Source organism: Diceros bicornis, chromosome 16, assembly GCF_020826845.1.
Source record: "Diceros bicornis minor isolate mBicDic1 chromosome 16, mDicBic1.mat.cur, whole genome shotgun sequence".
NCBI classification, from domain to species: domain Eukaryota; kingdom Metazoa; phylum Chordata; class Mammalia; order Perissodactyla; family Rhinocerotidae; genus Diceros; species Diceros bicornis.
The window spans coordinates 24,655,083-24,799,261 of record NC_080755.1 but is presented as its reverse complement, the minus strand read 5'-3'; positions in this window follow the sequence as shown (position 1 = coordinate 24,799,261).

Here is a 144,179-nt window from a genome sequence, read left to right as displayed (position 1 = left end):
GCATAACTGAAAATCTAGGAGGAAGACCTGGTGGCATTCAAGTTCCTGGTCTGGTGTGGTTTTTGTTTGTTTGCTTATTTTTAAGTTTAGAAATACATCTTTTTTTTATTGTTACTTTGATCTTTAAATCAATTTGTCTTTGAAATTTCCTGCTTTCTACATGAGTTCAAGTTCAATTCCCATAAATTCTAATATGAATACACATGACCAGTAGAATGGGCCTGAATAGGATTTTATGTTTACAATATTTTAGCAAGATAGATACAAAGCAAAAATTTCAGCTGTATGGTTCACTTAGATGACAACTATTTAGCTACTTCATTAATATTTTTATGCACAGTTATCCATATTGTCTATATAGTGGCAGAATTGACTGCCGGGACACCATTCTCTCAGTTCACTTTCTCCCTCCCCACAAACACCTTCTCAGCTTCCATTGCTGGTTCCTCCTCTTCTCCTTGTCTTTGAGCTCTAAATTTTTCAGGAATCCAGGGTTCAGTCTTGGAACCTCTATTCTTTACTATCTATACTCACTTCCAAGTGATCTCAGGGCTTTAAATATTATCCCTACGTTAACTATCCCAAATTTAAGTCTCTAGCCAAGGCCAGGCACGTCTTCATGCAAGACGTGTATCACATGGCCTACTAGACACCTTCACTGAAGATGTCTAGAGGTCATCTCAAGATTAACATCCAAATTTACCTTCAGCATCCTCATATCCTAATCTTACTGGCCCTGCAATCTTCATCCCAATAAATGCCACCGTACTCTCCCCGTTGTGCAAAAAACAAGGCAAAAAAAAAAAAAAAAAAAAGATTTGGAGTGCTTTTTGAATATATGTTTATGACATTTTCTGTCCACAAGAAATTTCTATTCATTCTAAATATGATATTTATTCAAAATCTGACCATTACAGTCTAATTGCCATTACTTTGGTCAAAACTCTCATCATCTCTTGCAGCTTTTGCAACAGCCTCCTGACATGTCACCCTGGTTTGACTTTCTGCAAGTGAATTACTGTAACAGCTTCTGAATGACTCCTTTCACTCTATAGGGCAGGAAAAGAGATACTTTAGAAAGATTCTGTCATTGTTCTATTCAGATCCTCCAATGGCATCCCATGTCTTTCTAAATAAAAGCCCAAATCCTTACCATGACCTTGAAAATCTAACTTAATCTAGTCACAGGCGAACTCTCTGATTTCATCTTCTATAATTCTCTCCCTCTCTAACTAAGACACACTTGCCTTCTTGCTGTTCTTTGCTTTTGAGCTCGCTTTTGTGACCTAGAATTTTCTGTCTCTTCTGTTTGAAAGGGACAGAAATATTTGTACGACTTTCTCCATTAATTCTTTTAATTATTAGATTTTTTTTCTCCTGACACAACATACTGTAAATTTTCTCATCCTTGATATTTTTAACACTCTTTTTAAAGACTTTCTTATTTTATTTTAAAAATCCTCAATTTAGTCATCTGCACTTTTCAACATTATATATCATTATGCACTTATGTAATTTTTAATCTCCCATTAAATTCAATGAATGTTTTCCCTTCATTACTATATTTTTTCTATCCTTAAGAAACAGATATACAGGTTTTTAATAGTTGATATATTAAGTTGTAAGTTTTATAAGTCAGCGGAGTAGGTGTTAATTTTTCATTTCACAGGAACCTAAGACTCAGGGAAATTTACTCAATTACTCAGTCATACATCTAAATAATTGAGAAACAACTAAAAAATCAAACACATATCTTGTTCCTTAGGCAAATAGGCTTTCTCATTAGACCATAGCCTTGTTCCATAACTTATGATTGGCGCAACAGATTCTATCACCTCTTGATTTAAATCCTTTTCTATAAACAGAATCATATTCATGTGTGCAAACTGATTATTTAATTTCTCTGATCCCTAATAATTATTTCATTAGTGAATTTGGTACATATGAACTGCAGGATGCCCACTGCATACATGGGATATTTAATTGCATTTGTTAGTCTTTTATATTTCATAACAAGCTTTACAAAGCAATAGTTAAAACTTTATAACTCACCAGATATTTTGAATTCAAGAAAAAGCTGTTTCTTTTTCCTTGACTATAATCTCTTTGAGGGCAAGATCCTTGTCTTTATTTGCCTTTGATGCAAGTTGTTTCTCTTTATTTAATACAAAAATCATGGACAACAATGCTGTGCATAATCTCTAGCCCCATCACCATCCAATACATACTCAAAGCAATATGATTTTAGTACTTTAAAACATTATAAAAGTTAGCAACAATTGATAACAACAGAATGAATTTATTATATAAGATACCTTAATTGGGAGATGAAATGTTTTAATTTGGTGACTGTTAGAGAAAATATTTAAATCAGAAGATTGTTTATTCTCAAATAATTTATACTACTCATTTACTTTAACAAAATGTTAAACTTGCTCATAGCTTAGTATTTTTCATTTCAGTAATAATGTTAAATTGTTATAATTTTAGGGTTTTACAATATTTTATCTTGTTTGATCTACTCTCTTAATTCTCCAACATCGAGTGATAGAATGAATATTAACCTCATTTTATAGATTAATAAACTATATCCCATATAATGTAAAGGGCAAATAACTAGTGCATGAATAATCCAGATTGGAACAAGATTATTTGGACCTTTAGTCTACTACATCTGAATATTATACTATTAATAAGTCACTAAGTACCTAAATGGTTCTCTTCAGAAGCAAAAATCCAGTTTATATTTCTATTTATTTTTGCATAGTAAATAATTGTATAAATGATGCATACCCTACGTATATCTCTAAAAAATACTTTAAACTTTTTTATGTTAAGATAATGTTTTATAGTGGCTTTTGAGTTGATAAAATAATCAACTATCAAGAAGTGGCTAATATGCCCGACATTTTCAATATTTATATGGCTTTTCTGGAGAACTTTAAAAGTATTATTAACTAAAATATTCATTGATGGCTTTATTATAACTATTCTTTTGGACTCAGAAACTACTTCTTCAAATAGAGTGAGAAGAGATAAATGATAAAGAGCAGAAAGTAATCATAATTTCCTCTTTTAAGACATGATTAAAAGGGCAATTTAGAATGTAATAATTAATGTCAGTGATAATTGCATTACTGTATGACATGCTGCGACATTTTGTGTCATTTAATAGGTTTGGATTTTCAAGGCAAACTTCTAAATGCTTGTTAATTCCTCCCAGGCAGTATGCTTACAATTTAGATAGGAGCCACCAGATTCATTATTTTGGATGCAATGGGGTGGACATAAATGAATTGAGACTTACACCAGGCACGACTCTAAGGACATTTTCTACATCATTCAGTAAGTATTGCTTTTTTAAAATAGGAATAAGATTTTGATATGAGGATACTATAAAATGCAATCATAAATTTAAAGTTATAATAAGGTAGATATTATATTAAGTAAGCATTAAAACACTGGTACACATGCACATATATGCATACACACTGGCAAAAGGTAAATAAGTATATTTATTCATTGGCACATATATTATTTTTGAATATCTAATAACTGATCTAAAAATCAAGAAAGTTGCAATTTGGTGAAGGATACTTACAAGTCAAAACTAACCTATACCATTCAGTAGACAGATAAATGAGAAACAACTGAGATTAGCATGGGTGCAATGAGAGCAAGAGCAAGTAGTGGTAGGAAACCTAATTTTAGGGGTTCAGAAAAGACTTCCTAAAAAAAGTGAGATTTATACTGAAAGGTAAAGTATAAACGCATGTTAACTAGGGAGAGGTGGTAGTATAAAGGAGGGAACATTCTTTTATACCCAAAGGCAAGAGAAAATAGGGTGTTTTGCAGAAACTTCATGTATATTTGGACCACAAATCATTGGAGGATAAATGGAGAGAGATCAGGAACTAGATCATGAAAGGTTTGGTGAAACATATGAAGAGATTGGACTTTATCCTGAGGGTAATAGGAATGATTGAAGGGATTTATTAGTAATTTATACTCAGATTTGTCTCTTAGTATGGCAATTCTGACTGCAGTGTGGAAAATGAATTAGAGTGAAGTGACTTTAGAAATAAAAGTGAAGTATTTATGAATTTATTGCTATGATCCAAAAATGTAATGAATCATAAAACAAGGTAGTAAAGGTGTAAATAGGAAAAATAAATAGATTTGAAAGATAGGGAGACAGTTATCACAAGTTATATGAGAAAGCAATATATATTAGTTTCTTATTGCTGCTGTAATAAATTTAGTTGCTTAAAACAACACAGAACTATTATTTTACAGTTCTGTAGATTACAAGTCTGACACAGGTCTCACTGAACTAAAATCAAAATGTCAGCAGGGCTATGTTTTCTGGAAGGTCCCAGAGAGAATCTGTTTTCTTGCCTTTCTAGCTTATAGAGATAGTCTTTATTCCTTGGCTCATGACCCCTTCCTCCATCTTTGAAGCCAGTAATGTTGCATCTTCCTGACCCTGCTTCCATAGTCACATCTCCCTCTCTTACCACAGTTGGGAAAGGTTTTTGGATTTTAAGGACTGGGTTAGACTGGGTCTACCCAAAGAGTCTAGGAAAATCTCCTCCTCTCAAGATCGTTAACTTAATCACATCTTCACAATCCCTTTGCCATGCAAACTAACATATTCACAGGTTCTGGAGATTAGGACATGGACATTTTTGAGAACTATTATTCTGCATATCACAGGATAGGAAAGGTCAAAGGTGACACTCTCTTTTCTGATCTGGGAAATTCAGAGCTGAAAAATTTCATTCACTGAGATAGATAAAAAGAAGAATTCGGAGCAATCGGACATTACGACTAAAGTAACAGGGTGAAAAAGTAAAAAGAAGATGCAGATTATGAGAGAAGAGTGTATTGGTGACTGATGATGATAATATCAGTAATTGGAAAAGGAAATATCTAATTCAGACCAGACTTAGGCAAGAAAATATTGAAATATAACCCTTATAATGGATCATCTGAAACTCACACATAAGTGAATCATTATGTTTTGTTGGGAAACTTGACAGTTTTGGACTGGGAGTTCCATAATACTTTTTTTTTTTCTTTTTATTGAGGTAAAATTCACATAATATAAAATTAACCATTTTAAAGTATATGATTCAGTGGCACTTAGTACATTCACAACATTTTGTAGCCATCACCTTTATCTAGTTCCAAATATTTTTATCACCCCAAAATAAAACTCCGTACCCATTAAGCAGTTACTCCCCATTCCTCCCTACACCTAGCCCCTGACAACTGCTAATCAGCTTTCTGTCTTTATGAACTACAATTCAGTTTTAAACTTTGTAGGTATAGATATATTTTCTCTTTCTTTCAAAAACTGGATGGAGTAGGACAACAGAGCTACATGAATAATGGTGGGCCAGTGTAGATTCTAAACCATATCCCAAGGGTAGTTATACATGACTAAAATGGTGACATTGCTTCTGTATAACCCAAATCCCAAAGACATAACATGTTACAGATTTATTGGGAAACATGCCTGGTCTTTGTAGGATATTTTTATAGGTAACTGCTAAAATGACAAAGAGAGAAAAAAGGAGATAGATTTATCGCTGTGCCATATGTATCAAAGTAAGGTATTTTATTATATTTTAGAAGGACTAAATATGAATAGAAATTCATTATTAGAAAGAAATAATTAGTCAACTGTACCAAGTCATCTAGAAGCTCAATTAGCAAGTTAAAATATATGGCAAACAATCTGACTTACAAGTAAAGAGAATATAGTTTATGTTAAAAGAGAAGTGATTTGCAACTTATTTCAATAATGGATTTACAGTTATACTTCATTATTTAAGGTATGGAAATTATTTCCCCTTTTCAACATTAAAAAAACAACTTTCTTAGAAATTTTTAAAATAAAATTTGCAGATTTCTTTATCAATATTTTTCTTCTCTATTCAGGTTCATGTTAAATATTTAGGATTGAAGATTAGAGGTGGTATAGGGAAAACGGAGCAAACTGTCGTTAAATACTTAGATTGAAAGAGCAATCTTTGAAAGTGAGGCCAAAGTTTAGCTTTAGCACCTTCATTATCCACTTCATATGAAGTTTTTCTACATTCTCTGGATCTTGGTTCCATAATATTTTTTTGTACTTTTCCTATCAAACCTTGCTTTCATAAATGATCTCAAATTTATTATTGGCAAGGTCTTAAGAGCCAGTGAAAGTTCCAGGTGAAATTAATTATAATTTAACATGAATGAAAACCTTAAACTAATTGGATAAAATTCTAATAGTGAAATTATTCACGGAAAATAGCAGACATATTGAGGGTCCCAGGGAAAGTACTGGTGTATCTGCTAGACCACTTATAAGAGGTCTTTCTTGATGATGCAGATAAAATATGATGGTGATCTATCCCAGTATGTAATGCATACAGATGAAACACAGAATATGCTATAATTTGATTGCTGTATAACATTACTCAACAGTGGTAGAAAATAAACCGTGTTTTATAATTCAGTGAACATTTATTGAATAACTAATACATGCAAGAAAATAGGTTAGAGGAAAATATATAGGATATAGACTATACTCAAAAACACTAAAAATTCCTAGTAAGGGAAAATATCTTGATAAAGTATTATATTCACAAGAATGTTACAAGAATTCCAATACAAGAATGTTATTGGAATGCATAAGAGGGAGAAAAAAGTTATTAGTAGGCTATCGAGGAAGGCTGAATAGAGGCAGTGAGTAGAAGCTGGAAGTGGAACAAAATCCGATTTCTAAACAGCAATAACCCTAATCAAATTTTTGCAACATGACCAAAAAGGAAATGATTGTTCTGCATACTCAAAATAAGACTTGCACTTGTGTTTATTATCAACAAAGCACAAACTTTTGAGAGAGTCATTGGAAGCCAGAATATATGGGTGGCTCGGTGGATGATTTAGTATTATAAAAAATGATGTAACTTGAATTAAATAAATAGTATTAGGAAACTGGGGAGGCAAGAAGATCTATATTGTTTCAATATAAAGATATTCCAAGGAATCATGGCATTGTGAGTAATAGCAGCATTGCTACCTTTTCCCCATGTCAAGACAGGGACAGATGAAATTAGCTAGAAACAGCACATTTGAAAATAACGAACATGAAGAGATATTTTCTGGACACTACAAAGAATCTTCATATGCACTGATTAGACAATAAGTAAATTTATAACTATCTCTTCTGTACTAATTATTTCTAAATCTTCATCAATAAGTCACTATCACCCACACATAGACAGAGGACCCTGCAAATACTTCTGGTGAAGTCTCAGCTTTTTCACAAGTCTAACGTCAACAAAAAATAATTATATGACAGAATAAGACCCGACATTTCTGAGTGAACATAATGCGCCAGACACTGTTCTAAGCATTTTACCTAGAACGTCGCATTGTAAATTCTTAGAGCAACACTATAAATAAATTGTTCCTATTATCATTATCCCCTTTTGACAATTAAGGGAATTGAGGGCACTGAGGTTTCTAGAATTCACTACAAAACTGTTCTGTACTTCAGGTGCCAGAACAATTTTGTGCAACATATAGAGATTGGCAGATCTGCCCCTCCTCGTCAGCTCTGCAGCATCCTTTTTCACCTGGTTCCAAAACTTCTCTCCTTGGATTTACGGTCTCACAAAGTGTCCCTTGACCAATACTCCTTCCCACGCTCACCAATGTCTTGTAAAAATAAATAGCAATCTCAGCTTCTGACCCTTGTGCTTCTAAACAGAAGATTTCAAACTCAGGTGAAGAGAACACATTTTTAAAACTCATACTCAGCAAAAAGCCTCCACGCATACCAGTAATGGAAACAGTGAAGTGTCAATTACTGTGATACCCCTGAACTCTGGCCTAGCTAGGCATAAAAGCATGTTATCTTTGTCTAATCTGCAACACTTGCATATCTAGATACCTTCGGAAGGGTAATAAGAAGCATTTTACATAGGAAAGAATGACTTATTAGATCAAGTGTGTCTATAAATATTTAGTTTTGCACTGATTGACTTTTTTAAAAAATTTGCATTTGCCAGTAGATTATTTATCATTTTGTAGCTTCAGAGAGCAAAAAATCTATCACTTAACTAAGAGCAAGTACACCAATATACTTCCAGTTACCATTTTATTAAATAGAAAATGTTCAAAGGAGAATTAAATGAATCATATAGGATAAAGCTCACACCTCAACATAAATTCTTTAAATAGAATTCATCAAGTGATATGTAGAGGGATAAAGCTGATTATGGGGAGAACATTAATTGATACGTCAACAAATAAATGGTTCAAAAGCATTTCGGAAATAAAATCTACTAGATAAATATTCACTATTAATACATATTTTATTTCATATTGTGTACTATAGTTGCAGGTTCCTAGCATTCACCCTTGAGTTGCCATAGAATTACAAAACAATCACTTGGTTATTTTTGAGAAAACAAATTGCAACCACAAATGGGAAAGAATAGTCAAATCTGTTATTTACTGACACATGGCTTTAAAAATCGAAATAGATTAACTCTTACAATTTTCAGCAGGCTTCATTTTGGTCACACACTGAATTTTCTAGATAAAAAGCATTTGAATAGAAATCTTGATGTTCAATATTATACTTAAACTAAAAGGGCATATAACCTTGAATTTTCACAATGGGTATCATATCACAAACTCTATTATAACAACTGATGTCATATTTCCCTTGCTTTCTGATCTTTTTACTAATGCTTCATGAAGAAACTATCAATAAGCACACTGATAAAGCTCAACTCAGGAAAAAATGGTTTTGGGTTGAAAAAATGAAACGTTGTGACAACAGGATGTATTAGTAACCTTTTCTCACCTGTGCCATTATTTATTTTTGTAACAGTACCCTTGAGCTTCAGTATTGCATTATGGTCGAAGTGGCAAACATAGTTCAGATGTACATGAATATGCTACATTTCAGTACATTCAGTTTCTGTTATTTAACCGCTTTTGCTTGGTCCAGTTCAGATCCATGATATAACAACTATCATTTTGTCAAATGTTATTCACATGAAGGACAAACTTCCTCACCTCCCTTCTTTGAATTTCCCTACTCTAGCCTATTTGGATAATGATTACTAATACGATGAGCACTGCTATTCTTCCTACTACCACCACCACTACTGTTTCTATTTTCCTTGGATGATTAATTTCCATTTGTAAAGTGCATCACACGCATTTTAATGTTTAGTTATCACAGCAACTCAGTTAAACAGGCAAATAATTATACTATCTCTTTACTGAAGAAGAAAAAAAAGGTGAGGCAGAAACAGTAAACGTAATTTTCTTACTCAAGATCACACAGTTCAATTCAACTAAAATACATAGATGTTTCAGAAACTGTGCTAAGGGGCTGGCCCGGTGGCATAGTGGTTAAGTTCCCACACTCAGCTTCAGCCTGTGGTTGGCGGTTCGGATCCCAGGCGTGGACCTACACACTGCTTGTCAGGCCATGCTGTGGCGGCGTCCCAAATAAAAAGTAGAGGAAGATGGGCATGGATGTTAGCCCAGGGCCGATCTTCCTCAGCAAAAAGAGGAGGATTGGCAACAGATGTTAGCTCAGGCTAATCTTCCTCACAAAAAAAAAAAAAGAAAGAAAAGAAACTGTGCTAATCATTGACAAGGAAATGATTTCTATACAATTTAGTAAACAGTAGATCAGAAATATGCACAGGGTACTGGAGGAAGAACACTCAGTGTCTGCAAATCCAGAACTGCCCTATATCTTCTCTTATTTAGACTTTCTTGCAATATACCATGTAGCCTCTCCACTCATAAAGACATTCATAAGCTGATGAACTGGGCTTTCTTTAAAGAAAGAGAGCACATCAATGGTAAATGCACTGGACAAGAGAGTTTGGAGACCTAGAGTCTGGTCTAACTCTGCACTGGGTGATATTGGGCAGATTGTTCCCTATGCTTCTTTGGACCTGTTCCCTCATCTGTAATGCCAAGGCTCCGACTGAGGCAGTAACTTGCAGTTTAGAATTCTGATCATCTCTGGACCTCCCCCCTGCATCCCACCGCTGATGTCGCACCTGGAACTTATGCCGTGAGCGTACAGTAAATAAGGAAGCTGAAGTCACCCACTACTTATCTATCAAAGCCCTCCTCAGAGGGCTGGACCCTGTTGCCTGGTCTTGGAAGAGCTTCCATGGCTCTTCCCTCGCTCTTCACCTTCCTCTCCCATATTTATCCAGGAGTGACACTGAACAAGAATAAAGGGTTCCAATACTCCTCCAACAACTCCTGCAATGCTCCTCCAACACAGCTGGAGGAAGTCGTTTTAGCACATAAGCTTAGGAATGGATGTTCCCACAGACTTCCTGCCCTAGGACAGCTTTATGATTGAAGCTTTACGGATTGCAGCGAAGAGAGCACTTGATATGGGAAAAGGTTGGTTTATATACATAAAGGTATATATAGGTGTATAGATAACAAAGGTGAATTTGTTATCTAAATATAAGATTACCTCCACTATCGCTAGGAACCAGATCTTTGCTCCATCCCACTCTCTTGAAGAAAGTAAAGCTCTACCTATAGCAGGAATATATATATTTAATTCTCTGTTCATGCCCTCATATATAAAAGCAGATTAGGCTGGGTTTATGATAGTATTTCTTCTAGCATCAGCATTCCGGGAATTCATTTGGTATAAGAGCATTCCTTATATTATATGAAATGAGAACTTATGCCATGTGTATAGTGATGTTTCTTTTATATCTCCATTTAGGTAGCCATTCATTTTATTTACTTTTCATGTTTTATTGCTTCACATTTTATTTTGGTGCTGGGCTTGAGCCTACTGAGATGATGTTTGCTGATATTCATCTCATTTTTTTCTCTTCATGTTTCTCCTCCCTTGGGCCCAGCTGAAAAAACTCTATCTATAGACTTTCCCCAAATCATCTAACATTTCTGCTTCATCTTCTAAAATATGGCTGTTATTACTCTTCTGCTCTGTGTGTTGTTTCTACTTTAAAATTGGATTGGTGAGAGCATGCCTGAGGCAATGAAAGACAATTATTTCTCTTATGTTCTACTCACGGTGATTTTTTTTCAGAAATTCCTTTTATGAAGACAGGAACCCCTAGCATTTTAAGTGTGACAAAGGCCATGGTGAAATTGTCACCGACATGATTTCAACATAGGGACTACTAAACATCTTTGAGAGAAAAATGCTGACAGAGTCACCATTATGGGCTAGAACTTGAAACTGGAATATATGTTTCCAGTGTTACAACCACATGAAGCAGATATTAGCCAAGACATCTGAAGTGCCTGCAAGGATAAGGTCATAACACTCACTTTTATATGCACAAGCCCACTTACTCTATGACTTGTTGGGATCCTCCAGACCCTATTGATTTGGGGGTACCTTGGCCATCTAGTTTAGCAGCCTGTGTCTGTGTATTGCTAGAGAAAAGATGGTTGCTCACCCTTAAGTTAAAAAAAAATCAGACTCCAGGGCATATCTTTCCCAGATTTAACAACAACAATCACCACCAAATGTATTAGGCATAGAATAAAAATAATCTGAGTTTAAATCCTAGTTTATTGTGAGTTTAGGCAACTTTCTAAACTTCTCCAAAGTACAAATTCCTCCACTTTGAATTAGAGAAAATGAATACTTATGTAAGCAAGGATTTTAAAATAATGAAACAAGATAATACATGAAAATACAAGTCACAGTCCCTAGCATATATTCATTTAACAAACATTTTTAAATAACATTTTAATGACAAATGTTCATTTAACAAACATTTTATGACTCTCATTATACAGATGAGAAAGACTAGGAGAGAGTTGAGGTAACTGAGGTCTCAGAGCTAATGAATGGGATATCGTGATTCAAAGCCAGGCAGCAGAGCTCAGACTCCATACTCTTGACCTCCACTTTCAGTGGGGAGACGTAATCCCTGTCTATATCTTTGGATTCCATTCCTACTCTTGACAGGAACCAAAAGTTTCCAATCATGCCATAGTCCTCATAAAAAATTTAGTATAAACCATGAACACTTTTCTACTACAACCTCAAATTCTTCTATAATGCATAACTCCCAACAGATTTCTAGGATGCTGATTTTCTCTCATTCTTCTCTAGAACAGCCAAAGCAGTTTAACAGTTCTCTAAGTGGCCCCCAAGATTTTTTCCTGTGATAGTGAAAATGGCTTCAATTTGACGTCAGGTACTTGTGAACCACTTATACCATTTCAGAGCAACCACAATGGACCATGGAAGAACTTACTTAGTCAAAACCTGTTAACTTCTCTTTGATATGGGATTTTGGTGTTTCACAGAACTTATGAGGCCAGGAGTTCTAATAGGCTTTACTTGTACTTCTGAGAAGATTCTATAACTCTGTGAGGATCTGTTTACACATTTTTGTTCTGTCTGTTTTTTCTCGCCAAGGAAAGGAAAATAAAGAGCAAGGAGAAAAATAGGAAAGAGGGTGGTTGGTTAATCAGTACTTAGTGATGGGAGAGAGGAAGGTGGGGACATGTAGGTCTTATAGCTTATTTTTAAATTTATACAAATTGGCATTTTGGTAAAAATTAGGAGAACATTAGCCCTATTTTATTCTTTCTGATGAACACTAAAGCCTATGCCTTGGCATTATAAGACATCATGACATAGTTTCAATGATTACCACAAAATTGTAATATCAAAAATATACAGCCACTTAATATCTATCAAAAATCTCAAAAAGAGGCAAAAATCAGCTTATCCATTCTTTTACATAAGCTATGATGACTCTGGATTTATTCAATCTGTAAATTAGAATATTTAGAAGACATTATATTCTTTCAACACTTCCCTCAAAACCCACTCCCATTTTCTTTTATAAAATTGTAATTTGTCTTGTGGCCATCGGCCTATAGCAAGAGGTGATATTGGAATAAGTCCTCTAACACTTGTCACTGAGATTATTTGTGAGAATGCATTAGAGACTGTTAATTGTTTTATTGAACAGAGTTGTGTTTCACCAGGACTATCATTGCATTTAATTTCATGAAAAGAAAAGACATCTTACAACTATTTTTTAAGTGTTTGTCGCAATAAAACCTAAAGCCAAATCCTCTATGAAATGTATAAGGCATTATCATCATGATCATATTTAATATTTGTTGAACATTTATTGTACTCTAGACACAGGTTTAAATGTTTTGGGGAATTTTGTAATTTGTCTTTTACACCATCCCTGTGAAGCAAGCACTGGTGTTATCAATTTATATTTGAGAACTCCAAAGCTTAGAGAGTTAAAGTAATCCCCCTAAATCAGGTAAATTTTTAAGCAGGAGTTCAAACCTAATTTAGTCTAACTCAAAATTTATGCTCTTACCCACGTTATAATACTTTGCCTTGTATACATTTTTTTTCTAGTAAATTCACTCATACCTTCCTTCCTCCATTTTTTATTTGTTCTCTTTATCACCTAATTCAAATATGTTATCTTGCTGAATTATATTTTTTCTCTGTTTACATATGCATAAATCCATATGCTTATATTTCTACATAGCACTAAATCTAAGCAGACACAAAGCAGAATACAAATCAATAATATATAGGAAATGGGAAACTGTGATTAATGGGGGGGTTTATAGAGGAACAACAAATCAATAAGGAAAAAACCAAACATACAATCTCAAAACATCCCTTGCTATACAGAAGAACTAAAACATAATTTAAATTGCAGGATTATATTTCCAAAAAAATGTTACTCAACTTCTTAAACCACTGCCAAAATGATCAGATGTTGACATCCAACAAGGTATTTGTATGGTCACTAGGATATTTCCTGGTCAATTAAATCATGGGTTTTTGCCAGTCACAAGACCTTAATTTACCTAATTTCACAAAGTCTATCTTTAGTTTCCTTCTCAATTTTGTATGAATGAAATATTTCAATTTTCATGATAGGAATTAACATGTAGTTAAATGAGAGTGACTACATTAAATGTTTAACGAATTGTGTTTCTACTGAAACAAAAACTCAAATAAAACCCTTGCTATTGAGACAACATTATATTTCCCTTTTGTTTAAGCTTTTGGCCTTAAAATATGTTTCTTTGATGAAGTTTACTCAATTATTCTTTTTTTTCCCAATAACGCTGAGGAAAAAAGCCTTCACCTTGATTAAAAGTACACTATTATTTTTTTTTAGAATTTCAACAGCTGCTCATAAAATTATGTAAGCAGATTTTTGTAGGGTGATCCATAATTCTATATTGTTTTCCCTGAATACATTTCATTTATGAACACCATAAGACGTGAGCTATTTGAACCAAATTCATAGCTAGAAGTGGCAAATTTCATCTAATTAGGAACAAGAGAGATATTAACCTTTGCGACTTAAGATTTTGCTTACAGATTAAAAGCATAGCTGAAGATAAATGAAGCAGCAGTAGCAGGGGGATGAGATACATGAATTTACAAATGGCTGGTGAATGGTTTGCCTTTCTGGAGTACATTATTTAGTTAACTTTTAAGATAGCATCTGTTGTCCTGGTAACCTTTTAAAAGATCTAATCAGAGCATCTCACAAATGTAGGGAGGATGCTGAGAGAACAGGTTTTTGGCTTCCCAGTTCATATCCTGACGGGAGCTTTGTTCATCTGAGCTATGAAAGGACGACAGAATGTGTACACAGCAAAATGGGGAAAGGAAGCTGATGTGAATATCTGGAGCTCATTTGAATGCAATTTTTGTCCCTTCATTAATATTTAATTTACTTAATAAAATTATGTAGTAAAATTGTCTGTACAAAATTAGAGAAATCTAACATTATTAGTGGAAAATTGAGGGGAAATGGTTCTTAAAACACTCATTTATTGAAGGTTCACAAGGATTGGGCTTTGTTTTTAGTCTTGTCTGTATATTATTTCATTTAATCTTTCAAGAACTCTACATAGTAGGTACTAATATGATGCCCACTTTTCAAATGAGAAAACACTGGCATAATGTTCAGAAATAATATAACTAGTAAGGCATAGAATAGGGATCCCACTCTGGCAGTGTGACTCTTAACTACTAGGCAATGCATCCCCTTAGGCTCTGCATTGTTTTAAATAATGATGCTCTCTTTGCTATCCACATACATTCAACCTCCCCTTGGAATTATCATTACAGCTTCATATTACCAAGACATTCTTAACTTCAATATAAGATTTGGTAATTAGGTGATTTGCTAAAGAGTAAATCACAAGGTTAACTGACACATGAACAGACAATCATACTTACTGTTAATCAGAAAAAAAGTGAATTATAGAAAAAGAGAGGGAAAGAGAGAGAGAGAATCAGAGAGAGTGCACACTTTACACTTGTTTGAAAAAAATTAGAAAAATGGATAATCCTATTTGTGGGAATGTTGATATATACAAACATTCATATACTTATCAGGAATGTCAACAGTCATTTTAACAAGCAATATGGCGACAGTCATGCTAAAAATAAAATAATCTCATATCCTTTGTCAAGCAATTCCATCATATATATATATATGTAATGCGTATATATATATATATACACATATATACACGTATATATATGTATATTTTCCCCACATAGATCTATGAAGGGCTATGCACAAGAATGTTCCCTGCAATGATGTTTGTGGTAAGGATTTAGAGTATGGTAGGAATCCAGGTATCCATCGCTGGGAAGGATACTAGGTAAAATGTAGAGGATGGACATCAAAGCGTACAATGAAGTTTAAATTAATTGACTAGACAAAAATTTAGCCACATAGATTGAACTTAAAAAACATAAGTCTGAATGAAATAAAAAAGAAACAATGAGATATATTACAAATTACCTTAATGTGTGTTAACAACACATATATTAACAAACACATTTCACATGAACAAATCAAATCTAACTAAATGGTTGTCAGTAGGACGAGAGATGATAGGAGAATTATATGGGAATAAAATCAAATTAATAGTCAGGAGAGTGACCAAGTCGGTGCTTATGATGATATTGTGCTAAGAATTGAGGACTATGATTAACTTAATCCTCTGGACTGTGGTCTAACTGGACTGGGCAGCTAGGGTGAAAAGGTGGGAATATTTATCTCTTATTCAACAATCTCCCTTACATTCACATGTTCTAACATGCTGTAGTAGGCTATTGATTCTGGGCAAGTCTATATTCATCATAACTAACTGACTGAAGGAAAACACCCTTTCTCTCTTTGGAGTTGGTAAGAGAAGATTTTTTTTTATACATTCACATGAATTTGGATTGTTGTGGTCTATATTATTTGAAACTCCAGATTGGTTTTACTTCACTAGGCAGATGGTGTCTTTGTATGGGACTACCTGTTGGGCAGAACACAAGTGAGTTTCTGAGTCAAGATACGTAAATACTTTATCTCCTTAGGGGATCCATCTTTTTCCTTCTGTTTATACTGTTTGTTAATGATCTGCCTACTAGCTGGTTTGGCATGAACATATTTCTTCATGCAGGCAACCATATTGTTTCATAACAGATTGTGTGACATTTTCAAGATAAATTCCAACAGGGCACTTTTGGATCTTTGGAATGAGCCTTTATATTCTAAATGGAAGTTACTATAATTATGCTTTTCTTTTAATGAGTTTTGAAAAGGGCTTCCCCCTACCTACTCTGCTCTTTTGGAAAACAGCCCATTAAAAACATAACAATTGTTGGTTAAAGACATTTAACTTCTTACCTTTGGTGTATGACCATGATTTGAGATAATCACACACTTTTGGAGTATAAGGAGATATTAATTAAACTTAAAAAATACATTGCCACATCCTCTAATTCAACTGTCCAGAGTCAATTATTCTATATCAATATAAAAGATGTACCATTTTTCATAAGTCTAAAAATTTCTTCATCTTTATAGACAGACCAGAAGTGTAACAAAAAGCAAATTTTTACTGTTGTTGAACCTGATTCTCATTATTTTTTCTTACCTACCTTAACTTCTGTTGGTTCTAATCACTGTTTTTTTTGCTCATGATAGACAATCTAGAATAGATTTTCTTTCTTCTGCCTTCGTTTTCACTGTTTTTCTCAACTCCACACCAGCTATTGACCAGGATAGCTTCAATCTGATCAATATCATCATAGTCTTCTTCTTGCCTTCCAAAATTTTGAATAGATATTTTCCTCTTGGAATCACAAACTTCTTATCTTTATCTTCTTTTGGTTCCCCCACACTTGTTTAAAGGGTTGCTGAATTATTCTACATTATTCTATCCATTAGTCCACTTTTGACTATACTTCATATCTCATCTAGATTGGGGCCACATCATTATACATGAAAACTATGGGAACTCTTGCCATTTTTTGTCATGTGTTACTGAACTAGTCTCCAATATAGAATCCCTTCTATCATTCACATTACTGTTTACACACACACACACACAAAGAGAGAGAGAATATGTTTTATACACACACATTAAAATATTCATTTTTTCTAAGTATATATGTTCAATGAATAATTTGAAAATGCAGACAGTTAAAGGAGATTTTTCTAAATTCCAAATCCAACCGCACAAACATAACAACTAATAACATTTTTAATGTTTTTATTTTTGATATTAGAGTCTGTTTTTTCCCACAGTGTACAGAAAAGGCATCAAAATGTACTAATAGACAATTATATTTTAAAAGAAAATTTAATTAACCTAAATGAGTCTAATAGATACACCTGTATGTATTAGGAATGTTGTTGAGGCTGATAAAATCTGAGCAAACTAAGTTATCACGATCATTTTTGTTTACACAGGTTGATTGGAATATCCCAAAAGTCCTGTCAACCTTGCTACATTCTATCAGGCCTAATGCTTACTGAAAGCAATCTATGAGTTTATTTTAAAATTAAGTTCTAATAAGCTCACTGAATTGAAGGGGGCATGAAGTAACCAGAACATTTTCATATTTGCTTTGGAATATGTTCTTGTGCTTTTATTTGAATTAAAAATTTTTTGAGTGTGCTTATATGCTATTATGTGCTAGAATTGACAATTCATTTTACATGAATTGTGCTTTTTCTTAAAATAGCAATCCATCTATTGCATTCCTTCCTCATCCAAACCTCTCAAAACTCCCTCATTCCCAACTATTTCCTAAAATTCTGTGAAGAAATAGTTTTCCTATTGATAGAAAGCTTGGTTGCTTTTTTTGGCGAGGAAGATTAGCCCTGAGCTAACATCTGTTGCCAATCCTCTTCCTTTTGCTGAGGAAGATTGGTGCTGGGCCAACATCTGTGCTTATCTTCCTTTACTTTGTATCTGAGACGCCTGCCACAGCATGGCTTGATAAATGGTGCATAGGTCTGTGCCTGGGATCTGAACCCGTGAACCCGGGGCTGTAGAAGCAGAACGCGCGAACTTAACCACTATGCCACCAGACTGGCCCCTTGATTGCTTTTTAAATATAAATTTTATTTGCATTCTTTATCCCTTACACAAACACGGCAAATTTTCATAGGGGAAAATGGCAAGCCATGAAATTGTGACCTGTTACAATGTTACACTTTCTATCTTCATTTCCTGAGTGATGTTCAGTAATCCTCTTACTCAACTCTATTGAGCTTCCCATAGTGCTTATTTCCAAAAGCCATGCTGTCTTAAAACTCAAAATCTTATCTACCTTTGCCATTCTTAGAAATAAAAACTCTGTTCACTGAAGGCTGAAGTCAATTTTACCTTCCTCTTCCTAACATATCTATCTATCATCTATCTATCTATCTATCTATCTATCTATCTATCTATCTATCTATCTATCTATCTTTCCATCCTTTCTTCATTTGCCTAGAAAAAGCAAAGTATGTCTGGTCCTCCCCAATCTGCCTCCAATCTGCCTCTTCCACAAAGATCCTTGTGGTGGAAGAAGATCAAGTATGTCTCTGAGAAATATAGGTGGCCAGGACAAGATGTGAAATAAGGCTGAAAGCCCAGGAGCACTCTGAAGTAAAGCCAAATGGAAGTCTGAAATATATTTTATGGTAAATGGGAGGGAGAGCTTTGGCTTCTTTGCCTTGTTTATAGTGGGAAATTTTAAGAACCATGAGACTTGACTCTTGCTACTAGAGCCACATCCTTCTCCTTTATTGATTTTCTCTTGACTGGTATGATTAGGTCTCTATCTACACTCTTCCTTGTATCATTTCTATCACCTAATTATCCTGTTATAGGAAAACCTTTGTTTCTCTCTTGAATGCAATACTCTATCTCCACAGCATGTAAGCATAATTGTCTACATCTGTAGCTTGCAAAAATTCATTTGACACTGACGTTCCTTCCCTATACTGATTTATTTTTCTCCTTACTTTAGTGATCTATACTGATGGCTCTATTTGCCACCTTGGTTTTTTACACATAAATGCATAAATAAATGCACTCAAGAAAGTCACAGATGAAACTATCATTTGTCAAAAAAACTGGATCATCTCAATTTTTAATTTTCTCCAGCAAGAGAAAATCTGAACTACCCATTTTGAACTTATTTGATACTCTTCCCCATCTAATGTTAAACCTTAAAAATTGGCAAGATCTTATGAAGTTATATTGTTTTTACTCCTTCACAATATTAACATTTTTCTTTAGCTCCAAAGTCAACCTATGGGTGAATACTCTAAGTCATGTTTGTGATAGTGTAACTCATTGTTTTCAAGGCAAAGTGTTTTTTAGGGCAGCATTAATTACTCTAAATCAGGCTTCACATTGACCAAAATCAATGTCATAATCTTTTAAGCTCTCTTAAGTATAATAAAGTATAATAAAAAGTACAACATATATTTCCATTAATGTTCTTTAAGTATCATTTGGAGACAACTATTGATATATCCTTCCTGTTGCCACCACTCTACCTATTCTTTAGGCAAAATGATTATAGTTCTTTCAATGATTATTCACTTGACATTTCCCACCATTTCACTATCATAATAGCTCTCTTCTTAACTTTTAATACCCTTCTTATAATGTGGTACCTAAAATTACATTCAATACTTTCAGTTACGATATGAACAGTACAGGTCTGTACTCTGATCCCCTTTTTCCTCCAGCCCACAGGGTTGTGGCAGCATCCTGCTGTTGCAATTCCTGGATTGTGTCAACATTTTCTGTTGTTGTTTCAGCTCTTCCACATCTGTTATCCCATTTTAAATTTTCACATGGAACTAACTAATATCAACTGTGTTCCCAACTGATCTCGATTAATATAAATGCAAAACAATTATACAAATTCAATAAGTCCTTAAAATAAATGTAAAAAGGAAAAAACCAATAACTGACAGCAAAACTCTAAAAGTAGAAAAAGGAAGAAAAAACAAAGGCACATTATGAAAGAAGAATCAACAAGTCTGGGGGTTTGGAAGTAAGAATAAATGATATAGGAAAAATGGAGTACAAAGTGACGTCAATATTTTAGACTTTGGGATCAAAAGAAAAAGAATATTCACAGAGAAAAATGAAGACAGTCAATAAAAGCCAATAAATCAATTTTTGAGCAATAGTGATGAGTGTGCTTTTGGAACGGATGAGAGTGAGGTGATGGTAGAAAGCTGAAGCAAAAATCCTGAGTTGATAGTTGCCAACCATGTTAGAATTAGAAAGAGATCAAGATTCATCCACATAAAACTAATGTGCAATCTAAGATATTTTGTAGAACAAAATAAAAAGCATTAAGAATGAACCTTGGAAAAAGTCAGTGGTGTGCATGGGGAAAGAAAAAAGAAGAGCGGGTGCAAAATGATACACTAATATGTGAATAATTCTCTACAGTTTACAAAACTGTAGAGATGCAGATGCTTATTTTGCCTTCACAGAAACCTTGTTAAGTTAGCAGGACATATGGCAATAGTTCTTGTTTATAGGCAAGGAAAGAAAGTGGGAGAATAAGAGAAAGAACAGCAAAAAATGGAAACAAATAGGAAGCGGAAACAGGATAGAATAAGATCATGAAGCAGAGGGGTAAAAAATTGGTTTAAATATTAATGACATTATTTTTAATCATTGTATTCAGAATTAATTGAGAAGCTGAAGTATTGACATTAATTCTTAAGTATTAGATTTAATTCTATTAATAATTTATATCTAAAAAGAACATTAACAGATAAGAGGGGGTAATTAGAATGATAAATGGCCTGGAAAAATGCCACGTTAGTGATGATCCTTTTCAGAATGTGGGGTCAGGAGGGAGATACATATTTCCAACTTGTATTATGGATGAAATTAAAAGCTAAAATCCACGTATTGGTGTATAATTAATGTTTCGCATAGCAACGTAGAACTATAATGGCACTTTTCTAAACATGATTTCCTTGATCAGGAGCCACAGAACTTGGTGCTGCCCAGTGGGAACTGGAACCACCGAGGAATCAGAGACATTCTGAAGCTACTGACTGAAGCAGAGGAAAAGAGGGAGAAATATCCTGGTTTATACCTTACGCTCGACTTCCAGTCTCCCACCAGGACAGCCATTGGCCAAGCCTAGCTGGAAGCCAAGGGTCATGGAAGCTTGAGAAACACAGGTTGTAGAGGTTTAGCCCCCCAAATAATTAGCAGAACAGATGAAAGGAAGGAAATGCATCTGTAAACAAATGACAGAAACTCCTATGGTATCTCATTTAATCTTATTGCAATCTCATGAGGAACTTATTATTTCTGTTTTATGGAAATAGAGGCTGAACAAGTTGTCTTATTTTTTCTCACTACATGTTCTGGGATGCTACATACATTAAATTAAAATTCTATAAATATTTATTAATTCAAACTTGTTGTCTTGACTTATAGTACTGTTTCAATATTTATTAGTTTTCTTTTATGTTTCAGAACATGTTGGAGACGTCATTTAGACTCCAAATACCCTACTGTTCTTTTCTAATAAGAACCAGTGATTAAATAAATGAAAGTAAACATAAATTTTGTGCAGTGTGGTATTGGTATCCAAATCGTGATTGTAATTATTTACATTATGTGCATTCAAAATTAATTGGGATTTATTTAATTTAGTAATTAATTCTGCATTTCCAGAAAAAATGTAGATAAGAGAAAATTATATTGAACTCTCATATATTTAGCCAGTGGTATGTTTTCTGCATTGTCCCTGATTTATGGGTTCAAATTTTTTTCATCCCTCATTGAGATGAATTGTGTAAAGTATGTGGAATAATTTATATCTCCGCTAATGATGGCTTTAGAATGTGGGTGGGGAAAATTAAATCATTCTAATTTACATTATAGATGGAGTCAGAAGTTAAAATGCATAAAAATGTGTGTATAACTAACATTTGCATAGCAATTGATAACTAACAAAACACTTTCCTAAATTTATCTTTTTGATCAGCAGTTACATTAACCTTTTTTTAGAAATCTCTATTTTTGTATCTCAAAGTTTGTTTTTCTTAGGCATTATGTAATATTCTATATACATATATATCATATATATGTTATGTATATACACACCTCATATATTGTTATCTATCTCAGGTTACTTTAACGCAATATGTTCCTTTCTCTGGAAGATAATCATACCAGTTTCCTAGGGCTGCCATAACAAATTGCCACAAACTGGGTGGCTTAAAACAACAGAAATTTATTCTCTCACAGGTTTGGAGTCTACATGTTTGAAATCAAAGTATCAGCAGGGCCATGCTCCCTTTAGAGGCTCAAGGGAAGAATCCTTCCTTGCCTCTTCCTAGCTTCCGGTGTCTTCAGACAATCCTTGCATTGACTTGTAGCTGCATCACTCCAACTCCTGCCTCTATTGTCATGTGGCCTTCTACTCTGTGTGTGTATGTCTCCACACATCCTCTCCTCTTCTTATAAAGGCACCCGTCATTGGATTTAAGGTCCACTATAATCAAGTATGATCTCATCTTAACTAATTACATCTGCAAAAACCCTATTTATAAATAAGGTCACATTCTGAAATTCCAGGTGGATACAAATTTTGGGGGTCACTATTCAACTCACTAACGTAGTGACCAAACAAGGGGAGCAAGACAGCAATGATGCGAAAGAGGTCCACAATCAGGACTGAGACTTTATTTCCAGTCATCCACTCTTAAAGCATTCCAGGAATCTATCTAGGAAGAAAGGGCCCATGATTCATTTGAAATCATACCGGTTAAATGCTGTTTTTTAATCAGTTATATTACTACCAAAGTATCAATTAAGTGAAAGGATATAATGTCTCTTGTATCAATTAAGTGAAAGGATATAATGCCTCTTAAAATCAGTATCTAAGTATGCCTAAAGGGCCTGTAAAATTAGGAAGTAGAGCCTCCATAATATTTTCAATTTAGTATTTTTTGTTTCAAAAAAAATTAAATCCCTGCAATTTCCCAGCCCACAAATAACAGCTGTGAATTTTAGTGATTTTAGTTTATTTTTTTTGTATATGTGGAGTGGTGTGTGTATATGTGCATGTTTAGGAAAGCTCACGTTCTAAATGCAAATTCATGTTCTTTTTCCATTTAATTTGATAGGGCCAATTTTCCATAAAACTAAATAATATTTGAAAACATAACTATTTTATATCATCAGTGAGTCATCCTCCACAAGTCTGACAGAAGGTTGTTATTGATTATGTAGGTGAGTTTTATGTTTTCTATGTTTTCATGAGTATTTTTGGTCTTTTCTGGGACTTAGAACACTCTACGGATGGCAGTGAAGGAAGCTGGAACAAGCCAGATCCTCAAGGTTATTGAGCTACAACACTAGTTCTGCACCACTGGCCAGACTACTATGTGATAAATACATTTGCATCTTGTTTAAACAACTGTATTTTGTCACCTTGTATTTTTACAGCCTAGTCAGTTTTGCATGTAATTAAGCTTATCTAGTCAAAACTTCATTAAGTTGTTTTGCTAAACAAAGAAATACCTAATTTGGGTCTACGGTTTTTCTAAGCCTTTCTTTCCCCTAAAATAGTAGACACATTGAAAAATAGATATAAACATAATCTCAGTGAACAGCACTGAGCCTAATCAAGAAACTGGCATGCGCACCTGGCTGGCTTCAGAATTGTTACTGAGCATTAACTGCTGGGTCTCCCACTTTCCCCCTTTGTGTTTGGTCTTATCTATTATGCTTATCCTATGTCTGTCCCACCATTGTTTGTTAGAAGCACCGGGATAAATGGCTTTTCTCTTTCATTCACAGATGTTCATATTGAGAGAAATCATACTTAAGCAAACAAACTCAAGGAACTTTTTCTGCAACTGGACCTCTTTAGATGAGAAGATCCTGGGTCTGACCTTTAGCCCAACGCTGTAACTGAATACAACTTAAAGTGAGTGTTGCGTGTTGGGAGGAGAAACTTGTATTTTACATGTAGGAGGAAAGTAAATAAATTGAAGTCAAAGGGCAGGCTGTAGTGGTTTTAAAACATGGCTGCTAAATCTTTGACACTCCGAGTATCATTTAGAGGGGTCTATATCCCTTCCCCCTGAATGTGGCTGGGCTTGTGACTGCTTCAACCAATAGAGTAAAATAGAAGTGACACTATGTGTCTTCTGAGTTTAAGTTACAGAAAGCCATGTAGCTTCTGTCTTTTTCACTGGAGGACTCACTGTTGGAGCCCTAAGCCTTTACGTAAAAACCTGTATTCTAGTCAATAGCAGGCCATGGAGCTGCAAGCTGACGATGTCACCTAGAATTCTCACAGCTTGCCTAGCCACCTTGGGTCCTGGAGAGTGTCTGCTAATTACTTCCCAGGTAAGATCTGACTCAGGTTGAGGCAACAGTCCATAACGGTTTCCAGATGCTCAGATTTGCTCCAGTACCACCAGTATCTATTTTAGCAGGCCCTAACAGCTAATTACAGCTGTTTCAAATACCAACAGTAAGTGACAGCCTGAGAAAGGAAGACATTATGAGAAGAGCCAATAGGCTAGTCAATCAAAGCTTCTGATAGAATGATTGGTGAGTGCCTTTTGTACAAGATATTACATAGAGTTAACATCTATAAAAAATCATTTACTGATAATATTTTAGAGTCTTAATTTGGCACACTAGGAATCTTACTCAATTTCTGGAAATATCTTAGTATGCAATGGGTTTCTATAGAAAATAGCCACAGCTAGTAACCACGCTGTGCTTGTGAGTGCTTTAACCAATAAAGTGCAGTAGAAGTAACATAGGTGCTGCTTTCAAGGTTTTGTCTTTGGTTTTCAGAATTTCAAATCCTAGCTGTGGATCTCTTTGTGTGTATTATTTTGGGAATATACTGAGTTTCTTGGATATTGTAGATTAATTTCTTCATCAAATATAGGAAGTAGTGGCTCGCTCTTCAAATATAATTTCTGCCCTTTCTCTCATTTTTCCAAGGACTCCACTGTGCATTTGTTGGTTTGCTTGTCGGTGTACCACAGGTCTCTAAGGCTCTGTTTATTTTTCCTTTCTGTTCTTCTGCTTGGATTATCTCTATTGCTCTATCTTCATATTCACTTATTTATTCTTCTGTCAGCTCACATCTCTTTAAATTCCTCTAGTGAAATTTTTATTTCAATTAGTTTGCTTTTTAACTCCAGAGTTTTCACTTTGTTCTCTTATATAATTTATTGTCACTGATATTCTATATTTGATGAGTCAATATTGACATACTTACCTTTATTTTATATATATATATATATATATATATATATATACACACACATATATATATATATATATATATATATATACACACACATATATATATATTTTTCCTTTGGTTCTCTAAACATATTTATAATAGCTTCTTTGTATTCTTTCTCTGCTAAATCCTCATCAGTAACACGTCTAGTCACTTTTTTTTTTCAAGTGCATATGTTCCAATTTCCTGTTTCTTTGCATCTCTCATTTTTTGTTAAAAATTTGACATTATAGGTAATACATTGTTTCAACCCTAGATTCTAATCAACCTTGCTTTCGTTTGTTTGGTTTGTTTGCTTGGGATAATTCAGTAGAGTATGTCTCTCCCCAGAATGAATGGCTGCTGAAGTTTCTGCTCAATTTTTATTTTTTCTATTATTTTTTCCTTTATTTCTGTTTTTAAGCCTGGCTTCCTAGGGGTTCTTCTTGGGTCAACATAGTTTAGTGATCAACCAATGATTGGTAAGCAGTTCTACTTAAAACCATTGAGTCAGTAGGTTCTACTCTTTGCTAGTAGACCTGTGTATGGATTGGAAATACAATTTTTCCATATTTTTACAGTTCTTCTTCAGCTTTTAATTTCTGTATGCTCAAGGCCTCATAGTCAGCCAGAGATAAATAGACAAACTAAGGTTTTCTCTGGTCTTTCCTGAACGTGAACAGAGCCTTGTATAGTGCACAATATTCCAGACCGTCACGGTTGATTGAAAACTTATCAAGACTCATTATGCCTGTCTGATTCTTCAGTACAGCCTGTTAAATTTATGGCTGGTTTGCTGGTCTGTTGCTTACTCCAGACTGTACCATGGCATTAGACTAGGAATGATGTCGGCCATTCCAGATTGTTTGCTATTGTTTGGGGATTGTTTCTCCATTGTTTTCAACGGTGTGTCCTAGTGTGGATTTTTCCCAGCTCCCATACCAAATCAAATCAGACACTTTGTCAGCAAAGATGCAGATCCTCATGGCCTGCCCTGCCCTCCATGCAATGGAATTGTATTGGGGGGAAATGGTGGAACCTCCTCAGGCTAAAATACCACAGATTCCCACTATTCTTACAGAGGTTCAGGACTTCTTGAATAAACATTTCTCAATTTGTTGTATGCCTTTGGTCAATTTCCAGAATCCTAAAGTAGTTGTTTTTGACAATTTTGTCCAATTTTATCATTGCCTTTTAAAGATTGGTCTTACTGAGCTTCTTGCTCAGCCAGTCCAGAATTTTTCCCTGCTTACTCACTTAAAATGTACTTTGCATCCCTGAAGCCCCTAGCACATAGTGCTTTGGACACAGGAATTATTCTACTATTTGAATGAAATGTAAATGTTTGACTGCATTCAAAACAGGGCACTTGTCTATTTGTATTTAATGTCTAAAATGCATTCCTCCTTGTTTATCACGCTCCTTCTTGATCATTTTCTAAAACTACTATAAGAGAATACACTCTTGACTTTTGCCTAGCTACTCTTGTTATTTCCTTCCACCTCCTTAGCGGGCTCGTTCTCTCATGCCTGTCTTGTACATGTTGAGATTTCCTAAAGACTTGATCTCAGGTCCTCTTCTTTCCTCACTTGATCCTCTTTCTCTGGGAGACTTCATTCACAAGACTGACTTCAACTGGCTCTCTCTAACTGCAGATGATGCTAATGTCCAGGTCAGGTCTCTGAGCTCCATGCTTTCAGTTCTTCCAGTCTAATTGACAGCACCTTTCTGACGTCACAAACATACCTCACACTCAACATATCTAAGTCTGAACTCACATTCATCCTACCAGAATTGGTCCTCTTTATGTATTTCCTATTTCATGGAGTGACATCACAATCTATCCATTTGGACCACTACATAGCACATGGGCTATTCTTGCAATTGTGCTTAGTTGTGATTCCACATTCTGATCAACACAACGACTTTCATTGCTGCTTTTAATTCTACCCGCAAAATTTATACTTTATTGTACAAACTTTCTTATAAAAAATTAATGTGCCTCCCCCAAATTGTACAGTTGTGAGCTCCTTCTTCTTGAAAAAATAGCATTTTGGTGTTGTTCCCATAAAGAAAATAAGTATACAACTGCCCATATATCAGAAGAATAAAATGATACAAACCTTAGTACAGCACTGTTTAAAAAGCATGTTTTTTGGCTATGATATTATAACATTAAACAACGCTAATGGCAATACTAAGAATATTGTGCTGAGGTAATCTTCTTCCTATACAGAAAAGTCAAATTTTCCCATCTATTTTAGGATAGCATTACGTCCACTTCTCTACCAAAGTATTCAAGAGACATGTAGACGTCTAGAGAGGTTCCAAATGAGGTCATGATAATGAGTAAGAGGTGAAAAACAATACCTGTTCTGAGAAAATGAACGGCTAGAGAAGTACAAAGGGAATTTTACAACAGTTTTCCAATAAACTTATATTATCCTGTGTCAAAGTTTATTCCAATGGCTCAAAATCCCATCCAACATAATACCCATAACAATTCTAATGAAGGATGGAGAAGATATCATCATTGCAATTACACAGATGAAAAAAATTGGGGTTCAGGGGGCTTGGCTTGCACAAAGTCACAGAGCTATTGTGGGGGAGAATTTTTGGCTTCTAAATGTTGGGCTTTTTTACAATCACAGAGACAGTTGTTACTCTCATTTGATCCATGTGGAAGGCTGGCAAATTTTTCAAATTATAAGCAAAATGTATACAATTCAAAGGAAATTTATTCATTAACTTAAAAATTATAAATTAATTCAGTTCAATAGAGTTTTAATGAGCTTATGTTCTAAATATAAGTCTGTCCCAGGAACTAAGTTTCATACAGCTAAGTGTTTTCGATATAACTCTTGATCTTTTAGGACAGGGGCAAATCCTTAAGGAAACCACACTTAACTATTTTATCAAAGATTTTCTACCCTTCCAGAAACATAGACTTTTTTCATGCCAATGAAATTTCAGAAAAGGAATCAAGCATGCTAAAATCAAGCAAACTTTTAAAGAAACACGTCTCTATGCATTTATTGTCCAGTCACATTCAGAATAGACAAAAATATGGAATGATTTTAAGTTAAAGCAACGGGGATTCTCCAGTTACATGTAAGGGGAAAATATGTTGTATAAATATTTATCATTCTAAAGCATATTATTGAATGTATTTTAAGGAAAAAAATCTGAGAGTATGTGCTTATTCATACCTAGATACATAGAGATGGAATCTGAATTAAATTAGAAAGGTTATTATTAGGCTTAAAATATGATGCTGCTTCTTTTTCCTTCCCTTTTTAATCATTTTTTATCCTCTTTATTCGATATTATATTCTCATCTAAGGAAGTGGGTGGTTGTTTATTCTCCCATTGCAGCCTTTAAAGATCTTTCTGTCACCTGTGGTCCCAAGACAGTGTACGTGTTTGGTGGAACAAGAACAACACACTTTGGGATTGAAAAATGAAAAAGAACTCTTGCTTTTGTGCCATTTCAAGTGATTTATTTTACTCAGCAGGTCTCTCTTATTGGCCTGGGAGTTCACTTTGCCCGGTGAGCCAAGATGGGTTGGCTGTAAAAGGTCCTTTGAAGTGCCAGACTCACACTGATCCAAAAACAACTATCAAATCAATAGCCTCTCAGCCTCTGGCAATGGCTGCATGCTCTGAGCACAGCCTGAAAATTTTATCTTTGGTTGATTAACAAATAGGAGGTGGAAGAACAAGAAATAACATGATATTTGGCATAAGGATGGAAAACAATAAGTTAAATAATGACTACAAATTATACCAAAATTAAATAATTGGAATAAATAAATTACTATTTGTCAGATGATATGATGGTTGTTATCACATGACACGTCATGTAATCATATCAACTGCTGTATGAATATTTTACTTATTAAAGATGAGAAAACAAGCCTAGATGTGTAAACAATGTGCTAGATAATGTATACTGGGCAATCATCAAATTGTAATTAATGTGAATAAACAAATGAATAAATACATGTTTTGAATGGCAAAATTAGGAGCAGAACCCAGTTCTTACAAATGCAAATATAATTTTCTTTCCAATTCACCATTCATTTTAATGTAGACTTAGGGGAATAATTTTATAATTTAAATAAACTTTAGATCTATAGAATTATAATAAAATGATTACCAAAAATGATTTTACTCCATATTTCATAAAGTTTTAAAATAGTTAAAACGTATTTTTCTTTGTTATTTGGTTGCTGGCTCAATGTTTATTTTACTATATTTTTCAACTTGTGTTAATGGAATTCATCCTTCAGGATGGATTATGTATAAATTCAGTCTGCAGTGATTACAAAATACTACTTTTTCAAAAATTATCATGGCTTCAATCTTCATGTAAAGGACTTGGTAATCTATATCTCTAATTGACCTTTCCTGATTCCTAGTTTCTTAGCCCTAAATACTTACTAAGCAGGCCAGTTTGGCTACTTCATCATTACTATTAACCCAGCAAGCACAAAAGAGAACTCAATCCTTCTTCTTAAAGAACCTCCTTTTTTTGTCTTCTTTGTCATAAGAAAAGTCAATAGCTCTGACTGAAAAAGATAAAATATAAGATTGAAAGTTTCCTTGGTTGGTGGAACTGGCTGGTAGGGAATTAGAGGTCCCTACCATTCATACACTGCCTTGGGAAACATAAGCAATCAGAGGTCAGACCTGTAGGAATATCAGAGTAAGAGCAGAGTAGTTTGAGCGGAAAAGGTGACTCCAAGTATAGGGGAGAAGTTGAAGGTGAAGACAGATGGTTTAAGTAAGTCAAATAAAGATAATCTACGGGTAATCAATCCACAGTTGGTTACGGCAGACTTTGATTTAATTCAGTTCAAAAGAATACATTCTTCATTCTTATGGGGTTTGTTTTATGAATAAACCTTAATGTGACAAATTTTCTTAACATTTTGTAAAAGCTAGGAAAGAACATATCCATCACTATTTTTGTTAATGGCTTCTCTATCTTTAAAAAAAAAAGCATTTCTTTCTGAAAAGTTCAAAGAGGACAAGAATGGAAAATAATTCAAAACTTTCAATGATCAAGGATCATCTCTCATCTAATGAGAGAGCAGCACTCCAGTGAATTTCTCAGGAATCATAAAAGGATACTGTGCCTTGAAATCTAGCCTTTCCACAAAAGGAACTTACATGAAAAATTACTTTTCCAGATAAAATTCACCCCTAATCTCTAGATTTGTTGTAAGGCAGAGACACACTTCTTAGAGCTAAATGAAAGGAATCAGCAATTAGTTTGCTTCAGGCCAAGAGGTAAATATCTCTATGATTATCAAAGTGAGTTGGTGTCTTAGGCCGTGGGTCGGCCACTTTTAGGCATGACAATATAGTAAGAAATAGGAAATAAGAATCTGTATGTAACTCCAGTAGTAGCAAGACCCTGAATTCTGATCTGTCTCCTCCACACCCTAATGGTATAAGGGTCAAAAGCCTCTGTTCCTTGACTCTTTTGACCTAGCTTGCTTGTTTTCTCTGGAAAACAAGGGAGAATTCAAGGAGCTGCACAGATCTTAGGTTATAATGTTTACTTTACTTTGCTAGTTTGATAGTGAACCTAAGTATATCCGTGTAGGCAAAAATCTGTGTTTGGACAGGCTCAGTTTGACACATTGTGAGTTTATCAATTAATTATTCTGTATTTTGAATATGGAAGCTGGAAATGTTTGTTTTTAAATGTTTCTTGGTTTAAATTATAAGATATTATTCCAAGGATATGTCCAAATCTCAGTTTCTTGATTTATAATGTGATCTCGTTGAATTACTAGATCATTTCTATGGCCACATTTAACTTTTAAAAAAAGTATATTAGAAAGTTTTAAAATATGGAAACATAAAAATATTTGACAGATAGCCATCTCTGGTCATCCTGTCCATATGCTGTGTTTATTGATTGCCCCAGGTTCATAAGCAGTTAAATTCAACTCATTGATTCAACAAACATTATGGTGTTTCTATGCAGAGGCACTGTCCAAGGTGCTGGAGATATAAATATACAAATAAATAAGGTCTCTTCTAAACTTCAAAGATAGAAGTAATTATTAAAGGTGCTATGATAGAAATAAAGATCATTATGAAGGCACAATATAAGAAGTGGCCAAATAATTTGTTTTTAATAATTTTAATTTTAATATGAAATTTAGAGTTTGGTAATCATTTTTGTTTCAGCAGTAAAACACTTTCATGGGCCAGTCTCCTGCTAATATTTGAGCAGAAGCTTACTTTATAGCCAGAGCAAAGCAAGCCAAGGAGTTTATGCTGCCAAGTAAGAAATCTACAAATTCAAATGATTAGTGTCAGGCCTAGGGCTTTTCATTACTTGAACTGCACAAAACTTAAGTTGCACACTCAGGTTCACTTTTTCTACTTGGAGAGTTCAATCAGATACTGGAATTAAGTCTTCAGGTACTGAAGTAAAGCTTTTCTTTTCTCTTAAAGTTAATAGAATTAGTAATGTGCCCATAAGAGGAAAGATGATGATGATTCCATTGAGGTTCAGGTCAGAAACCACTCTAAAGTTATGATAAAATTGCCTGAATGTTAGTAATAATTCACCATTGAATGAATAACTATTATCTCCATAATAGTCTTTTTTTATTTGCCTGAGAACATGCAATTCATTTTCTTGAAGCCAGTAACAGAGGAACTTAAAAATATAAATTTATACATAGTGCCTATATAGAAATTTTCACTAAATACTAATGCTAATAAAAGTCATAGGTAGATTGCCCCCTATTTGTTTCAAAGGATCAGAATGCCAAAACTTTCAGTAGCAAGTTATGAATATAAAACTTATATAAATATAATAAAAATCAAGAATATATTTTTTTCATAACTGTACTTGAATAAGCAATAATAAATGGCAAAATTTAACATGTTTCCAATTCCTTTGCTCATCACGGTTTTACAGAGAAAATTACTGAAATAGGTTGGCTTTTCTCCAGCTATTAGTAAAGTCCCTCCTGTGTTTCCCATTTCCATAAATGCTTTTGTACATGATCAGATAGAGGAATCAAATGCTACAAAAGGAGTAAATCAGGATTATTTTGAGAATAAAAATGTCATGGACCAAAAGAATAATTGATGTTGTCCTCAGGAACTCCACTGATGAGTGTCATTTAGGAATCTCTATAGAAGCAATTTTTGTGAATAGGCATGATAACACAAACACAAATACAATTAATTTATCTGTTTGCAAAAACCAAGACACATGATTCCTCAAATCACAAATCAATAACATTTTTATCTGTCCATCTCCAAAAGCTATTTTGTAGTTTACTGGTGTTTCTGTAAATGTATTTTCGGAAGCTTTGTTCCAATTGGCCTAAATTCATTTATTTTCCTTGTTTGTTTCTTTATTTTTTACTGCTCATTCATTTATAAACTTCAGTTTTATTTTTTCGTATACATTCTAATGTACAAAAAAGTAAAGAAAAAAGCCATCTATTTTAGCCTTTAGCCTCACTCCTTACGGAAAAGAATTATATCAGTATTTCAGCTTAGATTTTTTTTTTTTTTTGATGAGGAAGATCAGCACTGAGCTAACATCTGATGCCAATCCTCCTCTTTTTGCTGAGGAAGATTGGCCCTGAGCTAACATCCGTGCCCATCTTCCTCTACTTTATATGGGATGCCACCACAGCACGGCTCTACAAGCAGGGTGTCGGTGTGTGCCGGGGATCTGAACCGGTGAACCCTGGGCCACTGCAGGGGAGCACGTGCACTTAACCACTTGCTCCATCGGGCCGGCCCCTCAGCTTAGATTTTTTGTGTGTGTGAGGAGATCAGCCCTGTGCTAACATCTGCCAATCCTCCTCTTTTTTTGCTGAGGAAGACTGGCCCTGGGCTAACATCTGTGCTCAACTTCCTCCAATTTATATGGGACGCCACCACAGCATGGCTTGCCAAGCAATGCGTCCGTGGGCACCTGGGATCCTAACCAGAGAACCCTGAGCCGCTGCAGCAGAGCGCATGCACTTAGCCACTTGTGCCACCGGGCCGGCCCCACAGCTTAGATTTTTAATCATAAAATTTATGCTCTGCAGAACTGACTGGTCAATTACTTTATTGTATTGTTTAGTTCACCACACCTGTACCACACATTTGCTGTTTTTCAACGACTTTATTTCAGGCAATTTAAAAAGGACTTCCTAAACTTCTACTCAACCCAAGTACTTGTTCAAATGCCCATGGAATTCAATACGAATCAGTTCTACTTGAGTGAAAAACTGTTTCACAAGCCAGCAAATCTCAGACAGCACTAGTATCTGTTCTGGTCCTATACTGCCCACTGATACAATTCATCCTTTATGACTGTTGCCACATTTTTATAACAGTGGATCCAGTTGTGGGACTGTTGAGAAAATATTTTATGTACCTATATGGTTAGGGCTTTCTGATTATATATATTCAGAAATATATTCAGAATATCTGAATAGCCATTTCTTTGAATTTCTCATCCATAAAGTAGGATTTGTCAAAATATTTTGTGTAACTACACCTTTCACCTCCACTTATAACCCAAGAAGAAGCCTCTAATAAGTATTTCCAAGATAGAAAAGGCAACTAATAGTACTAGGAAGGATTACATTCTTAATATTAGATGTTCCTATTATTAGAGTCTTTTCGTAAAAGTTAATGGAAACTTCAGTGGATGCTTTACCTATGTATGTGTATAAGATTTTATTGAAGAAACTCAAGAAAAAGCAGTTCTAAAAAGAAAAGAGAAATTTTAGTCAAGCGTTTTTTAAAAAATGGAAAATCAGAAGTAATTATTAATAAATAACTTGGAAGTTCACCTTTAGCTATTTGATAAATCACAAAGCTAGAAATCAAACTGAAAAATGAATAGTAACCTCCTAGCAAAAACGAATACTCATCTGCTTAAATATCTATTTTGCTGATCTTTTATTGGCTCATTGACAAAATGTGTTATAAATTCAGTGGATGATTAGTGAAATCATTAGCAGGAACCTGCCTGTGCCCTGGGTAAACTGCTGATGATCAGGAGACCTGGCTGTGTTGTTTTTATCAGGAAACATTAATCTCTGCTCAAAGAGGCCACCATATGAAAGAAGATAAAATAAATATAAAACAAATTACAACAATAAACATTTAAAAGAGTATTTTCAATATGTCAGGAACTTTTCTAGAAGACATCTTCATTTAATATCCCTCCATTTAACAGGCAAAGAAACTGAGGCACAAATAATTTTGCCCAAGATTACACAGCTAGGAAATGATAGAGCTGGGATTCGACCCCAGGCAAAATTGGATCTGAAATTTGCATTTTTAAACATTATTATGTCATAGGTATCAAAGGAAGAGGAACAAATGGTTAGGGACATTGATATGGGCTAAATGAACTGGGAAAAAAACATACATTCCAGTTATCTTGGTTATAACTTTTAGTAGCAGATTTCTCATTCTGTCTTATATTTCTCTAAAGTTACTACTCCATGATTTTATTATATACCCTGTTTGCCCCTCAAAACCTCAAGATCCACTAACCTCTCGGCTGTATACCTATGTCTTCAGTTCCCTTAGTTCTCAGGAAAAAAAAAATTTAGAAGAAACATATAACCTATAAAATATGTGGGCTATATTAATAGGCCCCTTGCAATTTTTGGTGAAAAATAAAGTTTGGGGACCAGCCCCATGGCCTAGTGGTTAAATTCATGCACTCCAATTTGGTGGCCCGAGGTTCGCAGGTTCAGATCCCGGGTGTGGACCTACACCACACATTAGCAATGCTGTGGTGGCGTCCCACATACAAAATGGAGGAAGATGGGCACAGATGTTAGCTCAGAGACAATCTTCCTCAAGCAAAAGAGGAAGACTGACAACAGGTGTTAGCTCAAGGCCAATCTTCCTCACCAAAAAAGTAAAATAAAATAAAGTTTGCTTATATACCTTAATTGTCATATATATTTAAAAACTGGTTAAAGGACTAAAAATTAAATACGATAAATGACAAAGAATTGAGCTGTGGGAATCAGAATGGCTTCAGATCTTGTCTTATCAAAGACATTCAGTAAATATCTAGCAAAAGCAATAAACAAGCACACAATTAAGTTTGCAAGTGATGCTAAATTTGAGACTTCATCACTACATAGGTAGGAGAGAAGAAGAAACCATGAGACCCCCTAGGATTCAGAAATATGCGCAGAGTTACAGAGGATGAGGGTCTGTGACATTTATTATTAGAGATTTCTATACTGTGGTTATAAACAAATCTAAGATTGAAGCAAATTTTCGTTATCAGATTTTGGAAATTTCCTCATGACTATATATTTTAAATCTTAAATTAATTTCCACTGTGTTTCTTTGCAGTTCTTTCTTTTAATTTTGAAGGAATATAAATGAGTAATCTTGACTCTCAAGTGTATATAAATATATATAGATTCTATATAGATACTATATATAGATTCTTTCCTACATGCCAATCTATTGTTTATTCTGACTTGGAAAGAAACAGTGAGACAAAGGCTCAATTATCAACAGAATGTCTTCATCCAGAGATGGGTTGGGGGTTGACGTGTAGCAATTACAATAGACTGGGAATCAGAGTCTAAAGCAAGAGTGGCTGTGCCACTAAATTCTCTTTTTCACCTTAGAAATAAGGTTAACCTTATTGAACCTCAGTATTTTAGAATTCAAGACAACATAATATTCAGGGTCATTTCCTGCTCCAATATTGGAGCTCCAGCTCTAATATTATCAATTTTGTAAATAAGAATCTACTAAAAATACCTTGAGAAAATATATATTTATATCTCATTGTGAACTATGAGAAGTTACTGTGATGTAAAGGATTCACCTGAGAGAAAAAGTTATATGAATGGTATAGATCTTATTTGTTTTCTGAGCCTAAAGCAACTTATTATTATTATTATTTTTTAAACAAAGGATTTAGGGCTTGAGAAGGTGCTTAACTTGGTATTATTTATTTATTTTTTTGTTTAAAATTTTCTGTATTTGACTCTTTTCTATTTTTAGAACCTATGAAAATGCTATAATTAAAATTCTAACCTAACCTAAATGTTCTTCTATGCATTAATGTGTGAAATATTCACAGTTTAAACCCTCCTGATGCATTTATAGGATATAATCATTCCTGTGACTCTTGGACAATATTACCAATAAGAGAGAATGTATATTTAATATGCTTAAATCATTAGGGAAGACAGAGAAAGCATATAATGTCTCAAATTTCACATAGAAACTCTTGCTGACTCATACATTTTAGTCTTTAATGCCACTGAAATGCTCCACATGTTCTAGAAACTTTTCCTTCACAAAAAAGATAACAGGGGCTGTCCCGGTGACTTAGTGGTTAAGTTCACACACTCCATTTTGGTGGCTTTGGGTTCAAATCCTGGGCGCGGACTATGCAGTGCTTATCAAGCCATGCTGTGGCAGGCGTCCCACATATAAAGTAGAGGAAGATGGACATGGATGTTAGCCCAGGGCCAATCTTCCTCAGAAACACACAAAAAATGATAATGGACACCAATGCTATCTGCAACATTATTCCAATAAATCAACTAAATAAAAACAATTGAAATCCCAGAGATAACAGGAAATCAAAACTTCCAAGTAGAGTGGCATAGTTAGTTTAGAGAACTAGAATGTCAATAGTCAGCAACTTCAGAAAATTTGCAAGTCATATCAAAGATTAGCCCGGATAAAATACTCTTTTCTTTTTCCTAATGAAGGAAACAAAGTAAGAAGTACCATATGTTGAACCAGATATTATCTAACCGATTTTAAAAATAACAACTTTTATTAAGTCACCATAGAGATAACATGGGAATAAAGAAATTGCATTTTATGTGGCCTAATATAGAAAAGAAAGCAAAACATAATATGATTGTGTGTGATCTTGTCTTTTTCAATCATTAAAAGGCATAAGAGAAAACTCGTGTATATTGTGAGTGTGTAGGTTTAAGTTTGACTGTAGGAAGGGAGTGTTTTGGAATTTGCAAACAGAGAGAATGCCAGGTCTCATTTTAGTAGAGTGAGTATCCAAACTGGAGACTATAGAAATTTAGATATATCAAAACTTATCAGGTATTTATTGAGAACCTGATTGTCATCTTTTCCTGATTTTGCCTTCATTGTGAATATACCCCCAAAAACACAGATTGAAGCAACCAAACCAAAGTGGAATATAATGTAATTATTTTCAAGCTCAATGGACACTGACTTGAACTATTAGAAGAAATTAGAAGTACCAGACTGAAAAAACCAATAGGTACCAAACAAAAATTCTTTGGGAGAAATAGGCAGAGTTTAAGAGAGATGATATACAAAATATGGAATTATATAGCATCTTACTGCTGTTAGGAACATATGTCTCAATTTTCTCCATCATTTACTCACCGCCTTTTTTTTTTTTGCATCAAAAGCTGATATAAATTCCTTTTAGCAACTCATTGCTTCCTCATAGTTTAATGGACTCTACAACTATTAATAGATTTCCATGTTACATAAGACACAGTGGTATGTAATGTCATCACTTCTCATCTATATCAGAATTGACTTACTGCCTTCAAAGCATAGGAGAAAACTGATCTCAGAGTTATCCGTCATTGACAAAACTTTATCTAATAATTCTTGGTATGATTCTGAATAGGCCTTTGTTACATTACTTCATAATCCTATTAACCCAATTTAAGTAAAGCCAATTCAGATTTGTCAAATGATCTTTACTTTCTTCACATTATCAAGACTCTAAACCATCCTATTTGAAAGAGTATTCTATAAATGAATTTGCTTTTAAAATATTAAACTCACATCTGTCCAAAAGTCCAACATTTATTTATTTCTGGACTCTCTAGAACTGTGCTGTCCAAAATGGTAGCCACTAGCTGCATCATGCTATTTAAATTATAATTTAATTAATTAAAATTAAATTCAATTAAAATTGAGTTCCTCAACCCACAGCTAATACCATATTCACTGATGCAAGACTGAAAGCTTTTCCTCCATGATCAGGAACAAGGCAAAGATGTCCATTCTCATCACTTCTATTCAACATAGTATTGGAAGTCCTAATCAGAGCAATTAGGCAAGAAAAAGAAATAAAAAGCATCCAAATTGCAAAAGAATAAGTAAACTTATCTCTATTTGCAGACAACAGGATCTTATATGTAGAAAACCCTAAAGATTCCACAAAAAACTATCAGAAATAATAAATTCAGCAAAGTTGCAGAATACAAAATCACATGCAAAAATAGTTGTGTTTCTATACACCAACAATGAACAGAAAAAGAAATTAAGAAAACAATTCCAGGGCTGGCCCCATGGCCTAGTTGCTAAGTTTGGTGTGCTCCACTTCAGTGACTGGGGTTCAGTTCCCGGCCACAGACCTACACCACTTGTCAGCGGCCATGCTGTGGCATCAACTCACATACAAAATAGAGAAAGACTGGTACAGATGTTAGCTCAGAGCAAATCTTCCTCAAGGAAAAAGAGGAAGATTGGCAACAGATGTAAGCTCAGGGCAAATCCTCCTCAGCAGAAAAAAAAAAAGAAGAAAATTCCATTTACAAGAGCATCAAAAGAATAAAATACTTAGAAAGAAACCTAACAAAGGAGGTGAAAGACTTGTACACTGAAAACTACAAAATATTTCTGAAAGAAATTAAAGATAGAAATGAAAGACATCCATGTTCATGGATTGGAAGAATTAACATTGTTAAGATGTCAATACTACCTAAAGTGATCTACAGATTCAATGCAATCTCTATCAAAATTTCATTGGGATTTTTTGCAGAAATGGAAAAAAAAATCATCCTAAAATTCATATGGAAACTCAGGGACCCCAAATAGTGAAAAAAATTTTGAAAAAATAATGAACTTGGAAGACTCACACTTTCTGATTTCAAAGCATATTACAAAGTTACAGTAATCAAAACTCTGGTACTGGTGTAAAGACAGACATATAGACCATTGGAATAAAATACAGGATCTCAAAATATAACCTTGTGAATTTTCAACAAGGGTGTCAAGACCACTCAATGGGGAAAAGACAGTCTTTTCAACAAATTGTGTTGGGAAAATTGGATATCCATTTGCCAAAAAATAAAATTGGATTCTTATCTTACACCGTATACAAAAATCCACTCTAAAGGGATTAAATTGCTGAATGTAAGACCCAATACTAGAAAACTTCCAGAAGAAAACAAAGGGAAAAACTTCATGACATTTGATTTGGCAATGATTTCTTGAAAATGACACCAAAAGCAGAGGCAAAAATCACAAAAATAGACAAATATTACTACATCAAACTTGAAAACTTTGTTCATCAAAGGACACAATCAACAGTGAATAGGAAACCTATGGAATGGGAGAAAATATCTGCAAATCACAGACCTGATAAGGGATGAATATCCAGATTATATAAAGAACTACAGCTCAATAACAAAAATTAAATAACCCAATTAAAAAAAGGGAAAGAATTTGAACAGATATTTCTTCAAAGATGATATACAAATGCCAACAAAGATTTGAAAAGATGCTGAAGATCACTAATTATGAGAGAAATATAAATCAGAATCTCTGTGAGATGTCACTTCACATCCATTAGTATGACTACTATACAAGAAAAATAACAGAGGCCAGCCCCATGGCATAATGGTTAAGTCTGTGCGCTCTGCTTTGGCGCCTTGGGTTCACGGGTTTAGATCCCAAGCGTAGACCTACACCACTCATCAAGCCATGTTGTGGCGGCGACCCATATACAAAATAGAGAAAGACTGGCAACATATGTTAGCTCAGAGTGAATCTTCCTCACCAAAAAATAAATAAATAAATAGCAGAAAATAACAAGTTTTGGCAGGGATGTGAAAGAATTGGTACCCACGTAGACTGTTGATGGGATTGTAAAATGGTGCAGCCATTATGGTAAACAATAAAAACAACTAAAAATTAAAAATAACAGTAAAAATAATTAAAATTAAAAATAGAATTACTATATAATCCAGCAATCCCACTTCTAGATATATATCCAAAATAATTGAAAGCAAGATCTTGAAGAAATATTTTCACATTCATGTTCATAGTAGCACTATTTTGCAACAGCCAAGAGGTGGAAGCAACCCAAATGTCCATTGATAGATCAAGAGATAAAAAAAATGTGATATATGCGTACAATGGGATACCAGGCAGCCTTAAAAAGGAAGGAAATTCTGTCACATACTGCAACATGGATGAACCTTGAGGACATGACACTTAGTGAAATAAGTAATTAAAGGACAAATACTGTATGATTCCATTTATATAAGGTGTCTAAAGTAGTCAACTAATAGATAGAGAAAGTAGAATGGTGGTTACCACATGCTTGGGGGAAGGGATAAAAGGAGGTTATTGTTTAAGTATAGATTTTCAGTTCTGCAAGATGAACAGGCTCAGGAGATCAATTTCAAAACAATGTAAATATACTTAATGCTATTGAACAAAAAAAAATGGCAAAGATGGTAAATTTTATATGTTTTTTACCACAATAAAAAAAGTGAAAAATATTTGTTTCTCTGTTACCCTAGCCGCATTTCAAGCGTTCAGTAGCGACATGTAACTAGTAGATACCATATCGGACACCCAGATTACAGAACATTTCCATCTTTACAGAACAGCCCTGCTCTAGAATTTTTTTCCCTTTGCTCCAATCTATTATTCTGTGTTCACTTGCTTTTTCGTAGATTAGATCTCATAGAACATCACTATAGATTTTTAGGTACACTTTCAACACCTTGACTCCCTCTGCTGTTCATGTCACCATTCACACAAATACCAAACATTGTATCAACACAAATTTCCATCTTTTATTTGCCCCCAAGTTTGCTGAACAGTGCAAGAGAAAAAACAAACAAACCAGAAACAAACAAAAAGAACAAAACTGTGTGGATTGTGCTATAATAAATTCATTGTTCCCATTATCAGTTGATCTGTCTTTGAAATACCTGTAATTAGCTTCCCCCCATCTCATTCTCCACAGCCAAGCTAGTCTAAATCTTTTATCACCCTTCTCAAGCCCGTCCACTTCTTTCTTGCTGTAAATGTACTTACTTCTGTGAAACAGAGATAAGTGCAGCTATAACAGATACTCTGTTGGTTGTCGTCCTGCTATAGGGGGTTCGAGGGATTTGGGAGCTGGAATTTTTTTTAAAAGATATGACCAAGAAATTACAGTAGCACGCACGAGCTTGATTTGTGAGACTCTGACGTGAGGGTGTGGGGAGGGCTCTCACAGCATGAGACTCTCCACAGGCTATGGGGGCAGGGGAGCCACCATCCAGAGGGGAGGCGGGTTACATGTCTAGGTGATGTTGAGCAGCAGCAGGACAGAGAGTCTTTGGGTCAGAGAGCTCGGAAGGGCAAGCAGCAGCTTGAGGTCTTTATAGTCCCAGATTTTACACTATCTATGGCTAGCAGATGGTGGGCACAGTTTTGAGGGGTGGGCAAAGTAGGCAGAGTGGAGATGGCTAAAAATCTTCTCTTTTAGGCTATGTTTAAAACAATTATATGTATATAATTTTCAGTTTAGCACCAGCAGGCTTTTGAGCTAATGGGTCTCAGCCTGCTGTGAAGAAATGAACAATCTAGCAGCCAATGTACAAAGGCCATTTTTAGCTTATTTGTATAACACCTACTTACTTAAAACATCTACAGCCTACTCACTTCTTTCTTCTTTTAAGTTTCATAGATGAGAATCTTTCCTTTTTTCCAAGCCTAATATCTCTTCTTGTGCTATGGAGTCTATCCCTGTTGACTCTTCAGGAAATGAGGCTTATCAGTAGGGCCCTCCTTCACCTGGAACATCATTTGTGAAATATCTGAGGAGCAAAAGAACGTGCTGGTTTTGAGAAATTAACACTTCTGCTTCTAAAAAACATAGGATAGTTCTGTATTGATCGAGTTTTTATTGACTACAGTCATGCATGGCTTAATGACAGGGCTACATTCTGAGAAATGCGTTGTTAGGTGATTTCATTGTTGTATGAACATCGTAGAGTGTACTTACACAAACCTAGATGGTATAGCCTACTACACACCTAGGCCATACGGTACTAATATTATGGGACCACTGTTGTAAATGCAGTCTGTCGTTGACAGAAACATCATTATGCAGCACATGACTGTAGTTTGAATTAATAAAGGGAAAAATCCTAAGTATATCAGGAGCCTTTTCCTGGTTCCTACCCTAAAATATAAGATTGTGATTATAGGTCTTTAGGTCACCTAGGTTTACACCTTCATGGAATAAGGGGGGCAGAAAGGAACACTCTTAATTACCTCTTTGAACTTTGTACCATACAACAAAAGATTATCCTCAAATCCTTTATTTTGCCCAAGGGTAGACTTGAAACCTATTACCTCTCTTTGACATCTGTCTCAAATACCTCTTTACTCAATCCAAATATATATACATATTTTAATATTAACATTCTTCTATTTTTGTCTCATTATTTAGGAAAACTCAGATTTTCTCTATCTTAAAAAAAGATATATACAAGCACACAGACACACTAATGGCCCTTGGACCTTGGTGCTCAACTTCCCACTAGACAGCGAGGCCTTTGAGGACATATTATATAATAAGTGTTAGCAGATATTTATAGCATAACTTAAACTTTCCTTTTTATATCATAATTCATAACTGTATACCTTTCTTATAAAGCTTCAAAGGCTTAATTTATTATATAATATTTTATTCAAAATATGAATTCATATTCCATTTTGATGTATAGTTTTATGTTTTATAACTTTGTGTTCCATTTAGAGACTTGAAGGATAAAGAGAATTTGTACAAATCTTGCATCCTTTTGTTAACTATGCTATCTTAGGCAAGTTACTTGATCTTACAGTTTTATTTGCTCATATGTTAAGTAGGAATAAAACTGTGTGAACTACGTAACACGATAGGTAGATGATGAAACGTATACAGCATGCCTGGTATGTAGAAAACTTTCAATCAGTATTTATTACTAGAATAGAAACATCTATGTCCCAGCGGCCATTCCCACTTCACCCTACCTTCCCGACTTGCTAATCAAACCTCAGGGGATGAACCAGAATCGATCTTAGCCACTTGTGGATTTCCATCCCATTTTTGCTACAGAATCACTTAGGATTGTGCATATGACCTACTTTGGCCACTGGAATTTGAAAGAATTCTGTTTGGAGTTCTAAGAAATATTGCTCCTCCTAACAAAAACAGAAAGAAGAGCATAAGGACCAGAATCTTTATCCTATCCTCCTGTTTTTGGATGTGGCTGTGTGAAGACTTGATGCCAGGCACTGCTGCAGCCCTCCTGCCACCATCACTGGTACACTGAGTGATGGCAGAGCCTAAATCTGAAAAGGGACTGGGTCCTAGATGACCTCACTGAACTATGAAACCAGTCCCAAACAAATAAAAGCCTATTGCTCATGCAAAATTTAGTTAAATAATGTCTTTCTTACAGCATTCTAACTAATACAGCTGCTAATAGTAGAAATAGTAGTAGTATTACACACTATCTTCAGAACTGAGTGATCATGCCCATAAAATTGAGAGCAGTTGATGATTTTCATTCTGTCCTTAGTCTATTCGTTGTTGTTATGCTTAGCACTGCCTTCAACAACTTATTTGTAGGTAATTTTTCTTCTTCTTAGTGCGCTTTTCTTGGTTTCCTTTTTGTCCCTGAGAAAAAGTATAAATAGTGGCTCTCTCATTTTTTACTAAATTCTTTAACTAGCTCTCCAAATATTTACATTTCCCTAAACTTTTACTTCTGATTTACTTCTACAATTCTCTTTTACACTTACCCTTTTACATCATGTCATATTTTTTATTTGAATTCTCAATTTTTGTTTTTTTCTTTCCTTTTTTTTTTTATATTTGTGCCTTTAATTTGCCTTAGACATACATAGAACTCCTTTAATAGAAGTGACATATTTGATTTATACAGCTTGTATGCTTCTACTTTTTTCCATTTACTCTGCTATTTCCCTGTTGTTTTTTAGCTGTCACACGTTGCTTTCTTTCTGGAAGTCATATGTCACATATCCCAAGTTCTGAACAATTTACTTTGAGCTGTACTCATCCTCACAGAATCTTGTTTTAGAATATTTTGTCTTCAGTAATGCATAGATTCTTTTAAAAAACGAAACAAAACACAATACACAAACAAAAAATAAGCAAGATTTTTCTAAAATAATACTGGACATGAATGATAAAAAGTTAATATTAAAATGTGTAGAGATAAAATATAATTTATCTTAACTATGATTTATTTTGGTTATGGAATTATAAATCTATATTGAGTAGATAGATATGTACTCATTACCCTCAAAACACCCAAATGAGATGGATATTATCCTTCCACAGAAAACATACACCTAAGTTTACATATTAGGTTGGAGACAAGAGGAAAAATGAACAATTTGGGGTATTTCTTTGCTTCTTTCATCATAGGCTTTGAGGAACGAGAAGTTTTAAGTGGTAGAAAATGTTAGCTCAGACAGAATTACTAAAATTGACCCCAATAATATAATAGCAATAAGTAAAAACTTAGCTTTTCCTATTTACTTTACACAAAGCTGATGGTTTTATGAATGTACAAGAATAAAAGTTGATTCCTATTTTGGGGCTGGCCTGGTGGTGTAGCGGTTAAGTTTGCCTGCTCCGCTTCACAGCCCGGGGTTCACAGGTTTGGACCCTGGGCACGGACCGATGCACCACTTATCAAGCCATGCTGTGGTGGTGTCCCATATAAAGTAGAGGAGGATAGGCAAGGATGTTAGCCCAGCGCCAATCTTCCTCAGCAAAAAGAGGAGGATTGGCAACAGATGTTAGCTCAGGGCTAATCTTCCTCACACACAAAAAAAGTTGATTCCTATTTATTCAGAAAATCATGGAGATTCCAGGATATTTACATTTTCTTCTTTGTACTTAAAGTGTTACGGACACCGTTGGTAACTTAGAAAATGCTGAGATTCCTTCCCATACTGACTGTCAGGGCTGTTCTTCAATGCTGAACAAAGTTCAGTCAATTCTCATCTTTTTTTTTTAAGCCCTACCAGAGTAGATATAATGGTTTCATAGAGTAAAACACCAAGTGTATACTATGTTAAACTTTAGAAGAAATCTATAATCTCAGATCTGTCTAGGGATAAGCTAATTTTTGAATTGTTCTTTTAAGAAATTCCTTATGAGTCCTGAATTGACCTCTGCTCTGGACTCGGCCAGCTCTAGATCTAGAAGCCGTCTTTGTAATCTATCTCTAACAGTGGTCGCATAGTTCTCTGAATGTTGAAATATATGCCCAGAAGCTTCCATTGTGGAAATCCAAACAAATGAAACATGTCCCCAGACTGTGGTGACTCCACTCCATGTCTGCTTTCCCACACACTCCCCACACAAATCTGAATTGCTTGTGACTATTCCTGCACTCGGTATGAGTGTTTCTCTTGGAAATTTTAGGCCAACAATGTCTCCATTTATCCTTGCTTAATTCTCAAATATGAAGATCCTTTATTTTATCTGTTTCCTACAACCCTGTGTTAACTTTTTCCTTACAATTGCTCCTCTCTCTCTTAAATGTTATAATCAAATCCTTTGGAAACTTTGTTCTAGGAAAAACAGACCTCAATACTCTAACCCTGGACTGTCGTCCCTGAACTTTACATCCATTGCTTTGTTTTACCTGAAACTGAGTCTTCCTGTAAGAACTCCTTAACACCTTGACCCAGGTCTGGCCTCATGACATGTTACCTGTGTAGTCACACAGGGCTCCATGTTCAAAGAACATCATGTTTGATTTAAGGTAATGTTGTCACTACTTGATATTCTCAATAATATTACCTCCGGAAAAAATGTTTTTAAATGTGAAGTCTGATGTGCAATAGAGTATAGATGAAGAGAGAGGAGATATATGCAATATGAGTGTCTCTCGTTGTTCCTTTTCACCTCATTTGTGTAAAGCATTTCTGATTCCCAGGAACACGGAATTCCGATGGACTCATGCTGTCTGGGAGTTCAGTGAGACTAAAATGAGTACAGATTAGGTGTATTTCTTCAACTCAGTTAGCCCAAGAGGCCACACTTTATATTAGAAGCAGAACTTGCTTTGAATCCAGAAAGAAACCAATGGCATTCAAAGACACAAATGACCAAGGAACAGCATCATATCCTTTTGTATTCATGTTACTTCCCTGTATTATCTAATCATTTATGCTGAAAATGAAGACAGAATAAAAGGGAAAGAAAGCCAACCCATTGTTCTTTTTCTTTTAGATGTTCCCTATTCATTAGTAAGCTTAAGGTAGAGAGCATTGGTAGTATGAGTGCATATCAAACAATAAAATAAAAAGACAGGAGTTAGTTTTGTGCAGTGTTTCCACTATTCTGGTAAAAACAAAATACATATGCATGCACAAACTGTGAAATACAAACTGCTTAATTTTAGTGATTCTGCATATGAGCTAAATACTCATATTTGCATTGAAAATTGGCATGCAAAATATAAAGATGAAGAGTAGAATTTGTGCTCATAATTTAAATTTTTGATGTTTCTTTACTTAGAACAACATTACATAGCAAAAACAAACAAATGAAAACTACCGTGCCCAATTAAGAGGGATCCTGAGAAGAAAACAAAAGCTTTATATTTTAGTACTTTTAATAGCACTTTTTGGCTACTTTTTGAATGAGGTATCCCATATTTTCATTTTGCACAGGGCCTCACAAATTAGTTAGCAAACCTTGCCTGGACCTTTCCATTATAAAGAGGATTTATTCTCTCGTGTCTTACTTTCCACAATGCACAATTAAGATCAGCATAGTCTTTGATCTTCATCAACAAATCATTACTTTTCCATATTTAGGTAAAAACGCCTTCTCCTCTGAAATTCATAACATCTTAATATGCACAGATTTCCTTTTCTCAACATTTCAATCTTTTGACATTTAGGCCATTCTATGCTAATCTGTTGAATCAAGGCCATTCTACCCTAATCTGTTATAACATCACACCATCATTTCAGCTGATGAATTATGGATATGGATTACAAATCAACAACCTAGCTTCACATTACTTTGACCTCCTCATCCCCACTTCACTGTAGTCCCCAACATCATGTCAACTCCATGACTTTTTCGTCAGCCATAACTGCTTCATTTTATAAATATTAAACTTTAATATTCTGGTTTGTTATCATAACCTTGTATCTTTTCAGTTCTTTCATTATCTCAACCTATAAGAAATTGTTCTGCAAACTTATGCAGACTCCTAATTTTTGTACTCCATTTTTTCTTAGATGTTCTGTCCTCCTTGGTCTCACTTAAAACTTAGTTTAAATTAAATGGATGAATAATTTAAATTGTGTCATGTACAAATTCAACTCATTTGTAACAATCCTTGCAAACAACCACTTAGCAAACTCCTACCCTGGTATGGCTATCATGATACGTTGTTTTTCATTTACATGAAGGCTACCAAGAACACATAAAGAAGAAAAGAAAAAGTGTCTTCTACAATCTCATTTGGACCCTAAATACTAGTAGTTAAAATTTTACTTTTCCTTGGCTGCCTCTTCCATTCTAAATTCTCAATATTATTCCAAAAATTCATATATATTCAACATTTATTTTTGAGAGAAATCTTTTTTGCCCAAGGCAATGAGGAAATCAGGGTGGGGCTATCTCAGCTATGTTACTCCTCTCTTCAAAACATATCTTTATGATCTATGCCCCATTTGGTCCAGTCTTAGAAAACAGAATGGATTTTTAGAGAAAGCCCCACTTGTCCTGACAAATTACATAGATGATCAAGGTTAATTTCATCAGTGATAAATCATGTTGATAGCATGTACCCTTGATATGATGTGATGAGATTGGCACTTTATTTCCGTGATCTTCTTCCCAGTAACTCATAGTCCCAGTCTACTCATGAGAAGAGCATCAGACACATCCCAGATGGGGCCCACTATACAAAATACCTAATTAGTATTTTTCAAAACTGTGTCAGTCATCAAAAACAAGAAAAGTCTGAGAAACTATCACAACCATCAGAGACCTAAAGAGAGATGACAACTAAATGTACTGTGGTAATTAAGTAAAAGCTAATGATATATGAAGAAAATATGTACTTCAGTTAATAATACTATGTAAATATCAGCTCATTAATTGTGACAAATGTACCATGCAATGTTAACAATAGGGGAAACCTGGTGTGGGGTACAAGGGAACTCTCTCTATTTTCATTTTATTTTTCTCAAAATATAAAACTATTCAAAATAAAACATTTATTAAAATACATAAAATTCATTAAAATGTATAAAGGATATTTTAACAGCTCTACAAATACTTTATTAAAATAGCTCAATGAAATTTGTCTCCTTTATTTCACTTTTGTGTCCCTAAAATCAGATAGATACTTTTAAAATGTAATCAGATCTTTTTACTCCCCCACAGAAAATTATCTCACGAGTTTCCATCAAACTCAAAACCAAATCTAAACTCTTGACTGTGGTCAGCATTCCAGCATCCTCGTCCCTCCAATCTCACTGTGACATGATCACCTACAGCTCTCCTCCTTATGCACCAGTCTTCAGTCACACCATCTACTTTGCTCTTCTCTAAACACCAGACTTGTTCCTGCCTCAGAGGCTTTGCCTATGCTGTTTCCTCTGTTTGGAGATTCTTTCCTTAAATATTTTCATTGCTTCTCTCTTCCATTATCCAAGTCCAATTTCAAATGTACCTCCAATATAAAACAGCACACCCTATCACTTTCTATCTCCTTTGCCCTCTTTTCTTTATAACACTTCTTACTATCTAATATTGTAGATTTATTTGTCTATTGTCAGACTCATTCTCTAAAATCTAAGCTCTGTGAGTGAAGGAAATCTGTCACTGCTCTTTGTAGTTGTGACCACAGTTCCTGGGAGGGTGCCTGATGCACACGAGACATACAAGAAAAATATGTGGAATGACTAAGTGAATTTGAAACTTAATTAATTATAATCAATCATGCATAAAATGTTAATATTGGAATACAGTAGTAACCACGATAGATATTGGAAAGTTTCTCACTTCGCTATGAACACCCACAGTTTACTGTAGTACAGTTGACTCCAATCTACTGCAGTAAACTTTAATCAAAACATCAGATCAATCCAATGCTTTTAAATTGTTTTAAAATAGAAAAAAAATAAAACAAAAAAAACCTAGTTTTCCTAATAAATTAAGTTAACAAGCTCATCTCTGATATTAAAACCCAACAAAGTTTGCATATGAACAACTCTACTTATATATCAGATTAATAAAATCCTAAACGTGATACTTTCCATTCAAATTTAGTACTTTACTAAAATAATAATCTATCTTAAAGAAGTAAGATGTGTTCCCATAGAAAATTGAAAATTAGTTCATTTATATAATTCATCATTTCAAAATATCATTGGGGGAAAATAGACTTTTGTATTTGAAAATATAATTGATGGGGTTATCAAGGTCAAAAGGCTTGCTGAAAACAACCAAATATTTAAGGTACAAAAAGACTTGACAAAATAGTAAAGTATTTCTTAGGTGTGTGATCATCCTATAAATTGAAAAAAGATTGAAATTTTTTTGGATGAGAACTTTATCAAGAACTGTAGACTACTTTGGAAACTTTTACCTCTTATAAAAAGATCACTCGTGGTATTTGAGTCACCAACACGACCCACCTTTCATTTTCTACTTATAGATGCAAGTATCTAAATACTTCTGTATGTCATCTAATACAGCTGCACCTGGACATTTACCTATTGAGATACGTGTTACTCTGATGACCTACTCAAATAAAGGAAATCGTTTGTTCTTATTTATTGGAAATTAAGTGATAATATATTTATGAAAGACTTAATAGTGTTTAAAGAAAAAATAAAATTACAAATTCAATTCTATTAAAGATAAAAATTATTCACCATGAAAGAATAAAACTATATGGAGCTCCAAATGTCTCTGCATTTCATAAAAAAGTTTCATATATCAATTTCTTGGGAACTGACGGTTAAATGTTCTGCAGCTTAGTAAGTATCAAATACAATGTGTTTGAACTGTGCATCTTATTTACTCTAAATCCACCTCTTCTAATAGATATTGAAAGGGTCTAGATTTCTGAGTTATACAGAAAAAAAATACAAGTGTATAATTAAGCTGATAAGTATTGCAAAAAAGGCATTACTATTGGCCTTGCAAGTTCCTTTATTAGACCCTGAAAGTACTTTAAGGTCCTGCCCCAATTCTAATAATTTATTTTTATTGCTCAAATTATAGGAGTTACTATGCAAATGACTTTGGACAGGTTAAATGTCTAAATTAAAACATAGGTTCACTTAAAGTCAAAAGAAAACCTTAGACTACAGGGTTACCTATTTCAGACAACTGAATACAAATGAATAGTTTTCCAAAGAAGATTCTAAAAGAATCCAAAGGAAAATCTACTGAATCCAAACTGAATCCTAATATACTAGTCACATGTCAACAAATATGTAATTGAAATGTGTCTATAAAATTTGAGCCATCAAACTGGGTAGTCTATTTGCCTAAATTCTAACTTTTTAGAATTCTTTTAGACTTCTGTGAAAAAAATTGGACTTTGCTTTTTTATTTCAGCCAAGTTTAAAGGGACACCACGTTTTGATAATTAATGGAAAATAATATAATTCTCTCTTGACTTTTAAGTGACTGAAATTTCATTTATAAACTGCTATTCCAGTGAAAGTAGGATCACTGCACTATGAAAAAATGAAAATGAGACATACATGTGTCTGACAAATATTTTTTTCCAGAAAGGAACTTATGCAGCATATGAGCTGAAAAGCCACAATTGAAATATAATGATGTCTAATAGGTAAATTTATAGGTGAGAGAATGAGTTGCTATCTGAATTCTGAAGTGGTTATCTTTTATATATTTCAATAGAAAGTTAATGAAATGTTTTATTTTTATTTCTTGAGTTTTTTAAAGATAAACTATCTTTTCTTTAGAATCTATGCATATTTCTTATTGTGGATACTTTACAACATTACTCATTTTATTATTTGTTGTGCAGTTTAATAAAAATTTTGTACACATGGTAAAAATTGAGACATGACATCTTAACTTCATTTTTGAAACAGAGCTCTTGCTGGAGCCGAGATAAAAATGGCATTATGTGCTATATAATCTATTTTTAGGAAGTACCCACTATAGTACAAAATGTCCCCCCAATCTTTACCTCTACCATTTTTTGCAAAGTAGTGCACATTTGTGTCACCCACATAGCTTTAAAAACATATCTATTCCTGAAGCCTCATGTCCAGATATTCTAATTTAATTAGTTAATTGGTTTGGTGGTAAGATCCAAGCTGCAGTAATTTTTTTTATTGAGGTATTATTGACATACAACATTATATTAGTTTCAGTTGTACAACAAATGATTCTATATTTGTATATATCACAAAATGATCACCACAATAAGTCTAATTAACATCCATAATCAAAAATAGTTACAATTTTTTTCCAGTGATGAGAACTTTTAAGATTTACTCTTAACAACTTTCAAATATGCCATATAGTATTATTAACTATAGTCATCACGCTGTACATTACATCCCCATGACTTATTATTTTATGACTGGAAGTCTGTACCTTTTGACTCCCTTCATCTATTTACCCACCCCCCTAATCTCCTGCCTCTGGAAACTACCAATCTGTTCTCTGTGTCTATGAGCTTTAGTATAAACATATATATACATATATTTATTTTTAGATTCCACATATAATTGAGATCATACAGTATTTGCTTTTCATTGTCTGACTTATTTCACTTGGCATAATGCACTCAACGTCCATCCATGTTGTTGCAAATGGCAAGATTTCATCCATTTTATGGCTGAATAATATTCCATTGTGTATATATCCCACATTTTCTTTATCCATTCATCTGTCGATGGACATTTATATTTTTTCCATACCTTGGGTACTGTAAATAAGGCTGCAATGAACATGGGAGTGCATATACCTTTTCGAGTTAGTATTTTTGTTTTCTTTTGATGAATATCCAGAAGTATAATTGCTGGATCATACGGTAGTTCTACATTTAATTTTTTTTGAGGAACCTCCATTTGTTTTCCATAGTGGCTGCACCACTGTACATTCCCATCAACAGTGCACAAGGGTTCCCTTTTCTCCACTACCTTGCCAACACTTGTTATTTATTGTCTTTTTGATAATAGTCATTCTAACAGGTGTGAGGTGATATCTATTTGTGGTTTTGATTTGCAGTTCCCTGGTGATTAGTGATGTTGAGCACCTTTCTATGTACCTGTTGGCCATCTGTATGTATTCTTAGGAAAAATGTCTACTCAGATCCTCTGCCCATTTTTTAATCAAATTGTTAGTTTTTTGCTGTTGAGTTGTATGAGTTTTTTATATATTTTGGATATTACACCTTATCAGATATATGATTTGCTAATATTTTCTCTCATTCAGTAGGTTGTCTTTTCATTTTGTTGATGGTTTCCTTTGCTGTGCAGGAGCATTTTAGTTTGATATAGTACCATTTGTTGATTTTTGCTTTCGTTGTCTTTGCTTTTGGTGCCAAACCCCAAAAAAATGTCACCAAGATTGACATCACAGAGCTTACTGCCTATGTTTTCTTCTAGGAGTTTTATGGTTTCAAGTCTTACATTCAAGTCTTTAATCCATCCTAAGTTAAGTTTTGTATATGGTGTACGATAGTGGTTGAATTTCATTCTTTTGCATGTGACTGTCCAGTTTTCCCAACACAAACTATTTAAGAGACTTTCCTTTCCCTAATTGTATACTCTCAGCTCCCTTGTCATAAACTAATTTACCATATATGTGTAGGCTTATTTCTGGGCTCTGTATTCTGTTCCACTGATCTGTGTGTCTGTTTTTGAGCCAGTACCACATGTTTTGATTACTACAGCTTTGTAATATGGTTTGAAATCAGGGAATGTGATGCCTCCAGCTTTGTTCTTCTTTCTCAAGATTGCTTTGGCTATTCAGCATCATTTGTGGTTCCATAAAAATGTTAGGATTATTTGTTCTATTGGAATTTAGATAGGAATTGCATTGAATCTGTACATTGCTTTGGGAGTATAGAATTTTAACAAAATTAATTCTTCCAGTTCATGAACACAAAATATCTTTCCATTTATTTGTGTCTTTAATTTCTTTCAATAATGTCTTCTAGTTTTCAGTGTGCAGGTCTTTCACCTCCTTGGTTAAATTTATTGTTAGGTATTTTATTCTTTTTGATCCAATTGTAAATGAGATTGTTTTCTTAATTTCTCTTTCAGATAGTTTGTTGTTAGTGTATAGAAATGCAACAGATTTCTGTACATTTAGTTTGTATCATACAAATTTACTGAATTCATGTATTAGTTCTAATAGTTTTTTGGTGGAGTCTTTAGAGTTTTCTATACATAATATCACGTCATCTGCAAATAGTGACAGTTTTATTTCTTCCCTTCCAATTTGGATGCCTTTTATTTTTTTGTCTCGCCTAATTGCTCTGGCTAAGACATCTAATACTATGTTGAATAAAGCAGTGAGAATAGGCAACCTTGTCTTGTTCCTGATCTTAGAGGAAAAGCTTTACACTTTTCACCATTAAGTGTGATGTTAGCTGTGGGCTTGTCATATATGGCCTTTATTATGTTGAGGCACATTCCCTCTATAACCACTTTGTTGAGAGTTTTTATCAAAAATCGATGTTGAATTTCGTCAAATGCTTTTTCTGCATCTATCAGGACAATCATATGACTTTTATTGTTAATTTGGTGTCTCACATTGTTTGATTTGTGAATGCTGAACCATCCTTGCATGCCTGGAATAAATCCCACTTGATCATGATGTATGATCCTTTTAATGTATTGTTGAATTTGGTTTGCTATATATTTTGTTAGGATTTTTGTATCTATGTTCACCAGGGATATTGGCCTGTAATTTTCTTTTTTCATTGTGTCCTTGCCTGTTTTTGGTATGAGAGTAATACTGGCCTTATAAAATGAGTTTAGAAATGTTCCTTCCTCTTCTATATTTTGGAAGAGTCTTTTTAGTCTCTATTTCATTTATTTTTGTTCTTATCTTCATTATTTCCTTCCTTCTACTCACTTGGGGCTTCATTTCTTCTTTTTCTAGTTCCTTGAGGTGTAAAGTTAGGTTATTTATTTGAGATTTTTCTTGTTTCTCGAGGTAGGCATTTATTGCCATGAACGTCCCTCTTAGAATTGCTTTTGCTGCATCTCATAAGTTTTGGTATGTTGTATTTCCATTTCATTTGTATTAAGGTATTTTTTTTATTTCACTTTTGATTTCTTTGTTGACTCATTGGTTGTTCAATAGCGTGTTTTAATCTCCACTTATTTGTGAATTTTCTAGTTTTCTTTTTGTAATTGATATCTAGCTTCATACCATTGTGGTTGGAAAGACACTTAACATGATTTAAATCTTATTAAATTTTTTAAGACTTGTTTTGTGGCCCAACAGGTCATCTATCCTGGATAACGTTCCATGTGCACTTGAGAAGAATGTGTATTCTGTTGCTTTTGGATAGAATGTTCTGTATATATTTGTTAAGTCCATCTGGTCTAATGAGTTATTTATGGCTGATGTTTCCTTACTGCTTTTTCTGCCTGGATGATCTATCCATTGATATAAGTGGGCTATTAAAGTCTCCAACTATTATTGCATTGCTGTCTATTTCTCCTTTTAGGTCTGTTAATATTTGCTTTATATATTTGGGTGCTCAAGATACAGTATTTTTTAAGTTCCCAGGTGATTGTACTGTGCAACTGGGTTTAAGAAAAACTAGATCAGAGCAAGAAAAATGGATCATTGCCATCTTTTTTTTTTTTTACCATAGATCATTGATATACATAATTTATAATGTTTTAATTGATGGAAAGAGTATCTTTTTTTGGATAATATATTTGAGTATTAAAAATTTAATCCTTTAGTGCTGTAATATCATTTACTATAATTTTTAAATTTTATTCTTAAATATTTGCTGAAAGGGAAAGTAAAATAAAAATAATATGCAACCATTTTCTATAACTTTAACATTTTAGTTTCTTTTTCAAATCATAATTCAAATCACTTGGGTTTAGCAGATAATTATTGTCATTTAAGAGAAATTTAAGAAATGATACACAAATTTACAAATGTTGGCATTTGTAATTTTAGTTTTTTTCAATGAAATAAGACAAATTTGAAACCACTCACCTAAATGCCATTTGATGTTTTTTTAAGTAATACAGAAATAACAAGTACTCTGTTTTTCTATTTTATTCCATAGGATTGAAATCTTTAAAGACTCAGATTCCAAAAACTGTACATCTACTCAGGCAAACAGAATTACTCTATTCTAAAGTAGAATATACTTTGAAAATAAGAATTTAGGTAAACACCCCCTTCCCCTAAAACAAATATTAACAAATTGAGAGGATACACTCTAAAGTTTCAATGAAATATGTATTTGGAAAATCACATGAAAAAAATCCAATCAATAAAATTAAGGAAATCCTGAAATGGATTACTTTTTTAAAAATTTATTTTCAAATTTTATTTCCTTTTTTAAACCGCTTTATTGAGGTATATTGAAATACAAAAAATTGTACATATTTAATGTATACAACTTGATGAGTTTAGAGATAAGTATACACCACAAAGCCATCACCACCATCTATGCCATAACCTATACGTCACCTCCAAAAATTTCCTTCTGGTCTTCTTCTTATTATTATTAGTGATAAGAACACTTAACATAAGATCTACCTTGTAACATAGCAAGTTTTTAGGTATACAATATGGTATTGTTAACTATAGGCACTATGCTGTACAGCAGATCTCTAGGACTTATTCATCTTGTATTTCTGAGAAATATTAGAAAATTATTCTTTCAGACATCATGATGGTACTTACAGCCTTGTACACCATGAGCTAGGCTTAGTTTTCATTTTTAATTTCCATTGATTCTATGTCTCCAAGGGCATTTAAAGTAATAATGTTGTGAAAAAATTAAAATCAGTGAAGACCTGACCCAGCCTAAGATCCCAGATCTAATGGAAATGGATGAGGGAGAACAGAGTAATAAAGACTGTCATATGATAGCCTTGCCAGGTGTTAACACAGAGTTCAAGGCAGGTGCACGAAGTTGTCATATATATTTCATCTAGCAATTGGTCTGGCATTTCGCGTCCTTTTTTGTTTTATTTTGTTCTACTCAGTAATAAAATAATATTAGAAAGCAACATAAATTAAAGCATTAAACATTCTGTACTGGCTTTCCAAAATTAAACTTTTTAGCCCTCACGTACTAAGAAATGGCATGATACAACATTACTAAAACTGTCATTGGTATACATTTTTATACATGGAGAAACTTACATGACCAAGTGTCATATTTAAATTGGGATTTTAATGCTCCATAAATGAAGTTTATATTAAAATTCTCTCACTCCATGTACCTATTTATCTACTCACTGGAAAATAGGCTCTTTCTGATTACTTGCTATAAAAGTTACTTGCTATAAAAGTTAAAACCTCTAAATAAAGACCAGTGTACCCATGAAATTTTATAATTAATTTATGTACAAAGTATAAAGTTTATTAATATACCACCAACATATTAGACTTTCTACTGTCTGAGGCACTAGGCACGTGAATGGCAGTGATAACTCTTACTAAAAGAAAATTGATGCTTATTATTGATCTTTCTATAACTCCAAACATGACAAAGCACACAAACAAAAAGACCTCTATCTCAGAAAATATTTACAAATCATATATCCAACAAGGGGTTAATTTTCCAAAATATATAAAGAACTCATACAACTCAACAACAAAGAAATGAACTACCTGATCAAAAAATGGGCAGAGGATCTAAACAGACATTTTTCCAAAGAAGATATACAGATGGCCAAAAGGCACATGAAAAGATGTTCAACATCTCTAATTATTAGGCAAATGCAAATCAAAACTACAATGAGATATCACCTCACACCCATCAGAATGGCTATAATTAACATGACAAGAAATAACAAGTGTTGGTGAGGATGTGGAGAAAAGGGAACCCTCATACACTGCTGGTGGGAGTGCAAACTGGTGTAGCCACTATGGAAAACAGTATGGAGATTTTTCAAAAAATTAAAAATAGAAATGCCACATGATCCAGGTATTCTACTACTTGGTATTTATCCAAAAAACATGAAATCACTAATTCAAAAAGATATATGCACCCCCATGTTCGCTGCAGCATTATTCACAATAGCCAAGACTTGGAAACAACCTAAGTGCCCATCAGCAGATGAATGGATAAAGAAAATGTGGTATATATATACAACGGAATACTACTTAGCCATAAAAAAGACAAAATCATGCCATTTTCGACAACATGGATGGACCTTAAGGGCATTATGCTAAGTGAGATAAATCAGACAGAGAAAGAAAAAAACCATATGATTTCACTCATATGTGGAAGATGAACAAACAAATACATAGATAAGGAGAACAGAGTGGTGGTTACTGGAGAGGCAGGGGGTGGGGGGAAGGCAAAAGGGATCAAGAGGCATTTATGTATGGTGATGAATAAAAACTAGACTACTGATGGGGAACACAATGCAGGCTATACCAAAGCTGCAATATATAATAATGTATGCCTGAAACTTACACAATGTTATATGCCAATATGACTTCAATAAAATAATTTTAAAAAATAAAATAAAATAATACCTCCATCTCTAACACACGTATTCCTCCTGTCACTTTACACAGAAACAGGCACTTAATTTCATTCTCGTGCACATTATCTTGTCATTATTATTTTTGTTGTTATTTGTCCAAATTGGTGTTACTAGAGAGAGCAGAATAATTTTGCCTGGATAGATGGAAAAGAGCATTGCTGAAGAAAAAAAAAAAAGAGAGAGATAAGAAATATCTGGGATCATGTTCTTTTCTTACGCCCTCAAGGTGTATGGCTTTAGCATGTTACTGAGCTTCACTGTAAATTGATGAAAAAGTAAATATACAGGGTTTTTGTGTAAATTAAATGACTCAACATCTGAGAAGAGAATATAACATAGCTTTCTATTTAAAAGGAAGCAGGGATCAAAAGATATATGTACTAAAAGGAAGCTCTTTAATAACTATACATAGCATTGTTCACATTGCAAAATGATTACCTTAGTTAAGGGATTCACAATTAAATTGATTTTAGAGAGGATTTTCACAATTAAGGATTAAGAATGTGAATGCCTCAATGAGAGTTAAAATAACATCTTTCCAGATATTGTCTTAATGTAATCTAAAATTGGTAAGGATTCATTTCTTGGACTGATTTTGATCATTTTAACTAAGTCAGTAGATTAAATAATAGTGATTCTGTGCTCATTGGATATGTCTGAAGGAATTAGAACCACATGCCATGCCCCTCTATTTCCTTTGTGTTTTAATTCACTATTGCAGGCCATAGCCATGAATAGTTTTGTGAGATTTTCCTTCAGTGGAAGAGTAGATAAAATGTGTCCACTTTTGTATAGCTAAATTTCACAAAGAGTAGGCACACACAATTTATATCAGAGTCATCGTGGGTTCTCAGGACTGAACTTCTGCTTCAGAATCTTTGGGAGATGAACTCCACATTTTTGCAAGCTCCACAAGTGATTCTTACATCCTTCTCTCTCATCTCTCACCTCTTCCAATTAAGGTGACAATACTGCATTATTTCATGAGGGAATATGAAACAGAAGTAATCAGTTTTAGTTTTTAAACTAATGACGTGGGTCTGTGTGTGTGTGTGTGTGCGTGCGTGTGTGTGTATGTGTTTTTGACAGAGAGGGACAAAGAGAGAGCGCACTTGGAATGCGGTGTGTTTAAATCAATCTTATCAAATATGAAATTTCCATTGTTCCTTATCAATTTAACACCAGAACAACAATTTCTTAAATGTATGGGATGTTTTATATTAAATCATGATGTGACTTTATCAATTTGTATGGATATAATACAATTTATAGGGAATGACCATAATAAGAACATTGATTAAGGTTTAAAAAATGAGAACTATTACTAAAAATAATCATTGATTCAAGTAGTTCAGAGAATCATAAAAGGTCAATAGGTAGTGAGAACTAAGAAAACAAATTTAGTGATGTTAATATTACATTCAGGAGAGGGCAGTGAAGCCCTAGAGTGTTAGCAGAATTGAAATCTAGTTTTTTCAGAACTAAGCTTTTAGTCTCTTGAAATTAGAACAAACTAAAGTGAACAAAGCATTGCCATTTCTTTTTTGTCTCTGAGAACCCAACATGAGCTCAGTTTTTCTTAGGCATGAAAGTGAGCAAAAGGTTCACCTACTAGAGGTTGGGGGCTTTCTGATGTTGGGTCCCTCCACATGACACTGTATTATATGTAGAACACAATGCAAGAATTCAAAAAGACAACCTTAAATACCATGAAAAAGTCTTATTGTTTAGTTTATGCACCATTTCTCAATGAAAGTTACTTTAACTGTAGTTTGTATCCATTAAGATTAGCCTAAAAGAAAAAAAAAGTTTCTTAAATATGTTCCTTGGAGATACAACAATTTTAATTTTCTCAACCAAAAGGTGAATTTATGTATGTTCTCTTTGACTACGAATACCCCATCCTTTGTCACTGAATGCCTGTTTAATATATTACGTGTCATTTCTGTTGAACAATAGGTAGCTGAAAATTTTCAGGAGTAGAAATTTTCCAAGTTGCTTTTGGTTACATGTACTAATGGTACAATCGTCTCTGATGGCCAGAATAACAATTCGTCTAGGATAATTAATACAAACAGAGCAGGAAGAGAAGATGCCTCAAGATTCAAATTAGACTATTTCAATTCGTTATAATTCGGGTGCTAGAAATGAACCACTGTTGAGAAGCAGTGTCTATCCCCATGACAACATCTGTTTCTTCAGGCACTAGAATCACTTATTATTCATTCTCCATAAGAGGTAACCATTTGCTCAACAAAGAAGAGAAATTACGCCTTCCCTGCCTACTATCATCAAGGTTTTATATACGCATATCGATATTTGGAAAAAATCACAATTTTATGATACACATTTGCCAGCGAGTTGTTTTGCCCTGCCCTCACCTCTTTACTAGACTATTCACGTTGATTTACAAGGCCTAGCTCAGATCTTCCCTTCAGGAAAGCATCCTGGACACTCTAAGTAGAGTGATTCCATATCATTTTATTCACGTGTTTTATAGAATTCATCAAGTTAACAAATATTTGCTTGCCCATTTTTCTTGCCCTTCAAGCATCATGGTACTTGATACTAGGATCATAGTTATTTACCGACAACTTATTCCAGAAAGCCTGGTGCAGAGTAGCCACTGAATGAATAAATGCATAAATGAATAAAAAGATTTTTTATATATCTATATACTCAAAAGTCTAAACGTTAAAAATAATTTACCCTAGATTATTACCTATTATTACCAATTTTACCCTAGATTATTAACTAGTTAAAAGTATGGTTTACTTTATTGTTTCCTTATTTCTCTTGTCCAGTTGGCATAGCAAAGATACACCAGTTTTTTGAACAAGTGTTTCCCACTTCTGTATATGTACTTGTATGTGTCATTGCAGTGGAAAAGGAGAGAATGATATAACTTCTACTGAGGGTCTGTAATCTATCTTGAACTTTGCTGGATGTCTTACTCACATTCTCTTTTTATATCAGGAAAACTTATTAAAAAATAAAAAATTAATCATTGTTATTCATTTTACAAAATAAATTTAATGAAAATACTCATATAGTTTCTGTATAAGATTTTTTTTTTAAAAATTCAACTTTAAAAAGTCAGGAAAATAAGATAATTTTTCAGAAATATGTCTTTAAGAAGATGTATCTATAAATGTTTAACAAATATATGGATTGTGGTTAGAAAAGTAGAAACTCTTCTATAAATTTCTCAAAATTCTTGGTCGGACTTATGCAAAATCTTTCAAATTATCTCTTTATCTCCATCTTTAAATTTTATGAGTAGAAATGGGTTGATTTCAAATTGTGTATCCATTAATGTTTAATTATGTAAATAATCCATGGAAATTTAATGAAATGGATTCCCAATTATATAATTTAAAATTGAATAAAATCTCCATTTAATCACTGACCCTCTAAGTAGTCAAAATGTGTAATGACCGCATAGAGTCATATAAGAAAAATAATATTCCCTCATGAAAACAAGAAGACTAAAATAACAGATTATTTCTGAAAAAAATTTGGAAATTTAAAATCAGATTAATAGAAATATTGTTGAATATAAAATAAAAGCCACAAACTGTTATTTTCATAAATGTACATATAGCATACATGCATAGTAGAAAGTTCCAACAAAATAGAGCTACTTTTGTTCAAAATAATAAAAATATTTACAATAAATTATTCAAGTTATATTCTACTATAGTTTAACAAAATTAATTTTATATTTATTATTAATGGTAATCTTTTAAAACACACAGAAATTGTTTATAGATGGAAAAAAAATAGTATGACATAACTATAAGTATGTATCTAGTGAGTTTACATTTTAGTATTTGAGGATATTGAAGATGCCCAGAGGACTATTTTCATAATCTAAAAATGCATAAAGGTATCATAATTCTGCCAAAATGGAGGATTATCAGAAACTACTAACTCTCTTTCCCAAAATCAACCCTGGATAAATTTTGGAAACAAACGATACTCACATATTTAATATAAAGATGTAACAACAACTACAGTCAAAGGGAGAAATCTATGGGACTTCTGCAGGATATTATGAACTGATGTAACTTGGGAGGGAAGGGACCAATGCAGTAACAAGAGAATAAATAAATGAAACACATTTCAAATTCTCTTCCTGCTTCTTCCCCAATTACCTGAAGCGGGTAGAAGCTAAATTTGCTGAAGTAAGGATACCTTCTAGCATTCACTTCTCCACACACTTACTATCCAACATTCCAAAGCTGAGAATTAGAGCCTAGGTAAATCTCTAGAATCCAGTGCTGCCTGGCAGAGTGGTGGTAAGAGGTTTGAACTCTGTCCTGAGGCTCATCTGCTCCCCTCGCATTGAAGTGAGTTGACTGACACAACTAAGGCCTGGCTTTTCCCTCCCACAGTGCACTTCCCAGGCTGAATAGAAGCATGAGCTCAGTAGCTAAAATACACGAACCCAAGGAGCACAACGACTATAAAAAATGACCCCCCCAAAAAACCAAAAAAACACTGAAAAATATGTACAATCTGAAGGGAAATTATTGGAAGAAGTAGGACCAAAATTGAAAATATTCTTGAGACAAGAAAGACATGGAGAATATGAAACAAGAACACTTCCACCACCAACAAGCATAATTTTAACAAGTTAGTCATTTAGAGATCAGCTTGAGGGACTCTGTCAGAAGTTGATAGGAAAGCATAAAATTATGGGAAAAGGAAATGATAAGTTTTAGATGTGAAGGATAAGATAAAATAAGATAATAGCATTAACAGAATGATGGAGAAACTAAAATGGAAAGTAATAAGCATGTGACAGAATGATAGCAATAAATTTCCCAGAATTAAAGAAAAATGATAAAACATTGATTGACAGAACATCTTATAGAGTGCCCCCCAAAAAAATAAATGAACATACTCATACCTAGATACGTTAAAATGAAATTCAAAATTACCAAAGGAAAGAAAAAATTCAAAAGGTATTCAATAGGAAAGTTATGTTCCTACAAAGAAGAAACGTATCAGTGCTCTTAAAAACAACACTGGAAGCAAGAAGCAAACAGAGAATTATTTTTTAAAATAACGAGTGAAATGAATATTCAATCTAGAGTTCTGATGCTGAAAAATAATCAACAAATAATTCGTATTGACAATGCTTTTAGAGTATACATTAAATAAGAAGAAATACAAATAGAGGAGATAAGCTTAAGAAATACGAGAGATAAGAGTAACCAAAAACCTTGGAAAATGATATTGATGTCTAAAGAATGAAAAACTAAGATCAAAGGGAAAAAAGTATATCCATAATAATACAAAATTAAAATTCTAAATAACATTGATATGAAGAGGAGAGTATAAGAGGAGGCCAAAGGGGTAAAAATAATTAAATTACTTGTCTTTTTTTTTATAATTTTATTTATTCATTTTTTTTTCCCCCAAAGCCCCAGTAGATAGTTGTATGTCATAGCTGCACATCCTTCTAGTTGCTGTATGTGGGACATGGCCTCAGCATGGCCGGACAAGCGGTGTGTCACTGCTCACCCGGGATCTGGGCCCGGGCTGCCAGCAGCGGAGTGCACGCACTTAACCGCTAAGCCACGGGGCCGGCCCCTAAATTACTTGCCTTTATAAAGAAATCAATAGGGATGTGTAAACATGAGCTCAAGTCTTCAGCTTTAGAATAATTATGACACAGATATAAGAAACAGAAGAAATCACTTTAAAAAATTGAAAGCGGAAAAAAAGGAGAAAATTTTTTAAAAGTAAATTGAAAATAGAAAAGAAGATAGAATTTCACGTTACAATAAATATAAATGAGTTGAACTAATCAATAAAAAACAAAGATATCAGATTGGAATAAAAAATTTAAAAATATATAAATTTCGTTATATTAATTATATTAATTAAACTAAGATTGCATTTTTTTTTTTTTTTTTTTTTTTTTTTTGTGAGGAGATCAGCCCTGTGCTAACATCCGCCAATCCTCCTCTTTTTTTTTTTGCCGAGGAAGACGGCCCTGGGCTAACATCCGTGCCCATCCTCCTCCACTTTATATGGGACGCCGCCACAGCATGGCCTGCCAAAGCAGTGCGTCGGTGCGCGCCCGGGATCCGAACCAGCGAACCCCAGGCCACCCCAGCGGAGCGCGCGCACCCAACCGCTTGCGCCACCGGGCCGGCCCCAAGATTGCATTTTATTATATCCTAGGCAATGAAATACATGTGTGCATGTATATAAATATGTATATATACACAATATACACAAACACACATATATATAAAACTATATATAAAACTATATATATGTGTGTTTATGTTTGTGTATTGTTATACACTGGGATCAGCTGGGTAGTTCTGCTCCATGTGGAGGTGATTGGGGTCATTTGGCTGCATTCAGATGGTGGACTTGGCTAGGTTGGAAAACCCAAACAGACCTCACTCACGTCTCTCTCTCCTCACATATTCTCTGCATGTAGAGAGTTAGGGCTGCTTTACACAGTGACTCTAATACAAGAGAGCAAGCCCAGTTTGCAAGTGTTCATCAAGCTTCTGCTCGTGTAACGCTTAGTATTGTTAAAGCATCTAAAGGAAGTCACCTGGTCAAGCCTAGAGTCAGGGTGAGAGGGGGCTTCACAAGGCATGAATACAGGGTTTGGTTCACTGGGGACTACCAATGTAACAATTACAACATTCTGCTTTCACTGCTAATTAACTGTCTCTGCATGTTTAAGAGCACCTTTGTCTCTGAACCACAACTTTTAAAATAGCAGCTGCAATACAATCTAACTATGTGAAAAATTAGTCTCCTGAGTCTCTTTTTAATCATTCCACCACGTATGAGAAACCTAGAAAAGATATTCTTCCAAAAGTTAAGTTTAAAGTTATGATGAGATTATTTTTATAACGTGAGAAATGAACTACGGAACTGGATAACACAGGTTCAAATCCCAACTGCCATTTACCAGCTGTGTGACCTTGGGTAAGTTATTTAAAATGCCTTTTCCACTTCTATAAAAATCGAATTTCTCATTTGTGAGTCTGAGTTAATATACATATGGTTATTAAAACAATGCTTGGTAACCAGCTTTGTTGACGATGAAAATAAGGATGAGAATGAGGATGATGATGATAACGATAAAGATGATGATAATGTTTATGATGATAATGTACATAACCACATATTAAGACTTCCTCTCTCTTGCTTCAAACTGCCAGCAATGATTGGAAAGGTAACAGCACTGTTCTAGGCACATGGCAGATTTTTAGCAAGGTTTCCATTCATATATTTACTACCAATCAGTATCATATAAATCTATTGCATATGGATTTCAAAGTTAAATTAATTTTCAGCTCCTCTTTTGCTTAATTTACCAAACATTTAGCTGGCATTAAAGTTCTGCAATTTAAGGGTCTGCCCACCCTTTTCCCTGAACATAAATGGTAACATTTTCCACTGGAATTATTTTGCTTTTCAGTTGAAAACAAGCAATTTATATGTGAATATCTCTAGGGATTTTCCAGGTTGCCCAGACTTATGCAGCATAATGCTTACCACAGGAAGCCATTTAATAACCTATAATGGAGAGTAGCTCCTGAGTCTGGATCTAGAGGTAATATGAGCATCTTTGATTCATTCAGTTTCTAGACTAAAGATGCGCTTCACGGCAGAGATGTATAAATACTCTCAGAACAAATCTACTCTTCTGGTAGATTTAACATTCTAATGACTGTATTAACTTGAAAATGCAGGTTTAAAGACTAGCTGTAGAATATATGTCTCTTCCTCAGATTTGATAAATGTCAAATCATATAAAAATGTCATATTTTAAATCCCAACAATGTTGTCTTATGAAAGCATATCCCCAATTTTGATTTGTGAATTAATCTACTTAAGGGAATTGTCTATAGGCAAAAGAGATAATTGATTTTTCTTTTGTTTTGACTTTTACATTTTCCTCCTTAATAATGGGGCTAAGGATATTTTGATAAGTGTGACCAATGGAAAATTTTGGCTCTTGTTTTAACTATATACAAGATCCATGGAGGAAGGGACTTTATCTCTTTTTCTCCTATATCCTCAGCAACTTGCAGTCTAGCCACATATCGGGCACTCAATAATTATTATCGGATAAATTACATTTGAGTAATTTATACAAATTGTATACTCAAATACAATTTGAGTCTTGTATACAATTTATACAAGACTCCTACATACACAGAGAACCAACTACTTTTCTTTTTTACTTCTACTCATTCTTTCTATTTTGGATTTACTAATAAAATGTATTAAACTACATTCATAATTATTTAAAGAAAGAAGAAAAAAGCAAAAAATTGCAATGTTCTGAGTAATGCTCAAATAGTAAAATCTTCCAAGGGGAAGATATGCTGATGTTGAGAATTAATTGACATTTGGGTAAGGTTCTGAAACATTGACATGTGATCCCTTGTGAGTAACTAAATGATGTGGATTTTCATATTTAGGAATGAGCAAACAAGAACCTAGAAATCACCACATTGAATTAGACAAAAAGTGACTAATTTTATCAAGGGGCACAGTCACATGCACCATTTTACTGACAAGAGTCATGATTATTTTATTCAACGTTAAAATATAACCCACTTACTTCATTGAAGAAATCTAACAAATATTTACAGTATTTAATTTGTCCATTTATTTGTGGTTTATTTTGTGAATAACATTTTCATACATCAGTATGCTGAAAAATGGAATATTTTTCTTCACATTTACGTGAGTGTCTGCAGCTGAAATTCTGTAAAGCTATATGTATTTAGGGTGAACCATATGGAATTGCATATACGTGACCATTTTGAAATAAAGAATGGAAATTTCAAATATCTTCATTGATATCTTGTCACTACAAATTTAAAGGATCGCTTATAGTCTTAGGGGTATTGTTTTGAATTCATGAAATAGAAATTGATAGATTTTTTCAGCTTCAATAATTGAGTCAAATATGATCTATATACTCCATGGCTTGACTGAGAGTTGGAGCAAGTTGTAACCCTTACTTTGCTTCAGTGCATAGTTTTCTTATCTGATCCCAGGTTGTCTTTTGAACTGATGACTTTGTGATTGTCACGGTACTCTAAGCAGGAAAAAAATAAGCAAGGCTTCTTTTAACTTATTTCTGGGGCAACAACTACTATAATGAGGACTTTTATATACTTAATTTTTAAGCAGAAATCATTTTCCATAGGAAAATCGAGGATGGTTTGCAGTTCCTTGCAGTTCACTTTGCTGATGTGATGTTAATGCCATTTAGTCACTGCCAATTTAAGTCACTTTTGAATTAACCACTAATAGTTGTGAGGCTCTGTTCTTGCTCCTACAATCTCCCAGTACAGCCTCCAATAGCCTCCAATGCATTTCACAGTTTATTCTCGGTGAGAAGTGCTTCTTTCCTTTTGAACTCTCACGTTATGGGCTAAGGCAAATGAGTATAGTTTTCTTTTCATTTCACAGTTCATATCTAAGCACTTCTCACCAGGAGAGCTTCAGAATTTTGCCGTAAGCTAAATGCACGTTTCTATAAATGGTTCTTTTAATAGAAAAATTCTTAAATAGTTAAGATTTGGATAGCACATTAAATAAATCTTAAGCAAAAATATGATAATTTATATATTATTTTAATATATATAAATATATATTTTAATATATGATATTGTCTTATGCTTATCATAGTGATCAATATATTTTCCATAATAATTATACCTATTTTAAATTTGAAAGGTAATGTATTGTACTACTACAACTGCTATAGGAAAAAAAAAAACTTTTAGGGGCCAGCTGGGTGGCTTAGCGGTTAAGCGCACACACTCCACTGCAGCGGCCCGGGGTTTGCAGGTTCGGATCCCGCGCACGCACTGACGAACCACTTGTCAGCCATGCTGTGGCAGCATCCCACATAAAGTGGGGGAAGATGGACATGGATGTAAGCTCAGGGCCAATCTTCCTCAGCAAAAAGAGGAGGCTTGGCAACAGATGTTAGCTCAGGGCCGATCTTCCTCACACACACAAAAAAAGAGTCTGAGTTGAATATCATTACAATAAATAAAAACCCTCCTTTAAAAAAAATCTTTAGCATAAATTATGTTAAAATTAACTTCTTAAATCCACATTAGATTCTTAAAAAACTGGATGCTTAATGTATTCTTAAGTATTTACTTCAATAAAATGAATTGACAGACAAAAATATTCTGTTAGATGATATAACATACGCCAAGATGAAAATAAATTTATCTCTTGCCTCTAAGTTCTTCAAATATACTTTAAAATGTGGATAAATGCACATATACCCCTAATACAAGAAATAGAATAAGTGCTACCTTAGAAGCACAAAAGTCTATTTGAACACAGCAGAGGCAAAGAATAATATTTGTGTGAAGTGAATCTGTCACTGAAGCCTCCTTTTCACAGACTACCTCTGAAAAAAAGTGAAGTTATCTATGTATTATATTTATTGTGAATTAATAAGTATGTTTTATATCTGGTCATCCTGAGAACACAATTGTATGGGGCTTACAAAAGAAAACATCTTATTCCAGACAGTTGTAAGATAGAAATTTCAAGGTATACTAGAGACTTCTACTATATAATAAACACAAAACAATGGGACAGTGTAATAATCACTTTTAAATGGCACTGCTACCTTATAATCAACCACAAAGTCACTGTTAAGAAGCATCAGTCTTCTAAAGTAATATGTTTCAACAATAAAGGGCCCTGGCAATTTTATTATTTTAAAAATAAAACCTATGTCACTTTTCTTTTGGTAGTCAATAAAAAGTGTGTGTGTATGTGTTCAGGAAAGTAGAGTTACTATTTTTAATGACGTTGAGGAAAAAAAAAGTCAGCCTTCATAAGGATGATCGATTTTTCATTGTTCTAACAGAAAAAGCATATATCAAACAGAAAGTGGAAACACTGTAATTCAATACTTTGGTATCTATAACACAATCAAAAATGTACATTGTAAATATTTTTAAAATTATCCTCTAAAATATTTTAAAAGTTATTATCATTAGAGGAAAGTGGAAATTTTATCCTTATCCTTTAGGTGAGCTATGTAAAACCAATATTTAATATATGTGCGGTGCTATGTCTTCAGATATTTTTCTGCACGAAGCTGCAAATCAGAAATGTACATCTCAGAGTTCTACGCATGTCAACTGGTTTGAGAAGATAATTCTTTTGTTTAATATTCTCAATTATATTATTACTCCTAACATTATGAGTGTCTGGCTTTAATATCTACATGTGTAGGAAGGAAAACACGTCAAGCACATTAGCATTCTCACTCAAATGAGTTCACAATTCCGATGGAGAGAGTTTTTATCCGCAGCTATCGAAATTAAGAAAAAAAAAGACAAAGCTGCACTTGAAGCAGGTGGGTTCGCCACTAAACAGATGGGCTTGAGAACCAGTGAAGAAAAAAGAAAGAAAATGACTTGAGATAGAGAGAAAAGAGTCAACATTAATCAGAATGCTATTCCAAGTATATAGGGTAGTGTGAATGAAGTGTGAGGTTTGGAGTGGGTGCAGAAGACAAATATATAACATGGAGGCATACTTACACTAAGCAGCTATGATATTTGGATTTCTCACTTTGTCATTGAAAGATCTCAAAATCCTTGAGAGCATGCCCTAGTGATTGGTTACATTTGCCTAAGGAATAGTTACATTTGCATTTTTCTTAGTTTATAACAAAATTTAAGAAAATGCTGCGTTTAATGATACTTTATGTTCGTCTGAAAATCTGTCTCACAAGAACATGAGCTATATGAATAATGATACTTAATGAAAATACTTTATTTTGATATTTTGCCTTTATATTTCACGTTTTACATGCATGCTTGTTTTCTTTTGAGTTATAAACTCAAACACCATTAGAGTCTAGGTAATTTTATTTATAGATAAAGAGGCTGGCGTAAAACAATAGTTCTGGTGAGGCATTGGGGCTATAGACATTGGAACACTTTTTTTTTAAACATTCTGCTAACCCAATAAAAACAGGTATGTGAGCTGAATGCAGCCCATGAGGCCTGAAAAATTCTAGAATGACATAGGTTAAGCACACGCTTAATCTAGACAACTCCAGCAATTTACTTAAATAACCTTGCTTTCAAAGAAAAAGTTGAAACTTACATACTTGACGAAATATCAACCTCACTTTGTTGTACGTAAATGTGGTAACTTAGGACAACAGTTATCATTTAATAATTATCCATTTAACTCTAATCAATATTTCTTCACTTTATTAGAAGCTTATGGCCCAAACTTCAGACACCCTTCTGTCAGTATACGAGACTCTTACCTTTTCTTCCCTCCTTTGCACCTGTCTGTCAAAAACAGAATGCGGTCTGAACTCCAACGGCCAGGACTTGGCTCTTGCACCTGTTAGCTGAGATCTATGGGAAGAACTGACATGATAACCGAGATTTGTGTCAGTATAAATTCATGGTCCAGTACTGCCTGGTAATCCAATTAGGGTTACCTATACATGGTTCAATAATCAACTTTCAATGCCACTCTCCAAAATGACAGATTCAAATCAAATATACATTTTTTAAAGCTGTTTTTCTCCCATTATACAGGCATTCTTACTTGTATTGAAGATAAGTCTTGCTAACTGGGTTCAAACCCATCCCAGTATGCCTCATTTAGAATATTGTCTATTTTTATTCTGTATCTCACATGAATTTTTAACCTTTCTGTCCTGATGGTTACTTTCCATTACTATATAAGTATTGAGTGATAAGGGGAAGTCAAGCAAGATAAGGAATGAGAAATATAAACTATATTTAGCAATATGCAGGTCATTGGTAACCTTAGTGAGAATAGTTTCAGTCAACTATCAGGGCATGGGAAACAATATCAGCAGATGCTCCCCTCCAATCCTTCTTCCACATTACCGTAAGAGTATTTCCTCAGTGACACAATTCTGATAACTTCAGTCCTCTACTTAAAATATTTTAATGAATTTATATTTCTCTCAGGATAAGATACACTTAGCTTAGAAAGCGAGGCTGAGCATAATACAGTCCCTTAAATATGCCCTATTTTTTCTTGATTCTGGCCCTTCATGCATATTATTCCTTTGGACTGGAATACTCTTAAATTCCTCTTCATTTGCTCTATCAAGACTCTGGTTTAAACACCACAATCTTAGGAAATGTTATTGTTGTTGCTTGGTTTGTGTGTATGTGGGTGTTTATGTATATATTTTAATCTCTAAATCAGACTAGATCCTCACGATTATCTGTACCCATCGATCCTAAAATTTTATTTTTAATACTGATGTCACTTAGTTTATATAAAATGATTGTATTGATTCAAACCCCATGAAGACAGAAACTTTGTTACTTGCAAATGAACCATCAGAGAATTGCCCAATAATTAGAAAATATCTAATAAATGAATAAATACATAAATGAATTAATTGATGGGTGGATGGATAGATTTGTAAATGAATGAATTAAATGTTGCTATTTTGTGGAAAATTCTGAGGTCACAGAGTTAAATAAAATGTTAAAGACTGAGTCATGTCTTTAAATCAAGGCTTGGATAGAAATCATGTGGATTTGTGGGAGGTCCACAACAGACCAGGAAATTAATAAAGAATTTTCTGGTGAAATTTATGAAGTTATTGCATGATTCCCGACAATTGATTATTGTATTTAATTCCCATAATGCAGTCAGAATAATAAACGTTTGGGAATGATAATCCCTACTTCTCCATGTAAACTGAAACCTAGTTAGGTACTTTACTTCTCTAAAACTATTTCTATCAGTTAACCAGATGATATCAATACCTATTTTAGGGGATAGTGAGAGTTACAGAATTAAATAATTGACATTGCCTGTCACAGAGTAGGCATTTAATAAATATTACTTTGAGTTACATTTCTTATGTTATGGACCTCTTTTATGTTGTTGTTTTTGTTCCTAATAACCTTCTGGCTATTTTTGGATCCAGGCCTGACCCAGTCTCTCGCTGCTAAATAGATAAAATAATGTATAAACACTCAATTCTTATTACCATGAAAGACTGAAAGTAGGAAAAGAATAGTTTTTGGTAGTTCATTCATCCAACAAAAACTCATTGGAAAACATACAAAATGCCAGGATCTATCCCGGCCCTGGAGATATAGTAATTAACAATTATTGACAGGTGCTATGAAGAAAAATAAAGCAGAAACAGAGAAATTGTAGTGCCATGTTTCAACTTGGAGTTATAGTTTGGATTGCACTTTTCATAGAGTTGTCAGAGAACATCTTTCTGAAAGGGTGGCACTTTTATCAAAGACTTGAATATATCCGGAAGGAAGAGGGAATAGCAAGTTCAGGCCCTGAGGAAGAAGGGTGCCTGGCATATTTAAGGAATACTAAGGTTGGAACAGAATAAGTGGAGGGTTAGAGGTCACAATAAAGGTAAATAATAACAATAATGAGAGGACTAGATGATGTAGAGTTCTGTTCTACTTAGAGTATGAGGGGAAATCATTAAATGGTCTGAGTATCTGAAGGATATCATATGACAGGGATATAAACAGCAAGATTTGAGAACAAGAGGGAGAAATGACATACTGTGCAGAGACTAGACTGCAGGGGACAAGCTTGTAATCAGTAAGACTAGTGAGGAGGCTATCACAATAATCCAGGAAGAAAGATGATGAGGGCTTGAACAGGGGTGGTAGGTATGGAGGTGGTGAGACACGGACAGAGTCTGAAGGAAGAACCAATAGGAAAAAGTCAGAGATCACACAGGGAATGTTAAACAGAGGAGTGAGTAACGACTCAAGTTTTTTACCCTGTGTGACTGCCCGTTTTTGCAAAGTGGAAGGTGTCATAGGAGCAGGTCGGGGGACGGTGTGGCAGGCACAGACATGTGCTCTCAGGACCCCTTCAAGAAAGGAATCCGGCCCAGCGCTGAGGAATATGGCTAGCTGATGGCTGCCAGCTGCTGGTTCTTCAGGGTTTGCTTCAGCTCTCAAGACAAGGTCATGCATTTCTCAGGGTGGCTCCAGCAGAAGAGCTAAGGAAGGTGATGGTGCCAATGACACATTTTTCTTAGAGTAGTTCCCAGAGAAGAAGTGAGAAAGTCATTCAGGGACCTAGCCATTTCCACAAAACATGAGACACTTCTAAAAAGGACAGTCTTTGCTCCGGAGCTTCTCACTGGGCTGGCAGAAACTGTCAGGTCAGCATACTGGTCTAATAGCTCCCCCCCCCCCCAACTGAATCATGTTTTCTCCCTTTAACTTTCATAAGGTGTTACCCCTGACAAGTCTTTTGCATTCTGAATTCAGTTTCTGCAACAAGAATTCTCAGGTTTTAATGAAACATCTTGTCCTAGGAAATTAGTTTTATAAATCTTTCTAAGAAATCAAATCCTCCCACTTAGTCCAAATCTCTGCAGAGAACAAAGTACAGCATTCTAGCATGTTCATCAAGCGTAACTGCAGAAATGAAGATTCAACTTCCTCTTGGGCATAAGGATCTGCTTATATGGCCTGAGTACTTTAATGTCCAAAACTCTAAATGAACCTTCCTCAGGCAAAAGAGATGGCATTTCATGGAATCTAACCACCTATCTCAATGCTGCAATCTGATGACAGACAGAACAAATTCCTATTCTTTCACATGAATGTTCTTAAAATGTTTGAAATCAGCTATCATAGTTTCCTATATCTTCCCTCATTTTAAGCAAAGTATTGTGATTTTTTGCTAACTTTCCTTGTATTTGTCATTTCCTCTTTGCTATTAGCCCTATATTCTGACAAACCAAAAACTTGTGACATTAATCAGAATAGACCACTCAGAAATGAAGTCAGCATTATCAATATTGAGTAGAATGATTTTATTGTTCTATTTGATCTGGGGAAGAAAATATACTCTACTGGAAGCCATAATTCAATCAATTAAAATATCTTCAAATATTGGACTGTGTAATAAGATTACTTTATAGTTAAAAAGTAAAATGGAGAAAATAGTAGTGTTAGATTTACTTAAACTTTTATTATTATGATTTTAAATATGGAAAGTTTAGTATCATAGTATTTAAATGTAATTCTATTGATATGTATCTGTGTGTATATCAGTATGTGTATGGCTTTATTATCTATATCTAAAACTATATTTAATAAGTTATCATGTAGTAAAAAGCACAATGGATTTAAGATAGAAACCTGAATTCCTGGTTCTGATCCTGCTAATTCTTATGGATTTGATATAGCCCAAGCCATAATTGCTTAACTTTGGGTTCCTTATTTTGAAAAAGTGGGATAATAGATGAGAGCGTTTTGTAAAGTAAATAAATATATAGCTATGTACATAGATGACTACTCAGTTATGATGTGGCTGTTGGTTTGATAGTTTGTATGTCAAACTGGTTAGCTCATCTATCATAATATTCACGTATTAAACCACGTTTGACGTCTGATTCAATTAACAGTTATCTCTGCAGTTTAACAGGCACAAATCCCCTAGTCCATTTGCAAGTTAATTGATTGAAGATAAACTTGTAAACAGTCTATCTAATTGATCTTGGAGAATTAGGCTAAAACATTTTCTAAAGGTACAGTGTACTTAGCATGTGCTTGTCTATTTATTCATTTTGCAAACTATTATTCAGTATCTATTGTATTTCAGAGGAAATGTGCTAGGTCAAGCACAATACTGTGGCACTCTAGTAAAACATACACCAAGGTTATGGCTTGAGCCATTCTCCTCATTATCTAAAAAAAATATGCAAATATAATAAACTACAAATATGTATATTCAAGATATTTTTAAATTCAAAGATATAGTTCTGCTCTTTTATATTGGTATAAAATCATCATTGTTTTTCTTTAAACATAATTTATATAAAGAGCTAAAATCATCTTAATTTCTCTTCAAATTTGACATGGTATGTAATGGAATGTCATTAATATGAGTGAAAACCTGGAACTATATATATTCATTTATAAATGTTTTATTAATTTATTAATAAATTTATTATGTATTTATATAGAATTCTGGAAAACATTTATATGTATTTATATTATATTATATATAAATTATATATAATTATTATATTTATATTTATATTATATATAAATGTTTTCCAGAATTGGGCCATTTGATAAGGGATTCATGATAACACTTGGTTATAATTTTAAACAACTAGATTAAATCATTCATCCGTCTATCAATTATTCACTTGATAATGTTTTGTTTGTTTCCTTCTTTCTGTCATTAGCCCAATTTCTCTAAATGTGAAAGGTGCTTAATACTGATTTGGCTCTCATTTCTGAAAATCCCTACCTCTCAAGAGCCAGAAGCACATACTATATATTATGTGAGACACAAAGTGTCATTTAATCACATTTCTGATTAGACACCCATTTTCTTAGAAATTTCTAGAGTTCTCAGAAAATAGCAGAGCAGTACACATAATTCTTAAATCTATCCATCTATAGTTCCTATATGGCTGGTGGCTTAAAATTTTTGGAAACAATGAGAGAAATCAACATATATGCCCCTCCTATCTTCCCTTAGCATCTACTGTAATTTCTTATAGAGCAATAATCCAGTTTTACGTAAAATATCAGCCAAGTCTCTCAAGCCAAATGGAAACAGAAAAATACTAGTCCCCAAATCAGAACACGTTTACAAACCTCCCAGGCTAAAGAGCTACACATTTGGAATACATTTCCATTAAAGAAAGCTACCACATGCATACAGCTTGAATATTCGTACCTTTTCAGTTTTGCTCATTACTAATTTTAATGGGACTTTGTGTAATCAGAATAATGCTAAGGTATAAACTGAATATATTTCTGTAATGAAAATCGAGATGATCACGGCTTCTGATGCATGTAATGTGATAAAGGCAATAATGACTAATTTTGGAGGCAATTACTTTACATAATATTTTTATTATGCATTATTTTCATTTAGAAGATTTTGTTGAAATAAAACAAGTGCATCATTAATTTCAATGCTGCTGTGTAAATAATATGCAGCAAAATACAGTATAAAATTTTTAAAAGTTAGAATAATATGACTACAGCTAGATGTTTTATTGTAATCTTAATATTCTCTAAAGAGTTCAGAAACCTAAAAATATAGTAGCATTATACGATGGCCAATATACAATAATTTTAATCCATTTTAGAGTTTACATAATGGCTACTTATTTAAAGAAAGATGAAAAACATCTTCACTGTCAGTTCTTTGGATTAAATTATAACTATATTAGGGCCAGAACATACTATTATATAAATAAATTGGAAGTAGTATAATGATGTAATAGGGATGAAAATAAATTTAGTCTTCCACAAAAATAACACAGACTCACTCTAAAACCTGAGTGTCCATCAGAATCAGATAGAAATCTTGTCAAATATTGATTTCTGTGTGGCCAATCCAGATATTCTCATACATTTGGCCTTGGGACTAGTCTAGAATTTGTATTTTTAAGAAGTGACTTAGGTTGTCTTGCTTACGGAAATCTCCCTTTGCACAGACCAAAACTAAGTTGTAACAGTTTAAAAATGCCTTACTTATAAGTAGGGTAGGTGATTATATTCATCAGAAACAGGAATATCTTATTGAAAACAAAAGATTTTCCCCATCCATAGATGATTTGTCATTTTTATAATTCATTTATTATAAGCAGTTCCAACTCATATATGCATGCCCAAATATTTCTCCAGACATGTCTTGTCTGCTTAATTTTTATGAGGTTTTCAACCTTGCCTTCAATTTTTATATGTGTATTTTTAATCTTGAAATATACTATACAAAAGACAGTATGTACATACATAATTTAAAGAGTGCTAAAACAAATGCTAATATGCCAACAATTTATATAAAGACATAGAATATTATCTGAACTTCTGAAGAACCTGCAATCCCTCCTGAATTCAATCCCCCTCCCTTCTTCCCAGGGGTAATTATTACATTGAATTTGGTGTTATTATTCCTTTGTTTTTAATTTTTGACATATGGCTGACCCACAAAATATTTAAAATCACGCACTGAACAGCCAGAATGGATGCTATTGGGTAGCACTGGAGTAGGGTCCTGGAGGCCTCTTTTGTGCCAGGCACGGTTGCGTTCAAATATTATGGGGACTGGAGCTAGTACAATTTGGGATGAAGCAGTGGGGAGGATCTCTTTCAATGGAAATACAAACTGGAAACCAGGAAGGGGCCGTGCAAGTAAAGGACCATGAAGCATAAATTTCATTTGCTTCACTGCAAATCAGCCTCTGGTGAGAAGTGGTAAGTTAATAGTGAAGATATCCAGACAGTCCTAGGATAGGGGAGAGAGCATTCTGGGCAATTGGAGTGGTTGGGGTGGGGAACACCAGTGGTGAGCAAGACAATGGCTGCTTATCAAACAGTATGAAAGTATTTCAACATTTTAACAACTGATATTGTCACACTGAGGAAAACTGGCTGTTAGCGCTGTTTTACCATATCTATATATATTATGATATGATATTACAAACGATATCAGTATATGATATACATAAACACATCTGAATATATATTTAGTTTTGCCTATGTTAAATATTATATAAATGAATTTATGCATATACTCCTCTAACATTTATTTACACTTTCACTTTCATCATCATGTGGTATTTAGCTATACGAACATGGTACCAGTATTTAGTCATTTTCTTCTTGATGAACATTTATGTTGTTTTAATTTATTTCACTATATCAACAATGCTGACATTGATGATTTTGTCCTATCCGCTGTGGATTTCTGTAAGGTGTGTGTATAGGGAATTCATATTTATATAGGGAATATACTGAGGAGTGAAATTACTGCTCCTTGAGTATACATGTATTCAGTTTTAGTAGGTAATACCAAATGATTTTACAAAAGTTTTGTATCAATTGATACCAGAAGTAGGTTTATAAATTGAGAATTCTCCATATTCTCCAATATTGCTCCATATTCTTGCCAATACTTATTTCCATATGGTAGATAGAATCATTAAAATTATATTTTTAATTTTATTTTGCATTTCCCTGACTATTAATGATCTTAAACATCTTTGCTTGTGTTTATGCATTATTCTTGTTTCCTTTTCTGGGCAGTGCCAATTCATGTTTTTGGCATATTGGATTATCTATTTCAATGACTTATAGAAATTATTCACATATTTAAAAAACTAATCCTTTTAGTTATATATTTCTAATAGTTCTCTCACTTTCTTTTCACTCAACATTTCTTTTCACTTTCTTTATGTGTCTTTTGATAAACTGTAAGCTTCATTATTAATGTAGTCAGATTCATCCATCTCTTCCTTTGTGGTTTATACTTTTTGTATCTTATTTTAAAATTTTCCCTATCATGAGACTTTAAAACATCATCCTTTCTTCCTTCATTATATTTTAAAAAGTTTTATAGCTTTTATTTTACATTTAAATTCTTAATGTTCTTAAAATTGATTTTGAATTGATTTTTACTTGTCTTTTTTACTTTGTGAGGAACATTCAATTTCTCTCTTTTTTGTTACTTATATTAACCAGTTTCAGCAACATTTATTGTAAAATCCATACTTTCCCTCGCTGAATTGTAATGTCCCATGTATCAAATATCAGATTTTCATATATGTGTGTCTCTTTCTTGTCTGTTCTTAAAACTCCTTTGGTTAATTGTCTCTACCCATTCAATTGCACATTATCTTAATTACTACAATTTTCAAATAAGCCTTATAAGTCATATCCTCTCCAACAATTTCCTATTTAAGAAGTGTTCTTTTGTTCTTTTCTTGTCCATATAATTTATAGAATTAACTTATCAATGTACGAAAAAAATTCTCCATAATGATAGTGTCATTGCATTGAATCTATACACTTTTTTTTCAGAATTGATATATTTTAATCATGAAACTTTTATACTTATGAATATCAGTACAACTTTTATGTTCTTATTTAATATTTTTCAATGGAGATAATACATTTTTTCTCCTTAAAAGTCATGTTCATCTTTTTTTATATTTATTTTGATCTGTATTATATTTTTGTAATTATGTACATTACATTTTTAAATAAAATTTTTAATTGTTGCTTGTGTATTGAAATGCAGTAAACTACTTTTAACATTGGTTTTATTCTATAAATTTTGCTATACTAACTCATTAGCTCTTATCTCTTTTCTTTATATATTTTAAGGATTTCTAGATACATCATATCAGACAAATAATGACACTTTGGCTTCTTTCCTTTCAATCCTTATACACTGCACTGCTTTTATCTCTTAACTTACCATATGTAATTTTTGTACAGTGTTGAGTGAAGTAGTGAATAGTTACTTATATTTTTCTGTTCCTGATACTAAAACAAATGCTTTTTACTTTTTACCATTGGATATTTTTTGTTGTTGGTTTTGATGCTCTTTATCAAGTTGTTTGTCTAACCTTAGTTTTCAAAGACATTTATACCAAATGTTATTAGCTGTTATCAAAAGCTATTCCTGTATGCATTGAAATACTTCATACATTTTTTTCTATTTAATGTTTTGATGTGGACGTTTACATTAATCAGTGTTCTAATAAGGAGCTAACCTCACTATCCAAGAAGAAACCATTCTTGGCCATGATTTTTTTTTTCAGTACCCGATTTTGTCTGCTAAAATTATTTTTTTTAAGACTTGCCTCTTTATGGGTGAGATTGGAATTTAATTGTCCTTTCTTTACTTGTTCTTTCCTGTGTTTGATAGCAAAAATATCTTATGTTCTTTTACAAGTGAGTTGGTATATATCTTACTTTAATATCTCCTAAATTTGTGTAACATTGGACTTATTCCCTGCATACTTAATAGAAATCCCTTCAAAAACTTTCTTGGCATATTGTTTTATTTGTGGAGGGACTGGAAATTAAAGATTTAATTTGTAATGGTTCAGAATGTCTATTTCCTTTGAGTTAGTGAGGATTTATCTTTTCAAGACATTTTCCATTTCATAAAATTATTCATTTCTTTGGCATAATATGATATTTATATCTTAATTTGTATGCTTACTAATTAATTTTCAGTGTTTCTTCTTACCTAATATAAACATTTAAGGCTCTAAATTTTTCTCTAGTACTTCTTTAGCTTTATTCCTTAAGTTTTGATATGTGGTAGTTTTGTTATAAGTCAGTACTAAGTATTCTAAAATTCCCATTATCATTTCTGTTTTTTATCATGGGTTTTTTAGTCAGGAGAATATTATTGTATTATTATTATTATATTTATTTTGGTATTGATTTTATGTTAATATTTTAAGGTCAGAAAAGTAGTAGGAATTAAACTTGCATTTTGAAAAATGTTGAGAGCTTATGTTTCCAAAAATGCTGTTAATTCTACAATTTTTCTGTGTGCTTGAAAAGAATATGCGGCCCAATTGACGTTTTCTATTATATTTTAGTTAGATTACATGTATTAATTATGTTGCACAAATTCTCTATGTTTATTCTTTGAGGGGAGGTATCTGGAAAATCTTTCCAAAGGTTTATTAAAGTTTTCCTTTGATTATAGTTTTGTCAATTTCTACTTACATTAGGCAATTTTTTCTACAAATATTATCAAACTCTTATAATGTTGTCATTGTTACCTTGCCATAGAATGTATTTTGCCTGATATTTATATCACCACTGTAGCATATTTGGATTGGTACTTGCCATAAATATAATATATATATACAATTGTATGTATGTGGCATTTATATATGCAAAATGCATTTTAGTCTTTCAACTCTTTGTTTTTTTAAGTATACCTCTTATAAAAGTGTAAAGTTGGGAATTTAGAGCCAGCCCTGATGGCTTAGTATTTCAACTGCGGCACTCTCACTGGTTTGGCAGACTGGGTTTGATTCCCAGTCACGGAACCGCACCACTTGTCTGTCAGCCATAGCCACGCTATGGTGGCGGTTCACATAGAAGAATTAGAAGGACCTACAACTAGAATATACAACTACATACTGGGGCTTTGGGGAGGAAAAAAAAAGAGGAAGATTGGCAACAGCTGTTAGCTCAGGGTAACTCTTTCCCAGAAAAAAAAAAAAAGATGATGGAAGTGAATTTAAAAAACAAAACAAAAGAAATTGGCAATTAAAAAATACAATCTGACAATTTCTGTTTTTTAACTAAAGAGTTTAAGCATATACAAAGACTATGTTACTGTCAGGGTTGGATCATTTTCATCATTTTATTTTGTCCTCTATAGGTCTTCTTTTTCTTTGCTGCCCTCTCCCATCATGTCCTCATTTTCACTGGTCAAGTTGCATTAATTTCTTTCTCAGTCTATTATTTTTTGTCCCCTGGTATTAAAATTATAGATTCTAGGATTATTTTTATTGTTTTTCTAGAAATATTAAATTTTATGTTAAATTTAACAAAACCCAAAATAATCTATATTTCTTTATTTCTCCCTCAAACAATACAAGAAACTTAGAACTCTCCAACCTTGATTAAACCCTCTCTGTACTTACATGCTATTGTGATGCAAGAATTTTCTTCTGGCTTTGTTAATAGTAAGCCCCCAAGTTATAAATAATTATTAATATTTTATACAGTCAGTAGTTGTTTATTTCCGCTCACAAGTTAACCTTTTTCTTTCCCCTTCATTTCATTAATATGTGTAGGCTATGTTATGCTGATGTACTAAAAATCCCAAAACCTCAGTAACTTACAACATAGCATTATATCTCACTCATGAAAAGTCTGGTGCATATTCAGGAGACCCTCCAGGGAGAATGCTCTTGATCAAGTGAGCCTTCTATATCTTCACCATCTGAAACATGTAGTGTCCATGGTAAACAAAAAAAGGAACAGAGGGAATAAAAAGAGTTCTAAAATGGGAATTCAGTGCCTCATCCCACAGATGACTCACATCATTATTCCTCAAAACCTTCGTTGCCAAAACTGGTCACATGCACCAGGTTAAACACAAGGAGTCAAGGGAGTATAGTTCTTCCATGCTCAAAAAAGAAATCCCAACAAATCCAGAGAAAGACAAATTCAAAGAAATTCACTCCCAACATCCTGTAGTGAAATTGCAGCATTCCAGTGGCCAAAAATGACAAAAATCTGTTAGAAAGAAAAAAGATGAAAGATTGGCTATGGATTAGCCGTATACGATTCATTGCTTCATTCATTGCTTACATCCCAGAGCATGTGGGATGCTTTTTCTTCTTTCTAGATTAACCTTCTTTAGTAATTCTCTTAGTGATATATGGTTTTGTTTGTTTACTTGGTTCCAATATTTTACATATAATTTTCCCAAATGCAAAATTCTAGATTGACAGCTATATTCTCTTAGTGCTTTGCATTCAGAAAAGATTCCTTCATCCTTTAGTCTTACTATTGATCTTTAGAAGTATGCCGTCAGCCTAATCATCATTTTTTTTCTAGGTAACATATTTTTTCTTTCCAACATATTTTTGTCTTTTTTTGGCCACTGGAACGCTGCAATTCCACTACAGGGTGTTGGGAGTGAATTTCTTTGAATCTGTCCTTCTCTGGATTTGTTGGGATTTCTGAATCTATGGATTGATATTTTTCATCAAATGTAGAAAATTATCAGTTACAACCTCTTCAAATATTGCCTTGCCTCCATTTTTTTTCTTTCTCTCATCCTGGAACTCTTAGCTATATAATATCTTCACTCAATCCCTATTATGTACTCTTGATGTTGTTGTCTAAGTTGTGCATTCTGTATTATTTTTTCATATCTGTCTTCTAGTTTAGTAATTCTTTAAGTTAAATGTGTTGATTTCACATCTATTGAATTTTATATTTCAATTATTAAATGATTAATTCTCAAAAATTAATTCTCAAAAAAAAATATTTTGTTTTTTTCAAAACTATTTGGTCAAATTTACATTTTTCTTATTCCATCAACATATTTAAACCACCTATTAGAGAAAGAAAGAGGGAGAGACAGAAACAGAGAGAAAGAGAGACAGAGAGAGAAAAAGAGAGAGAGAACTCGCATATTTCTTGAAACTTTATCTGTAGGAAGGCTTTGAAGCCTATCTTTAAAATGTGTTCAAAGAGAGAGAGTATGTTTTTGCCTCTACAGCTTGACTAGATTGTTTGTGTGTTTGTTTTTCTCTGGTCTATCCACTAGATGTATCCTTTATGGAGTTCTCTCTTTATGCCTCTATCACTGATATGAACTTCTCACTGCACCAACCACTAGTTTTCTTTCCATCTCCAAAGTACAGGTGGCCTATTAAATCCCAAGCTCTGCTTCTGACATATGAGAAGCAGAGCACGTCTTGGAAATCTCTGGGTTGTAGCATGACACAACAAGTTCATGCTTCCAAAGGTCATGGGTTGTGAAAAAGAAAAATTCTAGACTCTAGAGAAGACAACAGCATGTGTGTGTTTCTCTATTGCTGTGTAACAAAATACTCTAAAATTTCACAACTCAAAACAACTACTATTTATTATCTTCCAGTTCCTGAAGATCATAAATATGAGAGTAACATAGATGGATGAGTCTGCTTCAGAGTATCTCAGGAGTTTGCAGGATTGCAGTCATCTAAAGGCTCTACTGAGGCAGGACAATCCACTCTCAAGTTCACTCACATGGTTGTTGGCAAGATTTAGCTTAGGTATTAAAGGTTGTACCCACTGAGTCCAAGAAGAATCCTGTAGCAGAGCTTGGCCTAGAGTGAGGCAGGCTCCTAAGAGTGAATATCTCCTTAAATTTTGTGCCCTAGGTACCTCACTTGCCTCACCCCAGCATTGAGTGAAGGGGTGTTACTTGGGGACATAATCAATTGATACATAGGGAGTCATGATACAAATATTTTATGAAATGAGAAAATTTTCCAGGCTGCTTTTTGAGATTTAAAGTACTGGCTGAAGCCCAGAGAATCTATACATCAAGTATTAACATTTACCTATCATGGTGGTTTGTTGGATGTCTTAGAGGAGTAGGTTCATATGCCGGGCCTATCTGTACCGTAAAACATTAAAAGGCAATTTTAACAGGTGTAATAAGCAAAATGTTCTCATATGAATTTCTTAATTAATGCATGCCTTTTTACTATGGATGAATATGGATGTGTCTTATTAAGTAACTTGTTTTTTGAATGATGTGAACTTGATAGAATGCAAACATTTTTCACTGGACATCTAACTTGTTAAACTTAGTCTTTATACTTGATAGTTTTTTTCCCCTAACACTAAAGGAAATCTCAGACAATTGTCATAGCTTTTATAGACACAATATGATAATAAATAATTACACTTACATGGTAATTTTTAAGTTTGGTTTAATAAGAGAAGGAAAACTGCATCTAATGTAAATATTTTCCTTCCTAAGCCCAGACCTGAATGAGAGTGGGAAACCTAGGCGCAATGGCAGGTAGGAGGATAATAAGGACAAGCTGGGGAAGATAGTTAGATTATTACCTAAAACCTTATTCTTTCTTTAATTCCTTTATCTTATATATTATCTGGAGAGATGAAAGAACAATGAAAGTTAGGCGACATCTCGTTTAACTAGAAGAGTAATATTCTGCTAACCGAAGTCCTTTGGATATAATAGATTTCTAAAAATTGCTTTTCCTCTCATGTGGCACCTTCGTGGGCTTTTCAGAACCCTCTCTTACCCTCAGTGCCCCATCCTTTGTTGAGAATTGTCATCTACATTTGTCTTCATCCAGGCAATGTCACTCTAGCTAACTGATTATGACTTCCTATTCAGACCCCAGGACCTCCTTTTGGGGTTCCCTCGCCCATTCAGATTGTTCTTTAAGTGGAGTTTTTTGACTGATGAATCTGGCCAGAGATTCTTCCTTTGGATGTTCCTTCATGTTCTCCAAATTATTCCAAGGCACACATGCCAAGCTCTTTGAATGATTTACATGTATGCTACTGCCTCTGCCATGCACTTGTTTTAAGGTGAGGAAGAAGCTTCTTTAGTCCATAGGTATGGATTGCAGAAAAACACATAATAACAGCAACAGTTCTCTAATGACCTATTCTATCTCCCTAAAGCATCTTTAACCTTATTATAAAGAGCTAGAGGTGGTCAATAGGCTAATTAATACATGTCAAATTGTTTTTTATAATCTCTTAGGGTATACTACTTAGATTGTCTAGCAATTAGTTTTAGACTACGGGATCACTTGGCACCTATTTTGCTATTCTTTGTCTCTAATATAAATACATTTTATACAAGCTATCACATGTTGATAAATATAACATATGCCTCACACATCCAAAAGATTTATAAGGCCTGAGGAAGGCCTCTTGAAAAATCTGTCTTCATTTCCCCATGACTTATAAGCTCCTTACGCTGCTTAAATACTTAGAAAATTAAATAATGTTTTTTGCCCTCTCTCCTGAACTCTATATCCTTATTTTTAAAAGCAATTAATCAGTTGATTATCTTATGCTAATATATATTTGTAACTTGGATCACTTTTGAGTAGTACAAAAGAAATTGGACTTTACACTGTATCTATATTCTCTCTCACTTAACTGTACCACATTACACATATTTTCCCTTTTTCTTATTCTTTTTTCAAATCTGATTTTATCTTGCTTTAGCATTTAACTACATTAAGTACTTTTTTTTTAATGAAGTAAGGACATTTATATCTCATTATTCTTTGGCTGACCCGGCAAATGTCATTACCATCTACTCGGCTTCTACTCCGATATCCACTTGGTCATGAGTTCTTTCGGTTTCACTTTCAAAATCACTCTTTAATATACCCCCTTTTTTTGTTGGTTCTAATTATGCTTGTCTATTTCACTTCTTCATTTGTCTAACCTAGACTATTTTATCATCATCTTTGGTTCCAATAAACATGTCCTAATTGGTCTCCTTGGCTCTTTTCTCCCCATTCTGAAAGGACTTTTACACATATGTGACTGTAGGAAGGAGTCAATAACCAAATCTCCCAAAAAGGGTAGGAACGAAGCTCAGCTTTAGGAATAACGGCAAATAAGCATGGGCATGCATCGTGACTATATCTCATTGTCTGCCTTCTTTGGCTTTATTCCCATTTAGAACAGAATGCCTTTTCCTAGACAGCTGAAAACATGATTCCTGGTAAGTATTTCGCAAGTTACACATATTGGCACCTCTTAGAATGGAGAACCAATACTTTTTCCTAGTTTTAGGTTTACATGGTTGTACCAGTCGTTAGAATACTGAAATATTTCTACACTCTTAGGTGAATAGCTGTAATAGTTTGTCTTTCTGTACCTCCTGGGTCCCACTTGAACATTAAGCAAGTGATGCTTATTCTTCACTCAGCAGGGGTCATCTTGGGCCCTCGTCCTCTGGCAATTCTGTTTTTTGTTTTAAACTTCCTAAATTCAATATGTTAATATGTTAAAAATTTTCTCTAGATTTATCCTCCTAATCCCAGGGAAGAACTTAGCTTTCTAATTTCATATATATATCTGTATATACATACGTGTACATATATAATCAAAATTTGGCCTTACACATTTCATATTTAATATTAAGCTTCAGTTTTATTCAGAGAAATAATTTTACTAAAATACTTGTAGCATTACTACCTTTTCATTCCCCTTTCCATTCTCTCTTTTTCCCTTTTTTAAAAAAATTCTCTCTCTTTTTTAAAGAAGATAGATGGTTCTCTTGATTTCAGAATTGATTGAATAGTCAATCCTGGGGTTAATTTATTTCCTGAAGGGCATCTCTGTTATTCTCAAAATTTAGTCACTTGATTTCAGTTTGGAGGATATTCCCTTGATCTCACTGCTACTTTAAAATTCTAATAATCAAAAGAACAGTCTTTTGTTTGACGTTCTTTAGCACATCTTCATAGTAACGTATATGACCAATCTTTCTATAGACCTCTTTTCACTTTTCCTCAATAACAGGAAAAGGTATGCTGTTGCATCAATTCTTTATAAAAAATGTGCCAAGTACATGGAAGCTAAGTGACACCTGATATTAGTCTGAAATTAAGTAAAAGATATGTAGCTGTTGACTAAATTATGACATTAGTCAGTAAGAGTGACACAGACGAATATCTTTTAGAAATTATAACTGATATGAAGACAATTGGACAGCTGGATTCAAAATTGGATGCTGTTTGCAAAACACTCATTTCTTTTTTTAAACTGTGAGAGTGATAACACAATAACAGTATTTGCTAATAATTTTATCTCTCCACTAGTAAATAGGGAACAATGCATACTACATTGATTCTTGATCTTGCTGTAGAAAAGCAATTCTTTTATTATTATTTTTTTAATTTTCTGTTTTGGACTTTAACTAAATTCCTAAAAAAAGCAGTTTTTGCATAGCCAATTCAAGTATATCGGATGCGATCTACAGATTGCACGAAAAAGTCCCTAAACACTGAGAGAGGAGTTTACCGTCAATTACTGAGCATCCTTACTTTATCTCCAAATTGGCTTTAAAGATTTGGCCAAGCCTATGTGCACATAATTCAGTATTTGGCAGCCAGAAAAGCATTAAACAACACATGAGTCAAATGAATTAGTCAATTTAATATATATAGCTTGGGATCATGGACTAGATTTCACAATTTTCACCTGAAAGATGAAAATTTTACCAAAATGTCTCTAAACATTTCACAACCATATTTCTTCCCACTATGACACTAAAAAACATATTTGTTGCTGAAATTTAAGTATTATATACATTTATCAAAATAACGAAAAATACTGGATAATCCATTGATAGAAAAAGTTTTCTTAAAACTGATTCACACTTTGATTATATAATTTTTCTTCAAAATATTTTTAAAATTCTACTAAATATCCATATAGGAAAGCGAATTAGAATTTTTCAGAAATAATTATTTCTGTGAATTGTGAGTGGATCAAGAAGCTGAAGATCAGGGTGTTTACTGCTTCTGAAATCGGTAAACTCATATACTGTCAACAACACATTTTATTGATTTATTTTTTTGTGTGTGAGGAACATCAGCCCTGAGCTAACATCCATGCTAATCCTTCTCTTTTTGCTGAGGAAGACCAGCTCTGAGCTAACATCTATTGCCAATCCTCCTCCTTTTTTTTCCCCCAAAGCCCCAGTAGATAGTTGTATGTCATAGTTGCACATTCTTTTAGTAGCTGTATGTGGGATGCGGCCTCAGCACAGCCGGAGAAGCGGTGCGTCAGTGCACGCCCAGGATACGAACCCGGGCTGCCAGTAGCGGAGTGCACGCACTTAACCGCTAAGCCACGGGGCCAGCCCTCAACCACACATTTTAAATAATATTTATACTTTATCATAGTTTGTCTGATCAATTTGAAAGTCTGTTTTTCTTTCCCATCATTTATTTATAGTTTCTCTGCACAGGTCAGAATGGACTTTATACAATAAATTTAGAAAGCCAGGGATTTCTTGCATAATTATTTGAACAATGCTTTTGAAGATAAATTACATTTGAAAATTTTAAGAGATATATTATTTCCATCTCTGTACATAATATCTTCAGATTATAACATTGATGTGTTCCTGAAATGGATGTTTCCTCATGTTCCTAATACATTTTGTTCTGTCATTAACCATTTAAATTCAAGCACCATGATGTTTTGTTTACTTACTTGGGGAGCCTGCATTTCTTAATTCACCTTAGACTCATCTACAAAGTTATAGACAAGTTAACACATCATTACAGTATAAAAATAGCTATTGTTTTGATGATTTAATGCAACCTTTTGAAATAACATAGAGATGAATGATGCTTCTGTCTAAATCACCTTAGGGGTTATATTTTCTTTGAAAATAATTAAACTTCACATTTTATCATAAGCAGTATATCACATAAAGTTAGTAGTATAATATTCATGCTTTTCTGGGGTCACGTAGTTTTATTTCAAAGACATCCACTAAAACCATTAGTATCTATTTAATGATGGAAAACTAGTTCATTTTCTAATTAGTCAGTATATAGATTCCTTCCACACAAAAAAAAGTTAAAAAAAAGAACAGATACACCAAACTTACACTAAGTTAAATTTGACTTATTTCTAACTAACTATGATATGGAGGTTAATCTGAACTTTTATGTCTCCAATTAAAACACTAGGGAAAACACCACAAGTGCATTCAAGCTTTTTCTAGTCAGTCAATCTGTCATTATAGTAAGCAGCGCTGTCTGTTCTGCTATTTTCCAGTGCCAGTGTGATGTTCATACACCATCTGTCAACTTCCACTTACTGCTATCCAGGCTCCATTGCTGGTTATTCATTTCTCTTTTTGGTCATCATAAGTCAGCATGTTTGTGAAAATCCAGTATTGGTTGCTGAACTTAATACGTGTACAACTGCTATTGAATTTAGGCTTTGGGACTTATATTGCTGCTCTGATAATTTCCTATGGATTCATCTTCTACAAAATTCATGGACTAACATATTGTACTGAAAGCATGCAGTAAAATAAAGCATTCATTTTTCAAAAGGAAAGAATGTGAGGAATCATCAGACACGCTTTTTCCTTTTTCATCACTATTGCTAAAAGTGCAATTTTACTTGCATGCTTTGGTCTCTTTTACTTAAAGCTCATTGGACATTATCTTTTATTTGAGTGATCTCTATTACTAGCAATTTGCCTTATAAAAATACATAGAAAGCGGCTGGCTCCATGGCCTAGTGGTTACGTTTGGTACGCTCTGCTTTGGTGGCCAAGGTTCAGTTCCCAGGTGCGGACCTATACCATTCATGGGTGGCCATGCTGTGGCAGCGACCCACATACAAAATAGAGGAAGAATGGCACAGATGTTAGCTCAGGGTGAATCCACCTCAAGGAAAAACAGGAAGATTGGCAACAGATGCTAGCTTAGGGTGAATATTCCTCAGCAAAAAAAAAACCCAAAAAACAAAAAATACATATAAAAATCAAGCTTTTCCAAAGTTTAGTGTAAAACAGCTAAACTCCTACCCAAAGTCCTGGTTCCCAACATGGAGAGGAATATCCATAGTTCTTCATTGCTATTGATAATTATCACTCCATATAATCCTTGTGCACAACACCTCATGATCTCTTTTCTCTCCTATCTTCAAACAGATATATCCAATGCAAATTTTAAATGTCTCTCAATCCTGATTTTTCTTATAAAACTCCATATAACATGCCATGCTTCACAAACTCTTTTCTTCCAAAACCACAAAAGCCACTAAATCCCCGTTTTAAACTCAGCTGCTAAGGTTGATTTACCCATGTTCCTCAGATTATGGTGTTTATGCATGGCACATTTGATCATTTTCTCCATCATCTTTTATGCTCTCTATCAGTAAGTGTGAAGAGAAAGTTTCAGAACTTTGCATAGTTTTATAACAAGAAGAGAGCCTGAGAGTTCTGGATGTTCCATTTAAGACCAGCCTCTCTTTGCCTCCATGACTCCATGGGCGAATGTGACTATTCCTTGCAAGGCCACCCTGCCTTCCCTGCCACCCTTACCTCACCACCACTGATGTCTTCTAACCATCAATACTAATCTCATCTGTTCTCTAGTCCTCATTTTGTCAGGCACCATGAGAAGCCCAGGACTCCAGTTCATGTTTCTTTCTCCAGATTCTTACTCCTATATGTCTGTATATACCTCCTTTGTGAGCCCATCGTCTACCCTTTTCAAACTCCTGAAATATTTCCCTAATGTCCTCCTCATATGCTCTATGACCACAGTCTTCATGTTCTTGCTCTGACTGAAATCCAGCTCTCTCTGGAGGACACTGCAGCTTTTATAGCCCTCTCAGGTGATGTCTGTTTCTCTCCCAAATTGTGTTCCACTGTATTTGGATGTGGGGTTTTATCAGTTTCCTATTGCTGCTGTGACAAATTACCACAAACTGGCTTAAAACAACAAAAATGTATTATCTTATAGTTCGGGAGGTTAGAAGTCTAAAATGGGTTGGCAGAGCTGGGTTCCTTCCTGAAGCTCAAGGGGACAGCCTATCCCTTTCCTTTTCCAGCTTCTAGAGGCTTCCCACATTCCGTGCCTCCTGGCTGCATCACTCTGACCTCTGTTTCTGTCAGCATGTCTCCCTCACTGACTCTGACCCTCCTGCCTCTCTCTTATAAAGACCCTTGTGATTTGGCCCACCATGATGATCCAGGATAATTTACTCATCTCAAGATCCTTAACTTAATTACATCTGCAAAGTCACTTTTGCCACATAAGGGAATAATTCACAGGTTCTAAGGATTAGGTCATGGGCATCTTTGGGTGGCCTTTATTCTATCTACCAGAGAAATATATGTCCTTTTTGCGTCCAATTGCAGCTTCTAGACAATTATGCCTCCATCATCTTGAAAACCAACTTTGAATCTCATAGCATCAGAATACTCCACCCACTACTCCCTGTAGGGGAGGAAGACAATTTCGCTATCCTCTAGGTCCTTCTGGGTGGTATAAGAATTAAACTGACATGAGACAGAATAACAGGAGAAAAATCAAATGCAGCTTTATAACAAGTGCACATGGGAGAAAGCTTAGTAACTTGCTGGAATGGCCAAAGCCACCATCTTAAATATCATCTTCAGCTAAAGACAAAGGAGGATGTTGGGGGTAGTTGGTTTGGGACTTCAAAGGGGAGGAATGAAATTCACATGAAAATAGAAACGCCAATGTTTGGTAGACAGAACTTTGGTAAGAGTGGGCTTAGCAAGGATGCTCACAGTCTAGCGATACCCAGAGTTACATATGGTGATGGCCTGTCCTGGGCAGGCTTTCTATCTTAAATTCTTTTAGGCATTTAAGAAGAAGGTCAAAGTTTCTTTCAGTCTTTTGTCCTTAACCAAAGAGACACATTTTGGGGTGGCCAATTCTGATTCCCCACATCCCACTGTTTATATATGGGCGCTCAATATGCTCTAGTCAAGTTCTTAAAGGTTTTATACCCTGTCTTACTCTCACTCTCTCTAATATTACTGTCATAATTCTTCGTGATTTGTACTTCAGAGGAGATGTTCTTACAAACACTGTGGCAGCTGAGATCCTTCACCTCCTCTGATCCTGTCTTCCTTCTCACTCTAGTCATTCTCATCCATGGTAATGGCTGACACCTTGTCATTACCCAAAACAGAATTTTTTCCATAGTCTCAATTTTAAACATCTCACTCTGAGACTTCTATCACTTATCTGTCAACCACACTTGCTCTAGTAACCAGAAACTGAAAATTAATCAACCTCCACTGAGAGATACAATCCATCAATCATATTACTTTTCACTGACTTCCATCCTCATGTTACCACTTCCTCTTTAACTAGCTTAAATATTGATGGTCTATAATCATGCCAGAAAGAACGAGAGAAAGAGAGAGAGAGAGAGAGAAGGAAGGAAGGAAGGGAAAAAGGAGAGAAGGAAGGAAGGAGTCTTAAGTCTCTTACAGCTTTTTACATATTAATTGACTCTCCTACTTAGATAAGAGCCTACATTTCAAATTAAATCCCTGCCAAGGGCATTTTTAAGTATTTGATGCAACTGACTTCCATTTAACAAGTAAATGGAAACCTAGTGTCACAGGGTGTGAAAATAATTTTTCATTGTAAGTTTTCAGGTAAAAGAGAAGGTTTGAAATAAACATACCTTCAATTTTTGAACATTAGAAAAGATAATAATTATAAACATTTAACTATATTTACTATTCCTTAAAATACAAACATCTAGTTTAAAATCTGTTCAAAAAAATTTTTGTTACAAATATAATTTAGAGGGTACCTTTAAAAATCCACAAATCCACTAAGTCAAGTTTGATAAATCAGGAGGTTATGTTTCCCTCTCATCTAGAAAAATGTTTCTTTTAACGAAGTATATCTTATGATTCTTCAAATATTTGTTTGAGACATTTTATGTTATAGTGTTAATGAAAGTGTAAAAAAATAATTAAACATGCTTATAACAGAAAGCAATTATATATTTAAGTTGATAAAATTCAACACAGTCTCAATGAACACTGTATTTTTCTACTATTTTTATCTTTAGATTGTTCTAAAAATTAATTACAGTGTTGCCTTATGTAAAAACAATCTCATACTTTTTATAACTGCAGAATTTGACAATATTTCCAATCCATAAGAATGTGTTTTGAATAGCAAAAAATGCAAATATTGAAGAACTTATATTTAAGGGAGTTTTTTCTAAAACTTCTCATTAATCAGAAAGTATGTAGATTTTTCTCTATAAATTGAGTATAATAATTAAAGCAAGGTATTACATTATCTGACATGACTATACTCCAGTTGCTGACCTGGTTCCCCATGGGATGCAGTTTTATACTCTCTAATCATTCAGCTTCACACTTCTTATTTGGCTATCTTGGCCGTCCTTTCTATTTTGAAATCCATGGCCTTCCAGCTATTCATTCTGCCCGAATCACTTTCGTGAAGTCATTAGTCTCCAATGACCATACTTCTGTTGTCCTGCAGCTGAATGACTTTCAAAGGCAATAAATGCTTGATTTATACCACTTTTCTTCAAATATAATTTTTTTTTTTACATAAACAGAATATTTCCTGCTTGTAGGGACTGCAGTGGGAAGGGGAGCATGGCAGAAGGAATCTCTAGGGGGAAATAGGATGGGTCCTCTTTAATCCTGCATTCGTTATGAATGTGAACTAAGTGAAACACGGCAACATCTGCCCCTGTAAACGGGCAGAGGTTGCAGGAAGTTACATAGTTTTAGAGATGTAACCCAGAGGGCAGGTAAAAGGCACAAAGATCCCAGGCATGTGGATAATTAAACCATGATAGACAATTTTAAGTATTGTTATATCTAATTAGTTTCGCAAGGCAGAAAAGCAAGGTACAAATTTTCAGCTGCTATGTAGGAGTCATGTGAATATTGGTTAACTTTGGGAGAAATGTTCTATGATACAGAATCTCTAATACTGCATGCACTTGGGGCACAAGTAGAGAGCATACTGTGCCCTAAAGGAGAACCAAGATAAGTGAGGAGTTTTAGTCCTAACCAATGGATTGGATATAAGGCTTGCATCCAAAATACAAAGTAAAAAAATCAAATTTTATATTCCATATTTCATTGATTATTTTCAATAATTATCAAAAATCTGTATTCAATGTACCACTCATTTATATGCCATATGAGAAAAATTCACGGGCCGTTTTGTTCAGATCTGTTCCATTATAACACTATGTATGGCTAAACACGATTATGAAGTAACTACCAAGTATTTAATGACAACAATTATCAAATAATGACATGAATGTGTCACTGTTGGTCACTTTCTTGGTAATTTTCTGATTATACTGGGCAGGGATCATCTTTAATTATATTATCTCTAACATTTCACAGCAAGAAAAAAAAACCTCAAAGAATGCTTTTAACAACTTCAATTATGAAAATATAGAATATGATAAATTAATATAACCTTATATAATTGAAGTTTTCTTAAAGGTTCAGCAGATGTTGCTTCTCTTTCCTCCCTCACCCAACACCACAGTCTTGGCATGAATTTCCTGGTTAATTAGCCTTAAATAAGAATATTTCAATAGAGGGTTTGAAGCCATTTTGTCCAAAATAAAATTAACATTTTTTTCTAATATTAACTGTTTTCCTATTTTGAAATTCTGCCTGTGATACACGGAAATTTTATTATTTTTCTTGAGTAAAAATATCCAATTTTTAGAAGTTTGTTTCACCTCAAGAAGCATGTATTGAGTGCTTACCATGTACTCAACAACTTAGAATAGTATCTCAAGATAAACTGGAAAGCAATTTAAAACCATAAATTATGGATTTCTTTCTATACATTTGAAAATAGTGTTGATCATTTATTATTTTAATTCAAAGTACATATTTTTATTGCACATTTTATTAGGTTCAGCAGATGTTGCTTCTCTTTCCTCCCTCACCCAACACCACAGTCTTGGCATGAATTTCCTGGTTAATTAGCCTTAAATAAGAATATTTCAATAGAGGGTTTGAAGCCATTTTGTCCAAAATAAAATTAACATTTTTTTCTAATATTAACTGTTTTCCTATTTTGAAATTCTGCCTGTGATACACGGAAATTTTATTATTTTTCTTGAGTAAAAATATCCAATTTTTAGAAGTTTGTTTCACCTCAAGAAGCATGTATTGAGTGCTTACCATGTACTCAACAACTTAGAATAGTATCTCAAGATAAACTGGAAAGCAATTTAAAACCATAAATTATGGATTTCTTTCTATACATTTGAAAATAGTGTTGATCATTTATTATTTTAATTCAAAGTACATATTTTTATTGCACATTTTATTATATATATTTTTAAGATGATTTTAGCACTTCTTACACATGTAAACTTACCATTTTCTTTACTTAGATATAAATGCACCTACATACTCTCTGTATTTTTGAGAAGACAATCTCTTGAAGGAATACATCACTGAACAAGGCTCTTACAAGAAATAACATTAATTGTTACACACACTCGAGTACACGTACACACACACTCTTTGAGGTCCCTCAAACTATGAGCTATGATTTACGGATCATGTACACCAACATACATAATAAAACAGATATAGTTTCTTAAATTCTCCCTAATTCCAAAACGAAATATAAGAAGATCTCAAATTGTTTACAGATAAATTCTCCATTTTTTTTGTAAAATAAATATTGTTTTACTTTTTTCCGCTTGAATAGAGAAAAAAATAATTTGTCTTTTCTTTTTTAAGATAATTGAAGTTGGGTTTCTGAAGGTGGGTCACAAAACTTAAAGTATTCAAGCTTATGTATTTTAAAATGCAAATAGGATTATCCCCGCCATCACCAAAACAAAATATTCAATTATGTTTTCCTTTTGACTTGATTTTTGTCTTTGAATTATAAATCGCAGCTTATGGACATCTACTGTGAAAGTTTACTTGTACATAAAAACATAAGAATTCACACAGATGGTAAATTTTAAAGTATAATAAGTGGATACATGAATATAAGCACAATTAGATTTCCAGCTGTGATATTTGGAACAACTTTTGGTAAAAATCCTTCATGTGTATCCCCCTTATGTCCATTTTTAGCAATCCGATTACTCACTCAGTCATAGATGCAGCCTAAAGAGAGTCTACACTGGTTTTGTGTATCAAATACATGGTTAATGATCTGCAAGTATGCTAAAGTCCTGAGCAAAGACAGCTACTGAAGCATAGTATGCAACTCAAGAACGTTGTATTTCCTGTGCAAGTGTCCACTTGCCTTTTTTTTTTTAAACACTAAGTACCATTATATACACAATTTCACAATATAAATTTTAGGAATGCTTTTCATATCGTTACTTTTCATATAGTAACACTTAAATGGTTTATAATAAGAACAAACTATTCTTAAGAGGAAAAGAAAACTATAATAAAATGGCTTTAGAAACAGCAATTCGAAATTCATTGTATGTAGGAAAATTGAAGAGCAATAGATATGTAAAATTTCTATCTTTTCTCTCCATGTAATATTGATAAAAATTCCTTAGCAATGATAACTCATAAGCACTAAAACAAAGAAACTCTTAAAGTTTAAATTTCTTTGTATTTTCTCTTTGTGGTAATGGGAATAAAATTCACACAGCAGAAGGATAATGTGCCCCATAACGTGACATGATGTACTGAGAATATGGTATTACATTTCTAATGATATGCTTTCCAAAGCTGTCTTGATTATGCTGTGGAGAATCCTGCCCTTAGAGAATGCATCTGTTGAAGTGGATAGGTCATTCTAATAGCTTTAAAATGTTAGATTTGTATCTTCTAGTGCTAATACATCTCCTCTATCAAGGTGAACAAACAATGAAATAAAACTAAACAGCAAGAAAAGAAAAAAACAGAATTTAAAACAGAACTAGTAATTTCTCTGTCTTTCTCTGTCTCCGTGTATGTCTCCTTAATCTCTCAAGTACTCTGCCATTAAAAAAAAAGTCGTATAATAAGGTACAATATTTTAATTTATATATTTATATACACATAAAATCTATATATGTATGTAATAATTTGGAATAGTATAAACCTACTTTTTAAAATAACAGAATGACATTTTTTGTACTGATTATTGAACTATTTTCTCTCAGTGTCATATCCATCTTTCAATACTTTGGCGGTGCTGGGGTGAGGATTCTGCATGTGTTTCTCTTTGCTAGCTGCATTACTGCTACATTCAACCAACAGCAAGCACTAGAGAGGGAGAGATTGAAAATCTGAAGGAGTTGGAGTGGTGATAATATTTCTAATTTGCTCACTAGTCTTCTCAGCATCACCCTAGCAACAGTTCTCACTCCCTATGGATAGGTACTTAAAATAGCAGCAGTTCTTTTCAATTTCCTGTTAGCACTGGCCAGTTGGGGCCTCATCATAAAAGATCTAAGTTCAAGCTTCCACGAGGGGATTTCTGAGCTCCTCAGACAACAGCACTTGCCAGGCAGTGCCCTCTACTCACAGAGCTGAGCCCTATATCTGTGGGGCCACTTTCCCAAGATTCTAGGTTCTCATGACTCTAACCTCTTCTTTTTGCTCTCCCAGTCCTAGATGTGGTAGCTATTTTCTGAAGTTATTACATTGGTGTTGCCTCAGTGTTTCAGTTTTCTCTTTTTAGTTCAATTTTTAAAATCAACATATTATTTTCTATCTGTTAAAAATTTCCAGTTTCTGATAAGATTTGTAGAGAACTGAAAGGACACTTCCTCCCACCCTTATTATAAGACAATGGCTGAACAAGCCGAGAAATATTGACTTTTTTGAACACATGAGAGAACTGAAGGTGTAGAGCAAACAACTAAGTCCAAATCTGAGGAGAGGCAGGAACCTGCAATGAGAAACAGGATCAGAGCATTGGATGACCTAGGACAGATGCCACTGACCACCAAATAAATTGGTAAGAAGATTTAGGCAAAGATGATTAAAAATTGCTAAACATTGAGTTTGGATTGATGTGAAAGTGAGAAATCCCTGGGGGCTATATTCAGAGGGGTTTGCACTCTCTTATAGACTTTTCCTACAGGAACCTTTCAAAGTATTCTCATGAATGCTCATGGAATCATAGGAAAATTTCTCCCAGAATACTTAGTGCTGTCTAAGGAAGAAGAGCAGTTGCCACTGCCTCAACTCCACCCAGACCCATGTCCCTTATTGTCAAAGAAAAATTTCACTGACACATTAAAAACCATAAGCAAGACTTAATTTATTGCAATAGGGGTCAAAAATATTGCAATAGGAGAGAGAGATTGAACTCAACCCCACTGAAATAAAAGGAGGGAGGGTTCTAAACACTAGGGTGAGCTATAGGAAAAGTTCTGGAGGACTTTAGGGGTGATATTAATTAATAGGATCAGGCTATCTGTTTGTTAATTGGTGCTTATTGAAGCTAGGCTCCCACCCTGCTATAGAAACTGAGAAATACGGATACTACCTTTCTTGAAGATTACGTTTCAAAGAGATAGCTCCCAGATCCTTGAAAAAGACATTGTTGGGTTATAACTCTGGCAAGAGGCTAGGAGAAGATTTACATCTCAAAGGGGCAGAGAAAGAATTTACAATGGCAAGTTTTCTAAGAAAACTAAGAAAAGGGAGCTTCAGGGTCTAACGTCAGGAAGAAGCCTGGCTAAAGTTTAATCACACTGAGGGGAACTTTAGGCTCTCTTGGTCACTATCTACTCCTGCCCCCCATGCTATAAAAATAGCTTTAACGTGCAAGAGAATAGGCAAGAAAATTAAACTCAGGAGTGCCGGAGGAAACTCATCATATCTGTGGGAGAGGAACAGGAAAAACGAAAGCTCTACTCATGGGGGAAGGGCAAAAATACTACATCTAGCAGAGGAGCAAGAGTTTTGAAGGCCACATTCCCAAAATACAAGTTCAGAGAGCATATCTAAGACTGAAGTTTAATCAGCACATCAGAGAATGTCCCCACTCCTATGCTCTCACCAGCATGCCAATAACCATCAAGTAAAACTAATGGGTTAATACAGCTAGGATTGCAGGAAGAGTCACATTATTGCTAGGGATTGGCGTGCGCGCACACATGCGCGCACACACACACAAATTCGAAGTCAAGCAGGGAGACCTAATTGAAGAGCAAGCATTAAATAAGCCCAACTCCCAACTCCATCAGCACAAGCCTCCCAAAAATGGCCTTGCAGAAGAAAAGTTCTTCTCATTCTCAAGTCTAAACAAATTTTACCTTGATGTTCACTGTTTTATTAAAAGATATTTGGCTTCCAAAAAAAATGTAAAGTATATCAAAGGCAAGAAAAAGCACAGTCTGAAGAGACAAAACATTCATCACAACCAGACTGAGATATGATACAAGTGTTTGAACTGTCAGAGAGGGAATTTATTTATTTATTTTATTTATTTATTTTTTTTAATTTTTTGTTTATTGCAGTAACATTGGTTTATGACATTGTAAAAATTTCAGGTGTACATCATTGTACTTCTATTTCTGCATAGATTACATCATGTTCACCACCAAAATACTAATTACAACCCATCACCACACACGTACCGAATTATCCCTTTTACCCTCCTCCCTCCCCCCTTCCCCTCTGGTAACCACCAATCCAATCTCTGTCCCTATGTGTTTGTTTATTGTTGTTATTATCTACTAATGAAGGAAATCATACGGTATTTGACCTTCTCCCTCTGACTTATTTCACTTTGCATTATACCCTCAATGTCCATCCATGTTGTCACAAATGGCTGGATTTCATCGTTTCTTATGGCTGAGTAGTATTCCATTGTGTATATATACCACAGCTTCTTTATGCATTCGTCCATTGATGGGCACTTAGGTTGCTTCCAAGTCTTGGCTATTGTGAATAACGCTGCAATGAACACAGGGGTGCATGTACCTTTACAAATTGGTGTTTTCAAGTTCTTTGGATAAATACCCAACAGTGGAATAGCTGGATCACATGGTAGTTCTATCCTTGATTTTTTGAGGAATCTCCATACTGTTTTCCATAGTGGCTGCACCAGTTTGCACTCCCACCAGCAGTGTATGAGAGTTCCCTTCTCTCCACATCCAGAGAGGGGATTTAAAATAACTAGGATTAAAGTGTTAAAGACTCTAACACAAAAAATGTAGACAACATACAAGTTTAGAAAAGTATATTTACCAGAGAGAGGGAAACTACATAAATGAATCAAAATGGGAATGCTAGAGATGAAAAATAAACAAAAAGAACAACAAAAAGTCCATAGGAGTGGAGACAAGGAATGTCTTTGACAGGTTTGTCAGGAGACTTGACACCACTGAGGAAAGAATCAGTGTAATTGAAGGTAGATCAATAGAAATTACACAACCTGAAATGTTAAAAGAAAAGTGGAAAAAAGGAGAGAACAGTGCATTCAAAAATGTACAACAATATCAAATAGTCTAACAAATGCATTCCTGGAGCCTTAGAAGGAAAAGAAAGAGAAAGGCAGAAGCAAGATTTGAAGAAATAATGACCAAGAACTTTGAAAAATTATTGATACATTCTAAATCATAAGTCCAAATATCCCAGAGAACACCAACGAGGGAAAACACAAAAGAAAAACAGAAATAAAAAAACTTAAGCATGTCATATTCAAACAGCTGAAAACAAAAGACAGAAAAACATTGAAAGAACATCAAAAAAACAAAGATACATTACCTACAGAAAAATAAGCATAAGAATTACAGCTGAATTCTTATTCAGGAATCATACAAGTGAGAAGATAATAAAGTAGCAACTTTAAAGACTTTAAAATAAAAAACCCTGCCAATCCAGAATTCTATACTCAGTGAAAGTATCCTTTAAAGTTATGGAGAAATAAAGATTTTCTGAGACAAGCAAAAACTGAGAAAACCATTGGTAGCAGAGAGATTATACTAGAAAAGTAAAAGCAAGTTCCTTTGACCAGAGCAATATAATATAGTCAGAAAATTGGATTTAAGTGAATAAATGAAGAGCTTTGGAAATAGAATAAAAAAAGGTAAAATAAAATGATCTTTCTTCATTTTTAATTTCTTTAAGACATCATTGAGTGTTTAAAATAAAAAATTTTAACAAATATATTGTGTGCTTATAGCATATGTTAAAGTGAAAAAATTTCAAAAATAGCCAAGAGATAAGTGAGAGAAATTGGGAATATATTGTTATAAAGGCCTTATACTATAGGTGAAGTGCAGACCTAGATTATTTAAAAATTTACATTGTAAATCCTGAGAAACCACTAAAAAGTTTTGAAAAAGATAAAGTAAGTCAGTAGAGAAGATAAAATTGAATTGTGTAAAATGTTCATGTAAACACTGAGGAGACAGAGAAAGAGAACTAAAGAAGCAAAGAACAATTGGAAAAAATCTAAAATGTCTAGCAAGGTGGTATATTTCAATCCAACTACATTAAAAATTATTTTAGGGGCTTGCTCAGTGCATAGTGGTTAAGTTTGTATGCTCTGCTTCAGGGGCCCGGGGTTCGCAGGTTCAGATCCCGGGTGTGGACCTACACACCACTCATCAAGTCATGCTATGGTGGCGACCCACATACAAAATAGAGGAAGACGGGCACAGGCGTTAGCTCAGGGATAATCTTCCTCAAGCAAAAAGAGGAAGATTGGCAACAGATACTAGCTCAGGGCCAATCTTCCTCACACACACATAAAAATATTTTAAATGAGAATGGTCTAAATACATTAGTTAAAAAGGAAACAGAGAAAATGAATGAAACCAGGAGCTAGTTCTTGGAAAAGATGATTAAATTGATAACTCTAGCTACACTTAACAACCATATGAACACCACCACCATCACCACCAAATATATATTCACAATATCAGATGAGAAAGAGAAGACAGCACTCCTGAGCCCAAAGGCTTAAAAACATGATAAGGAAATAAAATGAATAATTTTATGCTCATAAACTTGAGAACCTGGATGAAATATATCAATACTTGAAATACATACACTACCCAAAGGACATTCGAGGAAGAAAAGATAATCTGAAGAGACTTATATCAATTAAATAAATTAACACAGACTAATCTTCAACAACGACAATAAACAATCTTTAACAGAGGCCGGCCAGGTGGCACAAGCAGTTAAGTGCATGCGCTCCGCTGTGGAGGCCCAGAGTTTGCCAGTTTGGATCCTGGGCACGCACTGACACACTGCTTGTTAGGCCATGCTGCGGTGGCGTCCCATATAGAATAGAGGAAGATGGGCATGGATATTAGCCCAGGGCCAGTCTTCCTCAGCAAAAAGAGGAAGATTGGCAGATGTTAGCTCAGGGCCAATCTTCCTCACCAAAAAAAAAAAAAAAAAACTTTAACAAAATATTAACTAATCAAATACAGCACAATACAAACTGAATGATATATTACAATCACATGGTTTTCATCCCAGGAATGCAATGCTGTTTCAACATTTGAAAATCAATCAATATAGTTCACCATTTTAACGGACTATGAATACAATCATCTTAACTGATGGAGAAAAAACATTGTAAACCCCCTTCTTGGAAAATAAAAAAAAGATTTAAAAATCTCGGAAAATTAAGAATGAAACAAAACATCCTTACCCTAACGAAGGACAAGTAGCCAAAAAAAGAAAAGAACTTCAACATATATCTCACACACAATACAAAGTGAAACTCAAAATGTATCATAGAATTTAATGTAAATATAATCTATACAACTTCTAGAAGAAAACATAGAAAAAATGAATTTTAATAAACAAGGTTCCAAAGAGAAATGACTGAAGGACTGGGGCAGGGAAAACTTACAAGGTAAGCTTGAAGCTTAACCAAAAATGAGGACAGATTAAATAATTAAATAAATAAATAAAATAAACAATTAAATAAACAAATAAGGGAGTCTGCCAAAAGAGCACAGGAGTCAACTTGAAAGAGTTCCCAATGATCAAAACTGGAACTATTTGAGCAAAAATAAATATTCAAAAGTTCATATTGATAAGAATAAATTATTGAATAAATGAACAAATGGAGAGAAAGAATAAATTTTTTCTATAGAAGAATTCCAAGCAATAAATGCAGAAAGCATGAAAGAAAATCATCTTCAGAAATCCACTGTAATAATTACTGTATCCAAGATACACAGATGAATGCTAAATTTTAGGCAAAATTTCAAACAAAAGAGCAGTATCACCCTCAATATATTTATTAATTATGGTGGTTGTTTTAACATATATTTACAAATTCTTTGATACCCTTTCTCCAGTAGGTGGAATTTAGTTCCTCTGCCCTTGGCTGTTGGTTGAACTTAGTGACTCCCTTCATTATTCATTAATAGAGTATGGAAAGGGAAAGAAAAGTAAGTTTACAGTGGAGAAACCTAGGAGACACCACCTTAACCAAGCGATCAAGGTTAACGTGATCAGATTGTGTTGACATCATGCATCCCCGATATGAAAGCACTTCACCTCTGTGGTATTCTTCCAAAAATCATGACTCCAATCTAATCATGTGAAAACATCAGGCAAACTCAAATTGAAGGACATTCTATATAATAACTGACCAGTACTCTTCAAAAGTGTCAAGGTTATGAAAACTAGGCAACATTGAGAAAATGTTAAAAGTTTGAGGAGATTAAGATTAAGACTATTCAGTGCAATGTTGTCTCCTATATAGAGGAATCCGGGAAGAGAAAAAAAGGACATCAGTGGGAAAACAAACAAATAAAAACTGCTGAAATCCAAATATAGTCTATGGTCTAGTTAATAGAGTTGTGTACCAATATTAATTTCTTAGTTTTGATCAATGTACCAGGATTATACAGAATGTTGACATTAGGGGAAGCTGGGTGAAGGATATACATGAACTCTTTATACTATCATTATGACTTTTGTATAAGTAAAATTATTTCAAAATGAAACAAAAGAAATGGAGTGATTTCTGTTTGCCTGACTCAATGCAAGTGTCAATGCAATCCTATACTTGGTAGTGGTAATGATCCCAAGAATCAGACTCTCATAGATGGGATTCTGGGATTGTTTGGATTTATTTCTTGAGTTTTATAGATTTTTTTTTTGTGAGGAAGATCAGCCCTGAGCTAACATCCATGCTAATTCTCCTCTTTTTGCTCAGGATGACTGGCTCTGAGCTAACATCTGTTGCCAATCCTCCTCTTTTATTTTCTTCCCCAAAGTTCCAGTAGATAGTTGTATGTCATAGTTGCACATCCTTCTAGTTGCTGTATGTGGGACGCGGCCTCAGCATGGCCAGAAAAGCGGTGCGTCAGTGTGCGCCTGGGATCCAAACCCGGGCTGCCAGTAGCGGAGCGCACGCACTTAACCGCTAAGCCACGGGGCCGGCCCTTAAAGATGTTTTAATGTCCTCAAAGATCGAAAATAAAATGGTCACCTGTGATTGGTTTTGATTATCTTACTACCCAAACAAAACCAAAGTCCTGTGTGTTCTGTTTCCTGCCTAACACAGTAGCCTCCTTTCTCATAACTCTTTCCTTTGGTCAGATTGTCTTTCAGTCACAAGAGAATGCTCTATTCTGCAACAGATAATCTGCATGCTAGGCTTGTTAGCATGGGTGTCTGACTATTGAACGGAAATAAGAAAAACAGGACCTAAAGAAGGTACAAGTTTGTTCTTTCTCATATTCAGTCCAGCTAGAAATAATCAAAGGCTGGGTGTTTAAACCATAGTGTTAAGCCAAACCCTTTTAGCCTGTTTTCTTCAATACCTAAGGAATTACTCTCATCTACACAGTCCTAGAAAGGCCACCCTGCCATGTTCCCATATTAGCCCAATGGGTGGAAAAAAGAGGAGAAATGAAGGCATGCCCTCTACCCTTAAGGTTATGGCACAGACTCTGTACAAATTATTCAGCCTGAACACATCATATTGTTTCTCTTATAACTATGTGTGGCTGAAAAATATGGATTTCAGTTGGGTTTATCTAAAAATTCTATTATATGAAGGGAAGCATTTCATTCAGTTTCATATAAACACTATCTGTTTATAGATACCTTACATAGATTATTTTATTAATAGTTGTCCTCTCACAAAAATGACAAAAATACGTGAGGTGGAAGCACAAAAGATTTTTAATTTTTATTTTATGTTATGGTTATTATTTTGCATTTTGTACCCCTATAATTGACATAGTTTCTGGTACATGTACTCAATTAACATCCTTAATTTATATTTATATTATAATTTTACTCTAAAATGAGATCCTACCATGTAAAATATTTTGTAATCTAATAATATATGTTTTATACTTCCTTTCTACAATATTATTTATAATGGTCTGGGAGGATTCCATCTCATGTCTATTTTATAATTATTAACCAATTGACTATCATCATTTTCTTGCTTTCTAATTTATCACTAGTAGAAACAATGCTATAACAAACATCTTTGTAGACAAATCTCTGTATACATCTGTAATTATTTATGCGTGATTAAATTTCTGGAAAAGAAATTCTGAGCCAAAAAACGTACACATTGCAATGTATTTTGATGTCAAAAGGCAAGTTGCACTTCAGAAATTATGAAGTCCCTAGCAATGTTTTGGTGTGCTCACACCCTTGGCAATATGGAAACAACACAGCCCGACAGATTCAAACCAAATCAAGCATTTTTAATTTAAACCGTTTCCCTCCTTATTGATCATTTTCTCCCTCCCTTCGTCCCTCCCTCCCTCCTTCCTTCCTTCCTTTTTTCTTTCTCTCTTTCTTTCTTTTTTCTTTCTCTCTCTCTCTTTTTCTCTCTCTCTTTCTTTCGTGAGGAAGACTCACTCTGAGCTAACATTTGTTGCGAATCTTTCTCTTTTTTTGCTTGAGGAAGATTAATCCCGAGCTAACATCTGTGCCCATCCTCCTCCATTGTGTGTGTGGGATGCCTCCATAGCATGGCTGACAAGTGCTGTAAGTCCAGTCGGAGGAGCTGAAGCCGAGAACCCCAGGCTGCCAAAGCAGAGCACGAGACTTGAACCACTTGGCCATGGGGCCAGCCCCGATCGTTTTATATAGTTAATGTATTTTGCTTGTGATATTGCATATGTAAAATATGAATTCCTCTATCATTGAGATTATTAAGTTATACTGCCGAAAAGCAATTGACTACGGTGATTCCTGTACATCCAAAGGGAGTAAAACTGATAACTTCACCTGAGAAAAATCAATATTTTAAAAAGATGCCATCACAGACAAATGCCCAGTAAGAGAGAGTATTTTATCTTGGCACTTATTTAAACTTGCAGACTGAGAATCCTCAATTTCTGAAAAGAAAAACATTTCCATTTCTCTTCATTCTATTATGATAGTAGTAGGGAAGGAGAGCACTTCATTTTCTATGCGCTGTATATTCACGTTTTCAAACGTGACTTGAGACGTTTAAATTGCTATTGTTTCAATAGTAAAAAAAATAAACAGTGGTGATTTCTACAAGAAATGTACAATTACTATGGCAAGTTGAATTTTACAGATATTTTAAGTATTATACACATTAAAACTACTGAAGTATAGTCTTCCTCTAGAATTGAAAATATATCTTATAATTTTAACATTAAGCAGCTAAAGTATTTCAGATATAAACCCACAAAAAATAGATTGGTTTCTCTGCCCTACTGGCCATGTTTGAATATAAAGATAATTGTTCTATTTTCAGTGAGAATCATATATTCATTTCTGTGATCTTTCAAAAGATATTAATGGAGGCTTTTCTTGAAATACGCAATTTTTCTGCCATGGCAGAAAAATGCAATTTTACATTCCTCCTCTCTCTTGTAACCCACTCAAAATATTGAAAATTATCAAAAGCAGAAAAAATAGAAAAGAAATATCCATTTTCAATTAAACAAGAAAGAGCCAAGCCACGAATCACAAATGTGCAAATGTAGAATTCTATTCTACCAATCTGCTAGTAAACAATGATGGAAACAAGAGAGTTCAACATGCTACTTCAATTCCGGGCCAGTTCAGATAATTGCCACAATTTTACTCACTTACATAGCGATAACTTATTCAGAGGAATTAAATCTAGAGGCAAATGCCTGGACTGGATTAACAATAATCAGAAAGGAACGAGCATAGCTAGATCCATCCATAAACACTGAAAAAATAAGAAAGAAAAAAAGAAGGAGGAGGAGGAAGAGGTACAAGAGAAGAAAAAGAAAACAAGAAGAACAGAACGAGAAAGAGAAAAAAAAATTACTCAACAGGCATAAAAGACAAAGTAGAAATAAAATCATCCTGAAAGAGAAATACAGAGACAAATGCTTCCCTTGTTCCATAGCGAAATTAAGAAATCATTCAGCATGACCTGTTGAAAAGTTTTAAGGGAAAGACGCCCTCTGCATTTGATTTCAAAATTATTGAAAGTGGACATGCTACATCATAACTCCCATGAACCCAATTTCATAAGTAGTGCAAATAAGAAAATACATTAAATACGTAAAAAAATTCATACTTATTTTGTAAAAGAAGAAAAAATTCTTAGGGGACTTGTGAAACTGTGAGAAATCACCAACTAATAGCAGAAATAGTCATGTTCAAGAGGGCGGTTATAACCAAGGATGTGCAAAAAAGCACCCTTAGAACATGGGTGGCAAACTCCAAAGGTAGGCTGTGACTGCAGTTGTAAGAATATAGGAACAAGATGCCACGGAGGAAATAATCAGATTAGTCAGGTTATCACAGCAGTAGCAATCATGATGGTCAAACCCTCTCTCATCGAAGCCCGTATGCCTGCAAAGACATAATGCAGTAGAATAGCTCAGTGCCACCACATCACACAACTTTATAAGTCATTTTTCTTTGTGCACTCTTTGAAGCACAACTCCAATATCACATTATATATAGTGCTTCCTGATGTTGTGAAATTCAGTGACCTTAAACTGGAGTCACTGCTTAAGTGTCTGAGTCAATGAGAAAGATGTGATTAGGAGATAAACCTAGAAGAGCTTGCAAAATTCATATCTCTTCCATTTTCCACTGTTACTGAAAATGGCATGAACTAGTGCTTCTCATTCTTTACCGTGTATATGCATCACCTGGGAATTTGTTAAAATGTATATTCTGATTTGGTAGGTCTGAGATAGATCCTGAGATTTTGCCTTTCTGTAAAACTCTCAGACAATGCTAATCCCGGTTTATAGACCATGTTTAGAATATCAAGGGTTAAACTACAAGCATAAACCATTGATTCTTTCTTTCACCGTTTATATGCTTATGCAAGATGTCAACTCCAAAATGAAATTGATAAAAAAATGACCACATATTTAAGGAGGAATATTTATATGAAAGTGTCAAATAAGAACCTAAATTAGTAAAACAAAACTTTAAAACATGTAGAAACAAAAAGAAAAGGAATGTTATTGCCCCTATATTGCAAAAAAGAAGTCACATTCTTTAAAATGAAAATAAAAATTTTAAGTAAAATTTTTCAATAACTAGGGTGAACAGCAGATTGCACACAGTGGAAGAACAAATCGATAAACTGGAAGAAAAGACAAAGGAATTCCAACTTCTGAAAGAGTTGGAAATATTAAGACAAGAAACATGGAGGGGTTCTGATTCTGCCTAGGGTGCAGAAAGCTGGAAAGAGCATTACTCCCACTCTAAAGTAGAGGAACTAATAGAAACTGCAAAATCATATCTTCTCTTGAGACCAAAGGTCTAGGAGCAACATATACTTATGTCTACATATACTTATGCATACACATATACCTATACGTGTGTGTGTGTATATATATTCATAAACATATGAAATGGATTTTCTATTAACTTATCAAGATAATTCAATGAATAAAAGACAGGTTTTGTTTTTTTTAATTGCTGCTAGGATGATTGGATATCCATACACACAAAAAAAAGAAACTTGGACTCATATTTCACACCGTATACAAGTATTAATTCAAAATGAACCACAGACATAACTATAAAACATGAACTATAAAATGTCTAGAAGAAAACATAGTCAAAAATCTTTGTGACCTAATATTAGACTAATATTTTTTATATAGGACTCAAAAATCATGAACGATAATTTTTTTAAAAAACAAATAAATTGGACTTCATCAAAATTATATCTTCTTCTTGGGAAGACACTGAAAAGAAAATGAGAAGACTAAATATAGATAGGGAGAAATGAAAAACACATATCTAAGGAAGGATTCATTTCACATCCAATATACATAAAAACACTCACAACTCAATAACAAAACCAACAACCCAATAAATAAATGACCAAAAGATTTGAATAGACACTAATGGTAAATAAGCACATAAAAAGATACACACAATATGTAGTCATTAAAGAAACATAATGTTTTTAAAAAATGAGATACTACTACAAATCCATTCGAATTGCTAAAACAAAACAATGAAATCTGACAATCGCTAGTATAGTCAAGGATTCACAGTAACTGTAGCTCTCCTACTTTGCTATTGAAAACGGGAAAACAGTCTGGCAGTTCTTACAGAGTTAAATATACACTTAAGATACAACCCAGTCATACCACTCATAGGTGTCTGCTCACCAGAAGTACAAACAGAAGTCCACAGAAAAATCAGTACATGAACGATTATATCAGCCTTTTCTATATTTGCCAAAATTTAGAAATAGCACAATGTCCAACAAATGGTGAGTAAATAAACAAATTGTGGTATATCATGCAATGATATTTAGAAAAAATATGAAAAATATGAATGAAATATGGACTACTTGTACATGCATGGATGAATCTCCAAAGTATTACGAGAAATGAAAGAAGCCAAACTCAACGTACTACATACTGTATAATTCCAATATACGACAAATATTTTTGAGTTTTTTTAATCTGATGAGTAAAAATGGTATTCTAGTAGTTTTTTGTCTGTCTTACCATCTGTGACATTGAGTATCTTTTCATATTATTATTTCATTTTCTATGAACTTCCAGTATGTATCTTCTGCCTGTACATATCTTTCGCCCATTTTTAAAAATTGGGTTGTTTTTTTCTCCTTAATTTTATCATAAACTGTATAGCAAAGTCATGATGCATAGTATCAATTTTTAATAATGCAATGCAGAATTTTCTATGCTAAAAATTTTACGTAATAAATGTTTTCATTAATATTTTGACATGATACATGGAAAATTACAAGTCAGACAACATTGTCAAATTATTTCACAATTAAACAGCGAGAGATAGTTAAATGCTTGAATAAAACATACTACAATAAGTGCTCAGAGAGTGTAAGTAGGGGGTTTTTGATGAGAATGATGTAAGAGGCACATTGTTAATCCTGTGTGGTCAGCAAACTTTTCTCCAAGGAACTGTGTGCCCTCCAATCTTACTCTTTCTATTCAAATAGTAAATCTCTAGAAAAGTATTCCCTTCATCAAGAAACACATAATTCAATTTTGACAAGAGCCCAATCAGATGGGAAAGTGATTAAGTAAGAATACTCTTATTCTTTCATTGAAAAGTACCATAGCATTGATTCCTGTAAACTAGATTCAATCCAAACACTGGCTCTGTAACTGGTGTATTACTTACCACAAGTGCATTCTAAAACCCCATCCTTTGCCAACAGGAACATTTTAATGTCAGTGAGATACTGAAGTAATTAATATACAAACTCAAGACTGTTCCATCTATCTTATTTCTATCCAAATGGCAGGTTTATTTTACTGAACTCAATCACTGAGTGCCCAAATGGCCTATGTCCTACATTACTCATTTATGATAGTTTCTGCTTTATTACTAGCTCCAACATAAATTGACCAAAATATGTAACCTACTAAATTACAATTGCTTACAGTTAGATATTTCATTTCTGTTAACAATCCTTTGACCATCAATATGCAATCCAAAATAGCAAATCAAATTCTGCATAACACTTGTAATCACAAATATAGCATTTCTAACACTTAGCCTATAGTTTAATATCAGTTATTTCATCATTAAATAGAGAGTCTTTCAAAGGACAGCGTAGACATATCAACCATTGTTTTCTCTTTAGGCATAATGCTGCTTTTCTTAAGTCATCACAAGTTAATGGCTACATATTTATTTTTATTTTAAGATGTGATTAAATATTTGCGTATGTCAACCTAAATAAAGAGGTAAACGAGGGAAACTCAAAGTACCAGAAATTGAGTTTATTTGGGGATCGCAGAGGAATTGCAATTCCAGACACACAAACTGTAGCAAGCTACAGGCAAGTTCCGTTGAGGGGTTGGGGTGTATTTATGGGCAAGGAGGGCAAAGAGTGGGAAGTCCAGCCAGCGTCCAAGCAGCAAGTTCACTGGCTTGAGGATGGGGAGAGATTCTTGGTGGATGTCCATTGGTCAGGAGATAAGTTCCAGTCTTCTGTAAATCAAGCATTTATGGGAAATCAGTCTCTCAGTTCTGAAGTTCCATTCTTTTGAGGGTGCGTGTATGAGATTCTCCATTTCACATCCTCTGGTTCCATTTTAGATTGAAATCCTTTCACACATGTTATAACTGTGTAAGTGAATATGCAAAATGGTGTGATAAATGTGTATATTGAGCTATATTATATTTTTCAATTCATTTTTACTTCATAATTTAATGATTTCCATACTATATATATTCTAAAAGAAATCATGAAAATTAAAAGACAGACAAATATCTAATTCTATTTAAGCCAAACCATTATTATATTAAACTTTTTAAGACAGGTTCTTGAAAATTTATATTTTGTAATATTTGGAAATGCACAAACTTTTTTGTTTCCTAAATGTGTTGTTATTGTATTTATTCATATTATGGTCTCAAAATTCATATCCTTTTGATTAGGCCAGCATTGACTGACTCAAAACGAATATTAACTTGCTAGTTTATTGCCACTTAATAGTTACTTTCACAATTTTACTGCAATTCATAGAAATCTAAATGGGTCACATTAAAAATTGTTTTCTTAAATATCTAGAATATTTCCTACTTTTGCAAATTATTTATCATTTGATGTTTGCAATATTAATTCTACCTCAATATTAATACATCATGGTATAAAACTGGAATCAGTCATTTAGAATTATATAACTCAGAATAAGCATTACCATGTTATTTAAAAAGTGATTTATAAATTCTAGAGCTCTTTTATGCATAATATTTTATTTGATCCTTACAACAAACCATGTATGATTGGGAAGGCAGTCTGCTTCATGTCTATTTTACACATGGAAATATTTGGGATCCCCAAAATTTACTGCCTTGACATTGGTCACTGATTATTAGAGAACAAGACAGAGACCCCAAAACAAATGTGTGACTCCAAAATCAGGGATGTCCTTCTTTGTACCAACCATCTGACATTAGTCACATACACTTTAAAATAAAATGAGAAGGCTCTTCGTGGTTTTGCTTGCCTTTCTCGTTTTTTGTATGTTAAAAATTTCATGTGATAAATTTTTCATTAACATTTTTGATAATTTACAAATCAGATATTCATGTCAAATTATTGTTTCACCATTCAACAGTTACCAGATCGGTTCTTTTTGGTCCATCACCCAGAAAGCCTAACACCGAGACTATAAGATTGCAGCAGAGAGAGTTTTAATCACAAGGCAGTCAAGCGAGGAAGCAGGAGAATCAATCTCAGATCTGCCTCCCCAAAAATGGGGACTCAGGGATATTTATAGGGTTTTCAGTACCTGATAAAAAGATACTAGGCACAAATTTTAGATGACTTTTATATTAGATTTTAAATATTTTAAAGAAAAGATAAAAATAACTATGAAAAATGAAAATTCAGTGGCAACATATTCACTTATACTTTAATATTTTATAACTTAATGTAATATATAAGAAAGCATTTCTCTCTTCCACTTTCGAAAACACATTTTGAAATATATGGACCCTATTGATGACATTTTTAGTCTTTCTGATTATTCTGAATTTCTTCTTTCAGTGTTTCTAGTTATATCAACTTGAGCTAGGTTCACTGATTCTTTTCAAGCTAGCTCACTTTTGTTATGTGGATTTTTTTAACTCACAAAAGTGAGTTCATTGCTTTTTAACATTAAAAAAATAACATGATATAAAGGTAACAAGACTAAAACACTGAATAACCAAGTGTGATCTTGTGTTATTTATAATAGAAAAAAATGTTTGGTCTTTAACCATATTCCTGGCACAAAGCTCCTAAAAAGCTTGGCATTTCTTGTATTAAAAGAAATAAAAATGTCTTTTATGTTAATGAGGTGACTTCTGGAAAGCCCTTAGATAACCTACAGATGGCAGCTTCTTGCCAGGGGAACCAATCCTGTGATTAGAGGGTTAGAACTTCCAGTACCCACTCCCAACCTCTGGGGAGGGGAGAGGGGCTGGAGGTTGAGTCAATTACCAGCGGTCAATGATTTAATCAATCATGACTATGTAATGTAGCGTCCATGAAAACCCAGAAGGACAGGGTTCAGAGATCTCAGGATGGTGAACACATGGAGGTGCTGGAAAAGTGGCACACCTGAAGAGGGCATGGAAACTCTGTGAGCTTTCCCCATAGCTTGCCCTATGCATGCCTTCCATCAGGCTGTTCCAGAGTTATATCCTTTTATAATAAAGCAGTGATCTAGTAATTAAAATGTTTCTCTGAGCTCTGTGAGCCACTCTAGCAAATTAATTGAATCCAAGGAGGGGGCTGTTGGAAGCTCCAATCTGTAGCCAGTGGGTCAGAAGCACAGGTAATAATCTGGATTTGCCATGAGCATCTGAAGTGGGGGATGGAGCAGTCTTGTAGGACTGAAAGTCTTAACCTGTGGAATCTGATGTATCTCCTGGTAGATAGTGGTAGAACTGAGTTGAATTGTAGGACACCGGTTGGCGTCTGGAGAGTTGCTTGATGTTCTGTGGGTGGAACCCCCCAAGCCCCCTTTCTGTGATGGAATTGGGTCTCAGAACACCTATTTACCAAGAAATTGCTATTTGATCTAAGAATTTGCCATTGAAAAAATAATTTCATGTTTCATAACAGTATGTCAAGAACATTAATGCTTGACAATACGTTGTAAATTATCTAATATTCTCCCCTGATTTCACGAAACTGAGGAACAAAGAAGTCAAAAAACTTAATCAAGTTCATGCAATTGGGTAATGTTTAAACCAAAATTAAAAGCTGAATTCCTTACACCTCTGAATCCACTTTTCTTCCCCCAATGGATTTTTGCTTCCCAGTATGACCTCTGCAACTCAATTTTGAGTGATAGGTTTCCAAAATACTTATCTAATTAGTTCTTCTCTAAAAATGATAAACATTTTGCTTTTTCCAAATTATTCCCCATCGGGTAATGGATACAATGAAAAGACAACATTGCATAATGGCCCTTCATCTTCTGACTTAAGTCTATTTTTCCCATCTAATCTCTTGCATCTCTCCCATTGGTGTTCCTACTCTGTAGAAAACCAAATTATGTCCAATTCCCTGGGCATCCATGTAGTTTCTTGTCTTTATGCCCTTTGCTCCCTTTGTGTAAAACACCATCATTTTCTACTTTAGAGTTCTGCTTGTCCACAGAGGCTTGGTCAACCAGCAGCGCCAAGATTTCTAATCACTCCAGCCTAGTTTAAGTCCTTTCCTTGGTTCTGCTCCAAACATGTCTGTGACTCTATTATGGCACTTATTGCTTTGTATATGTCTCTTTATTGGTCTGTGTCACTTACCAAATTGAAAGCTCCTCTAGTATTTAGCAGTGGCTAGTGAATGAATGAATAATTAAACACGTGAAAAGATTTCAATCTAAAATGGAACCAGAAGATACGGAATGGAGAATCTCATGCATGTGCCCTCAGGAATACGAAACTTAAGAACTGAGAGACTGATTTTCCATAAATGCCTGATTTACAGAAGATCAAAACTTATCTCCTGACCAATGAACATCCACCAAGCATCTCTTCTTATCTTTAAGCCAATGAATTTGCTGCTTGGACTCCCGCTGGACTCGCCTCTCTTTGCATTTCTTGCCCATAAATACAGCCCACCTCAAACTCTCAATGGACTCGCTTGTGGCTTGCTATGGTTTGTGTGTCCTGGACTGCAATTCCTCTGCTATTCCCAAATAAACTCAATTTCTGGTACTTTGAGCTTGCCTCAGTTTACCTCTTTATTTAGGTTGACACATGCTACACTACTTTGCTTCCTTTTCATCTATTCTCTTAATCATTTATGTGTGTGTGTATACGTGCTCATATATAAATGATTTGTAAATAACCACCTTCGTAGGAATAAAATTATCAATAAAGCTATTACCTTTTACTGTATATCAGGAACTGACTACACTTAGAAGTTTAACAACCTCAATCTTCACAACAAACTAATGAGATTGGTGTTACTATTTTGTCTATTTTAAGGATGAGGAAACTGAGACTTAGAAATGTTATGTAAGTTGCCCAAAGTCTCGTGGCTAGAGAGAACAGAACAAGGTCTGGTTCCCAAGCCTGTTCATTACCAAAATCTATGCTGTGAGCCATTATATTATACCGCTTTTGTGGTTTTAGGTGGTTTGGAGTAGATTATAGGTCATAACTTCCAAAGGCTTTACAGTATTTAGGAAACACATCCCAAAAATATTTTCTAAATTCATAGAAATATTTTAGGAAATATTAGGTCTTCTTTTCAGGTAGACAAATACACTAAAACTCTTCTGTAGTTCTTTTGAGACTGGGTAAAGGTAGAGATCACTATGCATTGGGGTCTTATCTAAGTGAGACAGAAAATGCTCAGAGCTAATATTGGGATAGCATGAGAAAAATCTAAAGAAAATCCACATCGTTGCTTATTCAGCATAGCTGAAGGATTAAGCACGGCACTACTTGCCAACTTTGATACCATCCCGTCTTATCTATCAAACAGCTAGAAGCTGCTATGCCGCAAACTTAAGCAATTTTCACCACAGACGGATAAATAAATAATAGATAAAATATAAAGATATTTTTCATCTTTATTTAATGATTTATTTTCATTTGAAAGTTTCAGAAATGTACCAAAAAAAGTAAAAGTTATTATATATAAAGAAGTAAAATTCTTCTCCTCTTGAGATAATTATGTGGCTGACTGCCAGCAAATGCTGTATGATTTTTTTGTAGATGTAAATAGACCTTGATTTTGACTTCTCTGTTCCTGTCTCTTTGTATCTCTAAACATAGCTCTCTCTCCTACTCTCTCATACAAAAATGGAATAATACTGTACGCATTAGCTCCAATGTTACAGCTGTTACATCAAAGGGTTACAAAAAACAGCAATGGAGCCAGACTGCTCTCAGCATCGCCGTTAGAGTTAGAGGGGCAAGTTACAGTCTCAGTGACTCAGTATGCTCATCTGTAAACTGGGGGTAAAAAATAGTGAACTCATCAGGATGCTCTAAGTATCTAAATTCAGACATGTAAATTGCTACAATAATTCCTAGCACAATTTAAACTTATTCTTCTATTTTTTTCTCTTTACAATTTATCATGGTCTTCCAAATTAGAACACATAGACGTACCTCATTATTTTTAATGACTGCAGAGTATCCCAGAGTAGGGAATTACCGTACTAATACACTCATTCTCCAATTAGATGAAACGAAGGAGTTTTCCACTATTTTGCTTTTGCAAACCACAGAGTTATAAATGTATTTTTGAAATATTTTTAATGTACTGTTCTTAAATTCTGCAGGCTAGATTCATAGAAATGGGATTGCTGAGTCAAATATAAAATATTTTAATTTATTTTGACATTACTACCCATATCAGTTCTGCCAATTTGCATAACTCTCAACCTTTATGAGTACAACATTTTTTAACCTTTTGGGGTAATATCAATGATTTTTTATGACCTTTCTCATAAATATCTATGTTCATTATTAAAAATGCACGCAGTGTGTGGAAGATAAAGGAATCTATCTCAAATTTCCTCACCTAGAAATAATTAGTGTTAATACATGGCAAACAGTGCTTCAGACATTCCTCACTTCATATGTAAGACAGAGTGATAGAAAAACTGTAGATATAGACACGCAGATATTTAAAATGATGATATTATATATGCTATATTTAATTTAAAACTATTAAATTTTACCTGAATTAAATAATAAAATAGTGAAACTGAAGAATTTGATGAGCTTCTGAGAAATGGTTCTCTGTCACAAGTGATATTAGTTCCTGCAGTGTACATTACTTTTTTTTTAGGTGTCCTAGCATATGCAACCTTACTATGTTGCACAGACTCTCCTACTTTAAGAGCCTCAATGGAAACCAAGTACTCTTCCTTATACAAAACTTAAATATTCTACCAATAGGACACCTTGAATGAAGAGCTAAAAACACAAAAAGGAGAAGACAAAGACAAGCTTTTCTGACTGTAGTGTCAGTGTCAGGTAGGGTGACCAACCTTCTAGATACCAACGTGAGGTACACTTATATTTGACTTCATCTAAAAACATAATAAAATAATACATAATAATATATAATCTAGTTTTGTTATTTCTGTTTTCTTTTACAAGAATATTTCTCTAAAAGAATACTTCCCTGCAGCCTTTAGTTCATTTGTCTTTTCTTCTATATGTTGTTAAGACTGAATATAGTCAAACATAAAATTCACTTTGCATGCAGCTCTGCTCTTATCAAGCTGCATTAAACTGATCTCTAGTATTAGTCCAATGGGATGACATCAAACTAATATTTTCTCAATAAAAGTGATTGATCATGGATTCTTTATGATTTTACTTACTAGCAATAGCAGGTTTTTAGACACGTAAGTCATACCTCGGAGATATTGTGAGTTCAGTTCCAGATCAAAGCAATAAAGTGAATATCGCAATAGAGTAAGTCACATAAATTGTTTGGTTTCCCAGTGCATATAAAAGTTATGTTTACCGTATATGCAGTCTATTAAGTGTACAATAGCATTATGTCTAAAAAAACAATGTACATACCTTAATTTAAAAATACTTTATTGCGAAAAAATGCTGACCATCATCTGAGCCTTCAGCGAGTTGTAATCTTGCTGCTGGTGGAGGGTCTTGTCTTGATGTTGATGGCTGCTGACTGATCAGAGTAGTGGTTGCTGAAGTTTGGGGGGTCTGTGGCAATTTCTTAATATAAGACAACAGTGAAGTTTGCCATATCAATTGACTCTCTTTCACGAACGATTTCTCTGGAGCATGCGATGTTGTTTAATAGCATTTTACCCACAGTAGAACTTTCAAAATTGGAGTCAATCCTCTCAAACCCTGCTACTGCTTTATCAACCAAGTTTATGTAATGTTATAAATCCTTTGTTAACATTTCAACAATCTTCACAGTGTCTTTACCAGAAGTAGTTTCCATCTCAAGAAAACACTTCTTTGCTCATCCAAAGAAGCAACTCTTCATTCGTTAAAATTTTATCATAAGATTGCAACAATTCAGTCACGTCTTCAGCCTCTACTTCTAATTCTAGTTCTCTTGCTATTTCCAGCACATGCAGTTACTTCCTCCACTGAAGTCTTGAGCCCTTCAAAGTCACTCATGAGGGTTGGAGTCAACTTCTTCCAAACTCCTGTTAATGTTGATATTGTGACCTCTTCCCATGAATCACAAATGTTCTTAATGTTAAGCATCTAGAATGGTGAATCCTTCCCAGAGGGTTTTCAGTTTACTCTGCCCATATCCATCAGAAGAATCACTATCTATGGCAGTTATAGTTTTACAAAATGTATTTCTTAAATAATAAGACTGGAAAGTCAAAATTACTCTTTGATCCATAGGCTGCAGGATGGATGTTGTGTTAGCAGGCATGAAAACAACATTAATCTCGTTGTACATCTCCATCAGAGCTCTTGGGTGACCAAGTGCACTGTCAATAAGCAGTAATATTTTGAAAGGATCTTTTCTTCTGAGCAGTAGGTCCCAACAATGGGCTTAAAATGTTCAGTAAACCATGTAGTAAACAGATGTGCTGTCATCCAGGCTTTGTTGTTCCATTTACAGAGCACAGGCAGAGTAGATTTAGCATAATTCTTAAGGGCCTTATGATTTTTAGAATGGTAAATGAGCATTGGCTTCAACTTAAAGTTACTGGCTGCACTAGCCCCTAACGAGAGAGTCAGTCTGTCTTTTGAAGCTTTGAAGCCAGGCATTGACTTCTCCTCTCCAGTTATGAAAGTCCTGGATGGCATCTTCTTCCAATAAAAGGATATTTTTTCTACATTGAAAATCTGTTGTTTGGTGTAGTCATCTTCATTAATTTATCTTAGCTAGATCTTCTGGATAACTTGATACAGCTTCTATGTCAGCACTTGCTGCTTTATTTTCAATTTTATAGTATGGAGACAGGTTCTTTACTTATGAACCAACCTCTGCTGGCTTCAAACTTTTCTTCTGCAGCTCCCTCAGCTCTCTTAGCCTTTATACAATTGAAGAGAGTTAGGGCCTTGCTCTGCATTAGGTTTTGGCTTAAGAGAATGTTGTGACTGGTTTGATCTCCTATCCAAACCATTAAAACTTTCTTCATATCAGCAATAAGGCTTTTTTGCTTTCTTATCAAGCATGTGTTCACTGGAGTAGCACTTTTAATTTCCTTCAAGAACTTTTCCTTTACATTCACAACTTGGTTAATTGTTTGGCACAAGAGGCCTAGCTTTTAGCCTGTCTCACTTTCCACATGCCTTCCTCACTAAGCTTAATCATTTCTAGCTTCTGATTTAAAGTAAGAGACATGTAACTCTTCTTTTCACTTGAACACTTAGAGGCCATTGTAGAGTTATTAATTGGCCTAATTTCAATATTGTTTTGTCTCATGGAATAGGGAGTCTGGAGGAAAAGAAGAAAGACAGGGAAACGATCCGTGGGTGGAGCAGTCAGAACACACGTAACATTTATTAATTGTTTGCTGTCTTTTATGGGCATGATTCATGGCACCTCAAAACAATTAGAATAGTAACATCAAAGATCACTGATCACAGGTCACCATAACAAACACAATAATATTGAAAAAGTTTGAAATATTGCGAGAATTATGAAAATATGACACTAAGACAGGAAGTGAGCAAATACTATTGGAAAAATGGCACTGACAGATTTCCTCAATACAAGTTTGCCAGAAACCTTCAATTTGTAAAAAACACAATATCTGTGAAGTCCAATAAAATGAGATATGCCTGTAATTAGTTTTTAGCTCTCTAAAAAAGAGCATTCATTTTTTTAATCTACTGTCTTATTTTGGTCGATCACCTATTGTCAATCAAGCCCCTTTTGCCATAAATTCATCATACAGGTTACCGGCATCTAAAATGCTCATCATTTTTTTTTTTATGAGGAAGATTAGCCCTGAGCTAACATCTGTTGCCAATCCTCCTTTTTTGCTGAGGAAGATTGGTCATGGGCTAACCTCCATGCCCATCTTCCTCTACTTTACATGGGGCGCCACCACAGCATGGCTTGATAAGCAGTGAATTGGTCCACGCCTGGGATCTGAACCCCTGAACCCCAGACCGCCAAAGCGGAGCATACAAACTTAAACGCTACCCAATGGGCTGGCCCCTTAAAATGCTCATCATTTTTAAACACATAAACCATACACAAGAGAACATCATATTGGCAAAAGCCATTCTCATTGGACAGAATCAGAATTAGGATAGCCATGTCACTCCACCATCCAAAGGTGGACTGGGATTTTTAACAACTATCAGAAATCAAAACCCATGAGATTTGCTGCAAATGTATTTACTACCCAAGTGGAAGAAATTTTTACATGAGATAGCAATTCGAGAAAATAAAACAATTTCATGTTCAATGAATCGGTTACATACATAGCTGTAGCCTTTCTCTGTTCTGAGTTTTTTATACGAATTTTTTAGTTAGGTGCTCATTTCTATAACCTATGTGCCTCCTTAAAAAGAGCCATAATTATATGTTCTTAAAAGTAGAACACATAATTACTGAATTTTAGATTATATTAAGTCAATTTTCATATATTTTTCCTGACTTTAGGAATAAAACCACACATTTCAAAAGGAATAAATAGCATGATAATTATATTCCTTTATAACAGTAAAGCATGCTTTTACTATCTTGACTATTTTTATTATAAAGCACTTTATGTATACATGGAAATTATTATAATCATCCCCATTTATATAAGGAAAAGTGATATTACTGGAAGGTAAAACTACCTACACAAAGCCACATGATTTTCAACTGTCATATATTCCAATTAACCAAAATTTATTAAATGGATACTATATACCAGGCACTCTTCTGGGACCTACACATAAGTGGTAAAGAGTTGGATAAGATCCATGTTTCATGGAATTTTCATTCTACTGAAAAGGTATGGTAATGGACAGTGTCAGGAAATAAATATTTAATTATTTATTTAATAGATGTAATTTCATAATTTCCAGATATACGCTAATAAAACATAGTGGAATGATATGACAGAGAATGTTGGGAGTTATGTTACACTGAGTTATTAAAAATAGGCCTCTCTCTGGAGGCAGTTACATTTGACATTTTTAGCTGAGAACTAGTGGAATATAAGGATTGAGACAAAGTATTTGACATCAGAGATTTCCTGGTGAAGGATGAGCTTGGCATGTTCAAAGAAAAATAGAGGGTAACTGTGGCTGGAGAAAACTGAGCAAGAGAGGAGAAGTAGGAGAAGATGGAAGCCTGATTGATATACCTAGTAACTAAGTTTATGAGATTCCCTTTTCCTCACCCCCTCTTTAACTAGAAATATGCATGTATTAACTATATTCCTCAACATTAAAAAAAATACTTAAAAACATCCGTAAGAAACACGTTTTTCTTATATTTATTTTCTTTACTTTGTCTCCATTAAACTGTTTCTTTCTAACTGCTGCCACTCCAAATACTCAAGGAGTTCTATGCTTATCTCAATTAAACAAGAAATCTGAAGGCAAAGGCGAGTCAAACACAACTCAAGAATCAACAACACTTATAATGAAATTTTAAGTCAGGAATATATAATAACTTTGTTTGTTTCAGCAGTATGGTTCAAACACTCTGCCAGATTAGATGAAACATATCGTGTCTGCAAGAAATGTCTAGTTTTCATAATCATATATAAGATAGATGTAATACATTACTAATGCAAAGACAGAATATAGAAAATATTATATTTGGTTGAGAAGGAGGTCAATACATTTTTTGCCTTTAAGATGGTGAATTATTTTTTAATTGCAATATAGATATTTTAAGCACAAAGAGGTTTTCTGTAAAGCCATCTGCATCTACTCCTTGCACACCTTTCTCACTCCTCTGGATAAGCACATTGCTTAATATCTTTATTGAGGCACAGATGACATTCAATGAAATGCACATACTTAAAAGTCATAATTTGATAAATTTTGACATACGTATACAGTGGTGAAATCAAGATAATGAACATATCAATCACTCAAAAATGTTTCCTTGTTCCCCTTTGTAATCCTTACCTCCTAGCCCTCCCAATACCCCACTCCTCTTTCCAAGTCCACCACTGCTCTGCTATCTAGTTAAGCACAATATTTGATAAAAAAAAATTAAAAAAAAATAGTAGTACACAAAAGTGATAGGAAATAGTACTTGCTACAAATATGAATATTGCCCATATTATTTTTTATATAACTGTATACAAATTATGAGATAAACACACTTTCAGAAAGTATAGCTATGGAAAGTTGTAGTCTTATACTACCTGATTCCAGGAATTACTACATAGCTGCAGTAATCAAGACAGTGTAGTATTGGTGAAATATAGGCCTATAGTTCAATGGAATAGAATAGAGACTCTCATAATAGAACTGTACATATAAGATCAATAAATTTTCAAAAAACTAGTGAGACAAAACAGAGAGACAGTGAAATACTTTTAAAGCAAATAATGATGGAAAGATTGGACATCTCAATGGATTAAAAAAAGGAAATACCAATGATTACTCATGCCCATTAAAAAAAAAACAACCTGAGCTAAGACTACAAAATAGCCTGAAGAAAATTTTCATAAACTTGAAGTAGGCAGATTTCTTATAATACACACAAAAAATCTTACACCATAGGAGAAAAAACATGCAACATTGAACTTTATAAAAACTTCAAGAACAATATTGGTCTTTGAAAGACATCATTAAGAAAGTGAAATACAAGCTACAGAATGGGGAAAAATGATATGTGTGTGTCATTTTTGTATAATATATAATATTAAATAATAAAAGAAAATTCACAACCTATTAATAAGAAGATAACCTACTCAACTAAAAATGACAAAAACATTTGAGCAGGAAATATACAAATAACCAGTAGACATATAAAAAATGCTCAATGTGGTTAATCATTATTGAATTGCAAATTAAAATCTCAATGAGATACCACTATGCAACCATTAGAATAACTAACATTAAAAAATCTGATCATAACAAATGTCGAGGATGTGTTGGAACTGGACTCTCATAACTGCACATAGGAATGCAAAATGGTGCAACCATTTTGAAAAACTTTCAAGGTTTTACAAAAAATACAACTACACACCTATTTTAGAGTCTGTATACTCCATTTATAAATATTTTAGAGAAATAAAACCTATGCCCAATAAAGACTCCTATGCACGTGGTGATGATAAATTTATTCATAGTAGCCTAAAACTGAAAACAATTCAAATAAACATCAATAGATGCATGGATAAATAAATGAAGTACAGATTACAATGGAAGGCTACTCAGCAATAAAAACGAATACTACACAGAAAACAACACATATGAACAAAAATCATTTTACTAAATGCAAGAAAACAAACTCAAAACAACAAATAAATAAATGAAAAAATAAATACTAGAAATAGAAAATCCCAGTAAATGCAAACTGAACTCCACTGACAGCAGGAAGATCAGTGTTTGCTTTAAGATGGGTATAGAGATAAGGATGCAATCCAGTGAAGAATGGGAAAACTTCTGAGGTTGAGTGAAACGTTCTGTATCTTGGTTGCAGCAGTGGGGTGTATGGGTGCATAGATCTGTCAAATGGCATTGAATCAGACACTTTCAATGATTGTGGCTTATTGTACGTAAATTATACATTAATAAAGTTGATCAAAGATACATAAAGATATGGGAGTTCTGCTTCTGGTTGGCCAAAGGATGCTCTTACAGGAAAGATGAGACACAGTTAAGAATTACAAAATCTAAATGAAATGCAAAAAACACAAAGACCTACCTGAAGGCACTGGAGAACGAAATAAAGCAGGCAGACTCTGCACTGATAGAGATTTCCATTTTATCTGTCTTTTAGCCAGAGAATAGCCCACAATCATTGCTGTTTGCTATGGCCAAAACTTTGGTAGGAAATCTGCAATCCTTCTGTCCCAAAGAAGTAAGAGATGGAATTTGTGACTATCAGTCAGTAATAAAGTGAAAAATAATAATATATATTATCTATATGATATTCAAATATATATAATAATATTACTTATATAATATTGTTATTTACATAATAAATATTATATATCTGGCTAAATCCTGAAACATGTATTCACTTAGCAAATAACAAGCAAGTGAATCAAAACTAAAAAAACTGAAACAAAATATCAGCTACAGCCCAACGTAATTTGAGTCCTGCTAAACAAAAAGAAACTACACTCCCTGGAAGAGTAAAACGGAATCCAGTATTTCCACGATATATCCATCACAATGTGAGTGATGCAATCCAAATCTCTAGTCATATGAAGTAATATCCTCAAAATAAAATTCAAATAACAGAGATTGATGATGAGAATTCTTAACAGAAAAGAATTTTAAAGCAGCTGTCTTAACTATGGCTAGTGTGGTAAAGCATGATCATGATGAACAAAAGGATAGGAAATTTCTGCAGAGAAATAGAAACTATAAAGTTGAACTAATTGGAAATTTTCATACTAAAAATTAAAACATCTGAAATTACAAAAAAATACTGGACTAGTTGTGGTAGGCAGAATAATGCCATTTCCTCTCCTTGAAAGAAGTCTGAGTCTTAATACCCAGAACCAGTGAATATGTTACCTTACATGGCAAGAGAGACTTTGTAAACATGACATTCCTAACTCATTTTATGAAGCCAACATTACCCTGATACCAAAACCAGACAAGGACAACACAAAAAAAAGAAAATTACAGGCCAATATCACTGATGAACACAGATGCAAAAGTCCTCAACCAAATATTAGCAAATCAAACACAACAACACATTAAAAGGATCATAGACCACGATCAAGTGGGATTTATTCCAGGGATGCAGGATGGTTCAACATTTGCAAATCAATCAATGTGATACACCACATTAACAAAACGAAGTACAGAAATCACATGATCATCTCAATACATGCAGAGAAAGTATTCATCAAGATTCAGTATCCATTTACGCTAAAAACTCTCAATAAGATTGGTATAGAAGGAAAGTACTTCAACAAAATAAAGGCCATATATGACAAGCCCACAGCAAATATCATACTCGAGTGAAAAACTGAAAGCTATCCCTCTAAGAAGAGGAACAATGACAATAATGCCCACTTTTGCCACTCTTATTTCACATAGTATTAGAAGTCCTAGCCAAAAAAAAAAAAAAAGGAAAGAAAAAGCATACAAATTGGAAAGGAAGAAGTAAAACTGTCACTATTTACAGATGACATGATTTTATATAGAGAGAACTGCAAAGCATCCATCAAAAAACTTCAGAAATAATAAACGAATACAGTAGAGTTGCTGGGTAAGAAGCAACATACAAAAATCAACTGCATTTCTATACACCAAAAACAAAATAGCAGAAAGAGAAAAAGAATACAATCCTATTTACCAGTGCAACAAAAAGAATAAAATACCTAGGAAAAAATTTAATCAAGGAGGTGAAAAACCTGTACACTGAAATTATAAAATATTTTTGAAAGAAATCAAAGAAATCATAAAGGAACGGAAAGGTATTCCGTGTTCATGGATTGGAAGAATTAATATAGTAAAAATGTCCCTACTACCCAAAGCAATCTACAGATTCAATGTAAGCCCTATCAAAGTCCCAACAACATTTTTCACAGAAATAGAACAAAGAATCCTAAAATTTATATGGAACAACAAAAGACCTTGAATTGCCAAAGCAATCCCCAGAAAAAAGAACAAAGCTAGAGGCATCACACTTTCTGATTTCAAAGTATACTAAAAAGCTGTAGTAATCAAAACAACATGGCAATGGCAGAAAAACAGGCACACATATCAATGGAACAGAACTGAGAGCCCAGAAATAAACCCACACATATTTGGACAGCTAATTTTTGACAAAGGAGCCATACATTGGAGAAAGGAAAGTCTCTTTAATAAGCAGTGCTGGGAAAACTGGACACCACATGCAAAAGAATGAAAGTAGACCATTATCTTACACCATACACAAAAATTAACTCAAAATGGATTAAAGAGTTGAATGTAAAACCTGAAACCACAAAACTCCTAGAAGAAAACATAAGCATTGGTCTTAGCAGTATCTTTTTGAATATGTCTACTCAGGCAAGGGAAACAAAAGAAAAAATAAACAAATGGGACTACATCAAACTAAAAAGCTTCTGTATAGCAAAAGAAACCATCAACAAATGAAAAGACTACCTACCAACTGGGAGAAAATATTTACAAACCATATATCTGATAAGGGGTTAATATCCAAATATATGAAGATCTCATACAACTCAACAAAAAATACCAAACAACACAATTAAAAAATGGGCAGAGGACCTGAACAGATATTTTTCCAAAAGAAATATACAGATGGCCAACAGGCATATGAAAAGATGTTCAACGTCACTAATTACTAGGGAAATGCAAATCAAAACCAAAATGAGATATTACCTCATGCCCATCAGAATGGCTATAATTAGAAAGAAAAGAAATAATAAGTGTTGGAGAGAATGTAGGGAAAAGAGAACTCTTGTACACTGCTGGTGGGAATGTAAACTGGTGTGACCTCTATGGAAAACAGTACAGAAATTGCTCAAAAATTAAAAATAGAACTACCATATGATGATGGAGCCATTCCACTTCTGGGTATTTATCCAAAGAACACAAAAATACTAATTCAAAAAGATACTACGCACCTCTGTGTACACTGTAGCATTATTCACAATTGCCAAGACTTGGAAACAAGCTAAGTGCCCATCAACAGACGAATGGATAAAGAAGATGTGGTATATAAATACAATGGAATACTACTCAGCCATAAAAAAGACAAAATTCTGCCATTTGCAACAACATGGATGGACTTTGAGGGTATTATGCTAAGTGAAATAAGTCAGATGGAGAAAGCCAAATACTGTATGATTTTACTCATATGTGGACGATAAAAAAACAACAAAAACAAACAAACACATAGATATGGCAAACAGATTGGTGGTTACCAGAGGGGAAGGGGGTGGAGGAAGGGTGAAAGGTGTAAAAGGACACAGGTATACTGTGACAGATGGCAACTAGACTTTTGGTGGTGAATACAATGTAGTCTATACAGAAGTCAAAATATAATGATGTACACCTGAAATTTATATTACCTCATAAACCAATGTCACCTCAATAAAAAATTAATTAAAAAAGTTAAGGACCTTGAATTGAGGAAATTATACTGTATTATTGGGTAATCCTAATCTAATCACGAGTCCGTAAAATCCAAGACTTTTTCTAAGCTTTTGTCAAAGAGAAAATTGTAATAGAAATGGGGTTACAAAAATGTGAATTTTTTGCCTTTGAAGATAAAGAAATGGGCCAAGAGCCAAGACATGTGGGTAATCTATAGAATCTGAAAAAAGCGTAAGAACAGATTATCCTCTAGTTTCTCTTGAAAGGAACTCAACCCTGCTAACATCTTGATTTTAGCCCAGTGAGACTCATTTAACAGCAAATAGAGATGACAAGAAATAGTGAACTTCAAGGTAATGTATTAGAAATTTCCATTAAGAAACACAGAGAGAAAAAGGATAGAAAACACATACAAAGCCTCAGGGACATGTTTATCAAATGGTCTAACATAAATGTAATTAGATCCCCAGAATGAGAGCAGAGAGAAAATGAATCCAAAAAATAAAATGTTTGAAGACAAAAATACCCTAAACTTCTCTAATTTGGTGAAAGACACAAATTTATATTTTAAGAAGCTCAGAGAACACTAACTAGAATAAATACAAAGAAAACCATACCTGAGCTCATCAAAGTCATACTGCTGAATAGACAAAGGTAAAGAGAATATCTTGAAAACTACTGAAGGAAATGGCCTATTATAAATAGGTGTAGACTATTCAAAATACCCTCTGAATTCTCATCAAAAACAATACAGGCCAGAAGACAATGGACCAACATATTTAAAATTCTGAAAGAGGAAATAAAATTTGTGACTTCAGAATTCTATATCTAATAAAACCAGCCTTCAAGAGTGAAGATTACATAAAAGCATTTTCAGATCAAAAGAAACACAGATAATTTGTTGCCAGCAAACATTAACTAGAAGAAAAGTTTGAGAAAGTTCTTCAAGTTAAATGAAATGAGGCAAGATAAAAACCTGATTCTTCAGGAAGGAATAAAAAGTAGCAAAAATCATAATCTGGGTAAATATACAAAATGAGAAAACAGTCAAAACCAGAGTAAAACAGATGCATCAGACTGGATAAAATTAAAAAGAGTGATCATTTCAATTAGGTGAAACCAGAGCAGCTTTTAGTTTAGGGTGAAGTTTGCCCACTACTGTGGTGATCACTTTATGAATACACAAAACACTCCCTGGGAATTACAAGGTTGATGGGAACATAAACTATTTCCTGCGAACACAATCGCTGTGTGAGCTCCAGGCACTGTTCATTCTACTCCTTTAGGGTGTTGTGGTAGGCAGAATAATGGTCTCAAAGGATGTCCACTTCTTAACCCCTAGAATTTGCAAATGTTACCCTCTATGCCACAGGGGACTTAAAGTTGCAGATGGAATTAAGGTTGCTAATCAGCTGACTTTAAAATGAAGAGGTTGTCCTCGATTATTCAGTTTGGCCAAATCTAGTCACATGAGCTCTTAAAGGCAGAAGAAAAATACTTTTAAAAAGAAAACAAACAAAACTTAAATGAAAACCAAAATAATTATCTTTGTAGGAGCAGAAATTGAAAATAATACAAGAGCACTTGGTTTAGAATCAAAAGAAGGCAGAGGTTTCCAGAAATGTGATGCTTGCAGACCATCACGGATTAAATATATTCCACTCAATGTGGAATAATAATTGACAAACATTATCTATGAAATCTGAAATTATATATTCAGATAAAATATTACTCAAGAGAAAGAAAGAAATAAAATAGCGAAAGACATGAAAACATAGAACATTTATCACCCAGAGACCTCTCAGTAAATATTTTTTAAGGAAATAATTGAACAACAAAATAAAGAGATCTCAGAAGGAGGAATTAAGAATTCAACAAAGCAATGATGAGTGCAAATATAAGGAAAGATGTTGGTAATATTAATGAAAGCAAGTATTAAGATAATATTTAAAAGTAGCGTTTAGGCCAACTATTAGCAAAAATGTGCCTTAAGGAAGTGGAAGTGATGCATGACCCTTCTGGTCAATATGTCCCCTGATTGCTTTCATTCCTACTGATAACCTTGGAGGCCAGGTATTCTGGAGGGTGCAGTCACTAAGCAGGTGGCACACCTGAACACCATCAGACTTGACCTAACTGACATCTAGGAGGATGAGAAGATGGCTGCCACTGAATAAAACTTCCAGTGAGAGGCAAGCACACAAAACAACAACATACAACAAAATTACTTGTTATAAATGTATAAATATATTTAAATAAAGTATACAACATGGAAAATAAAGATCCAAAACAAACTCAGTACAGTGAATACTCATAAAGAATGGAGTGGGGGGACTCTGGGAGGATTAAAAGATGTGGCTTTATCTATAACTGTTATATTTAATTTCCTAAGAAAAGTCTGAGGCAAATAATGGCACATGCTGAAATTTGCTAAATCTGGCAATATATTCTGGTGAGTTATATGATTATCTTAAACCTCTGTGCTCATCTAATTTTAAAATATTTAATTATAAAAATAATAAAGAAGAAAACAAAGAATTAAAATGTGAGTGGAAAAGTACAGAGTAGCACAGTTCAGTACAGTGAAGGGACTATTACTACAGAAATTATTTTCACCCCAACAAAACACCAGAGACAGAGAGCATGCCAGACTTCATCAGTTCAGATAGAGCAGAGGGCTTCCGCTTCCTCATCTTCCTTTTGGCTACTAAAGTGGCTCACCAATTGTAATCCATAGATCAAACACCTATAATATGCAGAAAGCTGTTCTAATATTCAACAACATTTATTATCACTGAAGGCAGGACTGGCAACATAATTTGCATGGTCTAGTGCAAAATGAGAATATAGGACCCGTTATTCAAAAAATATTAAAAATTTCAAGATAGCAAGAGCATAGTATTAAACCAAGTGCAGGATCCTTCTAAACACAAGACCCTGTGAGACTTCATGGGTCAGTCAAAAGCCCATGAAGTTAGCCCTAACTGAAATTCTTTTCACATCTCACACTTATAACTCAGTTCATGCTTACGAAGCTTCTCTTATGTAAGCTGCATGGACTCAGATCAACATTAAGGTGCTTTTCATCCACAATTTTTATTCTAGTAATCAAGGTGTAGTGGAAAGATTGGATGGGTATGTGGGGAGCAAGTTAAAATCAGGCTTATGGTACTTCTCTAGTAGATTAAATGGTCCTTTTCTCTACGCTCTTCCTTCAACATTCATCAGAGTCCGCCTAAGTGCCCTTTTCTAGATTTTGTGATTGCATCCATCTGAAGATCTTTTTTTCTTCTATTCTAACCAATTGCAACCAAACTGAAAATAAAAACAATGTTCAAATTGAACTTGAAATCAACAGGTCAATTTTAAGACAGACTAGGACACAAGAGGGAAGGATAGCACGGTAAAAGATTATAGGATTGCCGTGGTAATTTGAAAGTCAGAGGTCCTTTAGGTGATAACCTAAACTTATGAACTAAAGCATTTAAATTAACTATCCAATAGTCCCTGTGAATAAACACAGTTGTGCAAATTTATGTTGAATGGAAGATTAAATGTTATGCTTTTATTTTAGCTATAAGTGACATATACAGATGGTCCCTGATTCATGATGGTTTGACTCACAATTTTTCGACTTTACGATGGTGTGAAAGCAATACGTATTCAGTAGAAACTGTACTTCAAATTTTGAATTTTGATCTTTTCCCAGCTAGCGATATGTGGTATGATATTCTCTGGTGATTCTGGACAGTGGCAGTGAACTACAACTCCCAGTCAGACACATGATCACGAGGGTAAACAACCAACACACTTACAACCATTCTGTACCATATAACCATTGTTTTTCACTTTCAGTACAGTATTAAATAAATTACATGAGATATTCAATACTTTATTATAAAATAGGCTTTGAGTTTGTTGATTTTGCCCAAGTGCAGGCTAATGTAAGTGTTCTGAGCATGTTTAAGGTAGGCCAGTCTAAGCTATGACGTTTGGGAGGTTAGGTGTATTAAATGCATTTATGACTTACAATATTTTCAACTTACAGTGGGTTTATCAAGATTAACCCCATCGTAAGTCAAGGGAGATCCGTAATGGTGCACTACTACATGAAAAAGGTAAAGAATCCAAACAAAAAAAAATTAAATAATTAAAGATTTGAAACTTGGAATGTATTTAAAAAAGATTAAAGAAATAAGATGTTTTGACAAGTAAAATGAAAAGAGGAATCATGGAGCAGATTCTTTCTATCATGTTACAAAATAAGATAAAGTCTATCTAGTTTCATTCCCATTGTGAGAAGCACAAAGGAAAACAGAACACTGTATTCGACTATACTCCCAAACTCCTAAGAAGGTTTAGGGATGGAAGAGAACTGCAAAGAAACCTGAATTCTCTTTAGTGTGCTTATTTATTTGTAGTGGTATGGTTAAAGCAGTTCTGAAACTGTTGTAGATGTGTTAAGGAACAAAGAAAATGAATAAGTACATTTCTGTTATTAGAAGCCAGGATTTGCACCATAGAAGAAGGGAAATACAAATAGGGAGTAGGGAAAGGCAAGAAAGAACACTGAATCTTCAGTTGCAATTGTAATTAGAATTGTCTTTGTAAAATAATTATTTCTGATATATATATATATATATCAGATATATACCAACATATATACATATATACACATCCTCATTGTTATATTTGTAGGCACGTATGTATATGTATGTGAATAAAGGTATGTATATATGTATGTACAAGCATTTATTCTCTACTTACATCTGTTGAAAGGATCAAGAAGCAAAGAAACTTCAGTAGCAATGAACATGGCTATTGCCTGGAAGTTGGTCTTTGATATCATTCTCCGTTAAAAAAAACCCAGAGCTCCTTGGATAAATTGTTAATTTCAGGGCTGGGCAAGGTAGGAGTAAGATGAGTCTTGAATACCTTGTTTTTCTATAATTTAATGAAGGGTTAAAAAAATAATAATAGGTTTATATCATAAAGTCATACAAGCCAGCTTGAAGGAGATCCCATGGTCCAATAACACACACACACATACATACATACATAAAGACAAAAAAAATGTCTTGACTACATGAATAAAAAGAATAGGCCAAAGGAAAGCCTCTTGTTTATAGAATGCTGCTTGGTGGAAACTGGTAAATGTGGAGGGAGTATTAGAACTGTAAGATCATCATTCTGCCAACATCTTAAAGATTGTCACCAATTAAAGACTGGTTCCAGTAAAATCACGAATGGATGCTAAATCTCAGGGGAAATTTTGACAATGAGTGAATATTGGCATGGTCTTCAAGTATATACTCAGAGATTGTTTCTTACTTGCAACATCAACAATAGTAGTGTACAGTGGAGAAATCAGACAAGACTTTTGACTGAGTGATCAAAATTAGGAGCATCAATGAAGGCCAAATGGAAATTGTGTGCTTCCAGATGTAATACCTGAGAAGAGCATAACATCAGCTATGTAATACTCTCACTAAAAATGTGTAAACTGAATCTACTTATGAGGAAATATTAACTGATCTCAAATGACAACTATTTTAGCAAAATTCAAAAAACTATTTCTCAAAAATATCAATGACATAAAGGATGTAGAAATTATCTAGATTTAAAAACCTTAAAGAAACTTGACAACTAAATACAAAACCCAATTCTAGTCTGAATCCTGAACTGCAGGGGAAAACAATGAAATAAAGGACACTATTTGTTCAATCGACAAATTTGTAATAAGAACAATAGAGTAGATAAATACTTTATCTCAATTTTAAATTTACCAAAGTCAATAAATAATTATATTTTGTTTATATATAATTACATCCTTATTCTCATGAAATATACATTGAAGTCATTAGGGATAATAAAATGATATCTGCAAATTAGAGAGATAATTAGATAGAGAGATGAGAGATGAGAGGCAAAGGGAGAGAGAGAGGGGGAGAGAGGGAGGAAAATAGGTAAACAGGGCAATGATAAAGCATATGTGATAAAATGTCGATAGATGAATCTGTGGCAAATGTATAAGTGTTTTTTGTTGCTATACTTAATGCTTGCAACTTTTCTTTTAATTTTCAAATAAAAAATTAAAATTTCAAAAAATATTCACTTCATCATTTTAATATTCTGTTCATGATATATACAATATCAATGACTTCTCAGAATTGCAGGCATTGCATGGAATATACTAAAGTATAATTTTACATAGTATCATGTACTATAGAATGTTCTGCATACAGAAGTCAGAGTGTTCTAGATATGTCTAAAAAGAGGACTGATAATATCCTGTCTAGAAAACTGAGAACAGAATCACCTAATATATACAGGGGGACTTTCATGACTTTTAGTCTTTTTCAATTCTTTGAATCTATATGATAGTCTTAAGAAATAAAATAATTTAGTAAATGGAGCAATACATCTTTGTAAGTGTATCACCTTAACTTAGTTATGTGAATCTGGACCTCTGATGAATGAAGTCAAAGAATGACTAAATAAATGAAGAGATAGTTTAAGTTCATGAATAGACTCAGTATTGTCAAGATGTCAGTTCTTTCCAACTTGATCAATAAATCCCATGCAATCCCCATCAAAATCCCAAGAGTTAGTTAGTGAATATGGCAAACTGACTCTAAAGTTCATATAGAGAGGTGAAAGAAGCAGAATAGCCAACACAACAGAAACTGACATTTCTTGACTTCAAGGCTTACTATAAAGCTATAGTAATCAAGACAGTGTGATATTGGCAAAATAATAGATAAATAGGTCAATAGAACAAAATAGAGAGCCCAGAAATAGACTGTCACAAATAAATGCAACTCTTCTTTGAAAAAGGGCAAAGGAAACACCATTGAGCAAACCTAGTCTTTTCAAAAATAGTGCTGGAACAACTGGACATTCACATGAAAAAAGTGAATCTAGACACAGATCTTACATCTTTCACAAAAATTAACTCAAAATGGATCACAGGCCTAAATATAAAATGCAAAACTATAAAACTCCTAGAAGAAAACAAGAGAGAAAACCTAGATGACCTTGGGTATGGTGATGGCTTTTTTTTTTTTTTTTTTTTTTTTTTTTGTGAGGAGATCAGCCCTGAGCTAACATCCGCCAATCCTCCTCTTTTTTCGCTGAGGAAGACGGCCCTGGGCTAACATCGGTGCCCATCTTCCTCCACTTTATATGGGACGCCGCCACAGCATGGCTTACCAAGCAGTGCGTCGGTGCGCGCCCGGGACTCGAACCAGCGAACCCCGGGCCGCCGCGGCGGAGCGCGCGCACTTAACCGCTTGCGCCACCGGGCCGGCCCCTGGTGATGGCTTTTTATGTAAAACACAAAAGGCATGATCCATGCAAGAAAGAACTGATGAGCTGGACTTAATTAAAATTAAAAACTTCTTCTGTGAAAGACAAAGTTAAGAGAATGAGAAGACAAGTCACAGACTTGAAGAAAACATTTTCAAAAGGCATATCAGATAAAATACACAAAGAACTCTTAAAACTCAACAATAAGAAAATAAACAACCCTAGGAAAAAATTGGCCAAACACCTTAACAGACACCTCTTCAAAGAAGATATACAGATGGCAAATAAGCATATGATAAGAAGCTCCATATCATATCTCATCAGCAAAATGCAAATTAAAACAACAATGAGATGCCACTACACACATACTAAGATGACCAAGTTCTAGATCACTGACAACACCAAATGCTGGTAAGGATATGGAGTAACAGGAACTCTCATTCATTGTTGTTGGGAATGCATAATGGTAAAGCCACTTTGGAAAGCAATTTTGTGGTTTCTTGGAAAACTAAACATACTCTTACCATACGATCCAGTAATTGCACTCCTTGGTATTTACCCAAAGGAGCTGAAAACTTATCTCCATACAAAATCCTGCACACAATGTTTACAGCAGCTTTATTCGTAACTGCCAAAACTTGGAAGCAACCAAGACATTCTTCAGTAGGTGAATGGATAAACAAACAGTAGTACACCCAGACAAGGGAATATTATTCAGCACTAAAAAAAAAAAAAAAGAGCTATCAAGCCATGAAAATACATGGGGGAAACTTAAACGCATTTATTACTAAATGATAGAAGCCAATCTGAAAAGACTACATACATATGATTCCAACTATATAAGATTCTGGAAATGGAAAAATTATGGAGATAGTAAAAAGATCAGTGGTTGTCAGGGGTTGAGGTGGAGGAGGGATGAATAGGCAGAATTCAGGGGATTTTTAGCGTAGTGAAAGTACTCTGCCTAATACCATAATGATGGATACATGTCATTACTCATTTGTTCAAACTCACAGAATGTACAACACCAAGAGTGAACCATAATGCAAACTATGGACTTTGGATGAGTATGATGTCATCCAATGTAGGTTCATCACTTGTAACAAATATACTCTCTGTTGAGTGATGTTGATAATGGTGGAGGCCATGCATATATAGATTCATGCGTATATGAGAAATCTCTGTACCTTCTCCTCAATTTTGTTGAGAACCTAAAATTGCTCTAAAAAGGTCAAGTATTAATAAGAAAAATACTCCTAGTAACATCACAGTTTATGTTGACTGAATACATCTCCACTAAAATCAGAAGGAAGTCAAGGATGTTTGCTTTCATCACTTCTACTCAACATTGTACTTGAGGTTCTTGTCAGGGTTCCAGCTTTAAAGGAAGAAGTAAAACAACATTTGCAGATGAAAACATCTTTTTTTATAGAAATCTCTAAGGAATTCATATGCAAACAAACACTATTAGAACAAATAAATAAGTGCAGCACACATGCAGGATGCACAATCAACATGCAAAAATCAATTGCATTCTGTGCACCTCCAACAATGGTGAGTGTTAAGTAACTGCAACCTCCATTCACTGTTGATGGGAATGTAAAATGGTGCATCCACTCTGGAAAACAGTTAGACAATTCCTCAAAATGTTAAGTACAGAGTTACCATAGAGCCCAAAATTCCACTCATAGGTATCTATTCAAGAGAAATGAAAACATATACCACACAAAAACTTATACACAAATATTCATAGCAGCATTATTCATAGTAGCCAAAAAGTAGGAAAGAAACAAATACATATCAATTGATCAAAATGTGGTCAAAAAGACCACCAATTATATGATTCCATTAATTACTATGAAAGTCCAGAACAAGCAAGTCCATAGAGATAGTAAATAGGTAAGTGGATGCCAGAAGCTGGGGTTAAGGTAAAATGGAGATTGACCATTAATAGGACTTTTTTTTTAGAGTGATGAAAATGTTATAAATTTAGACAGTGTTTACGGATGCATATTTCTATGAATATATTAAAATTTGAATTATACACTTTAAAAGTGTGAATTTCATGTTATGTGACTATATCTCAATAAAGCTTTTATAAAGAAAACGCTATCATCAATCATCTTCTATTCCTTAGTAAAGTACTTTCTAAATTCTCTTCAGAAAATGTCTCCTGCTCTTGCAGTATAACTACCTTGAATAGTTACTTTTTCAATTTTATTTTTGCTTTATCTTTACTGGTGACCCTTAATCTGTTGGCTTAACGCCAATTTTTTTATTTATTCCTTCTTTATTCATTTAAAATTATTTGGCTATAATTTGCCCTATTCTCCTTTGCTTGTTAATAAGAAGATATAACATGTTATTATACCCTACCTTCAAAATTGTCCCCAATCCTCCTGATATTCAGACTCTCATATATTCCCCTCCTACATTATATCAAGATTTTTCTACATGAACAACAGAAGATGGCAGAAGTACGGTACGTTACTTTCAACATTAGGTCATAAAAGGTACTGTGGCTTCCATTATAGGTCACTATCTCATTCTTGGATCACACATTCTGGGAGAAGCCAGTTACTACCTCATAAACAGACCCACAAGGTGAGAAGTTGAAGGCTCTGATCATATAACCACGTGAATAAGATTGGAAGTGGATCATTCAGCTCCTGTCGAACTTTGAAGAGAATGCAGTAACTGAAGGTTACTACCAACAGGTCATCAGTGATCTTGGAAACAGATTACCCAGCAGCAATCAAGCCTCAGTTGACTGCAGCCCTAGGCAATAGCTTGACTGTAAATTCATCACAGACTCTGAGCCAGTTAAACCTCTCCCATTTTTGTGACACTCAGAAACTGTGAGATAAAAGTTTGTTGTTTTATGTGGGTAAGTTTTTAAGGTAATTTGTTATGCAATAATAGATAACTAATATATATGCTGAAGTATCTAGTCCCTTCAGCTTATACATGTGACACCATATATATTTTAATTTTTCCATTAGTATTTTCATAGGTCTGAATATGATGCCACAAGTTTCCTTAATAATAATTTTCTCTCCAACATTTACTCTTATACTTTAAAGCAAGGTAACATAGCCTTTGTTCCCTAGTAGGTTAGTAGATTACATATTTTCTAATATACTAGCGTGCCACCTTTATCAACATAGGCACTGTTAGTCTTTAATTTTATAGTAGTATCTAATTTTAAAATAGTACCTATTTGAGGTACGTGATTTTTGAATGTGTGTGTATAAAGAGCAGACAACATTCTCAACTGTAAAAACTGAAAATAATTATCTTTTTCAGTCATAGAATAAATCTTTAGACAATCTTTGGGTAAACCAGCATACTGCCAAGATCAGAGGAAAAGGAAGAAAAAAACGAAATCCTTCAGTTAAAGTTAAAACTGTTTAAAATATTCATTAACAACTCACCTAAATTTTACTACAACCAAAAATATCCTACATTGCCTTAGAGGAAGATAAGAGCCAGTTAAGCATTTAATGAAGATAAAAATAAGTTTGTCCTACAAAATTAGTGAGATGGTGATGGAGGTAAGTTATAGTTGCTCCCTTAATTAGTTTTTTAAATACTCAAATGACACAGATATATTAAGGCAGGAATCACAAAGGCCCAGTATCATTTACCCTAGTTTTATGAATTTAATGATTGAGCTAAATCCAAATTTAACTCTCCTTGTTATTTTCCACTTTCATTTTTAATTGTCAAGCTCTAAGAGGCAAGATTTTCAATATTAAATTATGTTTTTGCCTATTTTAAGTAGAGATTTGAAATAAGTTCAATACACCAAAAAAAATTAAATATATTAACATCTGTGAATCTATATAATCTCTGATAATTTTGAATATTTTTGTTCAAAGTGAAAATGTCAGTTGTGCAACTGGCAAAAGTGTAAACTGGGGGCTGGCCTGGTGGTGTAGTGGTCAACAGTGGCCCGGGGTTCACAGGTTCAGATTCGGAGTGAGGACATACACACCGCTCATCAAGCCATGCTGTGGCGGTGTCCCACATACAAAATAGAGGGAGACAGGCACAGATGTTAGCTAAGGGACAATCTTCCTCATGCAAAAAGAGGAAGATTGACAACAGATGTTAGCTCAGGGCCAATCTTCCTCACCAAAAAAAAAAAAAGTGTAAATTGGCTAAGTCTAACAAGTTTTTTCAGTTAAAGATACCATAGGACATGGTTGATTTCTCTTTTCCTTAATTTCATATAGCTAATCAAGCACCTATCCAACAGGTTTACGCTTTAAAATGGCTCTTCTTCTCACCATTATTATCACTATCCCTCTGGTTATCGTTCTTTATCTGAATAACTTCTATAGTTTTGTAAATGACTCCTGCCCTCAGTCTTGCACTCATCTTTATCTATTGTCTACAAGAGATCTAGTTTCAAATCTCCACTCCATTATTTACTCTTGTGTTATCTAGAGCAACCATTTCTGCTTCAATATCTTCATTTACAAAATAAGGATAATAATATTACCTGCCTCATGGGAATGTTTAGTGCTCAGAACAGGACTTAGCACATTGTAATCAGTCAATAAATGTCAGCTATTATTATTACCACTAGATTTTGTTTTTAATTACAAACACAGTCATGTCATTGTTTTTAAATCCTTTGGAATTTTGTTTTTAAATCCTTTGGAATTTTCTCTTGGTCTTTAGGGTACAGTCAAAAATATTTAATACGATATATAAAGCTTTTCTTGTTCTGGCTACTATATATACCTTCAGATTTATCCCTTCATAATCCTAGGCCAGATATTAAATCATTATTCTATTTCTTCCATTACTGCATTTGCTTGGGCTTTCCTCTATACCTGGATTAGAAGGCCTTCGTAATAGTCTAAAGTAATTCTTTCATATCTTACTTGAAAATTCATCTCAAGCTGTATTCCTCCAGAATTTCCTTGAAAGCCCTCCTTTTGTCTGCTTTATGACATGCGTTCCTATAATAATCTGTACACAGGTCAATTTTTGTACTTGTGCCAAATATATTGCAAATCCATGTTCCACCTTGCTGTACATACTGGGGCTGATCTTCATTCTACCACTTTCATTTGGGTTTGGCTACTGGAAGCACTGGCAAGTATGAGAGAGAAATGAAAAGGAATTTGGAGTATTAATTCCCTTAACTTCTTGCAGAAGTATCTTGAGATGGTTACATCCAAAGAACACATTCTCTCTTTTTTCAGGTCCTGGTAACCTTTTACTTGCATTTTCAGGCCTGGAGATATTGATGATGCAGGATGTTTTAGCCCTGGTCTACCCATCACTTGTGATTCTTTACATCTTGATTTCATCATTGAAAATGACTCCTTTCTTAAAATTTTCTTAAATTCTCACTTTAAGAGTACCACATGTTTCTGGCTAGGACCCTGCCAGTACTTAACACAGTGTACATCAGTCAGAATAGGTTTGGTTATGCTGTATAACAAACGACCTCCAATATCTCTGTACCTTAGGAAAAAAACAGGTTTCTTCTCATGCAAGCTCTACTCCAACAACTGCAGAAGGCTCTTTGTGTTTCTATGATATTCATACCAGGAAAAGGAAAATGTGGCAAATCACACAGGAGTTCTTAAAACTTGTCAGAAGTGACACACAGCTTTCTGCTTATACTTTCCAGCCAAAAGAAGGCCCTGGTGATATACACGAATATTCAAAGAATGAGGAAAGTGCATGAAAGGAACATTAGAAATATTTGACAAAAGTATTATGACTTTTGTATTTTATATTATAATAACTTTTCAAAATCTCTCAGATAAAACAGGGAAGCTCTTTAAGGGAAGGGCCTTACTTTTTTTCAATTCATATCCACATGAGATAGCACTGTATTTAGCAGATAACAGAAAACTAAGTAAATGTTTATTGAATGAATAAATAAAATGGTTTTGCTCTATACCAAAAAAAACCCCCCAGTGATTAATGAAATAAGTTAAATCACAGTTACTTTTTTTTTTTATAATTTTATTTATTTATTTTCCCCCCAAAGCCCCAGTAGATAGTTGTATGTCATAGCTCCACATCCCTCCAGTTGCTGCATGTGGGACGCAGCCTCAGCATGGCCAGAGAAGCAGTGCGTCGGTGCATGCTCAGGATCCGAACCCAGGCCACCAGCAGCGGAGCATGCGCACTTAACCGCTAAGCCACAGGGCCGGCCCCACAGTTACTTTTGATTAGATTCAGTCTACCGAATTTAGACTCAAAAGAATGTAACAATCAGATGCAAAAAGTCTATTCCACCATTATCATAATATAAATGAACCAAAATAGCTCCACCAAACCCTATAATTCAGAATAGAAAACATTCTCCAGAGACTGTGAGTTTCAGCGACAGAAGCTCTGGATTGATGTTTAGGAAATCTGAGTTCTATGGTCAGTTCAAAATGAACCACCATGTGGCCTTGGACAAGTCTTTACATTTGAAGATCTTATTTGCCTCCCTTCAAAATTACAGATTTTTTTAAAATTTAAAAACACTTTCAGATTTAATATTGAGTTTAATGTGGCTCATCAAATTACTCATTTTAATGGAACTAAGTAGTGACCAATTTGGAATCTTTTCATTTTGATGACTAAAATGATGGCACTGTATCATTTTGAACTGCATGCTTTAGATGAGGTATAGACATATTAAATGAGTTCACATTACTATACATCTCAGTCTATACTGGACAGCAGACTTCAAGCGGTGCTGGGAAGGACAACTCTCTCCTTCCTGTCATGTCTTTTCCATGGAGGAGAAAAGATGTAGTTGACTCTGAAAATTAGTATTAAACATATAAATGACTGGGAAAATTCTTGCAAAAGTGGTTTGATGACAGTCTTCTTTTTCTTATGTGCTGTTTTAGAGTGTGGTATACCTTGATGAATATATAAAAAATACATGTCTTTAGTTCTGCTTTCTTATCATGCAAGACATCGGCTTGCTATGATTACTATGATGTAAGTTGATCCATTCAGGAAGATAGCTGCTTTTGTTTTGTGTTTTATTGAACACTAAATATTCATTTAAAGATTCGTCATTGTTTTTGATTATAGTCCATGATGATAAGGAAATCTCACCTGAATTAAGGTGCAAAATACCTCCACTGGGCTATCATGGCTGCAACCAGCAGTCTGAGCTCTGGTTTTGTCTAATCCTATAATCTATACTCTACTCATCATTCTTAGAACCATCAAACTGTGAAATTTTTGTAAACATATGCGGGATCCATTTAAGAACACTTCAGTTTTATTTCAAGTGTTCCACCAAGACTTGCCAAATGAAAATTATTTTTAGGATAGATGTTTTAGTTAACTGTGATGTTTTTCAGAGTTTTAAACTAAATATTTGATTATAATAAAATGAATTGCTCACTCTGGAAAGATTAAAGTATACATATTCAAAGTACAGTTTATGGCAAGACTGAAATTTAGTGTTGCTTTTCAGGGAATCAAATGGAATGATTACCATGGACAATAAAAAAGAACACACAAAAAAGCCTAAAATGAATAAATAATACACTCTTTTAAGAATGAATAAACTGAAACTTCAAAATAATCATTTAAAAATAAATGTTTTTCTAGTATTGCAGAAAATAAAAAAGAACTAGCCAAATTCTTATGCCCCAACTTCTTCTCATTCTTGGTAAATCCATAAATCAAAGTATAAAAGATTATAAAAAGAAACTGAGTGTATTATAAAAGTAACATGAAAGTTGTACCAAAATATCAAATTTGACACCCTAAGGAAAACAAAAGCTCATTTCCTACAGTTTTTCTAAGGACTTGACATTTGTTATGAATGTTTAGGGCAAGAAGAGCTTATTGACTGCTAACAACCTTATAACCTGATGGCGTGTGTCTCTGTTTCTTTACTATGTGTACTCACCCTGACGATGAGAACAATTATTTCAGAAAACACTTTCATATAACATTTCATACGATAATAACTAGTTGGTGTATAGATAACCACAAACAGCATCTTCAGCTATTTTTTTTCTCTTTCTCTCCTCTTTTCAGTATTATTCTCAGTATCTTCCTTTGTCTGTCCCATGGTTCCTGTGTTAGCTCTATTCTCTTTTTGCATTTCTCACTCTCATATGACTCCACACTGATGAAAAAAATTTATATTTCTAACTCTAGTCTCATTGCTGAATTCTAAATATACATAAAACTCTACTTCATGCCTCTCTCCTTGGACATCCTACCAGTACCTCAAAAAAAAATTCCTCTTTGTTCTTTTTTAAAAAATCATGTTATTGCAAAATAAAACAGATATGTAGAACCATTTGAAACAATTGTATGGATTACTGAATATTATCATAAGGTGAACACCTTGTAATGATAACCCAAGTCAAGATAGAACTTTGCTACCCACTCCAGAAAGCCCTTTATTTACTCTGTTTAAAACACAGTGCCCCCTCTTCTACAAATAACCCCCATCCTGACTTTTATATGAATTACTTCCATATGATTCTTCATAACCTTATCCACATTAGCCACAAGAGGCACTTTGCACAAGATTTAGAAACTGAAAGGGAAGGAGCAGCCATATATTATACAGTTGTGAAGTTAATTGTAGAAACAAGGCTCTTTGTCAAGACCAAAATCTGATCACTTCTACTTGAAGTTCATTTCTACTTCATCAGTGGTTGTTTCCAGACATCTTCAGTAGAAAAGCTAGGAAGGACAGACGACAGAAGGATAGCCGATAAAATTTGTCATGCTGATATTTCTAATTCACATTCAAGGTTTCAGAGTGTTTACTTCATCTCCTTTATATTACATCTATATCATATTTTTTACACATTAAAAGTTCTGTTTTTCAAGAACACACAGGATAGCATAATCAGAATATCTCATAATTATACATTTGCTGTATCCTGCCTTACACAGACAACACTCAAAGTAAAACCATACCATTGCTGCCAAC